Genomic DNA, 133,592 nt, shown 5'->3' with positions numbered 1-133,592 from the left:
GAGCATAATGTTTTGTATGTATGCAATCTTGAACCTGAACCCTAATACATGTATAAAACAGTGAACGGTCGCTAGTTATCCACTAGTTTCTTTATGATCGTATAGACATCATTCAAAATTAATGGTATTTGGTCATTGGTAAAACTTATGTCTCCAAGTACTTTTCGTCTGTAGTTTCACATTTTGTCAGTGAGTATGTGCGTGCATTGCTGCATGGAGATAACCCGCCAGGGGGAGGTAATGCGTCCATTCCTGTCTTGGTCCTTCATAATTTAAGTATATGTCGTCGCTGCTATAGTTGAAATTCCGTAAATTTTAACGAGGGTATAGAAACAAGTGAGGTTTGGCCTACTTTTAAGTATGGTGGGATATGCAAGCGACTTAAATATAGTTGATATTATTAACCGACTAACATTATATTGAATATAGATTTGATCGTGAATATAACATAATTGTGTCTCTATATTCCATAATCAAGAGTTTAATAAAAGTGATAACTTTCCAGTATTAATTTTATTTTTTATTTTAATCAACAAATGTACAAATCAATGCAATGCATTTTACTTCATGTACCCAATTGATGAGGGATTGTACTTGAAGTTTAAAGCTATCGAAAAGGACACTCCAAAATGAATTGAATTTATGTTCTCTCAGATTAAACTTTTTGTCTAAAAATAAAAAAAAAAATAATGTGAGCATCACCTAAATAAACAGCCACATGATTCTGATATTACATGTATAAGTCAGTAAGTTAGTTAGTAAATAAGTAAATGATTTATTACATGTATAGTGACATGTGTTTTATAAACAAATATAGATATATGGAATATTTAAACAATAACATGCTCACTTTGGTGAATCATTTGAGATATGAAAGTAGCGACGCGGGTTATGAAATTTTATTCTGCAAAGATCGCTACCTTCATAACCCACATGAATTAACAAAGTGAGCATTTATTGTTTATATTAACATCTTTATTTTAACTAATTAATAAATTGAGCGTAAAAAGTAAGTAAAATTCACTAAATTACTGTTAATGTACATAAGTATGTTAGCTAAAAGAAACAGCCAAATCGTCTCCAGTGAGACTTTGAGTCTGACATCATCATGGTTAGTTCGTGCAGTCCGTGATTTTTCTTGGGTAGTTGTAGGTCTCGACAATCGACAAAACAGGGCGTGTTAAATTCAATCCTGTCTTTTTCTTGTCAGTTTCAGCCGCCGTAAATTTCGATCAATCGATAAACGGGGCGTTTAGATTTCAGTCTGGCTGTTTCTATAGAGCTATGAATGAATTATAAGTTTCCGTAAGAAATAGAGGGAATAATACTTGGTGGATATAAATATTATGTAATAACTTTATGAACAAACATCCAGCCCATCGAACCTATATGTCACTTAATAAATATGAATATACAAATAACAATACGTTTACGCAACGTTATTTTCAGATAGGATATATTGTCTGCACATAAAGGGTGAATATTCGAATTTTGCAGTTTGTCTAGGAAAGTTAGATATAGAAAACCAGTGCAGTCTGAGTCTGAAATGTTTAGTAATCGATTATTAAAGCCAATCCTAGTAAATAGTTCGGTTCTAAGTTTTGAACAAGATGTGCAATGTATTAAAAAATTAAATTCGTCTTTTATTGCTTCTAAAGAACATGTACAATGTAATACATAGACTATCGTTTACTTACCCCCCCCCCCCCCCCCCAAATTGCCCTGTTTCTATTCTGATATGAAGGACACCACACCTAAGTTGTAAACACTTTGAAGTTCATTGGGCCAGTCATTCACAAATTTCCGTTGAAGTTTGACCACAGCTAAGTTCAAGTCACAAACCTCCCTATTTAAAAAATAAATGTTGCATATCGATAGACTTGAGTAAAAGTTTAACATTCTGTGACCAGTTTTTCCCACATAAAAAAACTAATTTCGTAAGGCTGTCATCACTCATAGTAACAGGATGATTTCACAATCGTAGCATGTTTAATTGATGGCGATAGAATGAGGACAGCCAGCCACTATCTCTTTAAATAGCTAAAATCGGAGTAAACTAGTGCACCGCCAGAAAGTATTTTAACGCCCGTAGATGTACGGATTCGATGTTGAAATGTTTTGTGTGCCCCCTTACTTTACTGCAGTAGTCAAGAATTGGCCCAACTCAGCTTAGGAACATCTTTTCGTATGTGTAAAATCCATCGATTTGTTTGAATGTATTGTCGAAATAAGGCCTCCTAATGCACGTCCTCCGGATTTAGCGAAATTTTCTGTATTATTTTTAAATGTAGCAAATTCATCGAATGGTACACCAAGATATTCATATGATGTTGTAGAATCAAGACTATCCCCCCGATGCAAAATACATGATCAATTTTCTTTCGCTGACGCTTATGAAAATGTACTACTTAAGATTTGAAAGAGTTAATCCGTAGCCGCCATTTCCTACACCAGCCAGAAACCACAGGTGCTTGTGGACTGGACCGTGCACTACCACCCCCCTTTTTTCTATATTTTTTTTTTCAAATTTTTTTTTTATTTCTTTTATTAATTATCATTAACAGCCCCTTATATATGTCTCCAGCCCAAAAATAAAAGAAATATCACGATTTGGTAGAATTTTATAATCACACTTTCCCCTATATATATAAAGAGAGAAGGTAAGCAACTCCCGTTTGTTTACATTGAGGTACCACCTGGGAAATTCAAACAATTACTATATCAAAAATCGCTATACCTTTGGTGTCATCTATTTTTCTCACTTCCACACATATCCTTCTATCTGAAAACTTATATAAATTAGCACGCTGGACCGTAATCTATCCAATTAATAAACATTTGTCACTCGCGACCACGATATATTTTGAAACGTTCCAATTAGAAGCTACGGAAGTTAGCTGCACAGCGATATCTATGCTAAGAACGATAACTCTTCCCGTGTTCCGAATGTCATTGACTTAAGGGTAACGCACGAGAGGCCCGAAAAAAAGTTCGGGAAAAGTTTTAGCGCAATATTTAAGAAAATGGATGTAGATCAATTGTTTACCTTTCAAGCAGCAATTAATGGCCATAACTTGGTCATCACTGACCAAGCTGGGACAGGCAAAACACACATAACAAAAAAATTGCAAAACACATTAGGTATACTCAAAAAAAGAAGTATCAATAGTTTGCTCTACAGGCATTGCAGCAACACATTACCAGGATTTGAAAGCCCAGACTGCCACTATGGGTTGGCATAGAAGACGGCAGATATTCAAATGCTGAAATTTTGCATTTAATCTAAAACTTTTCCCGAACTTTTTTCGGGCCTCTCGTGCGTTACCGTTAAGTCTGTAAGTCTAACAGATTTACAAGTTTTAAATAAATTTCAACATTTCGTGATAAAAGACATCCAAGGTCTAAAAACCTCAACAAGGTCAGATATGTGTGAGAGTATGCTTGGACTGCAGCATCCCATCATTTCGGAAATAGATAAAAGAAAATTAGCCTTTTTTGGAAAACTGTGCAAGCTTGATATTAACTGTCTGACGAAAAATATTTTCTTACTGAGATTATGTGACCTTTTACAGGACGGCAACAAACCATTTTCCGGATTTCTAAAGGATATTTACGAAATTCTAGCCAAATATAATTTACTTCAATATTTACATTTATTTCTTGACGCTGGCAAATTCCCTGAAAAAAAGGATTGGAAAACTATAGTTAAAAAGTCGATTCATAATCACCATACTGAGGAATGGAGAAGTCGCATGGAAAATGATCCAGACTTCCGAATGTTTACAGTTTTTCACAATACAGTCTCTCCTATCAGACTCTGGAAATTTGAATTTTCATTTGATGAAGTTCCATTTATAAGATTACTAGCGAAACTCTGGACCATTCCACCCGTGTACATAGACCAAATCTGCAGAATATGTCAATGCACTTACAGCAACCAATTTCAGCATGCTGCATTGGGGTGTCCATCCACAGCTTTTGTTAGGGATTCGTTTTACAACAGTTTAATCAATGATTTTGATGACAGTTCTCGCGTGATTTTATGGGAATTACACTTGAAGTTTTAATGGGCATTATAACGCAAATGTCAGTGTAAATAAGCGATCTTACCTCGTTCTATCACTAAAACGTCATTCAAGGAAATGGTATACAATTGAAAATTAATATTTACCGCGTTGATTATGTTTAAAATTGGGGAATTCCTATATTCAGTTCAAGATCCGCTCCTGAATTCTCATTGGCTGTCCAAAAGTAACAAAGATCAAGGTCAGTAAATTGATATTTTTGGATTATTTTATGCCATACACAACTACAAGGTTTGAGTTCATGTAAGAAATGCAAATGCTATTGTCATTTTATATACGATTTTAGCCGAGAGTGATTCACTCCTGCATTTGCACCATTACGGAGTTGTAGCCCTCCCCCCCCCCCCCCCAAAAAAAAATAAAAAATCGGGAGAGGGCTACATTATTGTTCCTAAAAAAATTATCCATCCACTCCGTTTTCAGTAAACAAAATTCCATGTACTCTCTGTCAACCATATCGAATATTTTTTGTAAATCTGTAAAGGTAACACATGCATGTTTCCATTTTTAGATATGCTGTTTTGTGAACACATGATTTAAACATAATTTAAAAGTTGTGATTATATATCAAGCAAATTACAATTAATCCAACCAAACCAAACTAAAATGTATTTACATTAATTAACCATTTTTTTTTTTAAATCAGAGTGTAAACATCTTAAGTACAATTATACAATTCCATGCAAATGCATGTAAATATAATTTTCAACCAAATACAAATCTAAAAAAGAACTTTTTTACAAGTCAAGGATTTTCAACGAAACACAAACTTTTTTCACACTTTCTCACACTTTAAATCATTTCATCCCTTGCATATCCAAGGAGTATAAAATGTTTTGGTTATAAAAATCCATCACACAATACATTTCATATGGACAGTACAAAATTGACGAACACATACGATTATTACGAATGCACAAGGACACTCAATTGTTTTATAGTCTCCGATTAGTCAAAACCAGACGAAAATCATGGCTTCATCTATTCCAAGAACAATGTTTTAGATTTGTCTGTTTCCTCTTTATTTTCTGATTTAAATTCATCGTAGTGCACATGCTTCAATTTGTCATTTGACAAATGTCTACCTAATGAGAAAGACAGCCATAACTCGTAAATCAACAACACATTTCAAAACCGCCGGGCGTGTACATGTAGATAGGGCCTATATCTGGTGAAAAAAGGCATACATTAGGATACAATCCCAAATCGATACATTTCCAATTTCTCTAGTACATATTAAGAAGAGAGAGAGAGAGAGAGAGAGAGAGAGAGAGAGAGTCAATTCCGTCGCTTAGCAATGAAACAAAAATATTGTTTTACGCAAATATTTTTTTTGAGTATTGTTCTTAAGAATAGACGAACAACAAACAAACTAAAAAAAACAACAACATATAAACACAACAAAAGAGAGAAAGAAATGTTCAAGCTTTTCACTAAACAGAAATAATTGTTTAAACAAATGCTCAACGTTTTTGTTAAGTTTTATATTGAAATGAAGATTGCCAAAGACAAGTTCTCTGTTGTTTTCATAATGTATTCATTTAAAAGGTGGATATCGATTTTTACAAGTAAGTGCAAAATTGCCAATTTAAAATAGTGAAGGAAATATATGATATAAAAAAACAACAACAACAAAAACTCAAAAAACAATTACATGTTGCTACGGAGTCTTAGTTGATCTTTACAAATCCAAGACTACAAAGTTAACAATTTTTTTTTTACATTTTATAGAAATGTTTGGAATTAAGTTTTAGACAATTAGGATATGTTCAAAAGATAAATAAATAAGATCATCAATTTGATTTGTCATTCCTCAAATTAAAGTGTGATTTACGTATAAAGTGTAAAGGTTAGCTCATAAAACAGCCTATTAGTATGAGTGGAGAGCTGCCGTGTTAATTAGATTATCAGCCAAATTATACAAATGTAGAAATTTGTTTCATTGAAAGATGATTTTGTTAATTAACGTTGTTATACTATGTCAAAATGCATATAAATCATTTTTTAATTAAAACGCGAGTCTGGGTATAAATACAACGGCCAAAATAAATAAAGCAGCTACGCAAAGGAATTCCTGTGCTTGTGTTTGAGGCATCGGTTAATTCTGTCTCTAAAAGACCGAGAGGCGTATCCAAACGTTTCCAAAAGTATCCGACGTGACGGAGTTATGATAGTTCTCATTCTTCTAATCTCCCTTATAGCATCAGGTGAGTTTCGTTCACATTGTTTCTTGCTTTTTAACTTTGTTTTGTCTGTCTTTTCATTCTTTTATTTTTAATTTCGTCTGTCATTACTTTACCATGTGTGATATATTTTGAAGTTCTAGTCTGGAATCTGCAAAAGTATGTCTAAATACTTTGTGTAAGATTCTCTACGTGTAGAAGTTGTCCGTTGGACTCCCTCATTATAATGTATTATACGCTCTCGCCCTCTCTCTCTCTCTCTCTCTCTCTCTCTCTCTCTCTCTCTCTCTCTCTCTCTCTCTCTCTCTCTCTCTCTCTGGTTGTAATGAAGAAATGAATGTATACCACTTATCTTTGAGAATAATGTGGAATGCAATACAATGTAGAAATTTTTTTTCAAACGATATCCATCTCTCTCTCTCTCTCTCTCTCTCTCTCTCTCTCTCTCTCTCTCTCTCTCTCTCTCTCTCTCTCTCTCTCTCTCACATACCACATAGTACATCTAAATTTTTGTTTAGGTTTTACAGTGCATAGAGAGTCCTAGAAAAGGAAATTGATGAGATTTTGATTCATTAGTGACGTAATCGTTACCAAAATTGAATACGCCATATATTTTCAGAACGATTTGTTACATTGACCTCAATTAGAAAATACGATTCGTTATTTAAGGCGGAACTAGATTTATTTAACACAGAGATCAAGATGCATCGTTTACGATTAATGAACGATTAAATAGGGGCTTTATTATATAAACAGTGAAGTTGTGGTTTTGAAACAAAAAGTCAAATTAAAGGTAGATCAATCTTGGTTTTTTTTTTATTTACTGAACAGTACGAAAACTATTGGTCGACTTAGTAAAACTGGTCGAAAGTGAATGTTTTAGGGGATTTTTTACCGATTTTTTTCGTTTGTTTAAGTTTCGATGTATTAATATAATGTATAGCTTTATTATGAAATTTTGAGCTAGCTACTGTAGATTCCTTATTTTTTAAGCGAGTGTTTGATTCTTCTGTTTTCTATATATTAAATCCCAAAAGCATAAATTCGCAAATGTCGAAGTTTTATCATAACTTTATAAAGTTTACACATGTCCCAAAATCAAATGGAAGATTTTGAATTCTCACGAGATGTGCTTATCGCGATTTTACGCGGATATTAATACTTCACGTCTATTTACAATTGATATTATAGTAATATACAGTATTCCTGTTTTAGTAAATATTTACAAAGATTATGAGTACATGTAGTACATGTATATCATACTTGTATGTACGAATTACCTCAACCTTATACTCATAAAGCAATGTTCGACTGTTGTTTGGATTATGAAATTAAAAAAAACAAAACAAATATCGATAAAAACTGAAAATCCAACGATTCATAAGCAAGTTTATTTGGTAAACCACAAGTCATACAAAAATCGTCATAAAGTGGCCATCTTTGAACCCAGATATATCTATGATAATCGAATAATGTAAGAACATGTGCTGCATAAATATCCTGAATAAGAGTATAACATTTTTTATCACTGAAAAAAGAGCTGTTATAATCCACGGTTTCAATTTCATTGATATTAACTAATTTCTCTTATCATCATTTTAAGTTAAAAAAAAAACAGACCTGAAAATTGATTAAACTATACACGTTACTTTTTGCTAATTATCGCTTGCATCGTCATTTTAAAACTGAATATACATCTATGTGCATTTCACACAACTAATTATGTCGTATTTGTGTTTCTATCCCTTCTATATACTTGTTAAATAGGTTTTCGTGTGTCTGTTCATTGGGCATGACTGTTTATTAGTTCTTTATTTTCTCTAACTAATGCATTTTTTTCTCTTTGCAGTACACAACTTCCCATCACCATCACGAAAATCAGGTTTGTAGGCTGGTCGGATTAGATAAAAAATTCAGTTTAATGGAAATTATAAAAGTTAAATCAAAATTAATCATAAACGTCCACTAGCACATTCCTTCTCTGGTTTCTCCGGTCTCTGTCTGTCTGTCTGTCTGTCTGTCTGTCTGTCTGTCTGTCTCTCTCTCTCTCTCTCTCTCTCTCTCTCTCTCTCTCTCTCTCTCTCTCTCTCAAAACGTCCGCACTTTAATCTTTAATTTTTAAGCTATAAACTGGGACAGTGATCACCGTTGGCAAGGAGACAACAGACAGGCGAGCACCCAGCGGCGAGGTAACCCCTCCCCCTACAACAGACAGAGAAGCACCCCCAACTACTACCAACCAAGCTATTTCCAGCTTCTCGAGGAGGAACCGGAACTTGCGTGGTTTTCTCCACGCGCATGGGTGATGCGAGAACTGTATGATGAAATGATGGACTGACAATGGAATTAAACTGTGTACAATCTTTTCCTTCCTCAAATTGTATATAACTTACTACTTTGGCTTGAAGACCTTGAAAGTGTCAGGAATATTTTTGAATGTTACTGGTTTTAAAGGTAATTAAAATAATGCGTTGTATTTTGCATCAGTGTGCAATTGTTAATTTTGATTTGTTGATAAAACATTTAAATTCAGTCATTAAAGGTACCACATCATTAATTCAACGTTTAGTTTTACATTCACATGCTAATCTCTTATATTTCCTTTTCCACGCAATACCTTAAATTCCCAAACAAGAAATGCACGCATGAATTTTCGTATTTCATTAATTTTTCCCTATTTTAGTAATTTCGGGCCAAAAAAAAAATAAAGAAAAAAAAACAATCATGGTTCAGATATATTCACCGTTCCGTTAACTCATATCAAACAGAAAAAACACAATTAATTAGATTTGGTGAATAGTTGTTTAATTTATCTTGAAAAGTTCGCTGTAGTTGAGATATTTGTTCATTCATTAGTTTAATGGCAAATTAAGAGGACCGCATACAAATCTAACAACGAATATAATAAATGTCGCTCTGATTTTGACGAACACTAACTGTGTACAACAGTTCTGAAGTAACATATGTCTATGTACATGTCCATGCTAACAATATGTACTGCTTAATACATGCATATAACTATAATTAGATTAGGGTTTTGTAGTCTCAATATACAATATTCCAATACATTCAGTTGTTGTTGGTTTTTGATTAAAAGGTATATTTTAAACAAAAAATTAAATTAAGGATGAATATGAAGTTTCTATATGTTACATGTACCTGGTGAGACATATCTTGATGGTGAAGTTTACGCTTTAATTACGGCGTACATGTAATACTTTTTTGTGTCCCTTTTCTGCGTTTTAAGCTTTTTATAATGATGCGTATTTTAAAATCAAGTTAAAGAAACAAAAGTCCCTGAATAAGTGAGATACATGGACATGGTATTATTTATATGATCATGATGAGAATATTAGGAAATGCACATTTTAAAATATAGCATAAAAACAATATTATTAACCAAACATTGGTGGGGAGGGGGTGTCAGCGAGAGTTTTAAAAACCTGTATGTACTATAAAAAAATCGAAGTGTAAAAAGAAAAGACGCATTTCATTCAATCTTTATAAACTTTTTTTCTAATAAATCATTTTCGGTTAATGCACTTGCCTTGTGAGTGAGTTTCGGGATACAATTTCAAGTAAAACTTGCAGCGGACACATAACCAATGACACAAAATCTCCCAGTAATCAAAGTAATGAGAGTACTATTAAGACGTCAACACATTATTTTATACGATGTACATAAGTACATGTATGTGTATATAGGAACTATTTAAAATTAATCCTGAAAGCAGTGACATGGAGTCAACTAATATATTTGTATTTGATTCATTGGATCCACTTTTTTTTCTAATTCAGTTCAGAAAGAACGCGGTACATGTAGTTGACAAACATTATCCAATGGAAACGGAATCTTAGAACAATTTCCAGCGAGAAAAAAACGGAAACGGTTGTGCATTTCTGTCATAACTTTTTACTGCATGGACAATTCTCTTGTTTTTATTTTAGTGATTGAAACAAGTTAAAGGTAAACAGAAAATGTATAAAGAAATTCAAGGTCTTTCTCATTCGCTCACTCTGTAAAGACATTAAATTCAGTTACTATTGAGTGTTTTACACAATTTTTGGGGAAATGGTTAGTTGCTTTTTTACAATGTTGAAAGAGAAAAAAAAACATATAACATCAGGAATAAAGATAAAGAATTTTCAATAAGTATTTTGTATCGGGAACCGCAATCCTTGATTAAAAGAGGTATCTTAAAACGTACCTTAATTAATGATTAACCATCTCGTGAATATTATGAAATCAATTGTTTATCTGAGAGTGATAATACCTATTACTATTTGATATTTTAGCGTTAACTTCAGATCTATCATATCTACATATATATGCATACTGTATACATGTACTTATAATGTAATGTCAGAATGATAGATCGTTGTAACCAATGATAATGCACAAAAACTGTTCGTTCTAGGTGTAATAAACAAAATGTTTTCTAATTAATTCGCTCTAATAAATCAATGTTTGAAATATAAGTATTATGACGTTCTTATGAACAAATGAATTGACTGCTCTTGTCAATTTTATCAACTTCATGGTTCGCTTCTCCCTTAGAGGCAGGTAATGCAAATTTTTGCATATTTATTCTAGTTTGTAAAAAGCCGAAATGGAATTCATATACAAGTGTAACTAGAATATGACATCCACGGGACTCTCACAACGAACTTGATCGCGCGTGACCGGAATCAGAAGCGTGACGCATCGATTCTGTCAATATATAAACAGTGGTACAGGTCATCGATTTGTACAGACTTTTGGAGTACGCAAAGGACTTGTACTTATCCCCGAAGTGTTATCGCATTATGATGAAGGGGTTACTATTGTGCTTGCTAGTTTTCATCATCGGTAAGTAAAAAACATTATTTTCTGAATTCCCCAGTGAACAAATATATATAAGGACATTTTTGTTCTAGGTTAATAATTGTTTCATTTATGTGTTTCTTCCTTAAAAAAAATATGTAAAGAACAAGCATTTTCATACGTATTTGTTGAAGAAAGCAAGTTTCATTTTTTTTTTGGTTCTATATATTTTTAAATTTCATTTGTTATAACTCTTAGTAAATGGATTTCTAAATATAAATCTCATAAAGGAGACTAAGACTGTCTGTACACCTAAAATTTAAAACAGACGCTAAAATAAATTCATCTTTTTTATCGTCATTAAGATTCACAAACATTTGACAGTTAATTTGTTTCACAAATCTGATGTCGCGCTTTCGGTTGATATAATAAATTGTTTTTCTTCTGTCACACATTTCAAGCCTGTGAAGAATGGTATTTAATTTCAACAACCATATCGTACTAATATTGTATCGTTTAGTGTCAATATCATGAAACTGTTTTTGTAGCCTGGTTTTTATTATCATTTTTATTTTATTTTCATAGCCCCCTCCCACCCCCCCCCCCAAAAAAAAAAATTATACATCACATATACCGATTCTTTCTGTGAACAAGTTATGTAGAATTTTCCCTAACTAGAACGGTTTATTTTAAAAACAAAAAAATAATGAATATATTTCAATTCGTTCATCGGTTTCATTTTTTTTACCCTTTTTTTTAAAGACTGTATTCTTTTTTTGATTTAGAATTGAATTTAATTTGATTGGTATTTTATTTTTTGTTTTGAAATTTATCTGATTTTTATTTATTTTTTCAGTTGAGATGGTATCTGGTAAGTAAACATTTTTTTCAACTAATCAATCAATGTTTGTTGAGAATTTAAAATCCGAAAGCTGTACGGAAAGTTCGATGATTCACTTGAAATATACGAATACACAATTATGTACGGCACATTTTGTGGTTTTGTTTTAAGGAATGAATTCAATATTTATTTGTTTTATACGATATAAAATGGTTTGGGGCAGTTTACGCTTTATAAACCGCGAAGCGGTTTATAAAAAAGCGTAAACTGTTTCAAACCATTTTATATCGTATAAAACTAATAAATATTGAATTCATTGCTTATAATTTAATTTTTTTTACTCTTCATTGTAGATAAAAACGGTCATTTGACCTTTAAAATAACGTAAAATTGTACAAAATTCAAACGTAACGTCATGCGCATTGATACATTTTTGACGTTAGTCTTACTATGACGTAGGCAACATTCTTTATACGATATAAAATAATTTTTTTAGCCAATCAGAAAACGCGTTACAACCAGAATTAAATTATTTTAAAATATGTTTGTTTGTATTTTTTTTTTTTCATTCTTGTTTTAGATATTTATTTAGATATACTCTAAATACATGCACAAGGGAACATAACTTACAAACATGCAATGGCGTAACTGCCTGAACACGTGGCGCGGTTCATTTTAGTTGATATGGGACAGCTGTCGATATAATTTTGGATTAAAGTACTTGAAAAATAAATTACTTTCACTGGTTAGAAAATTTTCAATTTTACAATATTTTATTTTGGAAACTTGGACGTCGGGTAGTTGTGTCATATGTCAATGTGACGTAGGCCTGTCTATTTCATTACTGGCCATTCAGCCAGTAATCAACAAGATTTCTCTGGTTTTTGAGCAAAGACTACGCAATCGGTGCATATTTTGCTCGAAACCGCGTCATTTTCACTTGTTTTAACGCCAAAAATAGGTAGTTACGTCCAACCGAAAGTCCAAGGACTTGTTAAAATGGTTCTATATTTTTCTTTGACCAACATGGAATAATCTTAATTACTTTGCTTCAGCCTATCCTTGGCCGTCTTGGGGGCCTAACCCGTGGGCACGGTCTCAATACCCTTCTCCGTGGAACCCTTGGAGTCCACAGGCGTACTTTGCTAGGGAATTCTACGATGAAATTTTTGATTAAGAGAAACATTTGGTAAGATCACTTATCTTAAATGCATGTACAACGAAACTTTTGTTTCGTTTTGTTTGTTTCATTGTTTGCTTGTTTTGTTTTGTTTTGTTCGTTTCATTGTTTGCTTGTTTTTTTTTTTTTTTTATGGGGGAGGATTTCTTGTTGTTGTTGTTTTTTAAAACGAAGACAACGAGCACTCATTAAATGTCATGACATTTTGTGTTAAACGTTTTTGCATTTAATCATTATTTGACTGATTGTAGTAAAGGTTTTAAGCCTAATAATTTCATTTGAAAATACAATCATTTCATGAATTATGCAGGAACTTAATAAGGTTAAACCTTAAATATATTAAACACCGTAATGATTTGTTGAGGAATTTGTATACATTATTCGGTTGAGTTATACAATGTTCGTAAACTGTGTTTACACAAAAAGATGTTTTTTGGTTAAAACTTAGCATGCATTAGGACCGTCTTACATCATCAGAACACACCTTGATTTCGCAATCATAACTACTCAGCCATTTTCGCTGGCAAAAAATAACATTGGAAATGGCCGAGTTGTTACGATTGCTTGATTTCGTAAACTTAGTACGAGTCGATTTTAAAATCATTTAGAACTAAGAGTAAAAGACAATAACTTTAACGTTTATGAATGTTAATTCGAAACATTTATGATATTTTTCTTATCTCAAATATGCTGGAAATGACAGACATTATATTTCATTTTACTTAATTGTTGTTTTGATGTAACACCGACAAGTTTTTTATGGATAAATTTTATGAAAACTAAATTTTAGTGAGAATGTTTTTCTACTTTTTTGCATCGATGAAATTGATTTAAGTTTACTTTTTTACCTAATGTAAAAGCAATGAATAATTGACAAAACATTCATTTAATTGATCTTTAAACTTTAATTTTTTATTTATAAATATTTGTTTTGTATGGGGTTTTTTTAACGATATGTAGAATATAAGTTACTGTACTGTCTCATTTAGACAGTATCTAATAAAATTACATTGTACACATACCTTTCAAGGAAGTACAATTGAAATAGAGGAAAGGGAAATTAAGAGAATATATCTTTATTGGTATATTATTATTATTTTTCACTCGGAAAACAGGACCAAAACAAATTTCTTTCTCTATTCAAAAGTAACTCAGAATACCTCACACTTTTTCCAATGTTATTATCCGGGTATGTTGCCATGGAAAATCTTCGTAGACATTATATTTTTTGTAGCCGTGTATAAGAACCTTATAAACAGGAGAGAGAACGAGTAGAAACAGGAGTAGAGAACGAGTAGAAATTTTCAAACGTATAAAAATATCGATTGAACACTTGGATATTACCATTTGTACGAAATGTTCAATGTCTGACCTACATAGTACACATTAGGTATGTAGTAATACGATGATTGTCTGTTATCCTAAAACAACTATACTTTCATTGCAGATTCCCATAAGCTACTTCCAGCGTGACGTCATTCTTAACTGAATGGAAATTTCGTATAACCTTGTTTCTATTATTTGTAAAATAGACAGCAGTCATAAATAAATTGCCATTAAAACAGTGTTTTTTAAGAATTGTATTATCAGACCAGCTTTGGTGTTGTTTCACAAATAGCGTCGCGGTCATTTCAATCAGCTACCACACCGCCGGGGTTAAAACTTTTTGATCCGTCAACTCTTTTTTTTAAGCAGATTTAAATGTGCCAGAGCTTATGTATATCTCAGAACAGTTCATGTCCATGCCCCTTGTGTTAAAATCATATGCAAAAATTCTCTGTCTTTCTCTCTCTCTCTTTCTCTCTCTCGCTCTTCGGTTCTCTCTCTTTCTATTTCTCTCTCTCTTTTCCTCTCTCTCACACTCACTGAAAGCACTGTCCAGAGTACGCATGAGTCTCTTTTAGATGGGAGAGGATCATACCTGTTGGCCTTGGTTTGCGACGATGGCGTTAAACAAAATGTAAAGTTGAATGCAGCATTTATATCATATATTACATGTATCTACATACTTACATGTACCTTTCGAAGAAATAGACAATAAATTCTCCTTTTTAACACCTCTCGATAGTCAATAAACGAACTCAACTATGAGAGAACTTGAGACAGAAGTGAACCGTGGGATATGTACTTGTACGTAGAACTGAGCCATCTTCGCTAGGGATATTACTGATCCGTCTATTTCCCTTTTACCCAACAACATTCTGTGTAAATTTCAAGTGATTTTAGATCGTAAAAAAATGGGCAACATGTTTATCCATATTGACCCTAAACCGTGAAATAATATGAAGGAAAATGTTTTACGCATTACTTTATTCCATAAAACAAGAAATAAAAGCATGTTCTCTAAATTGGGTACACATCTGAATATAATGGTATATATATCAAAAAAATGTTAAATAAATGTCATTGAATTTATATGAGAGGGAAGAGACTTATTTACTAATAATCTTGATAAATATGAGAACATTGCAGTAGAAATGTGGGCTCGGTTTTTCAAACTATTTGCCGTGATTATCTTGAATAAAAGTCAGTTGATTTGAAGGAGGCGATTATTTCATTTCTTTATAAGGGTGTTGTGTTATTTCATAGAGATAATATCGGGAATCCTGCCTGTGGCATGTGACAGCCATTTTGATATTTCGAAAATGTCAGAGTGATTTTACAAATATGTATTTTATATTTTCACCGACGTTCATGTTAGTGCAAAGTTACTTGGTATTCAAAATTTTAATTCTCCAAAACCAACACGGCCCTATTAAGGAAAAAAATCTAACTGGTGTTTTAATAGAAGAATGCAAATAAAACAGTAAACATTTTTGTCATGATAATACAACAAGTGCGATGACTTTTGATTCCACTTTTTTTCTAGATGTTAATGAATGAATTAAAAACTACTGCCAGCCTCTACCGAAACAACGTAATTTGCGGTTTAACGTATAATCCATTTTGTAAACAATAATTTAATAAAAAAGTTCTTAGCATTATCTTCTTCATTCAAAATATATTAGGTGTACAATGAAATCAAGTGTTACATGTGCGTCACTGTGTAATCACATCATTTTTACTTTCTTTTGTCAAGGCATTCCATTCTACATAAAGACTAAAGGGATAAAAGGGCAAAATCTTTTTAGATGAAAAAAAAATATGGAGCAATAAAACTCCCTGATTAATAATCAATTATTAATTTAAATATCTTAATTGTTCAACTGTAGATTAGGAAGGGTAAAACATAAACCGTTCGCTTTCTAGTTATTAAAGGATTGGTACAAGATTGATTGTTCTCTTTGCTCTACTGGAACACAGGTAAATTGTATTGTTTATTGGCTAAATTCAAATGAATTATAAGCTGTTGAAACATATGTACATAATTATAAATATATAATGCTACACTCTATCCAATCAAAATCAAACAGTTCGCTATTGACGTTAAACAATATTCTAAAAAAATATTATTCATACATGTACATTCATAGGAGGAGAGACCCTATAAATCAATAAATCAAATGATTATAATAATGATAATAATGATAATAATAGTAATATTAATAATAATAGTGATAGTAATAATACATCAGTTGGATGTACTAGTTATCCGACATCCCGTTTTTTACCTGCCTCACGCAGAAACATTGCGAGATGGCACAATTGTTTGCGATTATGAATGGCAAGGAGTTGAACTAACTTAAACATTGAAGGACGAGACCAGTAATATTTTTTTAAATACAATACCCGTAGACTTTTATAAAATGGACAGATAAGTATGAAATGGAATTCATCCTTGACTTCACCTAAATTACAATATTTACAGATACGCATCGATCTGACAGTTCCATTATAACGGCCTTGCTCTACCAAAAGCATATGCGATGACAGTCTATATTTTGTTAAAAGGACAACAAGGTTTTCCGGAATATTTTTACTCAAATAAAATTGTAACGAAAAAGTGTCAGGCAGATACTTGTACAATAAACATTTAGAGGATGACTCGAAAAATGCGTCTCTTTCCTGAACAAAAAAATCAGACAACCTCTGCTTTACAATTTTTAAGAAAACATTAGTGTTAGCCACATTTTGTGAAAGCCAGACTTCATGCATACCCAGAGATACTAATAATTCTCTGACATTAAAACACCATGTATTTGGTATCAACTGTGAGACCATTTCCTCATATACATTGCGTAATATACAATTTTCTGTTTTAATCAATTTCAACCAATACTTAATGATACGCAATTTACGTATAATACTCATAGGTAGACGACCTAACTCTGAATAAACCATAAAGTTTGACGTACATTTTTTAACTTTCAAAAGTCTTTTACAAAAATTTGTGTGAACTCGTTCTATTTCATCACCAGAATGAAAATGAGCAATAAAACTCCCTGATTAATAATCAATTATTAATTTAAATATCTTAATTGTTCAACTGTAGATTAGGAAGGGTAAAACATAAACCGTTCGCTTTCTAGTTATTAAAGGATTGGTACAAGATTGATTGTTCCCTTTGCTCTACTGGAACACAGGTAAATACGTTTTGTTTCTACTGGTGGAGCTTTGCGGCAATTGATAATCGCATCATTGTATTGAAAAAGTTAATTAAGCAATAATCAGTTTGATTAACACAAGGGTGTGGAAATATGATCATATTCTTTTCATAATAAACTACCGTGGAATCATTAGAGTTCATGGCTGCTCCATGGTTCCTGGTAATTATGGATGGTTATCTCCTTGAATTTACCTTCTCAACGATAATAAAGTCAGAAAGAGTAATCTTTCTTACTAAAACTTAAAAAAAAATAGACGCATCTATGAAAATACATCCTCGAGAACGAGCAAAACGAACCCCACAATCTCCGAAAATTGGCCCCCCTGAATTTAAATGATTCCACAAAAAAAAAGTTTTTTATATTTTGTAACGTGCAGGAAAGGAGAAAACTGACGATGAAATGCAGTTGCAATGCCCATAAAATTCAATTAACGTAAAGCTAGAGAAAAATAAACACACACACAAAATAAACAAAAAATAGGTATACGAGTGGTTATCAAAAACGACAACCGTTATAGAACAAAAATCTTCAGACGATTTCAAAATAAAAGGCTTCCCTCACCTTTTTTTTTAAATAACTTTGGAAAGTTTAACTGTAATAAAGTCATCTTTAAGCTAACGACGTTAAATATTTCAGAATCAATCGCAGCAAAGCACTCGTTTATTTTCATGCGAGGAGTTCATGTACAATAGTAGAGTCAGGTTTCTCTTCGCATCTAACTAATGTGTTGGCACTCAGAGAAATCGTCCATGAAAGCATACATTATCATACTTAGCATAATCAGGTTTTGGTTGTGAAATTATGCAAAATTATAACAGAATTCATTTTTCTATTGAAAAGCAATAGTTTTGTTTTTCAGTCAATTTACAGCACATTTATTTATAAGACTAATGACGTGTGTTGTGAATAATGCAATGATTTCTTTATAAAGGAATGATCTGTAACCATATTATGAAAATGGTTCAATAACTCATTTTGGTATACTCTGTCCACGGAATTGAAACACGGTTCTAAGCAAAATCATGCTTTTACGTGGAGAAATAGTTTTATTAATTCATTTTCAAGATGAAAACAATTATTACAATTTCAAATTGATTAAGATATATGATGGAACGTGTTTATGGGTCGACATGCTGACAAAACGTCACAGAAATATGTACTGTTGTAATTTGTCAACAGAACAGAAGACTCATTCGATTTATTTCTTGTGGTGACCTGCATAAAATATTTTTATTTTCGAGTAATAAACATACCAAGGATACTGGCTTTAGTCGGTGAATGTCTAAAACTTTATATGAACATTGATCTGTATGGAAATGTACCAAATTAGGTAATAGCCAAATAAAAAGTAACATGTAACTTTTTAAACTGATTAATCAACTAGTTTATCAAATATTTGCAAAAACGTTGAGCAATTTCAAAGCATTTTGTTGTCATGGCCTCTCCCGTCTGTTCTTCGTTTGCGGGTTATGTAATTTTTTTCTTCAATAATCGCTACTTTCATAAGCCGCATGAATCATGAAAGAAAGCATTTTATTGTTTATATTTAGATCTTCCATTTAGCTAATAAATAAATTGATCATGTAAGTAAGTAAGTAAAATTCACTAAATTACTGGAAATATACATAAGTACGTTAGCTAAAAGACACAGCCAAATCGTCACATGTGAGACTTTGAGTCTGACATTGTTATAATGATAATGTTGTGCAGTCTGCGATTCTTCTGTAGTCGCTGTAGGTTTCGACCAATCGCTAAACAGGGCATGTCAATTTAGACCTGTCAGTTTCTTGTCAGCTTTAGCCGCTTTAAATTTCGACCAATCGATATTTTGTGTGGATTTCAGTCTGGCTGTTTCTATAGAACTATGAATTAACTTTAAGTTTCCGTAAGAAAAAAAGGGAATACAATTTGATATATGTAAAAATAGTGTAATGACATCCATCTCCCTTCTTGACATCTTTTGGAAAGGATTCTAAACCCCGAAGTTAAGCATACGACTTAAAGCTCGTAACAGAGAGTATGACTTACAACAGAAAAGGTGCACAAATTCCATTCAGATTGATTTTCCCATGTATGTTAACTATCAAAAGAGGTTTTATGTTTATATGTTTCCATTGATCAATTAAAACAAGGTGGGTAGTAAACAACTTAGTAATTTACTATTAACAAGTCTACTTAAAATTGTTTATTTCAAAACTTTAATATTTTAAAAACTGTGTTTGTTTAAATTGATGAAAATATTTGCATAACTTTTTTTGGATCATACGACTTCTTCATTTCATTATATTTAATGATTTATTACTATATATAAATAAGCCAGGGAAGATAACTCCATTATGAAGAAGCAAGGGAAGATGATTCCATTAACTGTTAGAATCCTCTTCCCTGAACTCTTTTCAAATGCTTTCACAACATCTTATCGATAATTTTGGTGGACAGCTTCATTAACATTCTTTTCTAAACATGCCCATCAACTCATTTAATTAATTAAAATTCCCGAGCAGGATAAAATAATAAGAGAAATACAAACCCCCTTACAAGCGATAACCGTTGCCTTACATGCAGGTGACATGGAATATTATTAAAGATGACAGGATATTTTTTTCTGAATATGCAGTTAGTTTTTATTCTGTGTTCTGTGTCTGTGGAGGGGGAGATTTTTAAACATTATATTTATTAACACTTTATGGACATATTGCTCTTCACACACCTATGACCTGAACCCCTGACCCGGGGGGGCATTAATTTCACAATTTAGGTAACCATCCATTCAGTTTTTTTCCTACATGTGTAGAAGTAAAGAAGATTTTCTAAGATATAATACATTTTCGCGATATGGCTAAATCTGCCCCGACTTAAGGTCTAAAGCCCTGTCCCAGGAGTCATGAACTTCACCGTTTAGGAAGAGGAGTCTGTGGACATCATAACCATGCACCCAGGTTTATTCAAATTTATTTTGGAAAAGAGAAGATTTTCTAAGATGTAATACATTTTCACTATAAAGCCAAACTGGCCCTTCACTAAAGCCTGAACCCCTGACCCAGGGGCCATTAATCTCACAATTTAAGCAGAGGAGTCCTTGGACATCATAACCATGCACTCAGTTTTATTCAAATTTATAATGGAGAAGAGAAGAAGATTTTCTAAGATTTAATACATTTTTACTATATGGCCAAAGTTGCCCCACCCGAGAGCCTGAACCCCTGATCCATGTGGCATGAATTTCACAATTTTGGTAGAGGGTTTCATGGACTTCATAACCATTCAGGCTTTTTCTCACATGTGTGGGAGTAGAGAAGAAACAGTTTGAAAATTTTGCTTTTTTGCATATTTGGATGCACCCCAGATTTTTTTTTTACCAAATAGATATTTCATACCAAAATGATAACAATTGGCCTGGTAGTTTTTACGAAGAAGTTGAAAATGTAAAATTCTAAGCGCACAACGCGCAGCGCACGAAGCACTACGACGGACGAAGACCAATTGCATTAGGTTACCTGAGTGACTCAGGTGACCAAAAAATATAACGTTCATATTTTGATAATAAAGCTTAAATGAATTAACTTACGATGAAATTGAATGTTTGTTTCACTGACTCGAACTGGTAATTAAAGAACATTTATGATGAAGATTTACAACTATAAAAATCTGTAATTAGGCGAAGAAATGCAATCAGAACACTCCTGAGTTTGTATGTTTATTTGCTTCATTAGCATTGCTTGACCATCTTACCTTGTGGATGTAGGATTGAGCAAAAAAGCCTTGTACATCAGCTAAAAAAATATTCATTTTTTTTTATTCTTGGAAGGCGCTCCATCAAACATCCAGAAAACATGCTATTGTAATTACAATAAAATAGATTATCAAGCCTGTGTGTGTTCCAATGATGTTTTTACTATGCATGATCCTACATTAGAGTAATTTTGGTGACGGTGGCAAAGTGACTAATGACCCACTTCTATTGCATTTCAATTCCTTTCAATAATCTTTAATCAGTATCACTCAATAATGACAATCGATCGGTTTGCTTTAAATGACGTCACACATTATATTAATACCTATCGATTCCTTGACTTCGAGTTTATTCAACCGTGAAAATGAAAGCTGTCTCTGTCCTGTTGGCTCTGTTTGCAGTGGGTAAGTATTGAAATGTGTTTCGAATTTATCTTACTGTCATCATAGATATATCCCAACCAATTGTTTAGACAGCCAATATAAACCTGGGTTTTGTTTGTTTGGGTTTTGTTTGGTTTTGATGTAAAAATTTTGTTTTTATTTTTCCCCCAAAAATGTAGTTTTAATCAATATTGTATCAATATCTCCAAAATAAAACTTGTTTTCTCTTAGGTTGTATGGGACACTGAAATAGATTGACATAGTATTTAATGAAATAATCACTTAAATTAAGTAAAATTTTATAAATAGTAAAGTGCAGTGGATAAGAGGTTTCTACGAATCTGTAAGACATAAGTTCGAATCCCGCTGGGAAAAAAATAGTTGTTCAAAAAATGTTCAATTTTTTTTTTTTTTCGGGGGGGGGGGGGGGGTTAAGTGTTAAATATTAAATAAACCGGTAAAAGTATTTCAATGACAATCTTCTTTAATCCTTTGATATCGCCGAGGTTTCATACCAACTTAAACACTTGAACATGATATGATAGGAAATTCATTAAATGGTTGTTTCATTATACAGCATCCTTAACCCACTGTTTATGTTTATTTTAGTTATACTGGCGTCAGGTAGGTAGTTTTTTTTTATTTTGTGAATTTGTTCTGTTAACATATCAGTTATCGTAAGTTAGCATCTTGTAAATGTTATCCAATTTCCTGATTTTTTTCTTTAATTATTTCAATAACCAAAACAAAATTGAATATGTATATGAAAACCAATTTACAAAAGCATGCAAAATGGGATTAAAGCCAAAATCGTACCTATTAATACAATATTTTAGCAAATATGTGAAAACTGGTTATCAATCAAAGGAAAACATTTTACTTTGTTGCATCTTCAAATAGATCAATATTTTTCTACATGTCTTTATACATACAATTTGATGGGATCGGTAAATCAACTTCCTGTTTTACAGCGGACCTGTCTAATTTCTTCGTCCGTCAGTGGTACAACAATCCGTACAGCGCGATGGCGGGACGCTCCAATCTGAGTCCCTACGGTCCGAGGCCGGGATACGGAGGCTTTGGTGGGAGCTCCTATGGATTCAGTTCCGGTCAATCGTCCTCCATGGAATTTGATTAGAAATGCAATATAAGCTGATGTACGTATCTTATCTTGTATCTATCTCGTAGAACCGTTAACCTCACCATCTTAGGTATGGGTTTGAAACAGCAAATATTCGTAATGAACACTTATAAAAGTTTGCGTTTTGCCTTGGTCTTTGTTTCTAGTTTATTAGATTTGATAATGATTCGAATTCTACCATTTTATTAATTATTCTTCTCTCTTTTAATTCGTGCTTAAATAGTTAAAAAAAAACTTTCAAGTTTTTCACTATTTTGGCTCAATTAATTAATTTGTACAATTTTTTAGTGAATAAAATATTAAAAAGAATTTACAAATATCACCATTGTTTATAAAATATACGTTTGTTTAACAGCTGATCGACTGGAAATTCCATCTTCGGTATGTCGTACGGTGCTAACTACAAGTATCAAGACCTTCCTTTTTTCAATTAATCTAAATTATATTGATGTCCACTGTATTAAAACTATTCAAAACGATTCTTTTTCTTATACATTACGTTTTGCGTTATGCTTTTTAGATGTTACCCACTCATACGACAAAAAAACCCAAAACAAACAAACAAAAACAAACACAAACAAAAAAAAAAAACAACAACAAGAATATAGCTTTCTTAACTATGAGTACTTATTTAAAAAGAACATTATTGTTAAAGAAAGTTATAAAGCTTATTTCCGTTTCTTCAAAATGTTTATGTTTGTAATGAAAGTGTGTCAGCTTCGTGTATTTCGTTATCAAACATGTAATTTTCACGATTGTCAAACATTTGCCAAGAATTGTTTTTACATTGCAATTTACCCGGCGGACTTTAGTCACTGAACCTTGCAAATAAGAATGTAAAAATACAACATACAGTCTTGTTTCTTTTAATGCCATATACTAACACTCTTAACCAAATTTAATTCGCGACGATTTTTTTTGCGATTTACTTCCGATAAACTGGTTTTCGACAACTAATGTTCGCAACCAAATTTTATACAGACCCGTCTTATTATTACAACAAAACATTAACAACTGGTTTTAGGCAAGTACTATTCGCGACGACGATATCCTCGCAAACATCACAAAACTTATTCGCACGCAAATAACAGTTGGTTTATAGTACCTTTTATCAAAAAGAAAAAATGCATACAATACCTGTTCAAAATATGAACATTGAACCCGAACACGTTGCTCTGCTGATATTTTACAATGGTTTCCTTTCCTAAAAAAAGAAAATGAAAAAATATATATATTGCTCCTCCACATAGTAAATTTAAACAGTACATCTCACGTTATGATATAGTTTAACATAAATAGGATTTATACACCTCGTCCTAAGGACACGGTTTCAAAATATCCGGAATTCATTATTATTCATTATTATTGACGTTATTTTTCACTATAGGATGAATCTGTGATCTTTTTTTTGGAGAGCTTAAGATTACGCGTAGACCATTCACTATGCTCTACTTAGTTATATAAAAAAGTAATTGAAATTTCCAGTTGGGTATTTACACATTCTAAACACTCAAATTCATCATCGTAAATTAACAGCTACAACGCTTTCAAATTTGCGCAGTTAATCTCACATAAACCATGGAATGATAATTATTCTGAATTTTAATCATTAGCTATTGAAATGTGCTTGAGAATAAGTACATTTATACCTTAAATTATGTTTTTTTTTAAATTAAAATATCGCAATAAGTATGTTAAACATAATTAGTTTGTTGTCCTTTTAAATATTACCTTTCTTCTTAATTGATATATCTTTATCAAATTTCATATGTGTTGTAACACATTTTAAACATAATTAAAACTGACCCCAAACAGTCAAAAGAAATTTAAAAAAAAAAAAGATTTGTCCTTACAATAAAGCATAAGTATAATGCAACGCAATATTGATATTTTTTGTTATAATGTTTGTTAAGATAAACAAGAACGAAATTTAGCGGACGACATTTCCCGCCAAAATCGCTGATCAATATACAAAACAACATGGAATGTACGGTATGATATTAGTATTAAATGATAGTTGATCCCAAATATAATTAATTTTAGTGAACTGCTTATTAAAATCAGCTACATGTTCGTTATTTATTTTTTTTGACAAGGAAATGTCACGCCGTCCATCTATTTAGTACTTTAAACGAGCTCTTAATCTTATCTATCGAAAGACAAATTAAGACAGATGCTAGTACATAGGTTGTGAAGACATAAAAGAGACAGTTTCCGCCGTACTTAATGTTTAACGATGCGTGTCTGATGAATGTTTTGATCGGTATATATATGGTGGATCAACAATAGCTGGTCATCTGTTACCTTGCCAACAGGTGGTCTCGTGTTTCCTCCCGGTTCTTTAACTGTGACGTACATTGGATTCAGAATGAAGTCCGCTGTGGCTCTCGCTCTCTTGCTGTGTAAGTATATCGTTGGTTTTGAACCAGATTTATTCTAGATTACAAAATGGTAGATGTTGAATGATATCTCCGAAATTTAGTTTTAAACGGTACAAAAAAATAGGAGCAAGGATACTTATTTTATTGTTTCAAATGTTTTGATGGAAAATGAAGGAAAATGAAAATACTTTTGTTTAATCTTACAATAATTCTTTTATTTTTATCAGTTTTTTATTGTGTAAATAATCAATAAGCAATATAAAAGATAATAATTAATAAACAACGAAGTCTGGGTCAAAAAGTACTTTACAACGTCAGACAAGTCTATCAGTGAAATGTTTGAACATGAACTATGAGTCATATTTCTTTGGTTCATTTGTTAACCTTTCTCATCCATTTTAAATCTGACATTTCAATTTCTATCGTAAAGGATGCATTTTTTAAAAAAAATCTATTTTGAATCTGATATCAATATTTAAGTATTTTTTTTTTCTTATTTGTTCCAGGCATGATGACACGTAAGTAAAAAAAATAAACCATAAACTATTATTAAATGACATAATTTTATCATTAAATGAAACAAATGACAATTATTAATTGCATTTTGGGTAAAGAAAGTAAATTTCTGTTTCATATAAATTCAATTATTTTTTTTTCAACACAGGTTTTAAGAATATAAAAGTTCTTTACTTTACTTAATAAGTTGTCAGTTGGTGCCAATGTTTCTATGTTTTCTTATTATTTTCAGTGTCTGCTCAGGGCATTATTTACGGAGGTTATGGCAGTAAGTACCCCCCCCCCCCCCTCTCTCTCTCTTGTTTTTCTTTTGTTTTAGATTTTACTTTTTACATACTAATGCTTTATTGAAGGTATTTATAAAAAAAATATTCATAAAAATCATTGCTTTGTCAACATAAAAGGTGTTTACAAGTGTTTGTAAAATGTTGGCCTACAATGAATGTTTTAATATTCAAATCTAATTGAATATTCAATAAAGCATTTTTCTTAAAAAAAACTTTTTTCTGAAGTCAATTAAAATGAATAAATCCATGCAGAGTAAAAGATAATTATAAATTTAGCCAAATCGCAAATGAAGCTATAAACAATTATTATCTACAATTCGCTGAAACTAATCACAAAAACACAAACTTATCAAAGAGCAGACAAACAAATCACTGATTCAATAAAAGTATTCTTTTTTTTAAAAAAAACCATAAAGATTATTTTACGTTACATTAATTTGTTTTTACTTTTCACTAAAGATATCAAATAAAAATAAAGTGAAACATTCCAATAACGAAGTACCAGGGATAGGCGATTTTACTTTAATAAAAGCGGAATTCGCTATATCCGTCAAGGCTAGTGTAATATCGGTCAAGACAGTGTTTCACAGTACGGTCAAAATATATGTTATGATATCAAATGTTTCTCCACAGACTATGGGTTATATAATGGATTAGGATACGGTGGATTATATGGGGGATACGGTGGGTTATACGGTGGATACGGTGGATACGGTGGACACTTCCCACACCACAGTTACTATGGCAGCAGGCTTTACTACAACCCCATCCACGGACTCCACAGTCATGGCAGCATTCACCACCATGACACGCCCATCTACTGATCAACCATGGTCAACTAGTCGACTCCTACCACGAAAGTTTAACAGAGAAATTGTATTATCTTGCGTTAAAAAAAGGAAACATGTTTAACCACCCGCCGATATCTAACTGTTAAAGGACGTTCAAGAAAATACGAAACAAAGAGATGTCATTTGTGTGTAGTATAATTAAACCAAGACAATACAACTACATAGTTTTTGTTTTGTTTTTCCACATTGTACAAAAATTAAGGTACACATTACGTTAAACCAGTATATACTGGATGCAAACACATCTTTTACCTAACAAAATCAAATACACGTATTTGACGTCTCCAAATACATTTGCTTGACTAAACAATTTGATATTATAACGTGTGATCAATTTTGCCCTGTTCAATGTTCGCCTAGTTCATGTGTAGAAGTAGATTTGCTCTGAATGAAGCTGTTTCGGTCAAAGAAATGATTGGTCGAGATGTCAGAAGAAGATAATGTGGAGGGAAGTGTCATTGAATCTCGTTGATATCCATTAAGTCTAGTTAACATTTAATCATCTCAAGGGATTGATGTATCAATGCAAAGGCTACCACTGTACCCATTTTATTTAGGGATAACACTGTGTCGAATAATCATGTCCGTGTTGAGGGGGTATTTTTGCACCCGCTCAATATGATGAATTGGTGAGCAGTAATTACATATTTTTAAAAATATTTGATATGTTCTTTGATGCGTTTTTTTAATGATGGAGCAGGGTCAGCAGGGTCAGCTATGTAAGACACTTGAATAATCCGTTGAACAAAAAGGACAAAGAACCAGAAAACCACACACCCTGCATTTGGCAATAATTTATATATGATATATCAATATTTGCAAACTGTTCTTGATATTTTTTTTAAAATCTATATAGTCTATGCATAAATCTAAACTAGAGGATTTACATAGATTCATAAAAATCATAAAAAAACCCATAAAATACATAGCGGGCTCCAGGAAATTTTTTACCAAGCATCTTTCTTTATTCGTTACAAAAAGTTTCAGAGAAGTAAAGGACAAACTGAAAATCTACCGTGCAATAATATATTTAAAAAGCTGTGTTAATCAGATATGAATTCTTAAGAATTCCAAGAAACTTTTAGAAAAATCGAAATCTCAAAATTTTACCAAAATCAATTGCATTAGAAATCATTGAAACACGTATTTTCGTTTTCAATAAAACGGATTTCGTAAATTTACCCACCTTGTCATCGGTCTGTTGGAATTCCCATTGGCACCAATCGTTCCCTATTTTAAGCAGACCTATTTTTGTACTTATGTGAAGCAGAATGTATTAAAAAAAGTGAACCTGAAAAAAATAAATCACTTGCTATGGCCTTCAACTCAACGTTCAGGTAATCATCGATTTTTATACAATACTTGGAATATGTTGACTCAAACAGGCGTGTACGTATCGAAACCTGCAAATATTGTCATTTTTTCGAACTTCAGGGCATTTTCTTTTATAGAGTGGGTCTGTGCTCCATATTTTTCTCATAGTCTAATTAAGGTCTATTGGAAAACAAACCGATTTCAATTAACAAAAACGTGGAGAGATGACCCACTTTACATTAAAAATATCATTTTGTATCCCAACAATTGAACGTTTTGAAAAAAAAATAATACAAGTCCGGTAGTTCGTAACCTTAGTCACACATAATATTTAAAAAGCCCACTTTGTTGTGTCTGAAATGGCTCAGTGGTTAGAGCACCTGGCATAAGCTATAAACCTTATATATTTAGGGTTTTTATGTTACGGGTTCGATACCACCAAAATTTCTGACAATATATTTTTTTTTCTTATTTTTTGTTAAATATATTAAAAACTGACTATAGTTAGAAATTTTGCTTTTGCAAAGTTTTATTATAATATTTTTGAATAGATTTAATTTGGGAAAAATAAATTCAAAATTGTATTTCACTACTAAACCAAATGGGCATTTGCGCCATCTTATTCCCCCATCTTCATTGTTACTTTTCACGTATCTTCGAAAATCATAACACGAAGTCAAGTACTGTGATTTTATCAATATTCATTGAATACCAATTTTCGTGGATTTTGTTGTTAAGTTGATCCATCAAATTAAATGTTCATTAAAGTGCAATTCTTATCAACATTTTTAATTGATACGGCATTGGCCACGAATTTATGAATCCTTCAAACTTTGATTTTCACTTTGTACACAAAAATTGATACCCTTGAATATTAATGAAACCGCAGTATTTGGTTTCTAAATTTTATCGTTTTAAACATGGGTACGTCAATGAATTATCAACTTTATTTCACGTAAGCTTCAGAGCTTGCATACATAGAGTAGCCCTCGGTAGTCGTTACTTTGACGAATCAAAATGTTAGATGTCATTCCAATTTTTCACAGCTTTGGTTTCATTTTATTTTCTACCAATTCTCATTATCACATGAATATAATAACGCAATCGTTTGTGCGCTAATTTTATAATCTTGTTGGTGATAATTAAGAAATCTGGAAACTTGGTCTTTTGATTTTTTTCTGGTTTATAAAATCTTTTTAAGTTTTTAAAGTACGTGCATCTTCCAGAGTTTATATCAGGATAGATATTTTATAGATAATGAAAACATATGTTTAATCATAAAACGTACAAATGTTGCCGATTAAAGATGAAATAAAATGAAACTGTTTAAGGTGGAATAATACATCGTCACAGAATGACTGACCTCTGATCGAAACGATATTTTGTTTCATTAAAAGAATTTTTTGATGACATCAAGTAACTTACTCCATAGCCGAGTGGATAAGGTATCGGACATCTGACCCGTACATCCCGAGTTCGAATCCCTACTGGGACTTTTTATTGTTACCTCCTGAATTGTTTTTTTTAGATAATCATTTTTTATCCTTAATCTGCAGATTGTTCGCCTATTTGACACATGTATAGTCTATTTATCATTATATCTTTCATAATAAAAAAATTAATGTAAATATGAGGTCTGACATAAATTGATAGTAGTTCATTTTCACAATACCTTAACTTCTGACCAATCAGGGCTTTAGAAAAACAATTTGAATTCTTGAATATTAGTTCATGCCTATTTTCTATGCATTAAATAAATGTAACACCCAGACTACAGAGTAGTTAAGAGTTAGACCTCTTGTTAAACAGGTAAAGTCATGTCTGTGATTTTTTATTGAACGTTGGGTATATATTTAGACAAGAAAAGTTTGAGCTGCGACTTTAAAACATTATTACGCACAAGGAGCGATTCCCTAAAAGCAAAATGAAAGCGGGTACGCATGTCTTCATGTGAAGCTTTTAACTCTCATATTACGCAATATCCAAACAATACTATATTACTGTTAGATTGATAAGATAATGAAGAACAACTTTTCCAGCGACATCAATATCGTAGCATGTATCGTTTTTTAGTTTAATCTTTAATCTATGCACAATATTTGTTCTACGTGCATTTAGAAAATATTTCAAACTAAAAAGATACGAGGCAAAAACACGAGTAAAAATGAGCAATTTTCAAAACATAGATTTCGATTATATAATTGAAGCAGTACAATTGGAAAAATCTAAAACACAAAAATCAGAGGACAGCAATTACAGTGTCAATTTTAAAGATTTCTAACTTTGAAATATTTGCTACGGACCATTTTGGAGCCTTTGTCCGGGAACGATTGCCTCAAAAAAAAAATTAAAAAGGGAATTAACTCGAACCGGGAAGTTACGATTTTTCATCTTTTTTTGTTTCTAAAAAACTGAATCTAATTTACAATACACCCTAAAAATTTGACTGAAATGAAAAAAAAAGTTATTAAGGTTTAAAAAACGTCTAGAAGAATAACAATAATGAAGAGTTACCATCAAAATCAGTACAAGGTCTTCCGTTGCGAAATTTAGCATTATACAGTGAATTCTTACATTTTGAGAAATCGTTTCAATACTATATCTGAAATTGAACATATAAGTAAAAAATATTTAGAGTCTTAAAGGATTTGTTTAAACGATGTTCCTGTTGTTTGGTAGATGAGCGTTGCTATTTTGCTTTTATGACTTTATGTTTAGATGAAGCTTTGTACGGATACGTTATCAGAAATACAATAAATAAGTAAAAAGTGTACGCAGTTTAAACTCAAAGAATTTTGTTTTGTCCTAATTTTTTAATGAAATTGTTTGTAATACTCTAAATATATAGCAAAACTCGTTTATCTTTATGAAATAAATGTAATTGTATTTTCGTTAACCTTATAAGAAAATCAAATGGAATATTTTATTGTAACTTCGCTATTGTACTTGAGTTGGTGTTTATTACCTATGGTTTAAAATAAAGCGCTATTGTAGCTTGAAAGCAAAAAAGAATATGAATGATCGCCACTTTTATAATTTGCAATTGATTATAATGGAGTTATTATTAGGTTTAGCTTAAGTTTTTTTGCTTCTTTTTCTAAATGTCCTTCCGTTTACTTCTATATATTTCCTTAAAGCTTTAAATGTTATTCATCGAACGACAAATTAAGACAGATGCTACGATATGCATCGTAACTACATGTGAATGAGGGGGTTTTCGGAAATTCATGCTCAGCAATGTGTATCTGATGAATGGTATGATAGATATGTATATAAATGACGAACTCTACGATAGCTGATTATCCAAAACCTTTTCAAAGGCTGGTTTCGTGTTTTCTACAGGTGCTTTAACTGTGACGTATTCAGAATGAAGTCCGCTGTGGCCCTTGCTCTTTTGTTATGTGAGTTTATAGTTAGTGTTGAGGCCAACGTTGTTGAAGAGTACATAATGTCAACTGTTGAGTTACATTTAAGACGTTTAGAGAGCTCGAAGGTGGCAATATAAGAAAGTTATTGCTAAAAATGCTGATATGAAAAGAAATGATAAATAACATTTTTAAAGAACATTATAAGAAAAAAAATGATATCCCCAATCAAAAAGAGATGAAAAATATTACATGTTTTCTATTAGAAAATAAATTTATGAAATATATGGGTGTTTTAAAATCAACGTGGCTGATGATGGTTCATTATTTCAGTCACATGGTTAATAGATAAGTGTATTTTAGGACAATGTTACATGTTAACAATTCTACTCCATTTTGCTTTTATTAATATAAAAAATTTACAGAAAAAAAGAAATTTAAGACAAAAAATATTGATAAAACATGTTGAATGAAAGAAAAAGGTTTACCTCTTAAAGGAATAGTCATGCAATGTTAATGAAAAACATTTTACTTGTAAAATTCACTTATCTGTTTTACCTCTTTACATATTCAGTGACTCTAAAAAAATGTTCCTTTTCGTTCAATATATGTTATTTTTATTGAGTTTGATGTATCTAGGTTTATTTATTTTGCAGGTTTGGTTGCACGTAAGTAAAAATCTCTTTTTTTCTGCTGCTGCTTTAATAAAAATATGTAAAAAAAAAAACCCAAAAAGGATTAGAATAACTTTTATTGTAAAGTGTATTACTTTATAAAGTGAAAACCTTGGCAATGACATGAATAATATTATAAAAAAAAACAACCGAGATATTAAAATTATAAAGTGCACACAATATTGACGCATTTCATAAAACATTTTAACATAATGGATTAATCATTTTGTGGCAATGCATTTTCTGTAAATACCTAACATCTTCTTTTTTCTTATTTGCAGTATCCGGTAAAGGGTTTGTAAATGGATTAGGGTATAACAGTAAGTAAACAGTTATTTGAAATAATATTTTAACACCCCCACCCCCTTTCATAATTTTGTTTACAAGTACGTTTCCTCCTTTTTTAACTAACGACGCATAATATCAGATATATGAATAAAAGTAGCCGCATATCGGTAATAATATAAATTGTATACTGGTATTCAACATGGAATAAAAAAGTATTAGAAAAAATACTGTAAAAAAGGTTTTAAGACACGCTAGGGGAAAAGATAACTATAAATAAATTTTGAGTGTACCAAAATTGAGTGTACGTTCCACTAATTAGCAAAGTACAAAAGCTAATGACAAGAACTTAAAGTAATTAAGCATTAAACACGAAGAAGGCAAACCAATTACAGCACAGCTCTAATAAAGAGCTTGTTTTTGCTTTGTGCATGTAACAAGTAGACGATACAACGATACCTTGAACACTATTGCTATAAACAATTATAATATATAGAGCTATTTTCGCCACGTGTTTTTTTTTTTTTTGTTCTTCTTCATTTGCAACCGGTTTGATCTTGCCGAGACTAAGATATAAAAGAGATACAATATGAGACATACATGTACTTACACGTCTAATTTTATAAAAAGTCCGCTGACAGCGAGAGTATAAGGAATGAAAATAAAACGGGAGCGAATATTTTACTGTATAATTAATGATAACCTAGCTGAATTATATTATTATATCAAATATATCTCCACATACTATGGATTTTATGGACGATTGGGAGGATATTCATTAAACAATAATTTAGGATATGGTGGACATGGGTTATATGGTGGACATGGGTTATATGGCGGACATGGTGGATATGGTGGACATGGGTTATATGGTGGACATGGATTATATAGCGGATATGGTGGATATGGTGGACATGGGTTATATGGTGGACATGGGTTATATGGTGGTGGATACAGTAGATATGGTGGATTGTATGGTGGACACAACCCATACAGCAGTTACCATAATCGTGGAGGACTCTACTACAACCCCGTTCACGGCGTCCACAGTCACGATACTTACTAGATATACTGATCAACAACGTCGAACAATTTACTCTAAACATTTTTTAGGGTTTTTTTTTTCCAAACAAATGTATTCTCTGGTATTTTCCAAATTTGAAAAAAAATCTAGTTCAACCACCTGCTAATATATGAAACTGATAGATGTCATTTATGAAAAGGATAATAAAACCAAGACTATACAATTAGATATTTTTTTGTTTTATGTTGTATCCAGGGTATGGTATACAATACGTTGAATCATAACAAGTATAAATTCGATGCAAGCACATCATTTGCGTTCAGTATTAAGGACTGAAAGGGAAAAAAACGATGGGAGGATAGTGTCGCAATCTGCCGGAAATGTAAAAATCGCGGCAACAGATTGTCTTGTTCAAGATGTAAATTTTCTCATTTATAAAATAAGCTGAAAATTTATTTTAATATTGGTTTGCACCGAGATATTTTCTTGAGAACAAGATTTTCGCTAATTTTGCAAAACATTTCTTGTCCACATACTATAACATGCATAGAAATGTGCTGTTTTGCATAATATCATAAAAATGATACGTATAATTTTAGACTATGGCCACTTTGTTAATTGTAAGAGCATTGCTAATTAATTAGTTGTCAGAGTATTGCCAATTTGCTTAATTGATATGTTTTAATCGATTAACTGAAGATCACATTTTGTTTTATTGCAAGATAATACTGTCACTAAATTTTTAATCGCGATCGAGAAAATTTAGGGAGATTTACGAGAGCATTATCGTTGAAAAAAGTTCTTGTTGCAACCTTGCCTTTCGTACAGTTCCAATTACAACACAAATGTCGTCGTTAATAAAAGTTGGTTTATGATATTAGAATGTATAATTACATCTACCAAGTATGATTCCCTCTATTTCGAACGGAAAGTTATAGATAATTTATAGCTTTATAGAAACAGACTTAAATTTACACTCTCCAGTTAACGATTGGTCGAAATCTCCAGGGAATGAAAGTGACAGGACTGATATTGACACGCCCTGCTTATCGATTGGTCGAAACCTACAGCGACCTAAGTAAAATCACGGACTGTACGAAATAATCATGATGATGCAAGACTCAAAGTCTCAAAGGAGACGATTTGACTGTTTCTTTTAGCTAACGTACTTATGTACGTTAACCATAATTTAGTGAATATTACTAACTTTTCATAATCAATTTATCAATTAGAGAAAGATGTTAATATAAAAAAAAAAAATTCCTCTGATGATTCATGCGGTTTATGAAGGTAGCAATCATTGCAGGAAAAATTACATATCCCGCTAATGCGGGTTTAGTATTTTTCCTGCAATGTCACTACCTTCATATCCCGAATGAATCACCAAAAAAGGATTCTATTGTTCAAATGTTTAAGCACAAGTTATTGTATTAATTTATATTACACAAAAAACACAAAAAAAAATATTCTGTTCATGTGTAAGTCAACACAATACAGACTTTATTTTTATCTAGTAACTTTATTCTCAAAACTAAATCTCAAATAACAAGCATCTCGTCCTGAGTCCTGAGCTAAGTCCTTAATAGCTACATAAGTGTGATACATTAAAGTATTGAACAAACGTATCATAAGAAAGCCTGTTTACAATTAAAAATACTTCGAATAAATGATTTGTTATTTTTAATTATTTAAAGAAAACATAAATGGTGTTTAATTCATATGCATGTTTTATTTTGTAAAACATAAACAAGCTCTAAAGTGTTTGATTCTGACAAAAAACAAGCTACAGTTTCAGGTTTAATCCTTGAAATGAAAAGCATTCTTCAAACGATCCGTATGAACAATTCTACATAAAGACCCTTTCACAGTAACTGCAATACTGCCCTTTTGCAGGGCAAAATGACATAGTTTGGAGAAATATGATGTAACGTCAGTTTTCATTTACGTCATTAGATTATCTATATACAAAACTTCGGCAATGAATATCGAGTTGCCTTTCAAGACAACAGTACCGATGTTATCGGGAAAGCGTCTATACATTGGCTGTAAACAGCAAATACTGTAGAAAAATATACTTATCTATATTTTCAGAGCAAATCACTAAAATTAAAATGCAACTGCTTTATCATTCAATAATAAAACTATTTAAGTTTTCATCTAAATTAAAAACATATCATTTTATATAATAAACGTTAAAAATATTCATGTTGAACAAAACAAGTATCATATAATGATTGCAATGCAAATGTGTTTGAAACAAGCACCTTTTTATGAGTTATATCAATAAAATATCCATTTTCTTCGTAATATTACGTCAGAGATGACCGATGCTTCATCTGTGATATATATCGTTCTACAACGTCATGGCAAAACTTGTACTGGGCCTAGAAATATAAGAATTAAACTACCCTAATGAAATTTTTCTTAGAAGAATGTATTTTTGATAAAGAAATATAAAATTGCATACTTCTAATTTCTCATTCCGTTCGTCTGTCCTTATGTCTGTATTTGTCTCTATGTTTGTCTGTCTTTCTTTCTCTCATTTTCTCTCTTATTCTTTCTTTCTTTATCTTTCTCTCTCTGTCTGTCTGTCTGTCTGTCTGTCTCTCTCTCTCTGTCTCTCTCTCTCTCTTACTTATTGGTTAACCTTATTTTTTTTTTTACCTCATTCATGGTATCTAGCTGTAAGTTTATTTTTCTTTACAGTTCTATCAACATACGCATAAGGAAAACAAACCAAGGCATGTTATGACAAATTGTTCAACTTACAAAATACGGCACCAATTGTTTTCTTCTCGACCGCAGATGATTTAGCATTAAGGGCATAGCGACCGTTCCGTCCGAATTAATCCTGTCTATAGCTATTGAACACAAGCAGTACAAGCCACTTCTTTCTGCACCATTTCTAATGGAAATCAAAAAACAACTATCTTTATCAATGTTCTTATAGTAGAAACGAACACTTTCTTTTCTATTTCTATCATTCATGCTAGTGTAATTAGAAGTAATCTTCATTTTTTTTTCGTTTATCATGCAATAACCTCTAAACACTGGTGATATAATTATCGTTAAATAGATTTAACAAAAATGTAAGAGCATAAAAACAGTACCATTATCAAGATTTAGCTTTATTTATTTCAACTTTTTAAGATCATTTTCTTTTTGACTATTTCAAATTTGTTATGTCAACAGTTCTAAAGACAACAGTAAGTTATTCATGCAATAAAAGCCTGTTCCTTTATGCAACATTAAACGGATATTGATCGTACGACTGAAGTTAAAAGAAAACAGTAGTGTAACCTGCAGTGTACAATAATTGGATGGTTTCCAGCTTCATGTTGCCATAACTGTATTCTGTTTATTACATTGAGTATAGCAAACTCGGAATCCGGAACTGGTCCTGTATCCTGCCAGGATTTTAGATGATATTGTCGAATTTCCATTACCCCTTCAACATCCTGAAAAGAAATATTTAGGTCATGTTATAATACAAAAGAGAGCACGTTTATAAACAAAGATAATATATTCTTTTATAAGAAGAAAAGAAAATATTTAAAAAGTAACAGGATTAAAGCACAATAAAATTGAAAACTTTTTGCAAAAATTATTTGCAGGATGTGAATGTGTGTTTGTGGTACTGTGGAATCAATTTTTTCGTAAGGATCAATGTTCGTGCCACTAGGTAGCCAAAAGTGTCCTGCTTCGTGGGGGCGGAATTGCGTTAATAGCGAATTTGTAACTATTTTAATAAATATAAAAACAAAATTGCAAGGGTTTCCCGTGAAGGATACGAACACTTGTCTCCCACAATGATGATTCCACAGTATACCGTAAGCTGTCACTGAAAATGCTATTGCAGAAACAAACGTGTTAGACATTAAAACACACTCAGTCAAGACCATTACACTTAATTATTAAGCGCAATATTACAATAAACAAGCCATTGGCAAAAACAAAACAACTATGTGTATTTTTTGATCACCAAAAAAAATGAGAAAAAAACCATAGATGCTATTGGTTATACAAAATAAAGCAAAGAAAATGTAGCAACAAAATTTAGAATGAAATGACATTTCTACTCACTACCAAATTAACACTGTCCTGTTCACTCTGAAAATTCAAAATGTCGAGCATGGAAAACAACATTTTTGCATTTTTTGACGGTAAAGTTTTACTTTTTTCCCCTTAAATCTTAAAAGTACAAGGTTGCTAACTTACAAAATATAAGAGTAAATATTTACAATTTATAATTATTATATTTCATATATCCAAATTCTTACTAAGACTCTAATCGAAAACTAACCAAAATGTCAATGTACCTGAGAAAAAGCATTTGCGGGGGAGTAAGATAACTAATGATAGTTTAAGCATGTGATTATGAGTAGTCGACCAATGAATTAACAGATTTGCTTTAAACATTTAAAAATGATATTTGTTATCCTTAGCCATATGTAAAGGCCACTCCAAATATTTTAGCTTGAAAATGTAATCATTTCACTATGTCTTTATACTGAGATCGTCTTTGTCTAGAAAAAGTAAAAAATACATACAAATGACCATGATAATCCAGCAATCTGATTTTTTTTCTAACACAAAACTTATTTTTGTTTTAAAGCAGCGAATACTGTAAACCAACTATTATTCGCGACTTCTTTATTATGCAATTTGCTGGAGATGATCTGGTTCGCAATGACTATTTTTTGTGCCTATACTTTATCCACACATGTTTTTATATAACACCCATACGGCAAAGACTAGTTCGCGGCGAGAAATATTCGAGTCGAAAAGGCTTTCCCGAATCTCGCGAATATTTCTCGCACGCGAATAAAAAGTTGGTTAACAGTATACAATGCTTTTTTAGAATTAAGTGTTGATAGAGGACATACATTTTTAGGGCTGTAGCATGACTTTTTTTCTTGTCCAGGCAGACTGATTTATTTATTTGCATTTGATGTGCTTACGACAAAACTGTGCCCTAAAGTACTTAATCTTTACGGATCTCTGTTTGCAACCATTTTTTTCATATAAAAAACATTGACTTAGAATGCAAAAAACAAAACTCTTCAAAACCTAGAAATTTACTGAATGATTTCTAAGTAAATGTTAACTTTTGATGACTTCTATAAAAGCATTGAACCAAAAACATTTATTAAAATTTAGAACAGCCAAAGAAGAGTCTGCAAATAAACAAAAACATGTATATACCCCGATACTGTAATGAAGCTCCATCTTCCGGCAAATACAGTGTTCATCTTCACTCACAGTCTTCACCGTCAGCCGGAATGGTCCACAAACCACACTCTCTCCTGGATCGGCCCAGTACTTACCGTCCTAAAAAAGGATAAATCATAATTTTAGATTGTTAAAAATGCTTTTTTTCCAACAGAGAGGCTTATGTATGACTCTATTCTATTGATGGTTATCATGCAGTTTGAAGCTATATCTCTATAACTTGATTCTTCTTCTAACGCCATATCTAATTTGCGAAACAAGTTCTTATTTATCGGCAGATCATAATTTGCCTGTGTAACAATACGGCTCGCGGCAATCCGGTTGATGTTGCGTATAAATTTTGTATAAATTAACGCGATTTTAACTAATGATAGGCTGTATTTTCTGTTTTAGAAGTAGAAAATTAAATTATAATGAATAAATTTCAATTCAACCTACGTTACATAAGTATAAGATAATTTGAAACAGTTTACACTTTTTTATAAACCGCTTCTGGAATTATAAACAGTAAACAGAGGTAGAATTTATAATTCCCTATATTATTCTTTGCTTTTTATTCAACAAAATGTATAAAGGTGTAAGCAGATAACACAAAGTAATGTTTATTATTCATTCAGTTAACTCAAAGTCACTTGTTTATTAACTAAATGGCCGAGTGTCCTCATATGTAGACATGAGTATCTATAATTCGTTTGTGTTATCAGTTTGTAATCAATTTTTCATAAGGAATAATTATTATTACAGAATAGCAAACTCGGAATTGTACATGTACCTGTGTATCGGTGAATCCACTATTCAACATTACAATGGTGCGACATTCTTCTTGTTGCAGAAGTCTACAGAAATCTATAATGGTATGAACCTGTGGCATCTCCGTAATAATATACGCATACCGTTGTCTGTAATTCTGGAAAGACCATCCAATCAATGATTTGATAAAAAAAAAACAACAGACGATATACATTTGAACTGTTTTTAAAAACACTTCTAAAAATAGCATGGGGTGCATAAACAAAATGTCATTCTGCAACCAATCTGAAGCAACAAAATCTGACAAAAGCTTTTTAATTTCGTTTAACTTTTTTGTTACAGTTGTTCAAACAATCATTTTGGTCTTCAAAACTAAAAGCACTGTCCACTGTTACTTACCGGAATATATATGGCATTGATATAATCGTTGCAACCCTTGACGCTTGACCAAAGGAACACTCGAGAAGAGTCATCTATAATATAACAAAGCATGCTTAAAATTAGTTATGTTATTCATTGTAAGCATGCTATTTGTATTTTCTGGGTTTTTTCACAGTTACGCATCGTATTTGAATATTTTGAGGCACAAATATCCAGTTGAAATTTACAACCATTACTTCTTCTGTTCATACTTTTTTTTTTTACCAAAAAAAATTGAATTATTTTTTTTAATGATTTATTGGTGACTTGGTGGCCAAAATTATTAAAATGAGCAATCAAAAATACTGTGGAATCATTTAATTTTGTAGTGCTCATTTATCTTGGAAAGGGTTTTTTTTTTTTTTTGCTTTTTCGTGGGGTTGTAGCTTCGTGGATTTGTCGGTTTTCAATTTCAGAAGGAAAATTAAATCTTTTATTTGTTTTCTCATGGATATGTAATTCCGTGGAGGCGTCGGATTTCAATTTCAGAAGGAAAACTGAATCTTTTACAATTCGTTTTCGTCAAAATGTAAATTTGTGGTTGAGGGCTACCCACGAATACCACAAAAACTGAGCCACCACGAATTCTAATGATTCTACAATAAGTGAGATTTGGAAATAAGACAAAACATAAAAAAATAGAATTAAATTAAAATTGAATTCATTTTAAAAGAAAATATCAATAAAAAGTAAATATATCCCACTGAATCTAGGAAACAACGCCCATATAAAAGAACATAGATTGGGTATTAACATACTTGCTACTATATTTGTTCTGTTCTTTGGTAGGTTTTCTGGTAAATGAGCACTCTCAGCTTTATCTGACAGTTGGAGCATCGACCTCATGTTCTTTGTGAAACAAAAAGTAACATAATCATTTTGGGAATGTTACTGTAAACATATTACATTTGGCGTGAACAAAATTTGGCGGAAATTAGTTTTTGAACAAGTTGTCGTCGATTTGAATTAGCGTTTTCTGTGAATGTGACTATTCTAAAACATATATGCATGGCGTTTAGCGATGAACTTGATTTAGCGGAAGCAGCATTCCGCCAAAAGCGCTAAAAAGAATATACATCCAAATGTAGTACATTCACAGCAATTGTTATATGAGTTATCGTTGCATTGCATAGATAAACTGTTCTTTTTCTATATATACACATAAACTTTACCTACTAATGATTATAATTTTAACTTCTTATTAAGGGTATGATATTAAGTTAAATGTTTGCATCATTGTTTTACCATATTTGGTTCTGTTTCTAGGAATTTCGCAACAACATTTCCGACATTTTTTTTTAAATTAAGCTCACACGTATATGATAGTCAGAGAAGAAAGAACCCTCACCATGAACTGTTGCTCCAACTTTCTAATGGAAGCACCGTTTTTAATTTCCATCATACTGACGTAATATTCCCTAAACTGGTTCGCTTTAACGATGCACCTTGCAGACAATAAGACCCCCAAGATACATTCATGAACAAAGTGATATTGCTCCTAAAATAGAAAAAAAAACCAACAAAGTTAGTTTTCTCAACAAATATAAAGAATACCAAAAGAATAAGTAGTTTGGGCACATTCATTTGGTGGTTAATCAATAACATATCTCAAAGAACGATAATGATAAATACCCTATACAGGTACATTCATTTCACCTTATATATGCATCTTTTACAATTTCATGCTATGCTGTGTTATGCGATTATAATGATACGCTATGGGATTTCAGTGCAATGCTATGAGATTTGTGTGCTATCCTATGATACATTAAAATACAGGGCTTAATGAGACGGTTTGCTATGCCATTATATACTATGATATTTTGAACAAAAACGATTCAATAAACAGAAGAGCCCCAAAGATGTTGTAAAATATATGTATAAACTGACTGTAAATGCATCACATCATAAATGCAATAAATATATGCTGAAGAAAGTAAAACTGCATAATATTACGACATAAACAGCATCAATCAATTTGCATTGCCCATTAGAGCATCGACCGGACTTCCTTGGTATGTACCAAGCATTGTACAATGAAATACATATATGTATGAACTGCATACGACAGACACGTTTTAACAATAACGTACCGGGGTTTGAACCATGTTTACTCGTTGCTCCCTCATTCTTTTGATACATTCAAACACGTTAACTTTACGTTCTTTTAGCGCCTCTTGGCACAGGTAATGGACAGCTATAAAGGATCCAGTTCTACCACAGCCAGCGCTATTAAATAAAACACATTTCTCTTACCCGCCGCGTTGAATACAGTCATATAAAATACATATCTTTCATATTCAATTGACATGGCTACAGTTAAATTAAGTATACGCTACATGTATAATAAACTTGTTCAGCATGCGTGTCTGTCTTCTGGTAAGTAAAAGTATCAAATAAATTGCTCTTCTTCTTGTCGGTTTTTTTGCGAGGACAAATGTCAAATAGCTCATGTTAAAAAAAAACATATGTATATAAACACGAAAAGTAACAGACCTGCAGTGTACTAGCATTGGAAAATCGTTCGTTTGCATTGATCTGATCATATGTAAATATTCAACTAGGGGCGTGACGTATTGGGGAACGCCCCTATCTGGCCACGTGGTGTATTGACAGTGTGTCAGGCTTCTCTCTTCCCCTTCCTAAAACAATAGAAGAAGCTTAACTTTAATGTTTTCAAAGTACACGTAATCAGTTCGTGTTTAAGACAAAGTATTAAATTTCAGTACCTATGTCAAGAAACATAACAACATGAGTTCTCGATGTTTGCTGATTGTTTTAGGTATTTGCATATAACGATTACTTTGGTTGAAACATGCAAAATATGACAGCTGTGTCTCACCTTACTTATTGTAAGACTTCTAATGATAAAATCTGCAAAGACGTCTTTACTTTTGCACTTTATCATAATTCCAGCGTGGGAGCTCTCCGTGTTCTCGTCTGGCCAGTAGGGGTAGCATTTATTCACCTTCGAATTAAAATATAAATGAGTTTTTTTCGGACTTCAAGAATTGTAGGCTTAAATCAATTACCAAAAAAATGTTTAGAATGCTGACAAGTAGAGATTTCATTTTTTAATATATAAATATGAACGTCTAATAATGCATGATGCAACTGTAGCGTAATACCGGTCAGATCTAAACCATATGCCGTGAGATAATGAAAATAAATAAAAAAAATAGTTTATTTAACCTCTAAATATTAAACCAATAGTCGTGACAACCGGATTAAGTTTAAATATTTGTCAATTTAACACATACTCATATACTGTACACATGTCTGTTTTCGAAACATTAAATTTTAGACCTTCTACAATTGCAAAAAGTTTTGCCCAGTCTTAGATTTGCCAACATGCAATTGGTTGGATAGAGTGATAATAAGATGGAATTCGACAAGTTTTAAAATTGCCCATTGAGAAGGAGGGCAAATGGGACAAAAATTAAAGAACATATTCTATAGAAACCAATCAACATGTGTTAAAGAAAAACTCACCCCGCATTCAACAAGATTCGTTAGCATGGCTACTGTGGAGCAGTGTTCTTGCCAAACCATAGTCCAAAAGTCGTCGACTGTGTGTTCGGTAGGCCCTATCAATTGATAATTACGTTCGATGATTGAAAACTGTTTTTAAATACTCGAGTTATCTTTGTAAATTTCATAATTGCAGATTTGTTTACTTTTTAAAACAAAAAAGATATATGTTTTGCCAAAAACCAACCTTGTGCTGCAATGTATCTTTTTTTCGTTGAATAACCCTGTTAAATGAAAATGTATTTGGAGATGTGGTCGTTAATAGTTTAAAATTTAGTCTTTAATAATGCAAAAGAATATCGTGAAAAATCATGCCGAAAGTCACAGGGACTATCAAATTTGTAAAATTCAAAACGTAACATAACACTATACGTTTATATAGTTGGCATTGATGTAACGTGAATCAGAGGGCTCTTCAGTCTTCAATACAACACGTGAATGGTCATCTGTTAAAATGTAATATTGTTTCAAGTAGAAAGTAAAAAGCTTGGCATGCCTTGTAATACAAACAAGCAAAATATAACCAATAAAAAATATTTTGGATTTTTTGGGAATAATTTCTTTCTTTTACTCAACATAGCTAGCCTTAAATGCTGCTCCCTATATATAAACGTGCGTTTATCTTTGTTTTATTTTGTAATAAAATGTTTACGTCATATTGTATTTCGTCTGAAATATTTGTCAAAATATGTATGTATTGTATATGTATTGTAAATGTATTGTATATGTATTGTATATGTATTGTTTATGTATTGTATATGTATTGTATATGTAGTGTTTATGTATTGTATATGTACATGTATTGTATATGTACATGCATTGTATATGTACTTGTATTGTATATATACATGAATTGTATATGTCTTGTATTGTATACATACAGGAAAATATGTTTTTGTATCTGTTTTTCTTCACGTTTTCTTCTTTTTGTGCCTCCAGACACGGGGCTATCAGACCAACTAGAAGTTTCTGGAAGACAAAGAGCAGTACATTAGCCAAAACAAATCGTAGATTGGAGTCTGTGCACATAACAATCTAATCATCTGTTTGACAAGTCATACGAAGCAAACAACTGATCATCATCTTTTTGCCCCCGGTCTTCCTTCTGTTGACCGATGAACTGCCTTGATTTTAAGTACCACGTCTGTCATACGATGTACATATTTTCCAAGACAAACATGTAAAACAAATTGAATAGAATGTTGTTATCTGAAAGTTTGCTCATAATCTATCAAATTTTTCGTCTTCATATTTATTTGTCTTAACAGATTGTCTATTAGAATTAACACAGATAGGTAAAATGTACCTTGTGGGCTCTCTCATAGGCGCCATCTGTGACTCTCATTTTACAGACATATTGTGGGAAGTCGGTTAGGGCGATATCATCACCTATACCAGAGACTAGTTCGTTGTCGTAAACTGCAATGTGCATCAGAAAAAAAAGCATGGAATGGTTAATATTAATACCCGAATTTAAATCGCTGTTAAGCACTACATAATGTATAATACTATGATATTTCAAGACATATTCTTTTATGACAGATATGTAATCATGTTTGTGTTACATTTACTATCAATGTGTTTTCTTAATTTTTATAAGGTAGATTATTGACATTATTGATGACGATGACGCCGGAAGAAGAAGAAGAAGAAGAAGAAGAAGAAGAAGAAGAAGAAGAAGAAGAAGAAGAAGAAGAAGAAGAAGATAATGATGAAGATGATGATGAAGATGATGATGGATGATATTGACACGTGATTACGGAAAGAACGACGATGATGATACTAACAATGATGATGGTTACGAAGAAGGCTAAAATAAAATAAAAAGGGGGAGGATAAAGATAGAATTACAGATTGGATCTAAATAAAATGTTTTGTAACAATGATATTTTTTGCCTCATTACTTATTTTTGAAAATCTCCTGTAAACAGTGGCTTAAACCTCGATGTATTAAAGTTCTATAACTCTTGCAAAATGATCGTGGGTCCATTTTTTATCAATAAAAGTTCATATAATTATTTTAACGAGTCCATAGGTTCCTTATTCTTTGATTTCATTTCTCCATTTTTTGCTTCCTTTGGCTGACTTTTGCGACGAACAGAAAGCATCAAAATGGGACAACTTAGTTGTTAATATTATGATGAGTGATATTACCTTTGGGAGGTGAATGGTTATGTGATAAGTTGTGTCTTCCCTGAGTCAAACTTTTATTTCTTAATACATTATATTGTTATGAAAAATATACCAAGCGTGGCTTCTTGAGACCTTGTCACCATTGTTGATCTGTTTACATACACTAAAGGAAAACCACTCTCAACTTGTAGATATTTAAAAAAAAAACCACTCCGTCAACTCTCTTTTTATAATTTCTAAAGATTTTTCCCTTTTATACATTTTCGTAAATCTTGCATGTATCTGCTATATTATTATATTGTCTTGATTTTTATACAGCTTATGATAGGGGTGATAGGGGTCAGGAAATTGCATAATATGATGTCAAAGACATAAAAGTGTAGTCAGTTGATTTTTTTCTAAGCTGACCCCCTAAAGGATATATATTGTTACGTTTCGTCATTTACCTGAATATATATTTATTTCACTTTCGATTGATGTCAAGTATTCCTTTTATGGTATTTTGTATATTAATAAAAGAAATAAACAGTGCAATTGTATTGGCCATTAATAACATAGGTACATAAAACCGATTGCTTTTGTTTTGTTCTTTTAAATAATCAGTAATTGTAATGGCTAAACTAAACAGTTATCACATTTTCATTGAAATATCTCTATCGCAATTTTTGGCATACTGATATTTTTTTTTATATTTGATATCATGTATAACAAATAATACCAATCGTTGATAGCTCGATTTAAATTCTTGTTTGATTGCAAGGCGTATTCGCTAATTTTAGCAAAAAATGACAAGAAGATTGAGTAATTAGGATTGTTTCAATTAAAAGCAAAGCATTTAACCCCACAGATTTTAGTTTAAATCAAAATAATTCCCTATATGTACAATATATGTAAGGATTGTGGAGTTGGCCAGTGAATTTATTCAATTGATAAATTTATAACATGTATGCATTGTACTGATTTTAAGAAACGAGAAGTTGCAGATCGCTATTTATTGAAAGCATGATTGAAGGTGTTTAAAATGTGTTGAAGAAAAACATTAAATCTAAATTAAGAAATGAAACACTTACAGACAATACTATATGTAGTATTTAATCAAGCCTTCAAGACGGAGACAACTAAAACAAATATTTTTGAAAGCCATTGACAAAACAAAATAATTGAAACGACATGTATCAAATAGAATGACTCACAGAAAGACCTTATTTTTCAAAGGCAAATTTTAAAGTAAAGCAATTCTTTGTAATCCAAATTAAAAGGTATGAAGCTCACTTAAAGTCACTATTTCTTTGTGAATAACAACGATTACTTTCGGAAAATTATTGGTCCAGTAATTGAATCCGTGAGAATTATTTCCTTCTTTATTGGTCGAATGTTCTTTACATTTAGACGACATCGTATTTAAAGATTATTAATAAAAAGTAATTAAAATTTTATGCAAATATCTAAGAGAACATTCTTCACCTTTAACATCTAATACTGAATTATCAATGTTCACAAACTGTCTAAAATTGTGTTACAAAATGTCATCAAGTTTATCCATTGCATCTCTTTTAACACGTAACAATTGTATAATGCATAAATGCATAAAATAATCTTGTAATACACTAAAACTCGTTTGGTACGAACACGGATATAGCTAATTTTCGGATATAGCGAAGTCGTTTTGAGTTCACAGTAAAATTCTTTATAAATCTTAACAAAATGTTACGATTATAACGAATTCGGATATAACGAATTTACGGATACAGCGAACCCATTTTGAGTCCCAGTAATTGATAATGAAATTTAACGCTTTTATAACGAATTTCTTTAGAGTTAAAAAAGTTTGCACTATCATTTAACATAATAGTTTGAATGAATCTATTTTCATAAAAGATTTTCAATTTACGATCCGATTTTTAAAGGTATCAAAGTAATGTATTTTTATTTTAAACTACAACACAAATTATAGTCTGGTGAAAACATGCATATAGTGAATTCGCTATAGTTATTGTTACGAATTCGTTATACGTATATAACGTATTACGGATATAACGAAGTTAATCCTTTGGTTCCTAGGACTTCGCTATAACCGAGTTTTACTGTAGTATACCATTATATTTTGATAGGTTCAGTACATATTTTTATAGACCTGCGTAAGTATATCAACCGAGGACGAAGTTTGATGTGGATGTACACTTATCGGGTCTAACAATTCATGTAATGATCGCTATGAAAATGCTATAACTGGTTTTTTTTAACATATAAATTTTAAACTACCACTCTTTCGGGATAGAGAAGTAGAATAATTGGTGCATAATATTTAAGGTATTAATTTTGCTGCTGTGATGTAACAATGTCACAAATCCCAATATTTGTATTACGTCGTGCCATTTTGTCTTTAATACAGTAAGGTTAATAGATTTTTTTCGTAAAATCAGGTTTATAACAAAATTCATAACACTATTACGTGACAGTAATTGACCAATATTATGTCTGGGAAAAATATGTTAATAAAAGAAACAATCAATATACATATTAAACTTTTATTATCTAGTTTTTGCATGTAATAGGTGAAACAAAACCAATCAAAACTAATTACAAAACGTGTATGGCAACAATTTAAATATGAACGAACAGTGAATGCATTGTTTATAAAGACTATTTATTAACGTTCCGATTCCAAAAATATCAATTTCAGACACGTAAATATTCTTTTAGAATCAATTTAATATTGTGGACCTTTCCGTTCCGTGTGTTAAACTTCATGCAAATCAAATTCAAAAAACTTGTAATCAGATATAGTTTGAATGACTTAAAAAATAATATGCATCAATTTTAACTATACGTGTTTCCTACGTATTCTAAAAAGATATTACAGAGATTGCGCCCAGCTCAAATATTTCAATTGGTAAAATAAAAATATGTTCAAATCATATCATTTAGTTTTAAAAAAAAAACCAGCAAATATAAAAAAAAGCAATATATCTGCATATCAATTGTCATAACACATACATTTAGTTAAAATATGCCAAACGATATCGATAATAATAAAAAAGATTGTTGATAAGCTGATGCACACTGTCAGTTTCGAATATTAAAAACTTCATATGTTTACACAAAATCGTACATTTATAGGCAGTTTTTAATGAGATAAACGAGGTTACCCAATATCATGGAAAAGCACAAATCGGGGTATAGTGAATTAAAAGATCAAACACTGAGCTATGGTAATAATTTTCCGATAAAAACAAACACATACAGTATAAGAAGATTATTGATCAATGGCACTGATACATATACTTATCAATAACTTATCATTGTTTTGGACAGTCAACAATTTATAAGTATATTGATTGAAGTCAATTTTGATTCTCAACTCATCTAAATAAATTAAGTTATGTGTTCAATAGTTAATCACAGGCGTATCTCCTGGCTTGCATCTAACACTTTTAGGCTCGCTGGAAAGAAAAAAGTAAAGCTTGGGTTATTACGTAAAAAAAAATAAAAAATAATAAATCCGTTTTTCTTTTCTTTGTTGATAAACTGTTCTCTTACATTTAACATTTTGTATAAGTCCATACTGTTTTTAATCCTTTTTATTTCGATACAATAACCTAAATTGAAACGATTATATTGAATTCAAATCAGATATGTTAACATTACTTTAACAAAGGGGTAGTATCATCATTGACAAACATGATTACATTCCATACGTATCGACTTTCAAAAGAAAAAAGAACAATAAATTCGTAACGAAAAATGATAATTACTCTACGGTAACAAATTATGGTAAACTTACCAACGTTTGAAAATTTAGTAAAAACCATTTTTTTACAATTTAGATTTAAATATATTTACTGTAAAAAAATAATGTTATAACAAAATTACAACAAATATATCAATAAACGGTGTCTGAATATTTATTTTAAGTCGTTAATGAAAGGTTTGCTTGGCCACAACAGTGCTAATTTTTTTTCTTTTCACACGAATACCACAACCTCACAGCTAGAAAATCTGTCACAAATATTAAAAGTCAGATTGTTATTATACCATCTATTATTTAAAGTCAATTTAAAAATTAACTTTTTGAAATTCCTTAATGATGTCAATTATGCCACAAAATACAGTGCATAAATACAAACATAAAATTATTTAGCCATTTCGTAATCACATTCCTGAACACACAGTAGATAACTTTAAGAATTGTATTCATAGCTTCACTGTCTATTCTAACTAACCACTAAAAGCAAATAAGAAAGCTTTCGTTCGTAGAAGGACATTACTTTAAGTTCTACAGGAGAGAAATGATAAAGTGACATTTTTCCGAGAGAAATTTCAAAAGTTTTTTTCAGAAACAGAGTAAGCAACTATTTATCTGATCTTAGTTATTTCACAAGCTAAAGTTTGTATTACGAATCTATCGTTCCTATTCTAGCTACCGACTAAAAGCATTGAGAGTGGCTTAAGATCGAACTTGTAACATGTTACATGCATATAATGTATACATATACACCCAATGTTCTTTTAGGAAAAACTTGAGTATGAAGTATTTTATTCATTGGAGATCATAAAAAGTCATTGAGATTCAGAGAAGCAAATGTAGTACTCATCTCATCTTAGTTGAACAAGTTTAGAATTAGTGTTCATGCTCTTGAATAGAAAACGTTTTTTGCTACAGTAAGTAATTTATTATACGATATATGCATTTTATAGAACTTAGAAGAACGGACACTGAGTGAAGGCCAATTTTCAATATATTGTTCCTTTCTATACCAATCGAAATTATCCAAAAGAAAATAAAGATAAAATAGGATTATGATAACAAAATGAAAACAATATAAATGTGTTATAAATAAACACATTTTAGATGTACACTGTGTTAGGTTACACAATTATGTTCATTGGTTATCGATATTACTATATCGAGAAAAAAAGTTCATTTTAAATCAAACGCATGTCGTTTTGGAGGTATTTTTTTCCGTATTTCAAAACATGACCAAGAGTTTAAATTGTCAAATTTTGTTTCAAAAAATGAATGCATTGAAAGCTCAATGCACAAGCATTTTGAGCTGTCCGAGAAGAAAAAGTAAAGAAAGAAAAAAAAAATTAAATTTCCCAAATCAGTGTCTGCCTTCCTGGTCTAGCTCAAAACATTTACCAGTACCTTTACTTCTTCAGGAAAAACACTACTAAACACACCATAAAATGTTGACAGTTTCGTTCAAAATTATAAGCAGTATCAAACTGAGCATCAAAATTCAAATCCCAAAATCACAGCAATAATTTATGCGAACTATGTATTCAATCTGGATTTCCATGACAAAAAATAATGTTTTTTTTATTAAAATACACAACCACTTTGGGTTTTCATTAGAAATTACCATACAAATGTATGGGAAATACTTAATAATATTTCACTGAGTAAATTTATGCGAATTATGTTTGATATTAAATATTATTTAGACATGTTTTTAGGGATTTGTTTCCGACACACAAAATCATTACAGCTATAAAATGCAATCATGACACACGTCCTTGTTTTCCAAAACATAGCTCAGACAAAATAACGCAAAGCGCATGCTCACCATTTCCGGAAGTTGAACCTCCTCTTGATCGGAACTGGTCATTTCCGTCTTCAATGGAAGAAACCACACGAATGAGAAAACTAATGAAGCGCTATTTCTTTATTTTTTAAATCCTTTTATACTCTATTTAAATTCCTTTTAGATGAAACATCAATTTTCCTAAATAAACCGCACTTAAAATTTCAGAATATCGTTCTGTTATAGATAAATTTACAAATTGAAATTGAACTGTGGGTAAATTGGCCGTTTAGTGTTAAGTCATTTATATTAGTTTCCAAACATTGGCATGCATATTAATAATTTACCCCATTTCAAATTTGATAAAAGAGTTTGTTAAATCATGCATTACCTGTTTCACGTTAATACGTTAAGACAATTTGTTAATTTTTGCAACTTGAACACCGCATACCATACAGTATACCTGTATATTGACCACATTCAACCATCATCCAGTTATATATTTTCATTCTTCTTAGTTCACACGACACATACATGTAATTTCCATCCAACATTTTTTTTCATCACTACACATTAAAGTTTGGCGTGTATATTAAATTAAGCAACTTCACTCAGGATGTAAGCTTGCAATTCGGATTTAACCAAACCATGATTTTCAAAATCCCCAAAGCTTGTGTTATCAACATCTAATTCTCTATTACTACACACATACATAGACAATCACACGCTACATTCTCACCTTCGTCTTCATATGGATAGTTTATTTCACTATGTCTCGTGTCGCCTAAATATGACCAAACAAACTTATAATGATACCATTATAGTAACAAGATTTAGTCTTAATCTTGTCATTGTTTTTTGTATTTTATGCTGTCAATTTATCTCCTGTTCCTTTTTGAGCATTTTAACTTCCTCATTTGAAAATGCTTGTGATAAAACCAGAAATTTGTTTAAAAATGACATCTTTAAGTTGAATTCAGCATCCAGTCAAGTTTACCTATTTGCCCTATGAGTGATGATAACAATGGTATGAACGTGACAAAGGTATAATGGATTTTGGTATATATTACTAGCAATTGTTATGAAGTTTGACTTTCAAAGTATTGACAAAACATTACATAGCCACTTTGGTGTTATCGTTTTCATGTATCTTATTTTGATAAAAATTGTTATGCTAAAACGAAAAAAAAATTGTTTATATATACATTATGCCAATTCTAATAATTTCACGTTGCAACTAATAAAAACAAATGAAATGATTCAAACCATCAACACAGGTAGGATAAATAACTGCATTCCCTCTACAAAATACAGCATTGATCTGCACATTTGTAACATGCTGTGGAATCATTTTTAATTGTGGGTGACAATGCTCGTGGTTAACGAAATTCTCTTAGTACATGGGGAGGTAATTTCGATGGAAATGGTAGTGTAATCAGGATACTTTTGATGAATATTAAACAAATGATCGTGTATAGCTTCGTGTGGATGTAAATTCGTGGGCAAGGGCTACCAACGAAAGCCACAAACATTGGTCTTCCACGAACAATTACGATTCCACAGTACTTACCATGGTATTGACTGCCGTGGAACTGGCTTCCGTGAATACTTCCGTGCACGCTTCCGCCGTGCATACTGCCATTAAAAGCACTCATTTTGTCAAACTGGTTTGCTGTCAATCTCTCGTCATCAAATGTCCATCCTATCATTTTAAACAATGTGTCACGATTAACAAATTCCAGAAGACATGATATTTAAAAATTTTGGCAATACTGTTTTAGTATTTTGTTTTAAATTATCGATATTACATGTAGGGGGTTCATATAGTTTTGCAAAACGTATTTTCCACATACATTTACTTAGAAAGTCGAAAATATTTTAAACATTCGTAAATCTTCCAAACCATTGCATTTTCTTATTGTTCCAATTTTACAATATTAACGATATTCATGAATATGTATTACCATTTTGTTCTTGGAAGTGTTTTACCGCTATCTCTCTTTCAAGACGTTTTCTACAAAAATGATAATAAAACCCCGTTATGATAGCATTATCAATATGTAAAATTAAAAATGCATTTAAAAAAAAATGTACATGAAGTTATTCCTAACAAAAAGAAAACGTTCTTGATTTGATATATTTATATGGTTGATGATATACGTGGCTATTTTGTACATTTAATTTTTTCTCAGATTTGTATGCAAAAATGAATACCTTGATCGTAGTTGTTGCATGCATAAGACTGTTACGATGATGATGATCAGCAGGAATCCACCGCCTGACGACAGCCCAACAATCAGTGGGAGGTTGTTGTTCTCAGAAGACACCAGGCTTTGGCTGCCTGTTATCATGAAATAAAGCTTTAATTTTGCACAAGAAAAAAAAAATTAAAGCTCAATACTTATGAAGAAAAAGTTTTCTACTTCTTAATACGTTCTGTTAGCATAGCTGTAGCTATCCAGATTGGTCCTAACAGTTATAAAAGCTATGCTTTTAAGAGAAGAATAAGACTAAAGAATAAAAATAGTTTTAAACGAAGCGGTTTTAGTTATTTAAATGTTAAGTAGATATTTGTTAATGCTTTGATATTAAAAACGTTGTTGTCGTTGATTTTTTTTAGATAGTCAAACCTGTTGAAGATCTGCTCATTTGGGTTTTCGTCAATAATACGATCAGCGTCATTTCAATAGCATGTGTAAACTACAAAACCAAACACTTCATCAACCCCAAAATACAACAAAACTAAAAACCAATACCCTACAAATGCAACACTACTAAAAATCAACATCCCTGCTCCATACGTTTTATTAATAAAGCAACAATACCACTGTATGGAAGTATTTATTGAGTTAGGTGTATGAGATAACGATGATTTCTAATGCAAATCTTCACAAACGCAGTGTATTATCAAGCAAAATAATTACTGGATATACAATCTAGTTTGTAATCAATTGCACACTTTTCCTTTTTACTGCTACTGCAGAATTGATTAAAAAGCCACACCAAACACACCTCGCTAGATGGTTCATACTCACATGTTGGCCCCTCAAATCCACTATGGCATAGTTCACAGGATCCAGTCGAGCGTGCGCATTTGCCACCGAAACATTTTGCGTCGCACTCTTGTTTACAATCGAAACCATACTTTCCAGTGATGCACCCTTCTAAGCAGTTGTCACTAGATGTTTCGCATTTCTGGTTTTGGCAATTTGAACTGCACTGGTCCCGGCAATAGGTTCCATAAAAGCCTGTAACACAACCATGCAGACATCGCCCAGTTGGCTGTTCGCAGCTACTTCCCCCTACAGTTTCGCACCCATTGCACGATTCGTTACAGAAAAAGCCATAGAAGGTCGCTTTACATATTCCAATGCACCTGCCCGTGTCTCTCTCGCAAGCAATGTTATTACAATTTGAAGAACACTTCTTATTGCAATTTTCGCCATAGTATCCATCCCTACAACCAAGAACACACTTTCCAGTTGATGTATCGCACACTCTTGTCCCATCGGTGGGCAGCTTGCAGTTATCACTGCACTGCATAATACATTTTGTTCCGTAACGATTTGGTTTACAAGACAAACAGGAGGTATCAGAAGTGCAATCATAACAACCAACGGGGCATTGCGATGTACATAGATCTCCATAATAACCAGGTGAACAGCCAAAGCTACACAATGCATTCTGACGATTGCATGCTTTGTTTTTGCAATGATCTGGGCAATGTATACCACATTTACTACCATACCAACCATCAACACAATTTCCGCTGCAATCGCCCGTAACCTTTTCACAAGCAAGTGTAATACAGTTACCAGAGTTATTGCAAGGCTTATCACAGGAAGTTCCATAGAAACCAATTTTACAATTGCACGTCCCATCATCTTTGCTGCACTGGTTCAGTTGGCAGTTAGCATTGCAATTATACTGACAGGCGTTTCCCCATTTTCCTACAGGGCACGCTTGGCATCCAGTTGTTCGGTCACAGTTGGTACAGTTTCCACAAGCTTTGGTACACATTTCTCCATAATATCCTGATTTACAACTGACACATCGCCCATTCTTATCGCAGACACCTCCAAGGCAATTAGCATGGCATTCCGATTCACAAAATTGGCCATAGTACTGATCTGGACAGTCAAGACAATGTCCATCAACAGAATTGCATAAATTATCCAAGCATGAGGTGTTACAAGCACGGTTACCTTAAGAAAGAAAACAATATAAAATATATTTTGATTATGTAAACATCATTAGGAGGAATAGTGAGTGAATCATGTTTGCTTTATAGTAGAGCAGATATTCCGACAGTAATAATACTTACATGTTTGACCAAAGAATCTCGGTTTGCAACCTTGAAGACAAGCGCCGGAAATTTTGTTGCATTCTGAGTTCATACAGTTGGCGCTACATATGGACTGACAATCTTGTCCATAGAAACCAATCTTACATCCTTCAGAACAATTTGTGGCTGAATTTACGCAAATATTATTTTTGCACTTATTGTTGCAAACTCCTGTACACATACTTCCATAAAATCCCGGGTTACATTTGTTCAGGCAAGTACCATCTAATTGCAAGCAGTTGGACTCACCATTGAATGATGCACACCCAGAACAAGTAAGTCTACAGTCGGTGCCGTAAAAACCAGGTTTACATGTTAGGCAGTTACCAGTGTTCTGGGAACAGATTAGATTTTCACAGTTATCAGGGCATCTTACATTGCAAGCATTTCCCCACCAACCAGAAGCACAGTCAACGCATGTCCCATCTGTAAAATTGCAAAACGGATTTATGCAGTTGGTACTGCAAAACAATTCGCATTTTATTCCATAATGGCCATCATTGCAAGAGTTGCAGTTACCCGAGACACGATTACAAAAGCCTTGATTGCAATTAATCGGACATTGCTGGTTACATTGCTCCCCATACCATCCAGCTGAACAACCGTTGGTACATCTGCCAGAGGACCTGTCGCAACTTGAGCCATTGCAGTTTTGACTACATTTTAGTTCACAGTTTGATCCGTAAAAACCCGCCTTGCAGTCCCCAATGCAGGCACCTGTTGTCTTGTCACAACTGAGGTAATCACATCGAGGACAGGTTGAGTTGCAGTAGGGTCCAAAGTAACCTGCTAAACAACTTGTCTGACAAGCACCTGTTTGACGATCACAGCTTCCGCTAGCACATCCTGCTGTTTTACAGCTTCGATCACCTGAAAATCAAAATATGATATAAAACAACTGAAATATAAAACTGATGAAATATTTAAATAGATCATTCGTAATTTATTTCTTGTGGATTTTTTATATCCTTAGTATAAAGATTCTTTATTAATTACTTATAAAAAATTTCTTATTGTATTTATATTTTTTAAACCACACTTAACTTCATTGGGTTCATTAAAGTATGCATTGTTCAATCTATCTTAAAGTCTTAGCACAGATGCCTAAAAATAAAAAGAGAAGTATTTATCTTTCCATTTTAACTACTTACACAGCGTTCCATAAAATCCTGATCGACATCCAACCGTACATTCCCCGGAGGTCCTCTCGCAAAGATCGTTGACGCAGTTTGGGTTGCACTTCGATGTACAATCGGATCCAAATAAACCCTGTATGCATCCCAAAGTGCAGTTTCTCTCGGTACCCGAGCAAGCAAATGATTGGCAATCAAATGAACAAAGCTTCGAACAGCGATCGTTAAAGAATCCGAGTTTACACCCGTCGGTGCAAACTCCTGTGGAACGATGGCACATTTTTTGACCACTGACCTCAGAACAGTTTGCACAACTTTGGTTACAGAAGAGACCATAATATCCGTTCATACAATCACCGGCGCATTGTCCGTTTGCTCTGTTGCAACTGCCACTCACACATCGACCTGGACAAGGCTGTATACACCTATCACCAAAGTATCCATTGGTACAATCATTTAAGCAGTTACCTGATGATTTCTCACAGGTTTGTTGGCTATCTGAAGTAACTCTGCACGTACTGCTACAGTTAAATTGACAAGTGCTACCGTATTTACCTTTTAAGCAGGAAATACAAGTTCCTGTTTGAAAATCGCAGATTAAACAGTTTTGCGGACAGGTCAAAGAACACGTTGGTCCGTAGTAACCGTTATCGCAGCCAATAGAACAAGTACCCGAAATTTTTTCACATTTTCCACCTGAACATGTTGCGCTGCAACGTTGTTCACACCGATTTCCAAAGTATTCATCCTTGCATGTTGTCAAGCAGTGCCCGGTATTGATGTCACAAGCGGTACTTTGACAACCTACTGCATTATTGCAGGGTTGGTCGCACTTTGCATCCCACCATCCATCTCTGCATTGATATGCACATGCTCCACTGTCTTTGTCACATATTAATTGTTCAGCAGAGGACAATTTGCAAAAAGAACTGCATGCGTATTGGCAGTTTGTTCCATAAAAACCTTGAGTACAATTTGCACAGTCCCCAGTACTCTGAATACACTCGCTACAACCCACACACACCCTATTACAGCTTGTTCCATAAAACCCGGGTTTGCAACTAGATTTACACACCCCCGAATACTGCGTGCAAGCATTGTTCAAACAACCAGTGCTGCAATTGAAATTGCATCGTTCTCCATAATAGCCATCCTTACATTCAGTACAGGCACCTGTTGAGCGATCGCATCTGCTGTCCTTGCATGTTAAACTACAGTTTCGTGTACAGTCTGCTCCGTAGAAACCAGGCAAGCACTGGGATACACATGTTCCGTTATTCTGAAAGCATCCATTAGCGTCACAAGATTGACAGGTGTTGTTACAGAACACACCCCAGTATCCAGCTTTGCAGCCACTTCCGCAGACCCCATTACTTCTAGCGCAGACTTGACCAATACATCCAAAGCTACAGTCCATTTCGCAAAAGTTACCATAGTGTCCAGGTATGCAGTCGCCAATACAATATGCTGTTGTTCTGTTACAGCTAGTTGCACAGGAGGTGCTACACTCAGAAGTACATTTATCGCCATAATATTTTGGGACACATGAACCAACACAATTTCCATTCTGTTTTTCACAGATACCGGATGCACAAGTACTGCTGCATGTATTATTACAAAAGTCGCCATGACGACCAGCTGTGCAAGCATTGCAGACGCCTGTCTGTCGATTGCAACCGTTGCTACAGTAAATGCTACATATCGATGTGCAGGTTGGACCGTAATATCGTTCTGAGCAGGGGTATGTACAATACCCATCACTTCGTCTACATGAATTTTGCTGACAATTCCCATTGCATCGTAATGTACACTTTGGACCATAAAAACCTTGCACACATGAATCACAATATTCCGTTTCCTTGTTACAAGTTCCATTTTCGCAATTCTGTCCACATATGGACCTACAGTACTGATCGTGGTACATGTTGTTTTTGCAAAACCCCAGACACGTACCATCTGAAATAGAACATCCCATACTGTCGCAAGTCATACATTGCTGCTGACAATAATCTCCATAATAGCCAGTTGGACAACCTGAGCAAAGTCCAGTTGTTTTCTGACAAGCTTCTAGACAGGTAGTTGCGCACGAAGAGTTGCATTGTGAGCCATAGAAACCCACGTCACATTGTCCTAGACAATTACCAGTTCGATCGTTGCAGCCCTGTGCATCACAGTTGCTGCAAGATTGATTACAGTACGTTCCATAGTATCCCAGATCACATCCACTCGAGCAAGCTCCGGTGACTTTGTCACACGCATCTCCTTTGCAGAAAGTGTTACATGGTCTTTCGCAAAAGCTTCCATAATGACCCACCTTACACGCCCCGTCGCAGGTACCTGCTGTTTGATCACATGAGGAAGCACACTGAGCGCTACAGACAGCATTGCACATTAGGCCATGAAAGCCTACTTTACAACCCCCAATGCACGTCCCTGAGTCCTTTAGACAAGTACCTCCACCACAGTTCGAATTACACATTTGTTCACAGAGTTCTCCGTATTTTCCGGTCTCGCAACTCCCAACGCAGGCACCCGTGAATCGGTTGCATGTGTTGTCAGCGCATGCTGAATCACACTGTTCATTGCAAAATAAACCTCGATATCCACTCGGACAATCAAACGTACAGTATCCTGAAGTCTGGTTGCATTTATTGCTGATGCAAAACGAATTACAAGTAGATGAGCAGTTCATACCGAAATATCCATCTTTACATGCTGAACAATATCCATTTGACTTCTCGCATGATGCAGTGATGCAATTGCTGGGACAAACCTTGTCACATTTGTCTCCATAAAACCCAATTTCACAGTTACCAAAACATTTCCCTTCGGCTTGGTTACATCCCTGGCTGTCACATTTACTGCAAGTTGAGTTACAAAAAGATCCATAGTAACCAACTTCGCACTCGGAGCATGTTCCATTAAAACGTTCGCATGTTCCGTTTCTGCAATGTGAGCTGCAAACACCGGAACAGGTCGGATTGTAGTAACCAGGCTTACACGATCCAAGGCACACTCCAGAGGTCCTGTGGCAACCAGCAGAGTCGCAGTTCGTGTTGCATTGGTTTTCACAAAAGCTTCCAAAATAACCAACCCTACAGCTACCCCGACAAAACCCGCTATCTTTCACGCATCCTGAAGCATCGCAAGTTGGACTGCAAGTACGATTACATGAGGGGCCATAATAACCTAATTTACATGACGCAACACACGTCCCGTTTGATCTGTGACATCCACTACTATCACAATTAGGACAAGCCATTAAACAGTTGTTGCCAAAATATCCAACATCGCATCCGATTGAACAGACCCCCGTTGATCTCTCGCAGGTGTTATTTGTTCCCGCGCATGTTTTTGGACAAACCAGTGAACAGTAGTCCCCGTATCTTCCAGGCGGACATGGATTGTTGCAAAAGGCAGTCGTCTGGTTGCAAGAACCAATGCAATATATAACACAAGGTGAATTGCATTTGAAATCGAAGTAGCCGACCTTGCATCCACCGATACAACCCCCTAAGCTGCGTTCACATGTTCCAGAAGCGCATTGTGGACTGCAGGACTGCTGACACTTCGGACCGTAGAAACCGTCATCGCAAGCAAAACAATCGCCAGTGCTGCGATCACATTTGTTTTCAAAGCAATTCGTACTACATTCATTCTCGCAAGTTTGACCCCATCGACCAATGGAGCAATTTTGGGAACAATATCCCTTATCTTGGTCGCATTGTCGTATAGGGCAATCTGTACTGCAAACCATTGTGCAGTTATAACCATGAAAACCTGTTTCACACCCAAGACATTTTGCAGTTGTGCGGTCGCAAGCTTCATATTCACAATTTGAATTACACAACCCTTTACATTTGTCCCCATAATAACCAGGTTCACATGATCCAAGACAAGCTCCTGTTTCAGAATTGCAACCTTCGTGATCGCACACTCCACATGGAGTTTGACATTTCGGACCATAATACAAACCCATGGCACAACTCAAACAATCTCCAGATGTTTTAGAACAGATTGAATTGTTGCAATTCTCACTACACCTTTGTGAACAGTTAGACCCATAGTATCCGACCTTACATTCCCCAAGACAATCTCCATTATTCTTTTGACAAGATAAATCAAGACAAAAGGAAGAGCAGACTTTGTTACACATGCTACCGAAATAACCTGGATCACACTGCCCGCGACATACCCCCGATAACTTATCACAACCGACCGAATCGCAGTTTACACATGATTGGTTACAGAATGCCCCGTACAGTCCAGATACACAGGAAGATAGGCATAAGCCAGTGTTTCTATCACATGTGCCTGAAGAGCAACCTACTGTACAGAACTTTTCACAGAATTCCCCATACCGTCCGGCCTGACACTCACCCGAGCAGGATCCCGTCGTTTGGTCGCAGTTTCCGGAACAGGTGCTTGGACACCGCTTAGCGCACTGATCACCGTAAAATCCATCAACACATAGCCCCTGACAGTTTCCGTCGAATCGGCCACAGTATCCATTTTGACAGTTTGGGTTGCACTGATTTACACAGGTGTCGCCGTAAAAGCCCCGTTTACAACCGGTGGAGCAGGTCCCAGTATCTCGGTTACACGCTCCGTCGCAGCCCGTACTACAGTTCTTTGAACAGAAATCACCGTAGAAGCCAGTGGGGCAGTCGGAAGTACAACGTCCACTTACTCGTTCGCACCTGTTATCGAAACAGCTCGCTTGACATCGTTTGTCGCACTGTTCTCCGTAAAATCCAACTGTGCATGAACCAACGCAGGTGCCCTGCGTTCTGTCACAGGGGCAAGCTCCACATGGCGTCTCGCACGGAAGACCGTAAAATCCATTGATACATCCGTTTATGCACGTGCCGTTGGTGTAAAAACACGCGTTTCCTTGGCAAAACGGACTACACGTGTTCTCGCAGCGAGTTCCCCAGTACCCTTCCCGACATCCACCAAAACAGCTTCCAGTCGTCCCGTCGCATGAACTCACGCAGTGATCACTACACTTGTAGCACGTGTCTCCCGCCTTATAATAGTTGCTGTCACATCTATCACACTTTTCACCGACCCATCCAGGCGTGCATCCTCTGGCACATATCCCGGAAGTTGCATCACATGTGGGCCCGGATGTTACATTAACACATCCCTTGCTACAAGCCGTGCACGTGGCGAAGTATGGGTAGTAACCACTGACACATCGGGCACACGTCAAGTCGCTGGACGAACAACTGTCACAATTCGGAATGTTGCACTGACCTGTATAAAACAAAAAAGGTTTCAAACAAAACAAAACATCTAGAAAAAAATTAATGGAATTTTATATGCTCGTTTTTTTTTAAGTTCTTTAAACAATTCAAGGAAGCACTTAATATAGTTAAGTGATTTAGGATAATAGTTAAGTCTTTTTTGTCTTTTGTCTTTTTTTTTTTTTTGGGGGGGGGGGTTGTTTGTTTGTTGGTGTTTGTTTGGGGTCGGTGGTGGGTACTTGATAATAGTTAATTCGAGGAAGCTTGTAAAGAGAATGTGTATATGTACCGAATTATTTAGGCTCCACATATAGGAGTAACCATACTATTTCGTGTTATTGAACTCTAGTCTTGCTTTGTTCTTTCAAAATGCTGTTCATGGAAAATACTGATAAGATTTTTTTTGAATAGTTTTGTGGGTGTTTGGAGGGGGTTGCAACTGAATAAAATGCAAAAGTAAGTGCAAAAGGCGTTCTATCAAAGGTTATTTTTCTTCTTTAGATTTCATTGCACAATGTGTAGTGTGCCACAGATTTATCTATTCAAGATTGTACAATGCAACGCATGCAACGTATACCTCATCGATCGTCGATCGTGACAATGTTCCAACATTCCGAAAATAAGTGGACGATACAAATTTAAACAGGTTTAAAACTGGATGTGCCAATTATCATCCGGATAAAAAAATGCTTGACATTCAATTTCTCAATTTGTTCATGTATTTATTATTTTCCATAATGTATTAAAATCATGTCATAAAATGTTTAGGTAATAATCTGTAACATTTTGAAACTTTAAATAATCATTTATTCATGGGGAGGCAGCAATATCGCATCCCACTTGTAAGAAAAACTTTCACCTGAATATAGACATATAGAATTGTTAACCGAAATAGCCTCTTCACTGTTACAAGGCAGTAAAAATTGGATAAAAAAAATGATATTAGTAATATTTAAGATTTCATGATAAACACCACCCTCTTACATGTACATACGTTTACACACACATACCACACATGTTGGGTGTGCACTATACTTATTGAAGGAGAGCGGCGGGATTTTTTTTTTTGGTATGGATCATAACACTTGGTGTCAATTGTTTTCGCGCACAGTCGGAAAGCACCGAGGGGTTGCGATCCCCCATCCCTCCCCACCCCAAACCGTTTTGTGCCAGTGCTATCAAAATAAATGGGCATATTTTATTTTTTTATTGATTCTGAATCATTTTTATTCAGCTGAGCCGGTTCGTGAAATATTTGCTTAAGTTGTACTAAAAAAAAACTTCAGGTATTAATGCAACTTTACATTACAGCGTCATGCGAGACAAATAAATGTTATTCATGCGAGTCACACACAAGCGATCACATATTAGTCATCCTTTCAATAAGAAAGATGATAACATGCTAAAATGTAGAAAATGGTATATCAATATTTGATCCCGATTTAAGAAGTTACATTTTTTTTATCACTGACACGTACATCTTGTTTTATGTACTGTTAAAAAGTACCTGAGGTTTAAAAAAAAAAAAGAAAAGAGAATTAAACCTTGGAAAAAAAATAAAACTTGATCCGTGAGAAAAAATACCGACATTTAAAAGAGAATCTATAGATAACCGCCTATCAGACGATTATCATGGTCCGGGCACCTGTCATTACCCGGTCAAACAATGGCGGTATACTGCTTACAATGGAGCTGTCAGTGAACGTGTAACAATCATCGCGGGACACTTTTCGGAGGTCCCTCCGATAATTATCACCTATATCCACTGAAATACGTTTTGAAATATCTGTCTCTCACTCTTTATATTTAAGTTATAATGCAGTTTTTGAGTATGGCTTGTTTTCCCTCACTCTTCTCTTCCGTTTTTTTTTTTTTGTTTTTTTTTTTGTTTTTTTTTTTGTCCAGGTTTTCTGTCATTTTTCTCTCTCACATAGTCTCGATCCACACTTTTCTCTGTCTCTCTCTCATTTCTCTCTCTCTCTTTCCCACTCTTTTTTTCTCTCTCTTTTTCTCTCTCTTCTCTCTCTCTCTGGGTTTTTTTCTCATACAGTTTATCACAATGCTCATGAACTTTTGTAACGGGCATATACGATGGCAACAATCGTTTTAATTTTTGCCAATGACCTTTTGTAAGAGTTTAAAACCACGTTTGTACTTTTGTAATTCGACATTTTTTGTCTTATCTCTCTGCGGTAAAACAAAAGAGGGGCCACGCTCCACTGCGCAGTAATTATGCGTTAGAATGAAGTCGATAAAGTCTGATGTGATGTGTGTCAGTGGGTGACACACAGAGAGAGAGAGAGAGAGAGAGAGAGAGAGAGAGAGAGAGAGAGAGAGAGAGAGAGAGAGAGAGAGAGAGAGAGAGAGAGAAGGGAGAGAGAGAGAGAGAGAGAAACTATGTCATTTAATTAAGGCATGAATTTCATTAACGAACTTCTTTAATCCCTTTGTATTTGATAGATAATAAAATATAAGTCAGGCCCGTGCGGACCGCCCAAAACCGTTTAGAAAGTAATTCATTCCTTTAATAATTTTTTTTTTCATATTCGTTAACTTTATATGTTCAGGTTTAATTCGCAAGTTAATGTAACCAAAAAAGTGGGGTAAAGGTTGAAAGGCTGCTAAAATACATGGAATCGGAATGGTCGGGCTTCTACATTATGTACATATTCCACTTAGTATTTTTTATCGTTACGCAATACTATCGATAGGTTCCAAACCGGTTTTGTAAAATTAGAACAAAAGTTTGTTAACTTTAACAATCAATGCTATATTTTGTTCAATAACAGCATGTTTGAGGCGAGGCTCTTCCATTGTTTGAAATATAAATATGAGTTTTATCAATGGAGTATTGATTGCAATGCATTGTAAATAATTGATGTCTAGTTGCAATGTATGACAAAATTTAAAAAGTTTATATTTTATAGTTTTGCTGCATCTTGCCTATTTCTATTTTTTATTTGTGATGACAACTCTAAACGATAAATATTTAACCATTTGATCATGAAACATGCTATTAATTTTTTTAACACGTTAATTGGAATGATGGTATCTCCATGACTTTTACTCGTACAATGATATTTTAAATTATTTGGTATCTGCAGGCGTTAAAAATATACACCCGCTTAAAATTTCACCCCCACCCTCTTAACCCCCTCCCCGAAAAAAGCAAATAGACTTTAGTCTTTAAAATTGTAATACGTGTATTATACTGCATGTTTTAAATCAAACGCACATAACTCTAAACGAAAAAGCACATCGACATAGAAAAATCTTTTCTCCCATTCACTTCCCTCTTCGTTGTGGACAAATTTCTAAGCAATTTTCGGTCTAAAAAATTGCTGCGTTTATTCATTAAATAAAACCTGTTATATGTGCTTATTGACAAAACACACCGACTGCATATTTGATATTAATAGTTTCAACATTTGATCTTTTTGTAATATACGTAAACTTTGCAACAAAATAACATTGTCATTGTAATATTTGCCTGAAGTAGGAAAATCCAACAGAGAAAACCAAATGTTTACTTTGAACATAACCAAATATTTGCTCATCCCCCCTTCGCTGGCATGAAACATGGTTAAATCTATTGAAAGGCGGAAATGGCGGATAGACATTTTTGTGTTCTGTCATTGTCCGTAATTTTAAGTAGAAGGGAAATGCAGAGCAGAGTTTTTAGAATATGTCCACGCCCCTTCATAAACGAACCCCTTAAGTTCCTTTTATGTACGAACAGCTTTGAGACTCTAGAACCCAAAATTATAGAGTAGATAAAATTGAACGTTAATGAATACAAACAAAACTGTGAGCTGTCTAAAATAGGCCGGATTTCTTAAAGACGAAATACCGATATTCCATTAAATAAGGAATAAATTCTTAATAAAGGCAAGTTCATAATTTTGTACTCTGAAACTCTATAGTGGCCGAGGGGGCCAAAAAAATAACAAGACAGAAAAAATGCTGTTCTAGCATCTCTCTCTCTCTCTCTCTCTCTCTCTCTCTCTCTCTCTCTCTCTCTCTCTCTCTAGATATCTTGAATTTAGATTATGGCAATTAAATTTGATAATAGAATAACAGGCATGCTCAGAAATGATCAACGCAAATATACACACGTACACAAGCTCTGAGTTCAATAATCAATAAATGTCTGCTCATTGATTCGGTTTACTAATCTTAAGTCCACAGGGGAATTGCTGTTTTAAATATTTGTACAACACGTTAATTGTATCTTATAGCAAAATCTAATCAAGATTTGTTCAGATTACAACTAATCCGTTTAATTCCAATATATTTAAGGAATAGCATTAAAGTCGCATTCCATCTAAGATTTTTAAAAAGCCATCTACACGCGGTCAATGAAGTTGGAGGTTTTTGTATATATGTAAGAACCGTTTTTTGCGTTTATCGGGTTCAATGGTTTCTTATAAGGGTCGTTTTCCATAGGAGAACCAAAATGAGAGAATAAGGTGTTAATAATACACCTAAAACCGCACATTGAAGCTCATTCTGAACAGATTTTAACACGCCGTTTGCTTTGATCGCTCTACAATTATGTAAGGATTTTGAACCATTGAACGACTGCATTGTAATGAGTTTGCGGTTCTGAAAGTGAAACCAAATACATGTCTTTTTATATTTAGTTAAAATTACACATAATGGATTGGTAGATATACAAAGCAAATTAATTATTAGCTCGATTTTTTTAAAAAAAGTTTATGTGTCTTTACATGTACACATGATACATCCGTTTATATAAATGGATCTTGGTTAAAAAAAAAACCCACCATAATTAGGGACACGAAATATGTAGCAGGTGGTAATATGTCATAATATAACATGTACCTTTATTCATAATATGGGCCATATGTTTACAATTTAGTTTTTTGGCGACAGATATATAAAATAGACAAAGACGAACAGTATACCGACCGTTTAAATGTATGCTTATGTATTAAAACACGAAAAATCGATTTTCCTTCCTGCTGCAAGTTATGCGAGAACCTCCTTAAAATCATATTGATTTATTGCGTGTTAAAACAGGGCTATCTGTGGAATCAAATTTCATTGCATATACATAGAGAAATGTTTAATTGACATCTATTGCCTCGGGTGATTGCATTGAAAGGTCTTTCATACGGAGAGAATACGATTTTAGTGGTTTAAATACCCATGAAAAGTGAAAATAGCTGTCAAAATTGCTCGCATGTTTTAACACAGATTTCATCTTTTTCTTTCTTTCTTCAGTTATTATCGTCTATGAATTTCGCCCAAATTTAAAACAGAATTCAGATTTTTTTGATGAGTTCGAATACAGAGTCTAATACCTACATGTGTCAATACCTTACCTGAAACAAGTGCAAAGCCCACACAGAAGATAAATAATCCCAATTGCACCATCTGAGATGCCATGATTTAATCTCAGTAAATGTCCTCCTCTATATTCTTTCTTTCTCTCTATCCCTTTCTGTCACTCACAGCATCACGCAATTAATCGATTATGTCCCACCGTCATTTAATGTCTTCCAAATCTTTAGGTAGATTAAAATCGACGGCGCTCACAGCACCAGCAGATCGATCAGCCTATCACAGAGGAGAGAAATATCCTATGTATTTTCAATGAGTTCCGAGCAGGTGTGACAGGACTCCGAGCCCGAGTCCCAGGACAATTAGTACCCACAGAAAAAAGATCGCATTTGAACGTCAGACGCCCGTTTCCATATTCTGCGAAGTCCACACCCTTTTCTTGAATTAAAGGTTCCGAACGATCCGAATTATTCCTATACGCAGAATTAAATGTGTATTCTAGAGTATGCCGTTGTGCAAGAGCGGTTCCGGATGATTGGGCGCCCATTGTTGTCTGATCCAGGGTGATTTAAAAGCCTCACAATATATTGTGGAAGTTGGAGCATTGTACGCTACCAAGGAGTGAACAATAAGACGCCCCGCGAACCTGACATTGTTTAAATAAGTACAATTGTTCTTTACTGCCTATGTACTAACCCCCCACCCCCCCCTCCGACTGACCTCGATTTGAATCTGGTACCATGTAACAGTTACAACTTGGTACATATTGAGTGTCAGCATTATTTAATTTGTACATTTTGATTTATTTTTTTTTTAATTTAAGCAATGCTGTACTAAAATTGATTCAATTTTAATTTTATTCGTTTTCAATTATTATTGTGCGCGATCAACTGATAAGGTTAACCCTTTTCTCTCTCTCTCTCTCTCTCTCTCTCTCTCTCTCTCTCTCTCTCTCTCTCTCTCTCAAAAATCTGCCGAACAATCATTACGCAATTTGTATAACAAGCTCAGTCATCTTAATATTGAGTAAATACAATTTTTTATGCATTTTTTTTTATGAATTCTCTTCGAAAGCAAAGACCCCCGGATCAGAGACATTTTAACAAACCCTTTCAGAAAACAAAGGAAAAAAAATGTTAATTTAATTGAGTTTAAAGAATATTTTATTTCAGAATGACATAGGATTGGACAACACGGATGGCCTTTTTTTGTTCTCTCCTTACAAATAAGATCAAGATAACATTGTGTAATTAGATCAATAATACAAGTATGGTGCATAAAAAATTATGTTCAAACAGGAGATGCCTAGAGAACATGAAGAAAAAAATTGTACAATTTTTTAGGCACAAATAAAACGGATAATTATAATAATATGTGGTGAAAAAAGTATCAGAGTACGAAAATCTCCCTTTATTCTCAGGAGTACATTCTGTCAATTCAAATGTTCACTTAAAACTGTTATGCATGAAGGACAATATCGAATTCAAAACCCCTTTATGTACATAGTGAAGTCACCAAAAAAATGTCATTACCCCCCCCCCCCCCCCCCCGACAAAATTATTATCCTTAAAACGCTTCGGGCCACTTTTATCCTGTGAACATTTCTGGATCCGCGCATGTGTTGACTGTGAAATAAACAGAATTAGGCATCTTTGTTGTAATCATTATGGTACAAATCGAACATTCATTAAAAATTGGCCAATGAATGTTGTTTTCTGTAAAATTTGAATAGATGAGTAATGGGAATTAAATGTAAGAAACGTCAGGTAAAAAGTTTTCTAAAATGCTGTAACTGAAATAATTATGTGTTTAAAACTGAAAAAGAAAGTATACATATCCTACCTAATTTAAAAAGATAGCAAACTTTATATCACTTTTATGAGAAAAAAAATATCATGTAGGTTTCTTAGGATTTTTATTCTATTTTAATATAACTATTAGTATCTTAAATCATTTTAAAACATTTAAAACAAATTAAATAGTCTTTCTTTTTTAACTTTTTTTTTAATCTCTGACATCTGGTATATGTATCTAACACAATAAGAGTCGAAGTCTCGAGAAAAAAAACCTTCATTCAGACTCTGATAAGTCATACTTACATTTGTAAGAGTTTTTTTTTTAACAACCTACTGCTGCCTAATTATGTAACAAAATTAATTTATTACAGATCATCGGATCCGTAGATCGCTACAAGTTTCCCTATTCTCAACTCTACATTATTTTGTTTAAAAATAGCTAATGCAGTAACGGATGTTCATTAATCAAAACTATTCTCTTTTGAGAAGTGGACAGGCATAGCCTGCATGTTATGCCCGTCCATTTCTCAAAAGAGAATATGATCAAAACAAGTACATGTATCATTGTCACGGTTTCTAATATATATATAATTATATTTATTTGTAAACAATATTTTTTGTAAACAATAAAAAAAAAACAACACTTGATAGGTAGAAACAAATGTGAAGGAATAATTCATATGTCGCAAAAATGGAAATTTAAAACAAAATCGATTTACTTTTTCTTTGCACACAGCGAAGCGAATTCATTCGATATAGCACGACTTACCTCGCCTGCTCTTATCGGGCTGATAGCGACATTACTAAACACCACCTAACTTCGAAGTACGGTGGCCGAGTGGTTAAGGCGTTGGACTTAAGTTTCAATGGACGAATGTCCGCGTGGGTTCGAACCCCTCCCGTACTAAGTTATATTTTTTTTCAACTTATAAATTAAGAAAGCAGATTGATCGATGTTGGATTTATTCAATGAAGTGGATTAAAATCATAAATTCATTGCTCACACGTTTCCTATTAATTGTGTGATTCTAAAAGTGCATACACGTATATATGTATTACCGTTATCTCTTCCATTAATATTATTTAATGCATGCATCAAAGTTACCGTAATCTGTCTTAGTATGAAAAGTGACATCAATCTAATAAAAATTAGCCCCTTTAATTTGCTTCGCTCAAATTCATGTACGATTGCAACGTAGCGATCAAATGTGAGCGAAATTAAGGAACTAATGATAATTAGATTAGAGCCGTATAATTAGTATAAGAACTTTATTGTGTAATGTGTATAAAAATGTGGTTTTCAGATGATAATCCGACTGCTGAATTTAGAGAAGTGGAGAGGTGTTTCAGATAGAAAACCTATGTAAAAATTTTCATAGTTTAATTTATTTGCGGCTAGAATAAACGTTGGGTTTTATCGATGAAAACCTGTTCTCTGAGCGCGTATGCAAATTCCAGAACATAAAATTTAAATGGAGTCCGCATTTTGCTTCATAGATTTAAAATCTCTTCATTACATAACAACAAATAATACATGCAACACATAAGTTGTTTACGTTGAATATTGTTTTTAAAAATACCATTTGTCGCCTTTACCATCTAGATAACAGCACCTACAAACTTAAATGCCCTTCATACATGTATAGATTTACACAAATAAAAAAAACCACATTAGAATAAAGTTTTATCAATGGCTAGCTTTAGTTTATTGTAATATTAAGAAGAACATAACACATATGAACACATCTTCATTCGTGTTGATATCAATAGACATATATAAATTCCTACGGTGTCTTAGATATTAGTCTTGTATAAGAGAGGGGAATAAGTTTACCTCCACAAATATTTGGTAAGCTCCTCATGAAAAAAAAAGGTATTTTCATATAAACATGCACTATATAGAGAGAAAACATGTACTACACTTGAAATAAATTATAAATAATTGAATTCAAGTATGTTCTTATATATGATAGATTATCAAAATGTATGACAATAAGTCGAGAAACAAACGAAAAAGAAACTGTTATCAAACCAGTGCCCTACGTAAATGGAGTAATGAAAGGATCTGAAAAGGAAAATGCTTCTATGGGTTACTTAAAATTCAGAAAAAATAAAAGAACTGAGGGAAACAGTGATACTTGCATTTTTACAGTATCACCGATGTAGAGTAGTTACATGTATATCATCTCCATCTGGTCGCCGGTTACAATAGGACTTTTGTTAGAAATGTTTACATTCTTCCTTTACAACATTAACTGATTTGTCACAAGTGTGATTTGAGAAAGATGCATTTTAAAAGATGTGTTTAAAATATATAAATAAGTAATCAGTTAGCACAATGTCTATAGATGCATGGTCTATAAGCATAGTCTGCTTCTAGACAGGTCATCAGTTACAGTTGTTTTGTTACTGCTCATTCATCTGTAAAAAAAAAAAAAGGCACAGTTATGTACTTATGAATAAAATAATTCAAATAAAATAACTAAGACCTGATGTAAATACGGCAAAGCACAGACTTTGAATTCAAATTAGAGATTGTTCAAAGTGGTTATATTTTTTTGAATTGTCACACTTAATTTGGTTTAAATATGACACGTAACTGTCGGACATATCTTTATGTCCGTCTGGTACAAATTAATATTCGGCAATAAGGTCGACGGTTCGCCCACTTATTTTGACATTTCATTTATTAATGAAACTATATTATTCATGTGTGTTATATGTAAATAATAGTTATGTAGCTAAAATAAATAGCATACATTTGATGTTCATGAGTAATTTCACAAAAATGATCTTAAACTTTACAGTAAAAAAAAAAATATATATATATATATATATATATATATATATATATATATATATATATATATATATATATATATATATATACCACCAGAAATGCACTTTCAAAAGCTTACATTTTCATAGAGAACAATTATTTGTCATAGCTATACATTTATGCCATTGGAAAGGAAATGATTGTCGTGTTTTTCAGCAACATTCATGAACACAGTTTGAAACGCATAGACGCGAACAGAAAACGTCCTATTCTAAATAGTCATTCCTCATTCATGTTTGATATCGCAAGCTGTTTCTGTAAATATCCATCAGAAAATGTTCATTTCTCCTTATGTGAAAAAATTTAGGATTCAATTTATAATACAATGAATGAAATGTTTAATATATTGCATTTGTTGCATGGATTTTCTTTCATACAGTTCATTATATTAACAACCTTTTAGTCTGGTTTCCACTATCGTAAAAATAGCCTCAAATATGAAATAATTCAGTAGTTTTTAAAGTAAGCACAGCATGTGAACAAATTTACAGACATAAGACAAAAAGAATTTGTCATTGTTATTTATAAGACAGATGCATACATACCCAACAAAGCGTCAGGCCGTTTTAGATATTTGAAGGCATGCACTCTTCCGTCACTTACTGATCCGACCCATAGACAATGAGTGTTGAAATCGAAACTCAGACTGTTTGCTATTTTCATGAGTTCTAGTGGCATCGAAAGAATATATGATAGAAATACACCATCCTTGTCTAACATCATTACTTCATGACGAACACAAACTAATATGTGTGACATTGGATCAGTACAAATTCCCTTTGGGCTTATGACAATTCCGGATGGATCTTGGTTAAATGTAAAACGATGTCTCCCTTCACTATTTGTTACAACTACACCATTCTTCAAATCAGACACAGCGATATCCCCGTTGTTATTCTCTGTTATGTAGCAAGGCCCAACATATAAATCAGTTCCTGCGTTGTCGTATTGTATTGTTTGTATGAGATGTCCTAAACAGTTACTCTTGATTTTATACTGGGTTACTTTGCTACAGGTTGAATCCTTGTTACTCATTCCGATCAGCAAATTTCCAGATAACAGTGAGCTATATACACATCTATATCGCCATACACTGTTTGCATTTTTTTGGTATACTGTGTATGTATTGCCATTTGAAAAGCGCATAATGTTGTTATCTGTATCAATATAAATCAAACTATTGTTTTTGTTCACTGTATGTGCTCCAGTTAAATCCTGAACATCATCATATACTTTAATATATGAATCAGGTTGAGGATTACCGTTCGCGTCAAATAGGATGAGGTTGTTTCTATGGTCACTGACCCAGAACATGTTTGGTCTCACATGTGAAATGTGTAAACAACCAAATGTGTCTGTCAACGTGCATTGCTTGGACTGAAACGCGGATTTCGGCATCAATTCAAACTGAGAGTCACCAGGTGCACTTCGTTTCCCCCCTGTGTGACTCTATCTAGACTAAAAAGTTGCATTAGATTATTCCTGTTAAATGATTCATTCCAGGAGAGGTGACTAAACCGTGCAAGATTAAGCCTCCCATCAATTTTTGACAAGCTAGTTTTAATAAACGAAATGAACTGTGTTGGTTTAATTGCTGATTTTTCATATCGGTGTTCATATCTCTGTAGCCTAGCAATATGGACCTCCATTTTGCGTTTCTTATTTTGTAAAATTGACGAACATTTCTCTGTGTCGCATACAGCAACGTCAATAAGATTGAAAAGAGATTGAGCCTTTGTAAAAACTTTGGATAATATTTCATGGCAAACCATATAAGTGCTAAACATTCTGATATCCGATTGTATTTCTAACATAATGGCACGTCTTTCAAAGATTTCCACTCTTCTTATGGTGCCAATAATATCACTGTGGGCTAAGTACTGTTGCATCAATGAGGAAAAATTAGAGTCAAAGATTATGATAAAATGATTTTTCAGTCCGTAAACCACATTGCCATGAACTGTTGTGAAAAGATCATGTAAATGTCTCTTTCTACAAGCACAACATTGATCCTGCTTACATGTAACACCATAGAAAACAGTGTTTTCTCCGCAACCTTTATGCTGAATGACTCTGCATTGTGAAATTGAATTCCCATTCGTTTGGTGACGGAAAACTGTAAAATAAGAATAAGAATCATCTTTAACATACATATTATAACTTAACGTTAGTTTGTTAGCGAAAAACGGATTTGAAAATGAATGTCTGTACGATGGAGTATGCGTAGTATATTAAAACCGCTGTGATTGTCTTTTCTCGAAAGCCTCACGATCAATTTTGTCAACAACATTAAGCATAAACAATTCACCCATCCGGTATAAAAACTTTACGATAGCTCAACTCCTTTTTTTTATTTTTTCAAATACCCGAACTTCGACAGATTAGAGTAACCCGGTGGATTTTTCTTTCTTAGATAAGTTGTTGTTCCGTCCGTGCATAGTTTAGTCTGCACCAGAAGACACTCAGCGGTAAGCTGCATCCACCAAGAATAAAGTTTATGATTAAGGAGCGGGCATTGTTTAAAACATCTTATATAATTGAAAGCAACTTCATCAGGAAAAAGTCCAACATGCAAATCGGTTCAAATAATATCATCTACATTGTGATTAAAATGTATACTTTGTGTTGTCTAGTTGAAACTGTTCATAACAATCTTGAAATAAAGTACCGGTAAGGTTAAGTTTCATAAGACATCAAGTAACCATATGCATGTTGATATGATATACTAGTACCGTAAGTGTATTCGATACAAGTATGTGCACAATGTTTAAACATAACTGATGGTTTTACAGGACAAAGGCAACTGCGTATAAACTCTGTTTAAAATCAAATGGCACGAGTGTGCTCTTATGAGGTGTTGTTATTTGCACAAGACGAACGATTTGTTATAGATTGTCATTTCACTTTGTAATTTAACTGCCTTTATAAGTGTTTTATATATTAGTATTTTTGTTAAATATCCACAGTTTTACATTTAAAAAAAGAATAAAACACACCTGAACAATATAAGCTAAGATAAAATGATAGCATTTGTCCTCATTTACAGAACACTAAGTAGTAAACATTCTAATTAGAGTTTTTTTTAAAATAAGATATTTTGATCACTTATCTTATTTACCATATTTACCGTATTCTGGGGCTAAGGTCTGCAAGCATTGTAATCTATAATCCAAATTGGAAAGAATTGACATCATTAAATAACCTCCGTAAGTGATTCCTATATGGTCTGTAGAAAAGACAGAATAGCTTTGTCACTTAACTACGCGGCTAGTCATGCTCTACTGATTCATTATTGCTGTCTCCTTTATACAAGTTATGTCGTGAGTCACTGTTTACAAGACCGACAATTGAGTCGTACATAGCAACGGCATTATTATTTCCCATAAATTCGATGCCATCGGAAAATTCTTTTGAACTAGTTCAACTAGATTGCACTGTTTCAAATTTTAGTAATAAAATGGATTATAAAATGCATTCAAACCAATCCGATTTCAGTATTCAAAGTATTGTAACAGGCACGTAGCATCATTTTTTAAAGTGTGTGTGTGGGGGGGGGGGGGGTGGGGGGGGGGGGGGGGCAGACTCATGCAAAAAATCTTGACAAGCAGCCAAAAAAAAAGGAAGTGTATAACTTTAATTTCAATACAATTGTTCTTATGGGGAGGAGGGGAGGGGGGAGGGGTAATGATAATTCAAATTTTCATATGTCAATTTTAAAAAACATTGTTGTTGCGAGAAAAAGTGGGGGGGGGGATATAATAGATAATGCTTTTGCTCTAACTCCATTATCATTTTTTTTTTTTTTTTTTATTGTAAACAAAGGTTAAATATATAAATCATTTTATGAAACATTTACTCTCTCACTTCTCACATACTCACATTTTCATCCCATATTGTAATATAAAATAAAGAGTAGGGTAGTTGCTTGTGATAGTTATGCCTATGCAGTAAAACTGCAATCCATGTGAAAAAAACCCCCAGACAAACAAACCAAAGAAAGAAACAAAAAACAAAAAAACATAAAAATATTAAATTGATGCATTATTGTACACATGTTAATTCTAAACTGCCAGATGATTAATAAAATCAATCCAAGGAGACCATGCTTTTTCAAATTCGTCAATTTCTGATTTCTGAATATAAATATACTTTTCAGTCTTGTATCTTTGATTAAAATAGTGTAAAAGCCCTAAAAAATGTGGCGTCTTACTTTGTTTTAAACATAAAAATATATAATGTTTTGTATATAGGATTACAAAGTTTAGAATTCTGTTCTCCCAAACAAGGGGATAAACACCAAATAATACATTACAAACATCAAAATTAACATTTGTGTTGCATTTCTCATATATAAGTATACTAAGTGCATTCCATAGAGGCTGGATTTTCTTGCAAGTTGCAAAAACATGTTTTATAGTTTCAGGCATATCATTACAGAACGTACAGCAGTCAGAGGTAGTAATTCTGATTTTCTTAAGATAATATTTAACAGGAAGAATTCTATGGAGAATTCTATATTGTAACCAATTAATAGTTGAATCATTGGTAGTTCTAAAACATATTTTAAACACATCATGTACACAGAGATCATTTGGCAAAATATCACATAGCTCAGCATTCCATTTGTTGATAGCTGTAGGTACACAATCATTTAAGGTTAAACATATGTATATATGCTTTGTTACTTTTTCTTTCAAAAAAATAGACTCATAATAAAATGGCATAAATGTAGTGCAGTCTCTCTTCAAAGTAGACTTATCAATAGACAAATATGTCAAGTATTTTGATATTGCACATATAACACTATTATATAACATTGGAGGTATATATGAAAAATGGAATCTTTCAGTAAAATCTATTCTTGACAATATGTTTCCATTTTCATTCATAAAATCTCCAATGATTTTAACCCCTTTCATATACCAATCTTTGATAAATACATATTTACATGCAATTTTTATATTTGGGTTGTACCACACAGGAATATTGAAAACATTCTTGGTATTTAATGAGCTTTTAATCATTTTCTTAGTATAGCATAGCCAAGAATTAAAAACATCTTGCCAAAAAATATTGTTTCTTTGAACAACCATGCATGATAGAAAATCATCACCAAAATCAATAAGTTTTTTTGCAAAATCATTACCATTTATTGATAAAAAAAAGTCCATCCATGGTTTGTAGCCTTGAGTTAATTTCTTAATCCATGAACATTTAAGAGATGCCATGAAATTAGAAATGTTAACCATTTTTAAACCACCCTTTAGGTAATCGAGAGTAACAATTTCTCTCTTAACTTTATCACACTTTGAATTCCAAATGAATTCGAACAGGCTCTTACTAAGAGATAGAATGACATCTTGTATTGGATTTGGAAGTGAAATAAACAGGTGGTTAAGTTTTGGAATAATCAAACTTTTTACAACCGTGATGCGCCCAATGGGAGTTAAAATTCTCCTCCTCCATTGTTGAATTAGAGAAAAAACTTTTGGCAGTTGTTTATTATAATTTAGTGATGTCATTTTATCTAAGTCGACAGAAAATTCTATTCCAAGTAAATTTAATAATAGATAATGCTTTTGCTCTAACTCCATTATCATTTTAATTTTCTTACAGTTTGCAAGTTTACAAATAGAAACTCGTTTTGGTTTAAAGGAAAATAGCACCGGTTACCAATTATCAATAAGACACCCCTTAAACGGATAAAACGCCATTGCGTTTGATAATCATTCAATAATTGTATTTATATTCGGCGGGTGTGACCGGCCAGCAGAGGATGCTCACAACTTCATTGCAAGTGATCATACCTCTAAAGTCCGAGTTTGCCCTGCTCCTGTTTTGTATTTTTCCTTTGAACTGTTGATGTTGAATACTTTTCATTTATTACAAACATGTTTTTTTAATCAAATGTTTACAAAATGTTCATAGCACACATCCGAAACGAGTGATGTTATTATTCTTAATCAGCATGATGAGTGGGAAAATAATGCAAACCAAAATCTTACAAGCACCTACAGCGGGTTTCGAACTAACAACTCTAAAATCGTTACGTCAAAAAGCACAACGGGCAACCGATACACCAGAGCAACCGATGATATGAAATGCCGTTTTTATTTCTAAATATAAAACGTAGATACATCATCAATTAAATTTATTTTTTTGAAAATCTCATTATTGACGGGTTTTTTAAAGTTAAAGTTACTAGAAAACCTTTGAACAAATTGATTAACTATTTCACAAAGACATTGCACATGAGAATCACGAAAACGCATTTTAAAATGATAGAAAAAAAACAATGGAAAATAGAAGCTATAACAGAAAACCTCCTCCCAACGAGCTCTGCTCTAGTTTACATCATATAATTATGAAACTGGTAAATGGTGAGTCACTAAATATTCCTATAAACACTGTTCACACCGCTTAAGCGGATCACCAATTCTATTGCATCTTGTGACCGGTTATAATATGAATTGTATTAGAACTTTATCATTGTTCCTTTTCATTATCAGCTGTTATATTTGCCATTTCAGAACCATATGTTTAATGAAAAAACAATAAGTCACACAAAGGAGTAATCAGTTTGCACACTGTCAATGAATACTACATGTACGTCTATATGCACAGTCTGCTTCTGTACAGGTCATCGGCTACAGTTGCAGTTGTTTTTTTACTGCTCATACATCTGTAAAAGAAGCCACATTTAAGTGTTGCAAGGAAATAAGCAGTATACAGCTTTCACAAATTAAAATGTTTTTATTTTTCTATAGCCAACATGCTAATTATGAAGGTAATGAACTTTAAAAAGAATAAGTCGTCAACGCTATATATGCTGTTTTAAATGATATGATTTACGTATTTGTCTTCACAGTTATAAAAGCTATGTCAAAAAAAAAATAATCATAAGAACTAGTAACTATTTACTTTTCGATGCCGGTAGAAAACGTCTTAATTTTTAACATATTCATTGTCCTGATATGTTGCAAGCTTTTTCAGTGCAGATTTATTAATAAGATGTCGACAGGAAAGTGTGGTCGGTATGTTAGTGGTTGGCAAACGCATTTGGAGTTCTCAAGACATAGAAAAAATAATGTTTAAAGTCCAGGGGCCCCCGAAAAAAAAAGATGACGTCCTTGTTTATCTATTTTTCAGATCAGATGTGGAAATGGAACTCTATAAGGTAATTGATATTGTTAACATTTATTCATCATTCGTAAGGAGAGTTCCTAATGAATTAATCATTTTGTTAATCTCATAAAAATATCGTCATACGATTTGATTTTGTTTACAAAATTGTAAACATGCATCTTCCACCGCACCGTTTTTGTCGATTTCCTTTCCAAAACACATACACAAAGCTATACATATGTATATCGTGCAGTTCATAAATATGCGTAAGAAACGGTTCCTATCTCCTTACGTTTAAGGTGGTATTGGATATCTGTCGATATAAATGTGGATTGAAGTTTTATAAATAGAATGCTTTCACCTGTTTGGAATTCTTTAATTTTACAATATTTTACCCAAAAATACGTTTTGAAAATTGTTGGAAGAGGTAAATAATTTAAAAGCCCCAGCTGGAATCGAACTCATGACTTACAGATTCGTAGTGAATGCTCCAATTCACCACGCTTTGCTTATAGATAGCAATTTTAGGAAAGAAACTATTTATAAAATTATACTCATTTTTATAGTTTATTTCGATAAATAATACGTCGCAACATGGAGGTGACCAGTACCATTTTAATTACTTTCAATTGGTACAAAATTATTACAAATAAATGATATAGATCTCTTACATCTGTTACAAGGCTTTTATAAATACAGCAAGTGCAAACATTCTTCTCATCTGTTTTCCAATATCGCGTAAATAACTTTAAATATGATACACATATAAAGTTTTCAAAAACAAGTATTAAATATGACTAAATTCATAATAAATGAAGACAGTGTTATTTGTAATAATGATAACGACGCGTACATACCCAACAGAGCGTCCTGCCGTTTTAGATATCTGTAGACATGTACCCTCCCATCACTAACTGATCCGACCCAAAGACAGTGAGTTTTGAAATCGAAACTTAGGCTGTTTGTTGTTATCATGATTTCTTGTGGCATCGATAGGATATATGATAGAAATACACCGTCCTTGTCTAACATCATCACTTTATGAAGAACACAAACTAATATGTGTGACATTGAGTCAGTGCAAATTCCCTTTGGGCTTATGACATATCCGTATGGATCTTCCTTGAATGTGAAACGGTGTCTTCCTCCAATGGTTGTCACCACTACACCATTTTTCCAATCAGATACAACAACATCCCCATTGTCATTCTCTGTTATGTAGCATGGTTGAAAGTACAGATCATTTCCTTTGCTGTCGTATTGCGTTGTTTTCATTAGTTTTCCTGTCCAATCCCGCGTTATCATTGTCTTTTTTTCTAAACTATACCGTGTGATCTTGCTACAGGCTGAATCCTTATTTTGCATCCCGACCAGTAAATCGCCCGATGACAGTGAGCTATACACACATCTATTTATCCATACATTGTCTGCTTTTTCTAGACATAAGGTGTTTAACTCGTTCTCAGAATAACGTTGAATTTTGTTATAAGTATCAATATAAATCAATTCATTGTTTTTGGTCACTGTGTGAGCTCCAGTTAAATTGTTAGCACCATTATTCATTTCATTTTGAAGATATCGTTTAGCGTGACCTTTTTCATTAAATAAGATGAGATTAGTTCTATTATCACTGACCCAGAACGTGTCTTGCCTCACATGTGAAATGTGCAAACAACCAGACATGTCTCTCAACTTAAGGGTTTGATGCAGCTCGGGTTCTGACATTTTTAAATAGGAGTCGTTACATAATCTTCTCATATCCCTTTTTGTGAATATATCTAAACTAAAAAGTTGAATTACATCCTTTTTGTTAAATGATTCTTTCAAGGAGAGGCGACTAAACTGTGCAATACTTATCCTCTCATCGACTTTTGACAGGATAGTCTTAATAAATGAAATAAACCGTATTGGTTTATTTGCTGACTCTACGTATCGACGTTCACATCTCTGTATCCTAGAAATAAGGATCTCCATTTTAAGTTTCTTATTATTTTGTAAAATCAATGAACAGTTATCTTTATCGCACATAGCAACATCAATAAGTTTACAAAGTGTTTGGGCCTTTGTAACAAAAGGAATTGTATAGCTAGACATTTGTTTGCTAAACGTTTCGATATCGGATTGTATTTCCAACATAATAGCACGCCTTTTAAAGAGAACGTTGCTTCTTATCGTGCTAATGGTATCATTGTAAGCTGAGTACTGTTTCTTTTTCGTCAATGATGCAGGGGGAAGATCAGAGAGACGATAAAATAAAGTTAGCCGTTTCATCACTGTCCCCTCTGTAGCATTGTAAACTGCAGTGTCATGGAACGTTGAGGACAGATCATGTAAATGTTTCTTTCTACAAGAATCGCATAGATTCCAGCAACATGTAAAACAATAGAAAAGCGTGTCATTTTTACAATTTAAACACTGACGAACCCTGCATTGTGGATTTGAACTATCCATCTTGTGGTGACGACAGTCTATTTAAAAGAAACGAAAAACAATCTTAAACATTCCATATAATTACTGTATATATGCTGGGGTAAGGGAGGTACAGATATGCAGAATAGCATCATTAAGTTCCTGTTTTATTTTAATATGGTGTTGCTCCTTTGCAAGATTAATTACTGAACCACTTTAAACCCTCTGTTTGACAACATTATTTTGAAACTATCAATTTGATCAATGTCGGTCAGAGGGAGATTGTGCCTATCTTCTACAATGTAGACGTCAATTTTTAAAGCAGCTGGCGGGATTAATCAAAAGGCCAATGGGACTTAACAGTCACCTGAGTAGCGTATAACCTATGCACAAATTTGTCAAGGAGTCTCATATATTCATTTAATTGGGCTTCAGTCTGGAGTTTAGGAATTATAAATTTGTAATGACAACCACCTCCCTGCCTGAAATCTTTGAAAAAGAACTATGAAACCTACAATTTTGGGGGAAAACTTAAAGATCTGGTCTACAAAATCATGAATTCAGGCAGGGATGGCGTAATGGTAATTTGTAATGGTAATTGAGTGTAATTAATTACAAATTTTGATGTAATTGAAAGTAATGTGTAATTGGACATATTTTCAATTACATGTAATGGTAATTTAATGAATTACTTTCAAAAAAGGCATTTAATTCCAATTACTTTCAATTACACACTGGTGTACATATAAATATGAAGCTGACCACTACCCATTGTTCTCGACACTATCAATGGCACAAGGTCAAGATAGGAAGAGTAGTTAAAAAGCATTGAACTATTGTTATATATATCATACATAATATTTTTCAAATTAATTTTTTCATTGATTCAATATTTAATCAAGTTTCCAAAATTTAATTAAGTACATGAATTTGATGATTTGATTGATTGTTTCCTTAAAAATTACTTATTTCCCTTCTCATTAGAATAATTAGTGTGTCAGTTATCATTGAATTAGTTTTTAAAAAAACACTCTTTAATTTACAAACAAAATCAGTGTTACCTAAATTGTATAAATTAACTTTGAAGTCATGCATGCTTTGTAATTGATATCCTAAAATACAAAGAGCTAAAATGCATGGCCTCAAATGGGTTTTAAAGTTTTTGAGGCCTAACATGTCTACCGGGTGTGTTCCCTTATTGCAAACATTTGATAATTACACATAGGTACAGAACAACAGGTCGGAATTGTGTTTTGATAACAATTATAGTCTGCCCTCTACCTGAGATTAACCTGTATTTTGGCATTGTATATATAAAGAAAAAAAAGTTGATAAAAATTCAAATGAGAAAGTTTTCATATAATAGTTACGCATGCAGGAAATACTTTAGTTGACATGATAGGGGTAGGTTAGGGGATATGACTTTCAAATTTTTATTGAATATCAAGGTGGTATTGGACACCTTTATATTGTTACTACCGGTACCTGCGTTTTGAAATAAACAATACAACCATATTTATATTTTTTCTTTCCAAAAATTGTTACTTGATATCAGAGTACTATTATATGCAAATTCTCAAACAGTGAAAGTATTTTGACTATGACATAATTTTATTCACATTATAGACATACCTCCTTAAATGTTTATGTGTTGTAGATAAATCATGGTTCTAGTAAACTTTGATGAAAATGTAATATGTAATTTAATTAATTACATCTGCAAAGTAATTGTAATTTAATTAATTACTTTTGAAAACTCTTGTAATGGTAATTTAATTGAAGAATTTAAGCAAGTAATTGTAATCTAATTAATTACTTTCCATTGTAATTGACCCCATCCCTAAATTCAGGTTTTTTTCAGGTGATTGGGAGTAAAGAAGATCATTTTTAAACATTATATGCATTAACACCTATACATCTATTTTGGCCCTGCACTAGAGTCAAAACCCGTACGCCAAGGGACATGAAATTAAACATTTTAGTAGAGGACTTCCTGGTAAACATAATAATGAAGTCAGTTTTTCATATATATGTGTGAGAATAAAGAAGAAGATTTTAAAACATAATAAGCATTAACACTATATTGCTATATTGCCCCCCCCCCCCCATGTCCTGAACCCCTGACCCAGGGGCCATGAATTTTACAATTTAGGTAGAGGAGTTAGTGATGGTCACTAACTCATCAACATGTATTCAATTTTTTGCCCACATGTTTGTGAGTAAAGAAGAAGATTTTTTAAAAGATTTTGTTACAATTTTTTTTTATAATATGGTCATATTGGCCCCATCCTAGAGCCTTAATCCCTGACACGGAGGTCATAAATTTCACAACTTTAGTAGAGGGCTTCGTGGACATCTTAATCATTGATTTAGGTTTTAACAAATATAAAGTGTAGTGGCATAACTGTTTCCCGTTTGCACGACATTATGTGTATCAGTATGAGAATTAAAAGTAACAAAACACCTATTTACCTTAATACAGTTGATAACATACTTCTGACTTTTTCAGCATTTAATATGTTTGGTAAGGATTCATGTAAACCCTGTATATATATGCTAGGGGTAAGGAAGGTCCAGATATGCAGGATGGCATCAACAAGTTCCTGTTTTGTTTTGTTACTCCTTTGCAAGATAAATTTTTATTAATCTCCATTCATTTTCTATGAGGTTTAGGTCTTGGGATTGGAATGGCTTGTCTATGCAAGGGATATCATTTTCTTCCTTCCAGGCTTTAGCCCTAGCTGGCATGTGGGCGGGACAATTGTCGTCCTGAAACACCCAGGGGTTGTTACAAAAGTGTTTGGCAACAACTTGCCACAACCGCGTAATGTACTTATCTGTGTTTAACTTTCCATCAATTAGTTTTAGTAAACCCACTCCTGAGTAACAGATACAGCCCCCAAATGACACAGATAGTCGACCATGCAAATCGGTTCTAATGATATCATCTACACTGTGATTAAAATGGATGCTTTGTGTTGTCTAGATAAAACTTTACATAACAATGATCTTGTAATAAAGTACCAGAAACAGTAAAGTTTCATAAGGATAAAGTTTCAAAGACATCAAGAGACCATATGCAAGTTGATATGATACAAGTGTATTCGATACAAGTATGTGCATAATGTTTAAACATAATTTATGGTTTTAAAGGGCAGATGCAACTTCGTATAAAGTAGGTTTAAAATCAAATGGCACGAGTGTGCGCTCATTGAGGCGTTGCTATTTGCACAAGACGAACGATTTGTTATAGATTGTCATTTCACTGTTAAACTGTACTGCCTTTATAATTTTTTTATATATTAGTATTTTTTCCTTAAATTTCCACCGTTTACATTTTAAAAAGAATAAAACATACCTGAGCAATATAAGCTAAGATAAAATGAGAGCATATGTCGTCATTTACAGAATACTAAGTAGTTAACGTTCTAATTAGAGCTTCATTTAAAATAAGGTATTTTAATCACAAAACTCATTTACCATATTTACCGTATTCTGGGGCTAAGGTCTGCAAGCATTGTAATCTCTCATCCAAATTGGAAAGAATTGACATCATTAAATAACCTCCGTAAGTGATTCCTATATGGTCTGTAGAAAAGGCAGAATAGCTTTGTCACTTAACTACGCGGCTAGTCATGCTCTACTGATTCATTATTGCTGTCTCCTTTAAACAAGATATGCCGTGTGTCACTGTTTACTAGAGCAGACATTGAGTCGTACATAGCAACGACATTATTGTTTCCCATAAATTCGATGCCATCGGAAAATTCTTTTGAACTAGTTTAACCAGATTGCACCGTTTCAAATTTTAGTAATAAAACGGATTAATCATTTTTGAAAATGGGGGGGGGGGGGGGGCTGACTCATACAAAAAATCTTAACAAGCAGCAAAAACAAAAACAAAAAGGAAATAGGAATTTCTCAAAAAAGTGTGTGTGTTGGGGGGGGGGGGAACTCCATGATAATTCAAATTTTTATATGTAAATTATAAAAAAAATTGTTGCGAGAAAAAGTGCCCCCCCCCCCACCCTCCTGGTCCCCCTGATGCTACGTGCCTGTATAATATATTGTGACGTTTTATTTATAGAAGTAAACAATAAAATCAAGTATAATTTTATCAATGGTTTCTTTCACAAATGTGTTACATGTATCTAGCAGTGTAGCTCAGTGGGTTAGCGGTTTCACTACGGATCTGTTAGTCATGAAATAGAATCCCGCTGGAGATATTTAAAAAACCTTTATCTTTCCAATATTTTCGAAAATGTATTTTTTGGGGGGAAAATATTGTAAAATTTTAAACCAATGGACGTTTTTTCAATCGTGATATATTTTATTCAAACAAGGCCCATATAACCTTATACAAGGAAAAAAGAAAACTTTGAAAATTAAATTACAGTAAGACAAACGCAAACATATCTTAAAAAGTCTAAATTTCTAAACCGATGGACTTTTTTTATTCATGATATATTTTAATCCACATTATCTATGACAGTTCTTCTATACCACCTTGATTAAGGTCACCCCTTTGTCTCGTTGCTACGGATGTCAATACGATCAACAAGGGCGAATAACAAAACCAAATGCCCTGTAATATTGAATGGGCACTTTATTATATTTGTAGTTATTCTAAAAAAAAAACCTTAAAATTATTTATTCTCAAAACATTTTTTATATGCTCGAAAACTCGTGATACTATGAATGAGAACAGCAGTATACCTTAATGCATAATAGATCATACTTCCTTTTAATGCAATATTTATGCTGCTGGAATGTTGACATTTACAAAACAAATTGCCGACAAGGAGACTTCAACACTTTCTAAACAAATATTGCATTTTTTCCCCTCTTGAGCTTAGATGAGATTTTAAATTGATTTTTTATAAAAATTGATTGTCCTCCAGTTGATTGCTTCATCATTTTCATTTTAATGTTCTTACAGTTTGCAAGTTCACAAATGGAAACTCGTTTTGGTTTAAAGGAAAATAGCACCGGTTACCAAATATCAATAACACACCTCTAAAACGGATAGAACGCCATTGCATTTGATAATCATTTAATAATTTTAATCATATACGGCGGGTGTGACCGGCCAGCAGAGGATGCTCACTTCATTGCAACTTATCATACCTCTCAAGTCCGAGTTTGCCCTGCTCCTGCTTTGTATTTTCCTTTGAACTGTTGATGCTGAATACAATTCTTTATCACAACATTTCATTTTTTACAAACATGTTTTTTTAATCAAATGTTTACAAAATGTTCATAGCACACATCCGAAACGAGTGATGTTATTATTCTTAATCATGATGATTAGTGGAAAATAAATCAAACCAAAATCTTACAAGCACCTACAGCGGGTTTCGAACTAACTACTGCAAAATCGTTACGTCAAAAAGCACAACGCACAACCGATACGCCAGAGCAACCAATGATATAAAATGCCGTTTTTATTTCTATATAGAAAACGTAGATACATCCAATTGACATCAAACAATTAAATTTATTAATTTTCGAAAATCTCCTCATTATTGACGTTTTTTTTTAAAGTTAAGGTTTCTAGTAAACCTTTAAACAAATTGATTAACTATTTCACAAAGACATTGCACATGAGAATCAATCACGAAAATGCATTTTAAAATGAAAATGGATAGATAATAAAGAAGGGAAAATAGAAGCTATAACAGAAGACCTCCTCGCAACGAACTCTGCTCTAGTTTACATCATATAATTATGAAACTAGTAAATGGTGAGTCACTAAATATTCCTATAAACACTGTTCACACCGCTTAAGCGGATCACAAATTCTATTGCATCTTGTGACCGGTTATAATATGAATTTTATTAGAACTTTATCATTGTTCCTTTTCATTATCAGCTGTTATATGTTCCATTTCAGAACCATATATTTAATAAGAGAACAGTAAGTCACACAGGGGAGTAATCAGTTTGCCCACTGTCTAGGAATACTACATGTACGTCTTTATGCACAGTCTGCTTCTGTACAGGTCATCGGCTACAGTTGCCGTTGTTTTGTTACTGCTCATACATCTGTAAAAGAAGCCACAGTTAAGTGTTTCAAGGAAATAAGCAGTATACAGCTTTCAAAAATTAAAATATTTTTAGTTTTCAAAAACAAGTATTAAATATGACTAAATTCATAATAAATGAAGACAATGCTATTTGTAATAATGATAACGATGCGTACATACCCAACAGAGCGTCCTGCCGTTTTAGATATCTGTAGACATGTACCCTGCCGTCACTAACTGATCCGACCCAAAGACAGTGAGTTTTGAAATCGAAACTTAGGCTGTTTGTTGTTATCATGATTTCTTGTGGCATCGATAGGATATATGATAGAAACTGACCGTCCTTGTCTAACATCATCACTTTATGAAGAACACAAACTAATATGTGTGCAATGAGTCAGTGCAAATTCCCTTTGGGCTTATGACATATCCATATGGATCTTTCTTGAATGTGAAACGGTGTCTTCCTCCAATGGTTGTCACCACTACACCATTTTTCCAATCAGATACAACGACATCCCCATTGTCATTCTCTATAATGTAGCATGGTTGAAAGTACAGATAATTTCCTTTGCTGTCGTATTGTATTGTTTTCATTACTTTTCCTGTCCCATCCCGCGTTATCATTGTCTTTTTTTCTAAACTATACCGTGTGAACTTGCTACAGGCTGAATCCTTATTTTGCATCCCGACCAGTAAATTGCCCGATGACAGTGAGCTATACACACATCTATTTATCTATACATTGTCTGCTTTTTCTAGACATAAGGTGTTTAACTCGTTCTAAGAAAAACGTTTAATTTCGTTATAAGTATCAATATAAATCAATTCATTGTTTTTGGTCACTGTGTGAGCTCCAGTTAAATTGTTAGCACCATTATTCATTTCATTTTATAGATTTTAAGATATCGTTTAGTTTGACCTTTTCATTAAATAAGATGAAATTCGTTCTATTATCACTTACCCAGAACCTGTCCTGTCTCACATGTGAAACGTGTAAACAACCAGACATGTCTCTCAACGTAAGGGTTTGATGTAACTCGGGTTCTGACATTTTTAAATAAGACTCGTTACACAACCTTCTCGTTTCCCTCTTTGTGAATATATCTAAACTAAAATGTTGAATTACATCCTTTTTGTTAAATGATTCTTTCAAGGAGAGGCGTTTAAACTGTGCAAGACTTATCCTCCCTTCGAATTTTGACAGGACAGTCTTAATAAATGAAATAAACCGTATTGGTTTTTTTGCTGACTCTACGTATCGACGTTCATATCTCTTTATCCTAGCAATATGGATCTCCATTTTAAGTTTCTTATTATTTTGTAAAATCAATGAACAGTTATCTTTGTCGCACATAGCAACATCAATAAGTTTACAAAGTGTTTGGGCCTTTGTAACAAAAGGAATTGTATAGCTAGACATTTGTTTGCTAAACGTTTCGATATCGGATTGTATTTCTAACATAATAGCACGCTTTTTAAAGAGAGCGTTGCTTCTTATCGTGCTAATGGTATCATCGTAAGGTGAGTACTGTTCCTGGTGTATCAATGATACATGGGGAAGATCATACAAAAGAGACAATACAAATGTAGAAATGGGTTTTCTCATCACTTTCCCCTTTTTAACATTGTTAACTGCAGTGTCATGGAACGTTGTGGAAAGATCATGTATATGTTTCTTTCTACCAGAATCACATGGATCCCGGTGACATGTAAAACAATAGAAAAACGTGTTATCCTCACAATCCAAACACTGACAGACTCTGCATAGTAGATTTGAACAATCCATTTTGTGGTGACGGCAGTCTGTTTAAAAGAAAAGAAAAAAAAATCTTAAACATACACAATAATTACTGAAACACTTTTAACAATTTGTTTGACAGCATTATTTGAAAATACGAGGGTTTATCTAAAAATAATGTCTCTGATACGATAACATCGGGAAAAATCAGCGTAAAAAGACAAAAACTTGTCCTTTAAGATATCTTTTTTTTTTAATTCAGATTTGAAATGTCTAATGCATTTTGGTAAATATTGTTAAAGAAAATATATTTTGTAGAGCTTGAAGCAAGGATAGTCGCCGCACGTTAGCGACGTCATTTCTAGATCTTTGGCGTTCTGGTAGAATTTTGTTCAATAAAAATTTGCCACGGTTCTCTATTTTACATTTTTTTCGTCATTTTTTTTATGAAGTAACTAAATAATCTTTTTTGTAATCGATGGGGTAGCATATAATTGGATATTATTCAATGTGCAATCAGTTTGACGAGGTCTCTTCGAGAGGTCATAAACATAGCTTTACGATATAGCTTATGACGTAAGAACCTAGTTTTATCTTTCCTTTAGAGCGTATATCTTCTCTCTAATTTCTCTTTTAACTTGACATATGCCGATTGTAGATATTGGAGCCACGTTAAGGATACCCAATTCACTAACCCATTTTTAGGTTTATAGATTAATTCCAGTACAATTTCTAGGGATTTCTATCTATCGAAGCAAAACATGCATCGTATCACTATTGGCATTCCCAGGTTTTTTACCTTAGTGTAGAGACAAAATGCATTGCGTAGATATGCGAAATGGACGGAAACATTCTTTAATCTTAAAACAGTTAGAATTTTTTTATGATATATCTGTTTCAAAATATGGTGTTGTTTGGGTCTTTTTCAAATTTTAAAATTATGTTATATACATAAATACAAACCTTAAAGAAGACGTAAATTCATGACGCAGCGATGTCACGTATATATTTTGCTATATACATCAATATATTGCTAAGTGTTCAACGAAATTTAATCAAACCTTTACGTCAGATTCGAGTTTTGTTTTCCAGTCGAAAATTTGTCATAATAATCTTGTTTTAAAGGAACCAGTAGGGTTAAGTTACAAAGCGATAAAGTAACCATATACGAGTTGATATGATATTAGTGAATTTAAAATAAACATTCGGTTTGATTCGCTTGTCTATGAAATTAGGTAGTCAACTAATAATGGAAAGAATAAGGCATATTTAGAAGATTTATTTAGCTATAACGTATTATTAAGTAATAAAAGGAAAACTCGAAATACTTAACCTTTGATTTTCCAACTGATTTTATATAGAGCTCTTTTTCTAAGGAGATTGATGAAGTCAAAAATTGTCATAGAGCTCCCTCAATTAGTATTTAATCTAACTTTAAGACAATATCATTCGATATGTATGACCTAAAAAATTACATATTTCAACTAAAGTCGTCACTATAAAATTGTGTCTGACAATTATGTCAGTGCCAGAAAACCATGTTTGCACGCGTTCTTGGTGCATTTATATCACATGATATACTATAGTTTATAGAGCTTATAACCACTTTTGTTCTGGATGAATCTCAACTGTCAGGTGACATATTTACTTTTAGTTTTCCTAGCGAAACAACAATCTTTTTTCATTGTGTATATGAAATATTCTTCAAAAGTGAAAAATAAAAATCAATGTGTCTGTAGAAAACAAACCCAATTTTTTTTTCTGATGGCGATTATTATTCTTTAGGGGGTATTTTTCAAGGTAGATAAGTAACCTGTCAAGTGAGACACACTAAAAACAAGAGTGTTTTTGTACATTCTAGGTAATGAGTTATCATCTGATTTACATGTATATGGAATTTAAAATACTGCATCTGGAGCGAGTGCATACATGCTACCTACACGCTGGCAAACATCACCGGCACAGTGTTATATATAATATGAACATAGAAAACAATACATTAAGTAAATTACATGCTATGATTTTTTTTGTTAATCTGTAACTGTTATGAATACTGAAAAATAGGTCGCATGCACTTTTTTTGTCAAAAAACATCAGCGCTTGCAAAACTATATTGAATCGTGTTATCCATTGGCTGAAAAAAAAACACACAACATTTTTTTATACTTAGGATAGGACTAGCATACTTAGGACTACGTTATATTTTAGGAAAGAACGTTTTCCTTAGTTCATTACTTATCCATTTAACTATTCCAGTCTTATCGAATGAAATTCTTATGTTATGTCTTAACTTTAAGATAGGTTAATCGATGCCTAAGGAACAAACTCAACATGGTGATTGTTTATGTTTTATATTGAAATGAATTATATGCAAATTAAAGTTGAACGAACATACTAAAATACACGTATCATTAAAGGGACTTGGACACGATTTAAGATCAAACATTTTATTTTTATTTTTTATGTATAAAATCGATAAATGGTGCATTTTAAATGATTGACCAAAATATTTAATGTTTAAGTCAAGTTAAAAGCGAGATACAGAGGTAAGAATTGGTTGTTATGTAAACAAAGCTCGAGTCTTATAGTTGTTTACAAAAAATGTATTGTAGAAAATTATAATTTTTTAGACAAAATGACATGTAAAAAACAATTTAAACTAATTCATTATCTTCATAAATAATATTATCAACAAAAGAATGATACATTTGGTTGAAACTTACGCCAATACAACACAAATGTAAAAATTGACAATATTGAGCTTTGTTTACAAAACAAAGAATTATAAACTCTGTATCTTGCTTATAATTCGATATTTGACTTTCAAATTTTGACTTAGCATTATAAACTTCTATATTTATCAGAATAAACATTGAAAATGGAAAAATAAAATTTGAAAAATTTAGGTAAAATCGTGTCCAATTCCCTTTAACACCTTTGCTTCTAAACTGAATACTTTAGAACTAAAAAAACGTACATATATTTCTTACTTGATTTCTTTGGTGAATACTTAATTTTTACAATTTGCGTTAGATTATCTGGTCCCATGCGCAGATGGATATCAGGTGTAGTTATAGCTAAGTGCCCTGGTGTTGATAAAATCATTATGCCAGAGAGTCACCGATTTCTTAAACAAGAATAAATACTAAATAAATTTAGAATGACTGGATGATTTATACTATTCCTCCACGATTTTTTTACGGGAGAAATTTAAGATGTTTTCTTTAAGGGGGTGGGTGGGTTGTTCATTTCATTTTTTGTTCGTGTAAGAGTTGCTAGGAGTAATCGGGAAGTGGTTCAGGAATGTCGATGCTAAATCCTTCATTGCTGTTTCGTTCAGAAATTGATACATGTCATCCTCGCTTTCTCTCTCAGCCGAGATAAATTTATTTGTGATGTTTTTTTTTAGTAAAAAAAACCCATCACATTTATATACCAACCATCACAGAAAAACAAACAAACAGAAAAAAACCCACGATTTACATTAAACTTAAGTCTAAAAGTTTCACCTCTCTACAGACAAACTGCTACTTTTTACAACATGTGACTATTGTATTCCGTTTGGAATATACCGTGTGGTAAAGTAAAAAAAAAATGTGGATATCTCAACGAACCTTTTTAAATTTGGGATTACGCATATCTGTATATGTTTACATGGACTATTTATAATGGACCAAACCAGACAATAAAATGCGCTTGATTATTTATAATTACAACACAAATTATACCAGTAACCATTGTTCTAATTGAATCATGCATGCCATATTCAAATAATATTTAAGATAAAGAAATATATGTAAATGCAGCAATAAACAAGAAAGATGCTACGATCAATGCATTCTCTCTCAAATTCCAAAAATAACGTTTTTAAAAAATATGTACGGTTTTATCACGTACATATGTAATTCTTACCTACTCGTGTATGTATGTGACGGTAAAATATTATACACAATTTCAGTACATGTACTTAGACACTTCGCTATTTACACTCTATTTACTTTTTTCCAATAAGTTTATGTTAATATAAGGGTTTTTACATTCACTTATATTTACTTTATATCCGTCTCATATTGAAAAGAATTTACATGTTCGGTATTAATTTAGAATTAATGATATGATGTGAAAGTGGCTTACAATGCATCTTAAGATAAGACTTAGTCAACTGTGTAAGAAAGTTTTGTGAAACAGCTATTACAAATACATGTATTAGGAAATTCTTCAGTTACAACTTAAGCATATCTAAAGTTCTATCTTAGGAAACATCTTAGTAAATATTTGTGAATAAAATAATCATGCAATAATGCTCTTATGTGAAAAATTCTAATTTGGAAGTACACGTCTAGCTTCCTCTACTTTGTAGTTAAAAGTAAAGGTAAGCTATTTAGGAAATCAACAAAAGATCACGATTTATGCCTTTTGATGCATGTTGTAGTTTCAACATGATATTAACTTACTCCATGATGCTGACAGTTTATTTTATCTTAGATTAAACTTGTTCTACAGTACTCGTAGAATCATAAATCCATTAAAACTAGAAGTGCCGCTTATATGCATGAACTGTAGCGTAAATGAAAATTAAAAGAAGATATTTTGAATCTATTTTGTATTTAAATTCATTTACTTTTTTCATTTATAAAAATCATACTATTTTATAATTATTAGAATCATTGAAGGACATTATGATTCCGAGGTGCTACACTATGCAGTTACCTAAAGCCACCAATAAAGAAATACATATATTCTCTGATGCTTTGGAAACAGCTATTGGGCGGTCGCCTACTTGAAGTCGTTTCCAATAAAACAGTGTGAATATTGGATTTTTGATAGGAAAAGACAAGTTAGGTCCAATAAAAGGACATTCCCTACCCAGGCTAGAACTATGCGATGCTGTGATGGCCATAGAGATTCATGAGATCATTAGAGAATCACTCGACATCAACCCTGACAGTGTCAAATTTTACACAGACAGCCAAGTGGTTCTGGGCTATATCAACAACACTCCAAGACGTTTCTACACGTACGTGTCAAATCGAGTGGACCAAATAAGAAGCAGACCAAACCCTTCTGACTGGAGATATGTGAACACCAAACATAACCCAGCTGACTTAGCTACACAATCCTTTTCCTCATCAAAAATACAGGACAGCTAAATGGACCCGAGTTCCTGCAAAGCAGTGAGGAATGTATTCACTGCAATACAGTGTTTCAATTGTAAGACCCTAAAAATGACAAGGAAATAAGAACATACGTTATTGTACAGAAGACACAGTTAGCTGAAACGCCTTTGATCAACAGATTCAGAAAGTTCGGAAGCTTGATAACATTAGTAAGAGTAATTGCCCACCTGAAACAATTCATTCAAAGCAAAAAAAGAGAGCTGACGCATTTGTCTGAGCCAAAGAAATTAAATCCTCAGATTATGAAGGAGGCTGAAACTTTCATTGTCAAGGAAACCCAACGACATTTTTTTTGTTTAGAAGACATTGGTGCCTTGCGAAGAAAGTATCCTAAAACAAGGGCAGTAATCTGGTACAGCTGAATCTATACCTGGACAGTGAATGAACTTTACGAGTAGGAGGACGATTAGAGAATGCTTATCTCAGTCAGACAGAGACAAATCCTATCATCTTACGTGGACAGTCTCACCTCAAAGTTGATGATCCCCTCATGCCATGAAAAGGTATTCCATCAGCGGAGGCGCATAACAGAAGGCGCTGTTCGATCAAGTGGTTACTGGATTACAGGATGTAAACGATTGGTGTCGTCACTCGTATATCAGTGCATCACCTGCAGGAAGTTGCGTGGAAAGGAACAACATCAACTCATTTCCAATTTACCAAAAGACCGTTTAATGGTAGGACCCCCTTTTCTGAAGGTATGCTTAAAAAAATTCGGACCTAGGCAAGCGATGACCCGGAAAACTAGGGGCGGAATAGTAAACAACAAGCGCTGGGCAGTTTTATTTACACATTTGTGCACCAGAGCCGTACACATTGAAGCAATGGAGTAAATGTCAAGTTCTTTTTTCATAAATGTTTAAAGACGGTATGTGACCATTAGTTCGCTCAGATAAAGGAGCCAATTTTATCGGGGCAGCCAACACTCTCAACCTTAACTGTATAAATATTGAAGATACGACATCAAAATCTTACCTGGAGGAAAAAGATATCACCTTGATCTTCAACGCCCCCCCCCCTCTTTTCGCATGGGAGGAGTGTGGGAGCGTATTATTAAAACAGCTAGGCGGATCTTGGATGCTCTATTTTAGGATGCTTCGATCAAAAACCTGACCCATGAAGTCTTAGTAACCTTCCTAACAGAAGTCTCAGCAATTATAAATTAAGCCGATCACCGCCATATCTACAGACCCAGAGGATCCTATTATTCTTTCTCCAGCTTTGCTACTGACGCACAAAGATGAAAGTCAAACTACAACTCAGTGTGATTCAAATGTGGACATGAAAGATATCTATAGAGCGCAGTGGAAACGTGTGCAGTCTTTATCAAAATTATTCTGGCAGAAATGGAAGAAATAATATATCCATACTCTTCAAACGCGCAGGAAGTTGACATCTGACCAAAGGAAGTATTGTTTTGTGGAAGGAAAACAACGTACCGAGGCAGTCATGGTCATTAGCCAGGATTATGAAGGTATTACCAAAAGACGATGGAAGAGTTCGTAAAACCATTGTTCGAGTACATCGTGATGGCAAAAATGTTGACTACACCAGACAAATTACGGAACTTGTTCTTTAGGTTGATAACTAGAATTCATTTGAGAACACGTGATTGTATCTGTAAATGTATCTCTGAAAACATTTCTTTATTTCTTTAATTTAGTGATTTACTTGTATTGTAAATCAGACGGGGAATGTTCTGTTACGTTTGTTTTTCTTACGGGTTATTAGTGTAACCGGAAGTATTTTAAAAAGTGTTCTATTATATCTTTTATGGGTATTTAGTGTATTTGGATATAGTTTAAAAATAAATCAAAACCGCATGGCTTGTGCAGCCAGTTTACATCTTTCGCTTATAAATAGAGACCCACATGGCAAATACATTTCTGAACTATTATTTGGTGAATTTATCTTTTAATATCTTAAAACCAATACTATCGAGTACGAATGTGTTTTTGTGAATGTGTAAGTTAACATTTGTGTTTTTTTATTCTCTAGAATTTACTCGGTCATTCGACAGTGATGCTGCGTTAATAAACTATACACATGTATAGACAAAGCATAGTCTCTTTCTTTCGCTGAGGGCAGCAGATACAATATTTATTTAAAAAATGACAGTTGTCAGCTTTTCAAGTCTTTGATGTAAGTCAAAATACTTTTAAAAACATACACAGCGTACGTATTGAATACCATATACAAAACCGACAACTGACAGTTAATTAACGATACAAATTAAACAAGTAGGCATTATTATATTATGTACAAACGTTTAAGTGCCATCTATGCATTTTCATTTATCTAGAAAAAAAACCCTGTAAAGCACATGTATGAACTCTAAATTAAAATAATCATTTGTAATGCACACATTGTCACTGTAAACCCCAAGTGAACCCAAATTTTAAAAAAGTAAACCCCAAAAGTAAACCCGGGGTTTAGATGGGGTTTACTCTGGTGTTAGGTTGGGTCTGATCGGTACTGTATGTCAGTTTGAGAATAAAAAAACCGTCTATTAAGAAATGTTTACTTCATTTTTTTCACAATTTCAGTCATAACCTAATTTTTTAGAATTGAAATTGTTTTCTTACCTTTATAGGTCGGATTTTCACGTTAAATATCTCATCATTTGTTACGGCTAAATGAAGTAGTTGATCAATGAACACGATATATATTACGTAATGTGATCAAATCTTTCAAATTGATTGTTTAAATTATTGATTTAAACTTGGGGAGATTGCTCAATACTTGTCGTTTGTATTGCTGTGTCAACACTATATATCTGCTCTGTTTACTCTCAATGGATAAAACACAGTTTGTTAAGATAACGATTGATTGGGTTTCTTGTACAGCATCATAAGGAGAGTATATAAATAACTAGATGATAAGGCGTGATAAGCGCAGGAAATGACACTTTAAACATTTATGGACATTGTATTTGTGTACACTTTTCTTGTATACGCTGTGTCTGAATATTTCTTTCTTAGTTTTCCAAAATATTTTCTTTAAATTTCACTATTGCTTTACTTATCATCTATTAAAAAAAATACTAAATTAACCCTCAATCACATTTACGTGCTCAATGATTCTTTCTTTAAAACTGGGAGAGAGACGAAGTGCATTGTATATTATTTCTAAGTTGCCGATCCAAGGTATCTGCCTGGTGCGTAATGAACTCGCCCTACTATTTCCGCAATGGCGTAAATCAGTCAAGCCGCCTTCTTGGCTACCTCCTTCTTGAATGTTCTTCTATGAAAACTAAACTAAATTCACACATTAAAAAAAACGAATTGGTTCCTTTTAATATTTCAAAATTTGTCAAATCTTAATTTTTATGCACACTCCAAATACATTCCCGTTAAATATACAGTGAAACACGGTTATAGCGAACACGCTTATAATGAATTGACGCTTACAGCGAAGTGAATTTCATTCCCCAAGTCTCAATTTCATGTTGTAAACTTGACGGATATAACGAATGAAGCTTATAACGAAGTTAAATTGGTCGTCCCTGGGACTTCGTTATAAGCGTGTTTTACTGTATTTAGCTTTTACGTATAAGTCAATATTATTTCATTGCAAGCATACGTTTTTATTTTAACCCCCACTGACTTGGATTTGCCAAAGCGAATTATTGGTGGCTACTCTCATTTTTGCTATTTTATCGAAAATGAAAGAAGGCGTTTTTTTTATTCATTAACGATAGTTATTTATCAGGATAAGTCAGTTATAGGCTACATGTGTTAAAATATCAAATATATATCGTAGCTTATTGAGAAAAGTCTTCATTTATAAGTATACAAGTATACAATATATTTCTAAGTGTTCGTAAAAAAGGAATATATTATTGAGGGAGGTATCTTGCCCCTTTTAGTTAAGTTATGAATTCATTTATCTTTACAAATATAATCTAAAATAATTGGTCGTTTGATGTTTTTGCTTAATGTTTTAAAAGTGATTTTAGGCTTTGTGATGAGAAGTTTACATTTTGGCATTGCACAAATATGATTTTTAAAAATAGCTCTTTGTGTTATTAACAGGTACACATAAACATGTCTAAAAAATGATCGAATACGATAAAAATTACGAGATACGTCTTGTTTCATCAGTTTCATCTTTTAAATCTCGTTTTTAAAAATATTTTCCACTGTGCAGATTTATTTTTGTTATCAAATTTGATTTATTGTAGAATTCTAAATAAATATATCGTTTATTGGAATAGTGATATGCATTTTCTTACACACAAAAAGTGTGTCTGTATGTGTTTTAAGGGGTGTGGGATGAAGACTTCCATAACTTGTTCCCAAGATTGACACATTCGTTATTATATATATATATATATATATATATATATATATATATATATATATATATATATATATATATATATATATATACATATATATATATATATATATATATATATATATATATATATATATATATATATATATATATATATATATATATATAAAGTACAGGTCAATCCGAGTTTTTTAAGCTTATTTTTAGAAAGTACAGTTCAATTCGCATTTTTATACTTCGACACGTGAAATCAAAAGAACCAATGATATAATTCGTCATAATGCATGAAAATACTATATTTTTTAAAACAATAGATTATACAACGGATTGACTGCTACTGATTTAGTATTTTGAAACCATTCTTTTAATTGATATGTTGTTATCATACAGTGGATTAGTCATCACATCTGTTGACGAAGACACTGTTATTTCATGACAAGACAGAGCCATAGATATGCCTTGCCTTGCTTTGACAGAAGCTTCTTTTGATGGGTTCCTTAGGTCTATTGACAGTCCTTCAGAGAACAGATGGTCTTGCCATTCATTCTCTTCATTTTTTCTGCAAACTTTGTTTCATGAACAAACAGAAAGAAGGTATTTTAACGTCCCTAAGTGGTCGAAGGTGATACATGTGATACAAAACTGATATGTGTAATACGTTTATGGTTGTGCAAAAAAGTAGACTTTGAATAATTAAAAAAAACTAAAGACTTGAATGTTTAACTCCTTATTTTCTAGCTAGCTGGGGCCAAATAAAAGTGACAAAGTATAACTATTGCTGTATTATTGCCCAGACCAGTTTTATTTCAACTGAAGTTTGCGACATGTATATTGTGTACCTCCAGAGAAAAGTTGTACATATCGATAAACCAAAGTACAGATTTTGAGATATCCACATGTACAACTGAAACTAGATGCTGTCATTGGACAGCAATACCTTCACCTAGTGCTAGCCTCTAAAAAACAGTTTTGGTTAATCAGAAGGCCACATACTATTTCTGGTAGTTTTTAAAAATTATCATTTTTATAAAAGATAAGATACCCAGTATGTCTTTTATGTGCATTCTGAAGTTAAACCGTCTGCACTTGAATTTTATATAAATCTTCACATCTTATGTCATAGTCAACACGATCTATATAATATAACAAAGTTTTCAGTGGAATGTCTTTTCAGTACATGGAGTTATATATACGTGAATATTTTTTAAAAAGTCTCTAAATGAAATATCTATTTTGAGTACAAAGATCTAATCGGACCAAATATTTTTTCAATGTAAACGTATACTACAATACATGTAGAACCTATTAGTTTTATCGGATTTTGTTGGCTTGAAGTTGTTAAAATATCGATGGATCCAATAGTTTATTGTATACTTACTATTACTGCTTACCCATAGATTCCTTGCAAATCTGAATATTTTAATGATGGAAATGTAAGATAACAAAGAATCTGTTAACCAGGTAATTTGCATTTTACACAATTAAAATAAATGTTACATAAAATTGATAAAAAATATCTGATAATTGCAATAGCGCTGTTGTAGGGGTAATCCTATACCAAGTGTTTTAACTTTTTTCTTTTTAAGTATTGTTTACTCTTACCTTTGTCAACATGCAAACGTGTTCAATTCAAAATGCATGCTAAATATTAGCAAATTTGTATTGTTTTTTTATTGATGTATAAATGTAATTAATATATCAAATAGAATAAATTAGCAATGTCTTTATTTTAACTTTGATAAGAAATTCTCTACATTATATTGCTTGACAATTTCAAGAGCTTAAGCTTACTTTCATTAGGCCACAATACAGATACATCACACTACTATTTATTGTGTATGGATAGAAAAGACATTTTTTTTTTATCCTTATTTGCGTTTGAAAAGACAACCATGCACATGTTTTAATTAAACTCTTATTGCATCAAAGGTAACATATGTTTAAAAAAAGTTTGTTTATCGAATGAATGGGGAAGCTACAACAAGAATATAATTGCATTCACTAAAAATCGAACAGTCATTCCTCTGTAATAGAGATGTTTGAGGATGAAAGCAAAATTGGCATTACATGATAAAAAAGTATCACTTACAATAAAAGGTAACTTAAATTGACGACCGTCGCTTTTGATAAAGATTTGAAAAAATCATATAAATTGAAATAACAATGACGGTTATTTTATCAAAAGAATGATCAGTATGTGATATCATTTGTCAGTTTCATGTTAATGAGAAAAATGACACGAAATTAACGGGATAATTATAGTATATTTCGCACCGTTTTGTTGATTTCCGAAATAGCAAGGAATGAATAAACTTCCTCTTAGTTGGCGATAGGTACTTCCGATTTAATTCTTACACATGTAATGAAAAACGTGATTTGAATCAGTATGTAACTGTATAAATCTTTTAATATTAATGTATACGTATTAGAATAATGCTTTTTAGTAATCTAAATGGAAATAAACAGTAACATGAGGCTATCACGGCATAATAAACAATTAATGTAGTGTGAGGCGTAATGCTTGCTCAAATAGTAAAATTTCCAAGATGCATCACATGGACACAACTGTGATTGGCCTAAGCCGACCACAAAAACAGAACACCTTCTTTGATATCCTTTTTTTTTATTTGTATTTTATGGTATTTAAGAGAGAAAACACGAAATAGGTAGTAAAAAATCGAATGCTCCTCTGATTTAAAGGCAATTTGTTTTCGTTCATCTTGGACGATTCTGAAGATAAACAAATTACATTCACAATAAATTGCATAAAAGTACAAAGAAAGTAATCTATTAAAAAATGACAGTGTGATCATAATGCAAATAATGTTTTCTATTTTATTTCCTTTGTTTAAAACAACGATAAAAAATCAATTCATACCTACAAAGCTTCGATAGAACATGTGCTTTTGGAGAACACAGTATCTTGTTTTTCCTCGAATTCCATTAAAGATATTTTCTGATCTAAATAAAATAACAATTTTTCTTTGAATAAAATTCTATTTTTTTTTATTATAATGACTTTAAACACAAAATACTTTTGATAAAGTCATTGGTTACTTAATACATGTATGTTTGTGCATATTTAGAGAAATGGTAAAATTTAATTATGGTATTGCATATTATTATATGTATATCACGTAAATAACTACATTGCATCTGTGTATTTAAATGCATTCTTCATAAATGAGAAGTAAAACTAGTTTTGTTATAGATTTTAAAATATTTTAAAAGCAAATGTACATAAAGATATTCAATTGTATTATTTATCAATTATATAACATTTCCTGTTTTGTATTTTATTAACTTTACTGCAAAGTGATGCAGTCGTGCTGTTGGTTAACCATAGAACTATGATTTCTTAAATTAGAATATTAGTATTTTTGTAATTGTAGTATTTTTCCTCAAAGTCATACTTACCACTATCCAGATCAAACTCCATAAAAAGCTGTTCCACTAAGTTGTGTTCCCTCTCCTCCATTTCAGAAAATAGTATATCAAAATCCGTCATAGTCACCGCTAGATCGTCATCTTGGTCATATAGAGCAAAATCACACGGGTTGAGTCTAAATCTACTTCCGGAGTTCGTGTTTACCATGTACATCATAACATCAAATACCTGTTCCTTCTTGAAAGAAAACAAATAATAATTCGGTCAATTTACTAGAACCGGTCGTATTGCAACACTAATTCAATCGGTCACTTTAATTTCACATACAATTACAGTTTGCAGAGCCATGACGTACAGTTAGTAAATTCCATTAACTGAAAAGACACTCAGTCTGTATATTTTATTTATATTTTATGTTATACATGTAAGGACCATATTATAGCATTGTATTTTCTAAAGGAGCGGATATCATTAAAAATCAATGGAAAAGTTCAATAACTTTATATTTGTAAACAAACAATATTTAAGTAAACATTTAATTTTGTACACTAAGAGCTAGGGCAAGATGATTAAGTCATATTTCAAGAATCAAGAATTGATTTTATCAATCCATTAATAAACACTTACTGCAGAACGCCTTTTTTTCCTCCATGAAAACGACACACCGACACTACCTCCCCAACCCTTATATCCGGAATAACTTAGTTTTCCCGATAGTTTCCACTTCCCTGCCTCGGAAATGGTCAGGAGCAGGCATATTGACAAGATGGTGAGTATCACTGAGTTCATCTGAGAAACAGAAGAAGAAAACACACTAGTTGTTAAAATATTTCAAACGTTCGTGTATTTCTATACTTTAACATTACCCTTTTTTCATTTTTTCAAGAGCTTGATAAAACTGTATTTGAAAGTGTTTCTAAAATAAAGATAAAAATTATGTTTTCTTTTCATATATCAATATAATGACTCAACTTGCAAACAGAACTTTATGTATTTTTTTTTTATAAATCTATTTTTGTATATTTATTTAATTTCTTATTTATCCTTTATTTCTTCATTTTATTCAGTTTCTTAATCATGTGTCAATCATAATTTTAATTAGTAGATTTTGGCGATTGGAAATTAAAACACCAAAATATATAGATGGAAGACAATCAAAGGATTATTGAACAATTCATATACTGTTCCAAAAAGTCTACAAATATTCATTAAATTGTGAACCCTAATTCTAGAGTTTGGTTAATGCATTACTTAAAGCTGCTTGGTCCGATTTTATATCAAATTTTATTCACGCTTTTAAACGATGGCTATGCTTAGTATATGTATAATAATAGACATTGCAGTAGTTTTACCCGTCAATTATGCCGAATTTCAATGAAGAAATTTGCGTACAAAATATGCTATCAAAACAAACGACATTAAAAGGTACCGCGTTATTTCGCCTCATGTTAAAGTTCCACCCTGACGACGAGACTGGTATGGTTGTATTACGAATTTGACATCGCTTTAAATAAATGTCGAAATGATTAGACAAATTACAAATAAACATGGGTACGTTTTGTTCGCTAATATTTCTGAAGTCTGCTTTCTTTACAATTGATGCATAGCATGTAGCTTGAATAACCCCATCATTCGGGGGACAAAACCAAGCAGTTTCCTTTTCTAAACATTCCCGTGATGCATTTTGGTTTGTTTTTTCGTTTGCCAAAAGAGAAACTATTTTTATTTACTTTGAATATTTCTAACTTTGAAAGGATACTGACTCTGCTGGTGTGAATAGGAGAAAGTCCATAACTTTCTAAGATAAATGTTTTGTATGGACAAAATTTTGATACTGTAATAACAAAAAAATTGGACCAAGCAGCTTTAAAACTATTAAAATATTATAAATCTAATTATGGATAACACAGTAAATATCCATGTTAAATGAATGACATCAGAAAGATTGATAAACTGCACGGAGGTACGTATCGAAAAAAAACCCCAACAAATAACGGCTTTAGCTTACATAATCTTACCTTTAGAGGATGATGAAACAGAAGTTGCAGTTCCTTATATACTTCATAAAAGGTTAAGAATCCCGTCGTTGACTAAACATTTACAATAATGAATTCAATAATGACAATGCATCAAAAAAGATAATGCAAAATAAATATCAACGTCCTTGTGCTTTACAATTTGCGTAATGTTTATTTGGATTTTCCAGTAAATGGCAATATTCTGTTTTCGGGGTTTGTTTTGGCATTGAAAGCCTGTTGTTCCTTCTGTCTTTAACATGCTCAATAACTATTGATATAAAATGATGTTATAAGTCCTATTTACATGTAATAAGATTTTTGCTTAACATTTTAAATCAAAAATTGAATTTAACTTATATCGGCTTCTTGAAAACACACCTTTTTGAATTTAAATACATATATTTACATTCTACTGTGTTTTTCCATTAATTTTGTGATCTTCAAATGACTCTAAATAAACTTCTAATCACTAAGTATGAATTCACATGAAATTTACATATTAAGTAGTTCCCTAACAGTGATTTTTATGTTATCAGTTAAAAGATATATTTCATACATGTTGCAAAAGCCCCATGTTTTACAAATATTCAACAAAAAGTGTCAAGAGTTATTTTTCATAAATTATATTTCCATGCTCAGCGATCTCAACAGTCTATGTAATATCATTGCTCTTACTAATTTACTCCCTCCGTGATCTGCAATTTGTATCGACTTATTTAATTAAAAAATTGATGTCATCACTGATTTTTTAAACGTCGTCGTGTTAATTACTGCCGTCAGTTGAGCAAACAAATAATCATAACGCGCGTTTACTTAGCGTACTGTTCACCTGACGGCAGTTATTGACACGACGACGTCAAAAATAATTCATTCAATGCTATAATAATCAAAGTACTGAAGTACTGACGGGAGTTGATTTTATCTTTTATCATTTATTTTAAAATCAACTTATCTTGCGTGGCAAATAGTTTCTTGTCTGTATTTGAATTCCGCACTTTTTTATAATATGAATTTTTAGACTTTTTAAACACGAATTTCGAGAAAGTCAATATGATTCATGTTGTGTAATATTTAAAGATAGATTTCAAACTATGTATTTGTACTTGAAACAATTCTAAAAATTGTATGGATCCAAGCACTATTAATACCGAACTCTTGTCTCGTTCAACCACACGCTCGGCTGTCTCCGTTAATCTCCGAAAAGCAAGAGAGTCTCTCTGCTTGTCGGAGATTTACGGAGACAGCCGAGCGTTTGGATGAACGAGACTATATTAAACACCTGGCCTAGGAATAAAATATCTAAGTTGTTCATATTATATACATGGGAGTATTTTTAAAGTGTTTATAGAATGATACGTTCTCTTAAAAAAACAATCCTTCAGCTTATATTACATCGAATTTTTCTTGTCAGCGGTGATGATTTGTGATTAGGTCAAAACACTAAGTAACTGCATAGGTGAGTTGATTAAAATCAACTTCCAAAAAGCAATCAATTATTCATTTCAAATTCATGGCCCGTAGATGAGTGTTCGAAATTTTGATAATGTTGCTAACATTCATTGTTAATTGAAACTTTATTTTAAATGACTTTTATTACTTATTGATTTACGGTATTAACCCATACCCACCTTTGGAATAAATATACATACATATTTTTGTTTCATATTTCTTGAACACGCATCTAAAGATATGTCCTTTTTAAATTGTACCTGTTTGGCTTGTCCATCAATTTTAATGAGCCAAGGCCGTTGCTTAACAAGAACAGATTGCAGAAAATGATGGTTTTTCCATACGATAAAAATAGAAACCAAAGTTTTAATTTTTACTTTCAGAAAATAATTTTTGACTAATATCCATGTATCATTAATGCATGTATTTTTACAACAAATTATCTTACGTCACTTTCGCTTCTTAGATCACTGGGTTACCTATTGAAATTGTCTTCATCCGTCGTCGTGCGGTGTGGGTTGTGCGTTAAAAATTTTACATCATGGATAATGGGTTTAGGCTCGTGTGTGAAGCCAAGATGGCATTAAAGTAAGAATGTTTTTAATCTTAGAAAACATTCTTCTCTACTCCTATGTACATGTATATATATATACATATATATATACTTGACGGGTTATGATGTCCAGGAGCTCCTCTATCTAAATTGTGAAATTCATGACCCCTGAAACAGGTGTTTAGGCCCTAGGGCGGGACCAATATAGATATATATTGACTATGTATTAAACCTTGGAAAATCCTTTTTAATCCCAAACGTGTGGAAAACCTGAATACATGGTTATAATGAACAGAAGGGATACATTGTAATAGGCCATATAGTGTTAATGCATTTAATGTCTAATCAAAGTACTGAAGTACTGACGGGAGTTGATTTTTTCGATTATTATTTATCTTAAAATCAACGATTCGTTATTTTGCCTGGCAAGTTGTTTATAATTTATTTGCCTGGCAAGTAGTTTATAATCTCTTTTTGAATTACGCACATTTTTATAATATGGATTCTCGAACTTTTCCGACAAGAATTTCGAAAAAAATCTCATATGAATCATGTTGTGTAATATAGAAATTAAAATTAGAATTGATTTCATCAAACTATGTATCGGTATTCGAAATATTTCAAAAAAGTGTATGGATCCTACCAATAATGAACTCTAGTCTCGTTCAACCAGATGCTCGGTTGTATCCGTTAATCTCCGACAAGTAAGAGATACCAGGTCACGTGATAGCTTGATGATGCGACCTCTAAATATAGACTGACTCTCTGCTTGTCGGAGATGTTCGGAGACAGCCGATGGTTGAACGAGAATATATTGAACTCTGGCGTAGGAAAACATACGACTGCAAAAAAGTTCTAAATTGTTCGTACTATTTAAAATCTGACTATTTCTTAGGTATTTATAAATAAATTTCCTTAAAAAAATGCTTAATTCAGTGTACATTACATCAAATTTATCGATTATTTTCAAGAACACCAATACCAGCATTGCTTTCTGTCTTAAGAGATATTAAAAGAGTTTGAGACACAGATGGTCAAATTACATATCTCCTAGGTTATTTTTTTTCCGTGAAAATTAAAGAAGCAAACTAAGGTAAATTAAATGATAACAATATTGAAACATTCCCTTTAATTTGAATACATAATCATTTCATTAAAAACAATACACATAAATTCAGTCTAGAAAGTGTTATATAACCATTCTAGAGATCATAGACCAAGACACATAAGACAGGATACACGACGCAATCCAGAAATTACCTTATAATGTTTTATCTATAAAAATGCTTGGTACCAAAATCGTGAAATTTTATCTATTCTTTAATGTCAAAACTATATTTAACTTACTAGGTTTAAAAAATGTTCACCTTTAGAGAGATCTTTAATTTTCCTAATTTAATTAGCATTTTATTCAAGTCTATATGAATGAATTAAATTGGATCGTACAGCAAGCACATTGCTTATATATGTTATTTGCTGAGAATGACATATTAAATAAATGTTAATATTTTTTTGGTCAAAAACGTGTACTGCTGCACCACTGACATGGCCCAATGTGAATGTTTTCTTAGAGAGAACATCAGTCTTAACATTATGTTCACCTGGAATGTGCACCTCTCCAAACTGTATGTTATAGATCACACCTTGCCATATAAGATGTCTAAGCATATGCATAACCATGCGTTCAAGATAATGGATAATGCGTGATTGTCTGCGTAAAGAATTATTTTCCCCCTGAAGCTCCCAAACCCTTACTGCGTTGCTATAAGTCCAAGCTTAAAAACGCCTTGTCTTCGAAACGATAAAAAAATAATTTTGAGACCCACAAACAATACGTCCAATAAGACTAAGATACTGTACGACAGCCTAAGCAAGGGTTACCCGCAATTTCAGAAAACAGCGCTTAACCGAGTCAACTAGTTTGTATAAAGTTATTCATTTGAAGCCATTTAGAAAAAAAATACAACCTGAAATATATATAATCTTTCATTTCAATATTGACACTCAGTCCATGGTGTGGCATTTTCAAGCCACATTATACATCATATAATCGCCTTGTAACTGCTCGGCCAGCACGAATAACTCTAATACAAATATTAATGAGATCTGTTAACTCTTTCAACTGCTTTAAAACGACCTTGATTTTGATTGCAATGATCTGCAACTGAGACCTTAAAAAGAGATACATGTAAGCTTACCCTGAAGGATCTTGACAGTCGTTTTTTTTTTAATTAATCAATCTCAACAAATGTTCAAGGCTCAGAAAAATTTGAAGAGCCAATACTTTTTTTCTTGGCTAATGAGACCCCTAAATCTGTACAAATTTCGTAAAAATCAGACATTACTTTGATATATTTTGAAAAGTAGCTCAAAATTAATTATTAATCAAGTAAAGATATGTTCGATAGGTACTTATTACTGATATTGTTTTCAATTTGTTCATTATGTCTTCACTGTATCATCATGGCAACTGACTGCCAGTTAACAATAGCTGACGCTATAGTGAAACCTAAATATGACAGAGAATCGAAATGTAGTATCGCTATTTCAAGCACTGTTTGGTGACCCATGCCCGGACATGTAAAAGTATCTAGATTCGAGGTAAACCTGTCTCATGGAGTAGTAATTATACACTATTATCAGACGATAACGCAAATCTAATTTGATAACATCAAATTCTTCCTAAAGATGATTTTCTTTTATTCATTTTTAACCAATTTTGAAATCGAAAACTGACATCAAAATATTGTAAAGTATCATTAATAGTATGTCTTCAAAACGATCGTCATCGCTTGTGTTATAAATTTTTACTTTAATCTGATATTGATTGAAACAACAAAAAAGCAAACGGTTGGATATATATCTTTTTATTCCGGAACATAAATTTATTTGACAATATCAGAAAGAAAAAACAGGAACATGAAGGTAGAAATTTATGTTTTTATCCTTGACTGGAAGACGCTTCTTATCTTTTGTCTTGGACATTCCTAATAAAATAAAAAACATTTTAAAATCACTTTAAATGATATATAATATAATATAATATGTGATAATTTATATTTCCTTCTCCTTGAAAGAAATGACCAATAAAAAAATCATACCTATGCAGCATTGATGACACATGTGTTTTTGGAAAACACTAGTCCTCGTTTTTCCTCAAACTCCGTAACAGAAATTTTCTTATCTAAATAAATGAACAGTTTTTAACACTTTAGTACCCTAACTGAAGGAAAATTTGAAATGTAGTCTCCTGGGTTTGTAACAAGGTTTTATATCTTTTTAGCATCTTTAATACATAATATTTGTAAAATAAGAAACAAATATAAATTAGCTTTTGACAATACTATTTTTTTCTCAAATATTAAGTATCACCTACCATTGTCAGCATCTAACTCTGTAAAAAGCTGTTCTTCTAGGACATGTTTTGTTTTGTCCACATCGGAAAATAGTATATCAAAATCTGCCATTGTTACATCTAAGTCGTCATCTTGGTCATATAATGCAAAATCGCAAGGGTTGAGTTTAAATCTACTTCCGGTATTCGTGTTAACCATGTACATTCTGACGTCAAACACTTCTTCATTCTTGAAAGAAAACAAATGACATGATCACTTTATTAGTACTTAATTGTGATAACTTGTCACCTTGGCACTTTTAAAAAAAAGTAACACATTGTCAATTAATGTGAGATTATTCGAATTAATAATTGCCTAATTTTCATGGTATTCTTGGGTAACTATTCTTCAAGAATTTGCATCCTAACCAACCAAATAACAAAAAACAAAATAAATTTAGAAAGAGTTATCTTTCTTACTGAAACTGAAAACCGACGAATCCATGAAATTACATCGCCACGGATAATTTTTTTAAAAAGCGCAATCCAAGAAAATTGGCCCCCACATATTTAAATAATTGTTGAAATCACCCAGCACAAATTACCGAGTGTATATTTAGTTTTGAGTGTTAGAGCTTTTTAACATCATAAGTAGAACAATGACAAGAAAATGTTGCCCCCCCCCCCCCCCTTTTTTAACAATGGCTTCTTTAAACTTCAAGAAACTGCAAGAATGATTTAATATATATATCTAAACTAACTACATTTTAAGCACTGCCAGTTTTGTATACGAAGAGCATTGACAAGAATTACTCCTAGCTATAAGATTTTGGAACTAAGGTTTCATTGAACACCTACTATAGACCGTTTTTTCCTCCTCCAGGACAGGGACACACCGAGTTTACCTGCCCATCCGCTGTCTCTTGTATAACTAAGATCTCCTGCAACTCTCCACTTGCCTTTCCTCCTCCTCTTGCACTCGGTAAGAGTCCCGAGCAAACAAATCGACAAAATGATAAGCGTTAACGAGTTCATCTGAAAAAAAGTTCAATAAAACAATGGAATAAAATTTATTGGATATTGTTTCAAGTACAAAATGAATAACTACTTGCGAAAGTAATCAAAGCAACTCTAGTATATCAAATGATTGTTATCCCACATTACCAGAGTTTCTCTTTCTGTTTGTGATGTTTATAACTTGAAAAAAGTATATGAACTTACTTTTCAATGGTTTATCAATTATATGTATTTTAATACATCAGTAGGGTGACAATAGTCTACTACCTGTGACAACGCAAAACCAAAAACATCATTTTTTATTTATTTTTTTTGGGGGGAGGGGGGGGGGTCATGTAGTTTCAATCGTTACTCGAACCCAGAGTCCTACTTTCCGTATATTGCCAGTACCAGGACCACTGAGCTATTCAAACCCGATATATTGACCCATCGTCAATATTCACAGATGATCTTGTGACATAAGTAATTATTTTTACCTTTTTTTAGTGAAATATACGTTAATCATATACTAGTATTTCGTTTACGATTAAATTTTTTTTGACTTTGTCTTTGAACTGATATTTAAAAAGGACATAAAACGTTAATTATACATCCCTTAACAAATTAATTAACTTGGTCTTGATTTTCATTAGATAATAAATACAGGACAAGTTTAGTGGTATTTAGTTTGTTGTGGTATTGTAATTTACTGAACAGTTAGGGTGTGTTGTTTTGTTTTTATTTTAAATTTTTTTAAATTTTTTTTAAATTCATTTTTTTATTGTTTTTTTATGTTGCTGATTTTATTAGTTTGTGTTTTAATTTTTTGGGGTAATAATGCTACGTGAAATATTAACCAAAAGTTTATTGCTTACAAAATTCAAACTGTATTAAAGATCTTATACTACATTTTTTAAGTTAGACTTTATCGGCTATAGTTTGAAAGACAAAACACAAATGCGTTCATAGAGATGACAATGATAGGTATATTTCTATTTTCAAACTTTTTGCATATCCGATCAATTTTCTTGAAACAAAGTTGTTCCACTGTATACGATTTCACTTTAATCTGGCTCATTGTTTTACGTTATATTTGTATGCATTACAACATATAACATACGGAATTTCTTTGAAAAAAATATTCCTGACTTTAAAATCTTCAATAAGTCCAACATTATTAATAAAAGCATTTCTTTAGGAATAAGAAAACATTATGTTAGTATTATAAGATGATCAAATACGGTGCGGGTGATCACATCAAAACACGTTCAAAGGCCTACATGATAGATTTATAACATCCTTCATTATTTAGTCACCGCCTAATATTCAACGAATTATTTCTTATTACTAATGTATATATAAATTTCAGCACTTGTATGATATCCAAAAAGGCATTAATGAAATGCGATGAAGTATACGTTATGAAATCGACAAAGACGTTGGAAAATGTATTTTCTTATATCCAGGGCTGCGTTCAAGATCACAGCCGCTTTGTAAAGGTACATGGAAGCTACATTGTTAAACGGTAATCTAACCTTCCCACGATGTAGATATTAGTAGCCTAGTTTTTTATGCTAAGCATCAAATTAAAGAAGTCTACTTAGTAACCACTTTGTAATGAACGTGACTTTATCTTATCTTGTTATATTTTGTTCATCCCAAGAGTTATTGTGAATCTTAACATGTAGCTTTCTACTTGAAAATTGACAATTTATTGCAATGTAATAAGTCTTCAGTTGAATATTACCAATTTCGAAACAGAAACGTAGAGGCTAATATAGCGATCCGTTCAATAGACCTAGCTTTATAACACCTAGCGGCAAGACTGGCTGCTACGATCTTGAACGCAGTCCAGTTCAGAGTTGTAAAGAACATAACAATATTTCATAAAACTGTTGATGAATTAATCGCGACTATTGACCAAGAATTAAACATGTACTTACCTTCGGAGCAAATAATTTCTTACGCCTATTGATCGAAATAAGTTATTCCTTATATAGTGCACCGTCCTTTAAGAATCCTGTCGTTAATAATTAATGCAAAATTAATAAGTTGAACGCAATTGGTCTCAAAAAGTGCACAATAAAGATTTGCGACTTTGTACGTTATAATTTTCTGAAATGGTATTGGTTTTTCCAGTATAATTATGAATCTTGTTTTTAAGGTTTCTCGATTGTAAACATATTTTTTTTTTGATGATTGATAAAATTTGGTAATACGATAACGCCCCTATCCACATGTGACCCAGGTTTTTTGGTAAATTTTTGATTTATATATTTTTGTCATAAACTTTCAGCAGATAAGCCTATAGATGACGCACTGAGGTAATGATAGGATGAATTGCTTCTTTTCATATTCATACAATAATGATCCATAAATAAGGGTACTAAATATGTTCCTAAAACGAATTGATACTTCTTAGCTTTACTTTTATTGTGTGTATATTTCTAAGGAAATTGTTCTCACATAGTTTTAGAGGAAATTCATTTGCAACTTAGAGTTATATTAATGTATCTGCAAAAAACGAACAATAATCCATTGTAAATTTTGACAATTTCATTATCTTATTAATCATTTATGTACCTTTTTTCGAGTTATTTTAACTAGCATATCGCCGATATTACATTAAAAACGGCAACAAACTGTTTCAAAATTTTCGAAAAGGTTTATCAACAACTTTGTAAAATCTGAGGTACATGTACATGTACATGTATTCTTTACGATTTTATGATAAAATATTAGAGGGACGACCAAAAATTAGATCACGTAGCATGGATGTAACAGTTGACAAGATTTGTCTGATTTTTGGATGGGTCTCGTGCTGACAACGATGATTTCCACATTCGTCTTTCTAACAACGTATTTACGGCGTAAAATGAGAGCATTATTAATTACGTGCCATATTCATGCATTTTGATTATGTAATTTGCGCATAAATTAATAAGGATATGCTAATTACTCTCTTAAAAACAAAAACATTAAGAGTTTTAATAGAAGTTGTGATTTTGATAATTTTGAAACAAGCATCAACAATGATGGCACGTCCTATTAGTTGTTTTTTAAGGTCTTTTGTTTCCAACGGTAAGCCATCTTGTTATTGCTTTCTTTTCCTCTATTGCTATTCTGTCACGTTTTCTCACTAACTCTTCAGCCGATTTTGATCAAACTTTCAGATCTCAGCCATAACAAATGTGTAAAACCAGTTTATATTTGGGGTTTGAGATAGAAAAGTTTGTTTTATGTCTTTGCTTCTTTATATTTTTAGGTCCCCTGAGTAAACTCAGGTGACTTATTGCTATCCGTTTTCGTCCGTCGTCGTGCGACGTGCGTCGTTAACAATTTAAATTTTTATTTTTTTCTAAAAAACTACAAGATTGATTGCTACTATTTTTGGTGTGAGGCATCTCTATGGTAAGAGGAATCTAAATTGTGAACTTCATGGCTCTACCACCCCCAGGGCACCACAAATGGGGCCAAATATGAAAAAAAAATCGAAAATTTCAAAAAGTTTCCTCTCTACTCCCATACACGCGAGGAAAAACCTGGATGCATAGTTATGATCTCCATAAAGCCCTCTACCAAAGTTAGGAAATTTATGACCCCTGGGTCAGGGGTTCAGGCTCTAGGGTGGAACCAATATGGCCTTATGGTTAAAATGTATTAAATCTTAGAAAATCTTCTTTTCTACTCCCATATATATTTGTTAAAAACTAAATGCATGATTATGATGTCCATGGGGCCTTCTACTAAAATTGGGAATTCATTACCCCTGGGTCAGAGGTTCAGGCTCTAGGGTGGGGCCAATATGGCCTTATAGTTAAAATGTATTAAATCTAAGAAAATATTCTTCTTTACTTCCATATATATTTGTTAAAAACTAAATGCTTGGTTATAATGTTCATGAAGCCCTCTACCACAATGGCAAAATTCTTTAGCCTTTTATTAGGTGTTCATGCTCTAGTGTGGGGCCAATATGGCCATATTATAAAAAGGTTTTAAAACCTTCTCCACTCCCACACATGTGGGCAAAAAACTGAATAAATGGTTATGATGTCCACTAACTCCTCTAACTAACTTGTGAAATTCTTGGCCCCTTGGTCAGGGGTTCAAGACAAGAGATGGGGTGGGGGAGGGCAATATGGCAATATAGTGTTAATGCATATAATGTTTATAAATTTTCTTCTCTATTCTAACACATCTGTATTAAAAATGACTAATAATTATGTTTACCAGGAAGTCCTCTTCCGAAATTTTAATTTTCATGTCCCCTGGAGAATGGGTTTTGTCTCAAGGGCAGGGCCAAAATGGATGTATAGGTGTTAATGCATATACATGTAATGTTAAAAATTATCTTCATTACTCCAACACACCTGAAAGGAAAACTGAATTCATGATTTTCTAGACCAGATCTTTAAGTTTTCCGCCAAAATTATAGGTTTCATAGTTCTTTTTGAAAGATTTCAGGCAGGGAGGTGGTCGTCATTACAAATTTATAGCTTTTTCTATTCCAGAATGAAACCTAATTAATTAAATGCATATATGAGACTCCTCGACAAGTTTGTGTATGGGTTATATGCTACTCAGGTGACCGTTAAGGCCAACTGGTCTCTTGTTTCTCGAAAACTATTGAAGATAGAACAACAATTATTAGGTTTCATTTTGTTTATACCTTTATTTATTGATAAATGCGCTTTATTTACTTAATAATATGGAATTTGTTTTATCATTAACCCAGGCATCCTCAACATTTAAGACTCCAAAGTCGCCAAGCGGGAGTCCATATAGCTCAGTCGTTAGAGTGGTAGACTTTTGTTCTCGCAACCCGGGTTCAGTCCCCGGCCGCCGATTTTGTTTTTCTTATTTGTGTTTTGCTTCACGATTATGATGTCTTTCGTTAAAATAATTTAACAATAATCAATTAAAAACGGTCTTTTTCCAGTATAAATTTTGTACTTGTTAGAATACCGTCAATTTCTTAATGCGTGACATTCTTTTTTTCTGTCGGCAGCTTAATACCTAATAAAAACGTTCGTTGCTTCGGCGGCATCAAAAAGATGACGTCAAAGAACCACTGCAGAACAACCACATTAGAGCCGGGTATATATATCGGCACCAAAGAAAAATCACCATTTCAATGACCGTATGTTCACAATATTTAGCCATTGGGGGGAATTAACCGTTCTCCTAACAAGTGTGCCCATGTGTTGGTAAGGAAAGTTTATGTTACTATGCTTATGATGTAATGACCAGCAATTTACAAAAAAACATAATTATATAAATTGCACTTCTTTAAAATCAGATTCAACATCTAAAATTTAGAATGTTCAGTTTCTAGCTAGAGTAATTGTTTTGAAGATAGTGTCAATATTTTGTAGTCCTCATTATTTTCTGATAATTTTGTAAGTGAATAATTCAAACAGCTCGAATAAGACGCTTTTTTATACCACGTGAAATAAGTCGTGGCCAATTTCTCACTTGTTAAGGGCAAATTTGCATAAAAGCTGTAAAGTCCGTTAAAATAATGCAAATAATAATTACATTATTAAATAAAAAAAACAGTTCAATACGCTTCTCAATTTTCTTGATTTCTTCTTTCACATTTTTTTTTTACCTACACGGAGAAATTAACGCAAATTGAAAAACAGTTTCTACTTAGAAATATCAGGGGCAAAACATTATATCTTGCCCATTTATAAGGTATCGATACACCTCATTATAACGTCATCATCAATTTACTTTTTACAGAGGACATTCGTCACAACTAGATGTCATAGAGGGAGCATTTCAAAACTGCTTACTTGCTTTTGATTTCCCCTATGGTATAGATGGAAAAAAATAGTGAAACAGCATACTTCCTTATGATATTTTTTTAATCATAAACAATGTTTACTTTCGACGATATTTGAATAAAGGATTGAGTACAAAAATGACAAAAAGGCATGTATTTCAAGGACATATATCGATATTCCAGATGAAACAAATATATGAATGATAATAATTGATAATAAGATACACAGGTTTTTTAGAATATGATAATTCGTTTCAGAACAAATATTAATCAATTTTACTTTTTTGTTACAAAAAAGAAAAAGAAAACACAGAAAAAGTCATGAATATAACATGTCAATAAGGCACGTCTTTTTGGAGAAAACAAGACCTTGTTTTTCCTCAAATTCCGTTAGGGAAATTTTCTGATCTAAAAAATAAAGATGGTTTAATTGTCAAATGTATTCTTGATGTGATGATAAAAAAAATCAGTTTGTATCGTATTAGTTTAATGCAAAATTAAAAAAAATATGAATAATATTAAAAAAAAGTTGAAATGAAAATTACATTGTCGCATTTCAAACATAAGAGAGAGAGAGAGATTACTCTTAAAATGAAAACCCTTCTTAATGAAAGAAAATGTGAAAGAAATAATGATCTTCTTTTAAAACTTAAATTGTTATTTCAAATTTGAATCGAAAATTACCATTATCCATATCCAATTCACGGAAAAGTTGTTCCACCAAAATATGTTTTGATTTATCCATTTTAGAGAATATTATATCAAAATCTTTCGGCGTGATCGTAAGGTCGTCGTCTTGGTCATATAGCGCATAGTCACATGGGTTGAGTCTAAATCTACTTCCGGTTTTTTCGTTTACCATGAATATCACTACGTTAAAGACCTGTTCCTCCTAAAAAGAAAACCACCAAATAATTGTGTAATCTTATCAAATCCCGACATTTGATAAAAATTCAGTTAATGATTTTACGAAATATGTGAACTATAATGGCATAATGTCAATAGTTGTATATTTCTTTGTTAATTGAAAGATTATTTTCATTATTAGTTGTACAATATACTATTTACAGTTTAACGGAAAAATCTCAAGGATGTATTGTTTTTAAAAGTTAAAATTATATGTCATTATTAATCAAGCGAATGTACTATATATTTAGACAAACGACCTTGATAATTAAGGAATGAATTCAATATTTATTAGTTTTATACGATACAAAATGGTTTGGGGCAGTTTATAAAAAGTGTTAACTGTTCCAAACAATTTTATACCGTTTAAAACAGATAAATATTAAATTCAGTCCTTGTAATTTAATTTTTTTGCTATCAATTGTTGGTAAAAATAGTCATTTGATCTATAAAATGACATCAAACTGTACAGAATTCAAACGTAACGTCAGGCGGATTGATACTTTTTGGACGTTAGTCTTACTATATAATGACGTAGGCAACATTCTTTATCCGATATAAAATAATGTTTTCAACCATTCAGAAAGCGTGTTACAACCAGAAATAAATTATCTTAAGATAAGGAATTGTCATTCTAAAAACTCTAGTCGAATTAATGAACTGTTTTAATTACTTTCGATTTGTAAACCTATTCCGGGGGGGGGGGGGGGGGGGGGGTACGTATCATTGTTTGTATTTTGAGGGCAGAAACAAGATAAGCCTGCTACAAAAGTTATTCTATGAATCAACACTCACTGCAATGTGCCTCTTTCTCCTGGCTCTAAAAAGAAAACCATAGTCTACTTTCCCTATGACCAGGTCCACTTTTCCTTCAATCCAAAATCCGGCCGCTATGCTGATTGCAAACAGGCAGAGCAGCAGAATTGTGAGTGTAATTGAATTCATCTGGAGACTTACACAGAATTAGAACATATAACTTGTATATAAAACACAAAGTATGTTATATTTTAACAAACTATTTGACTGGAAGACCACAAAGAAATCATACAGAAATTTCATTCAAAATTCATTCCTAAATATTTTCTAAGTTTAAAATTTTCTATCAACAAATGTCTTTAGGTGTTTTATTCATTTTTCAAATATATCTTGACATTCAAGATGCAGGTAAACAAGAAACTATCAAGATTAAAAGTCGTTAGTTAATATAAACACCAAATGAGATTTTGAATCATTGTTACTTATTGAATTGCTGGACACTTCTCGCACATTATAACAAAACGTAAATTTATCATTACCTAAAATTGTACATTAAAAAGGTAAAAGAATGGAAAAAGTAGACGCAAGAAAAATGAACATTGTCGGTTTTCTTGTGAAGACTTTGATCGCAACGATTTACCAAATGTACAGCATTCGCTTACCTTCTGAGAAGAAGATGGGCTGTGTGTTTGGGTTCTTCTACGTTGACTTAATTGATGAACCAGAAGTTATAATGGCTTATATACTTTACCGCCTATTTGGGAGTAGTCATTCTCAACTCTAAATTTGAATAATTAACTCAAAAATGAGAATGGAAAATGTCTAGAATAGACTTTGCTAAAAAATACAGTTGTCCTTGTGCAATACAAATGACAGCATCGTATCGTGTTTTTTTGTCAGAGTGCAATATCTTGATTGTTTTAGTTTCTGCAGTTGGGAATATGCGCATTTATTTAAAAACTGTGTCAACATTGAATAATTAGGTTGTTAGAGAACAGGACAATTAAAAGGAATCATGACTTCTATTTTGATGTCACTATTTTAGAATAAATTTTCTAATCTGAATTGCTTTCTTTTTATTTTATTACCTGGAATATTTCAACACATTGACTAAAAACTTGAATAGTAGGCGATTTATTCAGATTGATCTCGACGATTAAAATTTCGACGCTATTTCACATCACACATATTAGATTGAAAATAATTTTAAAAAGAGCTGTGTTTGTGCTTATATCTACTTGCAAAATGCAAAATGTTATAATCCCATTCACCTTTTTACAATATAAATAATCAGGTTTTTTTGGTACATTAATGTACCAGGTAAATGATATTTTTATCGCATGTATAGAGTCGCTGAAAAGTTCTACGGATCCACGCGCCGTTAGTCTTACGTGTAGTTGTTTGTGTACATTTCTACAGACAGTTCTTTTGTTTTTTAGAAATTAAGAAAAGCGTCGAAATTTTAACCGTCGAGATCAATCTGAATACATCGCCTACTATTCAAGTTTTTAGTCATTGTGTTGAAATCGTTGTGAAAACCATGAGTCTAAAATAACTGATTGAAATTCATACAAATAAAAATCTAATAATTTGTTTGCACACTATTAAATACACTCTCAGAGAGAGAGAGAGAGAGAGAGAGAGAGAGAGAGAGAGAGAGAGAGAGAGAGAGAGAGAGAGAACTTGTGTGTTGGTTATATTACTTAAATTAAAGTTTTATCACTGAGCAATATAATTTTGTCTTAGGTTTCAAGCACATGTATAGAATTAGAAACTTAAGGTAAGGTTTGCGGTTACAGGGAGATAAATCACACATTTTTATTGTGACGTAACACCAACTACCCTTTATTTCAGTTATGACGTCAAAATTTATATGACGTCATAATTGATTTCAGTTTTTTTTTATTTCGCGGGTTTTTTTTAGCTTCAATGAAAAAATAAGAGGACACAAGCATTTTATCAATTTCCACGCATCATATGGTTTTGAATAGTGTTTTAGGAACATCAGATTACACATATCCTAAGATACGTTTTTCCTGAAATCGGTGGACTTGGAAAAGTTTCAAATAAGATGTTTTCGTTTACATAATAGTAGTCCAAAATTAGGACATTCGTTGCATTTTATTATAGTTTTAGATAGTTCATCAGAAATTAATAAAAGTGAATCATGATTTTAATAGTGATATTACTTTCGAACGTTTTAAGCATATAAAATGTACATATTTTCACGAAATTGTTTACATTTCATCAAAATGAAAATTGGAAATCATGAACTTTGACCTTTTGTAGAGACGGGCAAAATTCATTTGAATTTCATGAGAAAAAAAACTTTAGTATAGTGAACAAAATGGTATATAACTTTGGTACAACCTCTAAAAAATGCAAGCCGCAAACCTTACCTTAAGATGCTTTGTAAAATTATCAACAGCTCGCTGAATTAACAAAAATATATCGGATTAAAGTCAAACAGTTCTTTTAATCTATCTTAATGATTACATTTATCTAAAATTAAATACTAATAATAACAGACTAATCAAAATAAAACTTACCTCCACTTCCCAGTTGTCACTGGGTTCACGTTTCACGAAACGTATCAAAACGGGGGAACGGTTGGAAGTTCTGATTTTAAATAGATTGAAATACATTTGTAATATGTTTTACGGTGCTACCGTTGTGGCGAGCGCAGCAGAAATCACACATACCTTGCATCATTGTCAACTTATATAGTGTTATTTTGGTATCAACGAACGTCAAAGAATTTTTGAGAGAGTATTACTCTATAATAAGTAAGCCAAAGATACTAATTTTAATGGTTATGATACGTACAGCACAACCCTTATCCCTCCCCCGAGAAAGAGAGAGAGAGAGAGAGAGCCCGGTCCCAGTTTGTAGGTGTGTAATTATTATAATGATTAAAATAATTTTTCATTTTATTCCTTTTTATTTAGTTCAAAATGTCCAATTGTTTATTTCCTCCCTACTCATATACTTACCTGCCTACTGTACATGCATGCACAATTAGCTTAAAAATGGATCGATATGACAGTAAAGTATGGCTAGTATATATTGATATAATCTCTATGTAAAAAAAATATTAAAAACAAATCATATGTCAATGAGGCAGGTATCGCAGTCTGTAGTGAAATAGCTAGTACACTCATTACAGATATTTGATCCACCTCTTTTATCGCGGGAAATATAGCGCGAGAGCACTGATACGTCATCCGTGACTTTGTTCGTCTTTCTTTACGTATCTCGACTCAATACAAAGGTATAGAAACATGTAACAAATATTTTGAGTCTCGCCAAAGCATATGCAGTACTCAAAACGTGTCTTCAAACTTTAAGACACCGTAAATTACGAGTTAGAAGTCGGCCATTTTTGGCATTGCACCACGGGTGAAGACATTAGAGAGCATTATGGGACGTAGACAAAAAATGTGTTTGATGAACTGTAGGTTTAGCTCGTTCATTTTCCCGCCTACACTGGTTCTTAGAGCTGCGCTCACTAATATATCATATAAATAAAGAAAAATTCTTGTCATGATTACCACCTTACCACGAAATTGGGCAAAAACTAAACAAAACGAACCGTACCGTTAAAAAAGCGTAACGAACCGAACCGTGCATCTGGTGTAGTAGCACGTTTCAGGTTCTGTATATAAATCATAAGACATTATTTCTTTATCATCTATGATAGATAGATAGATAGATAGATAGATAGATAGATAGATAGATAGATAGATAGATAGATAGATAGATAGACAGATAGATAGACAAATAAGTAGATAGATCTATATATATATATATATATATATATATATATATATATATATATATATATATATATATATATATATATATATACACGAATGATTCAGTGGAGTTAAAGATTATTACAACTATTAAATCGGCCATGGTAAACTCATATAAAACTTTTAAATATTCTATGCAGCTTAAATCATTTCTGTTTGTAACGGAATTCGGCTGGGACAGCACAACTTAATTGAGAAATTAATAAAGAAACGTTTTGTAACGACATCTATTATTCCGGTTAGGGCTGAAAAAATATAAGAAATTGTCGTGATGACAAATATCATGCGGTAAGTCATTACTGCCCCATGACCAATGTTCGAGGTAATTTTCCTCTGCCCTGCCCTAACTCGTTTCTATTGCGCACGATTATATAATTTAATGCTAATTATTATATGCTGTATTTGTAGCGAGACATTACATAAAATTCAAAATAAATTTGCATAATCGTTCTTTGTTCTAAATAAGCAAGGCACTTTAAATAGGTTGTATTGATAAATGCGATCTCAAGAAACAAATTATTTTGTTTACGCATCAGGTTTTTTTTTTATTCTATTAGTAAGAAAGGTTTGGGTTGTATTTATTTCTGTGGTAAAGTGCATACGACCTGTTATACAATTCTTTGAATTTTAAACTGTGATTAAACCTGTAGACCTTTTCTCTTACATGATATTGCAGCAGAAATGACAATCATATAAAAGTCTATGAGACTTAACTCTCTTAGATCGTAATATATAAATAGTGCCTGTTTGGGAGGGTAACAGTTGAAATTGACACCCTGAGAAAACCATTGTCAACCGACGCGAAGCGGACGTTGACAATGGTTTTCGAGGGGTGTCAATTTCAACTGTTATCCTCCCAAACAGGCACTATTTATTTTGTTATACTGATTGTCTTAATTTTTAAGAAAATTTCACTTGTCGACACAAAGTAGTTGTTTATATCATAACTTTAATGCATAAGTCATTTGTATTAATTGATGCTCTTTAATTACGTCTATATCAGAAAATATTATATAAAACCAATTACTGTGGAATCATCAATGTTCGTGCACGTGGGTGGACCAATTTTCGTGGCTTTCGTGGGAAACTATTGCCCACGAATTTACATCCTCTCAAACGTATTTAGAAGCATGTTTAATACTTAATAACGAAGTAGAACTTGCTACCATCGAAATTACGTCCCAACAACAAGGAAATCTTTAGCTACCCATGAACATTACCCAACTACGAATAAAAATGAGTATAAAGTAAGTTTGATTATAGTTGACAAGCTAGCAGCAGTTTCAAGGTCTATCTATTTTCTTCTTCTTCTTCTTCTTCTTTCTTTTTGGTCGCACTCGTTGACAAAAGGCGAAATTGAGTTGAGACTGGGCGAACAATGTTTCAAAATATCGCTCTTTAAACACAACTGTGTCTTGGCAAATTTAAGACTGGGCAAAACTGTTTGCAAGTGTAGTATGGCGAAAAATACACGGGGCGATATAAATTTAAAAGCTAGAATCAAAGTGACATTCAAGTTTAACGGAGTAAAAAAGAGGAAGAATAAAAATTTTAAGAATTGACGATCGGTGGCATATAAGTATATAATGTTTAATTTGCAAAAGTTTGGTTAATCCTATAAGCATGGATTAAAACCCACTTTTATGTGTTTCCGTATGCATTTATAGTCGAAAATATAAACGTGTATTTAAAGCAAACTCAGTAGCTTACATTATGCGACTAAAGATTGTTAACCTTTATACGAAAAAGGGGGTATTTGTTGTGCTAATATGCTATATATATTTTGTTCACTATATGGACGCTGTCATTTAGTCATCTGAAAGATGACGAAAGATAACTCAAAGCAAACTGAATTGGCAGAACTATGCCATCAGTCACATTTCCAGACCTTTCAGTTGACTGAATGCTGCAGCATAATCCTCTTTGATTATTAAGAATAAATAACAAAAAAATGCCTGTATATTTGGATTAATTAGATAAGAACAAAACCATAAATAATGTATGTATTGATGCACATACTTTTTCCCGCGGAACAAACAGGTTTTTGACGTCATGATTTACATAACAAACAAGAAACAGGAATTAGCTTTAGATTGAATCATGTGACTTTGCCGTTAATGATCAAGAAGGCGACTTTAGGGTTACCTTGAAAAATTTTGACATAATGTTTGCTGACAATTAACAACATTTCTTGCTGGAGCAGCTTTTTCAGGGACTGGATAAAAATTGATAAGCTATTATTAATCACACATTTGATTTTATAAAAACCGTTTGGTTTTGGATGTGACGGATTCGTGTCAAAAAAATTTCTGAATTTTAAGAAAATTGTTCAGCAATTCTTTTTTAAGAAATACAATCTTCCACTGGGTCGCATGCTGACTAACGTTTTTCATCCTATTCGTTAGACCATAATTAATCAGCTAATTGTCTACGGACTTTTCCGTTTTTATCCCGGTAACGACAAAGAGCACACGGCGGTTGTGACCGGTCAGCAGAGGATTCTCACTGCTCCTAGGCACCTGATCTTACCTTAAACGTAATAGATGTCTGTGTTTGCTCAAGGTTTGTATTTTGACCATTACAAACAAACCAAAACAACAACGTCTCGTTTTTATCTATCGTAACATTTTCCCGATTTTGACATTTACCTCGATTATGACATGCGAATTGTGATAAGGAGCACGCGGCGGGTGTGATCGGTCAGCAGAGGATGTTCACTCTTTTTAGGCACCTTAACCTACCTCTATCTTTTTGGATTCGTGTTGCTCTGGTTTGAATCAGTATTTTGTTTTATGGATTTTTGAGGTGTTTGACGGTTTGTTATTGTAATTTTTTTTCATTAAAACTAAAAAAAAGACAATAAAAAAAAAAGCAAAAAACAAACAAACGAAAATGAAACAAAATTCACAAGTAATGACAAAATAAACCACAACCCCCTTCCACAATCCCAATATTATCATGTTTGATATTTCTTAACAATAAGTTTGTAAAAATTTAAGTCGAATAAAACCCCACCGAAACCAGCAAAAAAAATTGATTTGAAATGTAGGGGGAGCCTTTTTTTATTCTATAATATTTTGTCAACATTTTGTGGGTTTGGTCTGAAACACATTCTTTTTTTTTCTGTGGAAATCTCATCTGTCTATTAAAATGGACAGTTTAATAAAAAAACATAATAATATTAACTTGAAGCAGACAAACAAACATTTCTTAATGCATGTATGCATTTGGCGAACAACCAGTCAAAAATTTATCATCTCAAAGTAGTTCATTCAATATATTTTTTTTTTAAATGTGTCTCAAGATGGATATACAAAAAGCAAAAGAAGCGTCTGTGATCTTACTCATCGAATCTTTAGTACTAGAAACTTCAACTTGTTGCGCCCCAAATTGCACCCTCTACATTCCCGCCTAATAAATATATCAACCAGTACAAAAAAGCCTCATTTCCTACATCTTTTCTAAAAAGACAAAGAGAGATAACGCACAAAAGAGAATGTACAGTTTATCAAAACTAATTTATATCATAAACAATCTAGTTGCTGAGTGGTACTTTCATTCATATTTTGTCTTTCAGATTAAAATAAAAATTCCTTTATTGAATTTTAGGAACAAAGAAGACGTGTATACTCTAAAAGAACTTGATGAATAGGATACATTTATCCTTATTAGCGGACGTGGTAAAATTGATTGTTTTTTTGTGTAAATTGTTTCAGAGGCGTATTGAGATAACAAAAACCAATTCTTAAAGAGGCCAATTTTAGTTTGCAATGCGCACGTTTATTGTGCATTTGTGAAAAAGAGTGTATTTCAAATTTTCATGATTTTTTTTCATGATATCAATTATAAAACTGAACACAATAAACAAAATAAAAATAACATTTTTAAATTTTTTAAGGAAATGTTTGTTTATAATGACGTTGTTTTCATGACGTTATGATAAAATGAAGCTTTGTGGGCGTGCTTTTAAAGAAATAACATAAAAGAAAAAGTAAAAATCGTACTCCATGGAAAATTTAAACACAGAATAATGCCATTCTCTATGGTATTTTTCTTATTTATTTTTCAAGCTATCAATTAAACCAGTCCACATTTGTAATATTCCAAATATATAGCAGAATATGCTGAATTTTATTATTTTGAGATGACTCCCACTAAAACCCAGACGATAGAATGAAGTATTCTTTATATACAAGGTAGAAATAAGGTCACAAATCGCATATTACAATTTAAGAAAAAAGCTATCATAGTATTTGTTTTAATTTTCTCCGAATTGCGGAAAATGATAATTTTCTTTATATCCATTAGGTAAACGTACCTGTATTTTGAGATTGCGACTAAAAACAAACAGACGGTCGATTTTGCTGAAACACTGCATATGAACTAGAATATGTATAAAATACATAATGGTTAAAAAATATAAACAAAACATGGTATTGTAACTTTTCACACAAAAAAACCACAAATCGGTCTCCTTAAATGAATCTTATTATTTTTTATTTTTCCTTTTTTTTTTATTCTAAATTCAGAAAAACCCAGGATTGGAAAAGCCATATGATGCAGTCCCGATGCTTTGCAAACAATATTTATATGTTTTTTTTTTAGTCGAGTAAATAGCTACATGAGTATTTGTTTTGATTGAGATTGAAACAATTTATGTGTAAATGCATCCTTTTCAAATTAATTTGGAGTTGTTGAAATCGTTATCATCATGACTTTTTAACAGCACGTAAGTTTTTTTAGCCTCATTGTGATTAAATTCGTTAATATATAAATAGTGCCTGTTTGGGAGGGTAACAGTTGAAATTGACACTGAAGGTAATAGAAAGGATTATGAACTGCGTCTAGACCAATCAAATTTCAGTATTTAACATGAAAGTATAACAAAAAAATTGTACTACGTTGATGTATATATTTTTATTCTTTGTGAAGTCTTTTGTAAAAATGTTGTTACAGTTTTACAATTATTTTCTATACACATAAATTGAACATTTTTTTTGAAATCATTAGAATTATAAACGAATCAGAATTTTGTTTGTTCAATAAGTATGCTGTTCAATGCTTTTTTCAAGAAACTTATTGTTAAAAACCTCAGACTTTAACTTCAAAAGATAGTTCCAATAACTACATTGAAAACATGTTAAACATCATGTTTCGGCCCCTATTTACCTAATATATATGGTACGTGTACGGTGTCTTCCAACTTAGCCAACATTTTAAAACAATACAAGTAAAATACAAATAGATTTGTGTTGGCTAAATGGGAATGGGGTGCGGGCGGAGAAAAAAAAAATTTTATTACAGGTAAGCTATAGTCTGTTTTCAGATGTCGTGAAAGTAGAAAATGTAATATATATTTGTTAGCCTACAGGAGAATACATACGAACTGAGCATCTGCCCCAGTGCTTTATTTCATTTTATTTATTCAGATCAAAATGTAAGTTTTAAAAACAAAACTGTTACATATTCCCCTGTAATTCTTGCCCTTGATTAAGGTACATATATCATGTTTTGTCTATTTCATCATAAAATGAGATAATTATATAGTTGAGTTACTTAACCATTGTAATTATAAGAATCACGTTTGAAATTTTAGTTATACGTCATATGGATGATACATTGTATTTCATTTTTTTTTCAATTTTCTCTGGTTTCTATGATTATATTGAGTAATTCCAATCTACATAACATGAACTTAACAAAACACAAAAACGCTAGAGTAAAGTGCTAATTTGTTTTTTTTTTGGTGTATACTTGACATTTGATAAGATTCGTTGCATGATGATCAATTCATCATTAGTTATGAAGATAAAATTCTCCGTTGTCGTTTTCAATAGAGTTGATCTGCACTTGAAGACTGGGCAATTTGATCTTTCAACTAACAATCCAGAAAACAATCAAGAACTCTTAATTTTCAGGCTTTTGATTCTGTTAATTAATGATCATAATATTTCATCTCAGTGTCAATTTGTTGATTCTCTCAAAGCATTAAAATACACATGAATATGAGGTACAAGGTTGTGTTATTTGCGTTAAATTGTAATGTCAAGAGTCTAATTAAATATTATCAAATTATACTACAAAATAGTAATACTTGTTTCTAGTCTATTCTTTAATAACTTCTGATCGATCTTATTTATGTAAATATTAAATTCATCCAAATTAAACAATTTGAAATTATTTACATAAACGATTTCAGCTTTGAAATTTCTTTTGCTTGTCGTACTCACACTGCCAAATGCCTTCCACTGTGCAACCGCAGATTCAGTCGTGAACAGACAGACCAAGAGGCAGGCAAGCGCTGCAGATTTCATATAAAGAAACAAAACAAGTTGAAAATAGGTAACCAAACATATCTAAAAGAAAAAAAACATACCTATATGTTATATGCACACAACTCAGTCTATTTGGCGAGAAAATTTGATATAAATTTAAATTTGAAAAAGAATATTTTCTCGAGCTTTATAATATACTTAATATCATTGACCAAAGAGGAATGCATTTACGCATGTAGGGCAGCAGTATGTTATTTTAAAACAATTAGTTATCTTTTTATTGTCATATAATAATAGTTTTTGTAGCTTTAAAGAGATGAATATTTTGTTTCAGATACCTGATTTTATCTTTTTTCCCCTTTTATTCTGTAAATTTCTAGGTCCCAGTAAGTTAATTGTCGTTGATCATCGCAGAATTGGAATACATGCATATTATTAAAACGCAAATAATCTTTTAGACGCAAATAATCTAGATTTAACCTATCAACCAACATTTAACTTGATTTTGTGTCCACTTGAGCATGACATTGTAGTCAACATACATTGATTTTATTTATAATCATGAATTAATGGGATTATTGTATTCTTTATCAGTACATGAAAAACAAGGCTTCCAAAAACAATATTTAAATAGCGATCCTGTTAAATTGTTAACTTAAGTCCCTAAATATTTTGCAAAAATTGATTATATTTACCAGATACAATGAAATGTGCCAATAAAGATAGAAGGGAGGAAATGGACTTTTGTTCAATTTATCAATCCGTATTTTGTTTACATTTTTTCCCCAAAGTGGTCCCCGATTTAACTTAGTTGTGCCGCTATCTTAAAACAAGATATTTTATCAAAGTGCATTGGAAAGAGACAATCCTATGTATTAAATGTATAGGATTTTTGATAGATAAATTATGCTTTCTTTGTTTTTTTGTTTTGTTGGTTTGTTTTTATTTATCAACTAATGTTCTTGCGGTTTTTGTGACGGGATTAGCCTACGTTACAAACGTCGCTTTCTACGTAAAACTCACATAAAGGAAATTAATGTATGTGTCGGTACGCACGTGTGTTATTGATATATCAACCTGCTGAACAACCAAACAATTTGGTTGTCGTTTGTTTTTTTAACCGACAAGGGTAGTTTCTTTTAAAGAAAGAATTATCAGATTGGAATGGGACATTGTCTTCTAAATACGTGTGGCAGTGTCGGCGCAATCAAAATTCGTTCAGTGGAACTTCATATTCTGTTTCAAGATATGTTTGAGGAAGAACTTGATAAGATCAATTATAAAATTCATTATCTTGAAAAGAGAATAAGTAAGATGGAAACATGTTTAGAAGTGAGGAACTTAAAACACAGAGGAAAAAACTGTCCTAATTATGAACCTGCCAAAATGAATTTATGTACGGAGTAGATGTTGTACGGAAGTAATGTATTAACTACAATGCATTTAACTATGTAATGACCGGTGCAATGTATGAAGCATCAAGAATGCTACATGTTATTAATTTATAGATGTGCCATTTTATTAATGTGTAATCTTTGTAAGAAGAATCAGGAATATCAATAATCATTGCCGCAGATATCTTGATTGTTGTGTTCGCAATCTTTTATGATTTTTTTATTGATATTTAACTGTTTCAGGAAAACTTTACTGTACATATAGAAAATAAAAATTAATTTTCGTTATAGTTGGCAAAAAAACCCACAAAACAACAACGATTCTTTGGAAGCAGGATCAAAACTGTTAAATGTATCAGCAATCAGACATCTTCAACTACCATTAATTTTGTGCTTTGTGTTCTTTTAGGTACTATTGTACAACTTATGTTTAACCTACATCGATATGTAAACAATTGACGTCACAGCAGTGTGGTTCTTGCTCTTATTCTTAAATATAATATAACATTATCATTGAAAGTTTTTTATTGCTATCTTGAGGATACTGTCCAGTCTGTTTACATATAGACGAGTTACTATTCTTTTTTGGTAAGATTTTGTTCCCGTAAAAATATTTTAAAAGTTAGAGTATCTCTAAATATTTGACTTGGACATCATTTCAGAAACTTCATCTTTATTCGTTATAATATTCATTTGGTACTATTATAATCGTATCAGGCATATTTTTATACGAAATATTTCCAATCATATGCTTTATTGTAATCTTAATATAAAATGATGACCATTATGATGGACTATGATTTTAAGAAAAAAACAATGTAGTTCTTGATATTTGAATATATGCATAAATAATGGTATGATACATGAACCATGGGTTAAATTACGATTTATGTGGTTATAACTCATTATGAAAATCAGACAAATATGGTACAGTGATAACGACTAAACATGTTTAAAACAAAAAATAAAAACATTTAGTGTTTTAAATTACAAAACTGATATAAATATATGATGGATTTGCAGAGTAACAACAATGGTTTCCAGTGCCGCACAGAACAGGTATTTTTTTTTTCATAGTGCATCAATTGTCCAATTTGGAATGTAATCTTTTTACTTTATTAACATATGGAAGTATTGCTCTCACTTTAAGTTGCATTCACTGCGAAAACATTGATTTTCCTCTACACGTTGTTTATGTTTCCTGTTCTTTTTAAAAAATATGTTTTCTTATAACTGAAACCACCTATCATCTTCGTTTGCATGATGTAAAGACCTCGTATCTCTGTCGTTTTCACGCCTGAATCTTTCACCATAACTGTTTGAATATGCCGTTTTCAAGATTTCGTGACTCCGAGCACGTTTGACCCTAGGATCATATTGTCCATAAACTCCTTGAGGTCCATTTGAGTATCCTTCACGTCCTTGAAAACCACTATTTAAATATGCACCCTGTGAACCATTTCCTTCTTTTTGGCGTTTAAATCTCGAATCTATGTTTGAATATACATAATCCCGTCCTAACGATGCATTTTCTCGCCGATTTTGTTGACCTTCGTCGTACATGGAGTTCGCCCTTTGTCTGTTTGTTTGATCTTCGTCATAGAGAGAGGAAGCTCTTTGCCTGTTTTGCTGATCGTCGTTATACAAAGGGGACGCCCCTGGTCTGTCCCACTGAGTCTCGTACTTAGATCTATGTGTGGTACTGTGGGATGAGGTTGAAGCGCTGAGGGTCGGGGAGTCGGTGTGTCGGAAGTAGTCATAAATTGTCGCAGAGCCCGATTGTAGGGATCGCAAACTACAAAAACAATATCATACATTTATCAAAACAGGTTGAACAACTCTTTAAAACAGATTTACAAGTTATGTTTGATATGTTCGAACAGTAATTCACTCCTTTTAACCTCATATCTTAATTAAACAAGGAAAGAAGAATTTACTTAACACAACAAATACCTGTCCACAGCGCGCACATGCGCAGGGCGCCGGTCTTTCTCCTCTATTTCGTTTATTTTTCTGTTTACGATTTTGCGCATGCGCACCAAATATGTCAGTATGAACACCAAACTAAGGAACATTATAGCTAGGACACAGACAGTGATGATGTAAGGAACAAGGTTTCCGGAGAAAACAGCTAATGAGGAATCAATGCTTGATGTCGAAGATGCGCCTGCAATACAATACAACCATATTAAAAACAATTCGAGGCTTAATGACACATTTAATCTTATTTGATGTATTGAATACATTGTTATGAGCTAAAAGATGAAGAAAGCAATGAAAAATAAAATATTGTTTAATTTGTCAAATGTTAAAGCCGATTTTACTTAAATAAATCTACTTTATTTCAGTTTACACGAATAATGTTGGTTCAGATCGGAAATAAAATATTCCTACGAAATTGTTGGATAACATTTTTACAATCAAATTGTGTGGTCACATGTTATTAATGTAGATATCAACAGATTTGTTTCGGGGAAATGGTAAAATGATAAAAATTAACGTGAACTCAATGAACAATTCTTATAATCAAATCCATGAACACATTAAATGCCTTTCCCCTTTTACCTTGTGCTGCTCCTTCTTTTGGTTTAACGGGACTAACAGTGGTCTTGGGTTTCATTTGTGATGCAATATACTCCTTTCTGCTTACACATTTGGGAACTTGTTTATCCCAGGTCCCGTTACGGAGACATGTGAGCGATGTAGGCCCGAGTACCTTAAACGTGTTTGAAAGGCAGGAGACTTGTACTCTTGTCCCTGGTTGTCTGTCGTAAGTACTAAGTTGTAGTGAGTTTATGTTAGCTATAGTGATAATATTGTATTCTTTTGCGAGTTCGGGACACAAAGTCATGTTGTCTGGAGCTAAAACAAAAGAAATAATTTGAAAATGCATGCTACCCTTTTTGGTTAATTATTTAATAAAGGCAACGTGCCTATGGTATGAATTATGTAAAATGCACATTTAAAAAAACATATGCTGCTCTAAAAACAAAGCTATTTTTGTTTGTATAAATTTATAAAGACAAGAAAGATAACTGTGCAGACATAAAAGTAACATTCTATATAAAACAGTGCCAATATAAAACATGTAAGTATTATCCTTCAAGCAAAAAAAAAATATCAGGTGTAATTTAGCAATACTGAATGTTAAAGTAATATGATAACCATTTACAATAGACTGTAGAAGAATCAAGTCCTTATTATTGATGAAATACTTACACAGGATTAGAACAATTTGTAGTTGTTGTGGCTGTATGGCTTAACGGATAGCCATTGTAGCTACATGTGTTTATCATTTATGTAACAATTAATTGTTGATCAATTGTTGAAATAACCCTTGGTAAATTTAGGTCAATATTTTCATTGCATATTGAATCGATCAACTAGAAGGATGTTTTCAAAATGTGTATAATATATGATTTATCAAAACTATACATCAACTATGTTACAAAACTAAATGGTGGGAGAAAGCAAGTGATTAAAGGGAATCTTGGAGATGATTGGTGGGACAACAATACATCTACCTACAATGCAAAGCATATTTGATAGAAAGGTCAACCACAATCGGTCAAATTGAACGTGTTTTGAACTAATCTATATCCATCATGGTTGAAATATTACTCAGCTAAATATAAATGTAGAGAAGAGAAATGTAAGCATCTTTCCTTTTTTTCTACTTTAATGGAACTTTTTTTTCTCCATGTGTCAAAAACATTTGGATGAATTGGTTACAATTTATAGTATAGGACGAAATGACCTTCAATAAACAAAATTATAGCGATACAATAAAGAATTCGACATGTTTCAATTGACCTTATAATTTATGTCCCTGTATCGGTCAAAATGCAAATTACATGGACTGTAAACAGGTCCTCGGATTGCAAAGAGACTAGTATGCAACAATGTTATGTAAAACATAACATAATATTGATATTTGACACCTATTTGTTAAGATTTTATTTCAAAACAAATTGTCTTGATGTGTTTATATATAGTACAAGACTAACAGGCTTTGTACTACCAGTAAAAAGGAAATATTTAAAATAATACATATAATTTTTGTATACATTTAATAAGGTAGTATTTGTTCTCAAAGTTATCCTTTTGAATGACAGTCTTTTTGATTTAAAAGAAATGATATATATGGTGTTTGTAAAGTTTAGTGTGCATGCGCAAAAACAATGGTTTATCGGAAAATTTAATTCCTAACCTTGAAAATTTTTAACTAGGGATCAAAGTTAAACCCATGACTAGTATATATAGATATGTTTAGGTTCTGTTCGCTC

General features: G+C 32.5%; 7 protein-coding genes, 4 long non-coding RNA genes and 1 other non-coding gene across 20 annotated transcripts in view; 5 read left to right on the top strand and 7 right to left on the bottom strand.

Annotated features, from left to right (window-relative positions):
- Positions 1 to 10,900: 10,900 nt before the first annotated feature.
- On the top strand, positions 10,901 to 14,664 carry LOC128171290 (uncharacterized). Its single transcript, XR_008242052.1, has 4 exons — positions 10,901 to 11,117; positions 11,929 to 11,943; positions 12,969 to 13,102; positions 14,541 to 14,664. It is a non-coding gene; the product is annotated as an uncharacterized LOC128171290 (long non-coding RNA).
- Positions 14,665 to 21,710: 7,046 nt separating this feature from the next.
- On the top strand, positions 21,711 to 23,377 carry LOC128171291 (uncharacterized). Its single transcript, XR_008242053.1, has 4 exons — positions 21,711 to 21,777; positions 22,366 to 22,380; positions 22,728 to 22,913; positions 23,253 to 23,377. It is a non-coding gene; the product is annotated as an uncharacterized LOC128171291 (long non-coding RNA).
- Positions 23,378 to 25,196: 1,819 nt separating this feature from the next.
- LOC128171286 (keratin-associated protein 19-2-like) lies at positions 25,197 to 27,092 on the top strand. Its single transcript, XM_052837056.1, has 4 exons — positions 25,197 to 25,299; positions 25,785 to 25,796; positions 26,027 to 26,062; positions 26,715 to 27,092. The coding sequence occupies exons 1-4, from the start codon at positions 25,266 to 25,268 to the stop codon at positions 26,903 to 26,905; spliced, it is 273 nt and encodes a 90-aa protein (XP_052693016.1). The 5' UTR covers positions 25,197 to 25,265; the 3' UTR covers positions 26,906 to 27,092.
- Positions 27,093 to 31,613: 4,521 nt separating this feature from the next.
- LOC128174011 (keratin-associated protein 19-2-like) lies at positions 31,614 to 33,822 on the top strand. Its single transcript, XM_052839659.1, has 4 exons — positions 31,614 to 31,687; positions 32,251 to 32,279; positions 32,567 to 32,605; positions 33,365 to 33,822. Exons 1-4 carry the CDS (start codon positions 31,614 to 31,616, stop codon positions 33,634 to 33,636), a joined length of 414 nt encoding a protein of 137 aa, XP_052695619.1. The 3' UTR covers positions 33,637 to 33,822.
- Positions 33,823 to 35,289: 1,467 nt separating this feature from the next.
- Positions 35,290 to 67,787, bottom strand: LOC128171268 (multiple epidermal growth factor-like domains protein 6). Of its 8 annotated transcripts, XM_052837034.1 has the most exons (24): positions 67,264 to 67,787; positions 56,685 to 61,925; positions 55,513 to 56,403; positions 54,224 to 55,393; positions 53,403 to 53,529; positions 53,153 to 53,202; positions 52,759 to 52,890; positions 44,834 to 44,946; positions 44,409 to 44,496; positions 43,900 to 43,973; positions 43,715 to 43,751; positions 43,489 to 43,583; positions 42,839 to 42,964; positions 42,493 to 42,638; positions 42,090 to 42,225; positions 41,345 to 41,494; positions 40,755 to 40,845; positions 39,976 to 40,049; positions 39,599 to 39,733; positions 38,800 to 38,925; positions 37,678 to 37,704; positions 36,895 to 37,052; positions 36,364 to 36,499; positions 35,290 to 35,978 (listed from the first exon to the last, which is right to left on the bottom strand). In XM_052837034.1, exons 1-24 carry the CDS (start codon positions 67,325 to 67,327, stop codon positions 35,904 to 35,906), a joined length of 9,462 nt encoding a protein of 3,153 aa, XP_052692994.1. In that variant the 5' UTR covers positions 67,328 to 67,787; the 3' UTR covers positions 35,290 to 35,903. The 8 variants fall into 8 exon arrangements, with proteins under 8 accessions (XP_052692994.1, XP_052692987.1, XP_052692989.1 ...); XM_052837029.1 differs by lacking the exons at positions 35,290 to 35,978; positions 36,364 to 36,499; positions 36,895 to 37,052; ... (12 more) ...; positions 44,409 to 44,496; positions 44,834 to 44,946 and adding exons at positions 48,172 to 49,103; positions 50,810 to 50,834; positions 51,231 to 51,278; positions 51,928 to 51,972 and having other exon boundaries at positions 67,264 to 67,777; XM_052837030.1 differs by lacking the exons at positions 35,290 to 35,978; positions 36,364 to 36,499; positions 36,895 to 37,052; ... (12 more) ...; positions 44,409 to 44,496; positions 44,834 to 44,946 and adding exons at positions 48,172 to 49,103; positions 50,810 to 50,831; positions 51,231 to 51,278; positions 51,928 to 51,972 and having other exon boundaries at positions 67,264 to 67,777.
- Positions 67,788 to 69,842: 2,055 nt separating this feature from the next.
- On the top strand, positions 69,843 to 69,925 carry Trnal-uaa (transfer RNA leucine (anticodon UAA)). Its single transcript has one exon. It is a non-coding gene; the product is annotated as a tRNA-Leu (tRNA).
- Positions 69,926 to 70,695: 770 nt separating this feature from the next.
- On the bottom strand, positions 70,696 to 75,142 carry LOC128171280 (uncharacterized). The gene is made up of 3 exons (XM_052837049.1): positions 74,985 to 75,142; positions 72,403 to 73,973; positions 70,696 to 71,439 (listed from the first exon to the last, which is right to left on the bottom strand). The coding sequence occupies exons 2-3, from the start codon at positions 73,253 to 73,255 to the stop codon at positions 71,432 to 71,434; spliced, it is 861 nt and encodes a 286-aa protein (XP_052693009.1). The 5' UTR covers positions 73,256 to 73,973; positions 74,985 to 75,142; the 3' UTR covers positions 70,696 to 71,431.
- An 11,692-nt stretch (positions 75,143 to 86,834) lies between these two features.
- On the bottom strand, positions 86,835 to 89,212 carry LOC128171279 (uncharacterized). The gene is made up of 2 exons (XM_052837048.1): positions 87,598 to 89,212; positions 86,835 to 87,436 (listed from the first exon to the last, which is right to left on the bottom strand). Exon 1 carries the CDS (start codon positions 89,204 to 89,206, stop codon positions 88,304 to 88,306), a length of 903 nt encoding a protein of 300 aa, XP_052693008.1. The 5' UTR covers positions 89,207 to 89,212; the 3' UTR covers positions 86,835 to 87,436; positions 87,598 to 88,303.
- A 12,039-nt stretch (positions 89,213 to 101,251) lies between these two features.
- On the bottom strand, positions 101,252 to 102,717 carry LOC128171294 (uncharacterized). The gene is made up of 4 exons (XR_008242057.1): positions 102,650 to 102,717; positions 102,052 to 102,259; positions 101,513 to 101,595; positions 101,252 to 101,364 (listed from the first exon to the last, which is right to left on the bottom strand). It is a non-coding gene; the product is annotated as an uncharacterized LOC128171294 (long non-coding RNA).
- A 6,421-nt stretch (positions 102,718 to 109,138) lies between these two features.
- Positions 109,139 to 110,407, bottom strand: LOC128171292 (uncharacterized). Its single transcript, XR_008242054.1, has 3 exons — positions 110,235 to 110,407; positions 109,419 to 109,626; positions 109,139 to 109,226 (listed from the first exon to the last, which is right to left on the bottom strand). It is a non-coding gene; the product is annotated as an uncharacterized LOC128171292 (long non-coding RNA).
- Positions 110,408 to 116,419: 6,012 nt separating this feature from the next.
- Positions 116,420 to 118,615, bottom strand: LOC128171284 (uncharacterized). Of its 2 annotated transcripts, none has more exons than XM_052837053.1 (4): positions 118,485 to 118,615; positions 117,862 to 118,018; positions 116,845 to 117,052; positions 116,420 to 116,568 (listed from the first exon to the last, which is right to left on the bottom strand). In XM_052837053.1, exons 2-4 carry the CDS (start codon positions 118,009 to 118,011, stop codon positions 116,480 to 116,482), a joined length of 447 nt encoding a protein of 148 aa, XP_052693013.1. In that variant the 5' UTR covers positions 118,012 to 118,018; positions 118,485 to 118,615; the 3' UTR covers positions 116,420 to 116,479. The 2 variants fall into 2 exon arrangements, with proteins under 2 accessions (XP_052693013.1, XP_052693014.1); XM_052837054.1 differs by having other exon boundaries at positions 117,862 to 118,011; positions 118,485 to 118,588.
- An 11,497-nt stretch (positions 118,616 to 130,112) lies between these two features.
- The window catches only part of LOC128171276 (uncharacterized), a 13,281-nt gene continuing 9,801 nt past the window's right edge, over positions 130,113 to 133,592 (bottom strand). Inside the window, exons 3-5 of the mRNA XM_052837045.1 lie at positions 131,872 to 132,168; positions 131,260 to 131,473; positions 130,113 to 131,101 (exon numbers count right to left, since the gene is read on the bottom strand). Coding sequence (XP_052693005.1) covers positions 130,534 to 131,101; positions 131,260 to 131,473; positions 131,872 to 132,157 — 1,068 coding nt within the window. The 5' untranslated portion in view covers positions 132,158 to 132,168 and the 3' untranslated portion in view covers positions 130,113 to 130,533. The remainder of the gene's footprint in view (positions 131,102 to 131,259; positions 131,474 to 131,871; positions 132,169 to 133,592) is intronic.

The sequence above is a fragment of the Crassostrea angulata genome, chromosome 2 (assembly GCF_025612915.1).
Source record: "Crassostrea angulata isolate pt1a10 chromosome 2, ASM2561291v2, whole genome shotgun sequence".
NCBI classification, from domain to species: Eukaryota; Metazoa; Mollusca; class Bivalvia; order Ostreida; family Ostreidae; genus Magallana; species Magallana angulata.
This window is presented reverse-complemented; position numbering and strand designations above follow the sequence as displayed.

Excerpts from the sequence above, each read along its gene's own strand:
- LOC128171279 (XM_052837048.1), bottom strand. The coding sequence starts at position 89,206 with ATGGATTGTTCAAATCTACTATGCAGAGTCTGTCAGTGTTTGGATTGT.
- LOC128171280 (XM_052837049.1), bottom strand. The coding sequence starts at position 73,255 with ATGCCGAAATCCGCGTTTCAGTCCAAGCAATGCACGTTGACAGACACA.
- LOC128171268 (XM_052837034.1), bottom strand. The coding sequence starts at position 67,327 with ATGGCATCTCAGATGGTGCAATTGGGATTATTTATCTTCTGTGTGGGC. Across the intron at positions 44,947-52,758 it reads CCACGGCAGTCAATACCATG|TTTACGACAACGAACTAGTC; the intron begins GTAAGTACTGTG and ends TGCACATTGCAG. Across the intron at positions 40,846-41,344 it reads AGTTGGAGCAACAGTTCATG|AACATGAGGTCGATGCTCCA; the intron begins GTGAGGGTTCTT and ends TGTTTCACAAAG.
- LOC128171286 (XM_052837056.1), top strand. The coding sequence starts at position 25,266 with ATGAAGTCCGCTGTGGCTCTCGCTCTCTTGCTGT. Across the intron at positions 26,063-26,714 it reads TATTTACGGAGGTTATGGCA|ACTATGGGTTATATAATGGA; the intron begins GTAAGTACCCCC and ends GTTTCTCCACAG.
- LOC128174011 (XM_052839659.1), top strand. The coding sequence starts at position 31,614 with ATGAAGTCCGCTGTGGCCCTTGCTCTTTTGTTATGTGAGTTTATAGTT. Across the intron at positions 32,280-32,566 it reads TTTTGCAGGTTTGGTTGCAC|TATCCGGTAAAGGGTTTGTA; the intron begins GTAAGTAAAAAT and ends TCTTATTTGCAG. Across the intron at positions 32,606-33,364 it reads AAATGGATTAGGGTATAACA|GATATGGTGGACATGGGTTA; the intron begins GTAAGTAAACAG and ends ACAATAATTTAG.
- LOC128171284 (XM_052837053.1), bottom strand. The coding sequence starts at position 118,011 with ATGAATTCAATTACACTCACAATTCTGCTGCTCTGCCTGTTTGCAATC. Across the intron at positions 117,053-117,861 it reads GGAGAAAGAGGCACATTGCA|GAGGAACAGGTCTTTAACGT; the intron begins GTGAGTGTTGAT and ends TTTTCTTTTTAG. Across the intron at positions 116,569-116,844 it reads TGAATTGGATATGGATAATG|ATCAGAAAATTTCCCTAACG; the intron begins GTAATTTTCGAT and ends TTTATTTTTTAG.